The sequence below is a fragment of the Daucus carota genome, chromosome 6, assembly GCF_001625215.2.
Source record: "Daucus carota subsp. sativus chromosome 6, DH1 v3.0, whole genome shotgun sequence".
NCBI lineage: Eukaryota > Viridiplantae > Streptophyta > Magnoliopsida > Apiales > Apiaceae > Daucus > Daucus carota.
In genome coordinates, this window is record NC_030386.2 from 36111389 (window position 1) to 36249869 (window position 138481).

The 138481-nt window shown below is 32.4% G+C and overlaps 16 protein-coding genes and 5 long non-coding RNA genes across 35 annotated transcripts; 9 read left to right on the top strand and 12 right to left on the bottom strand.

Annotated features, from left to right (window-relative positions):
* Nucleotides 1-1423: 1423 nt before the first annotated feature.
* LOC108226292 (vicilin Cor a 11.0101) lies at nt 1424-2771 on the bottom strand. The gene is made up of 4 exons (XM_017401237.1): nt 2750-2771; nt 2626-2660; nt 1732-1914; nt 1424-1648 (listed from the first exon to the last, which is right to left on the bottom strand). The coding sequence occupies exons 1-4, from the start codon at nt 2769-2771 to the stop codon at nt 1424-1426; spliced, it is 465 nt and encodes a 154-aa protein (XP_017256726.1).
* Nucleotides 2772-5526: 2755 nt separating this feature from the next.
* Nucleotides 5527-7578, top strand: LOC108228041 (ribosome-binding factor PSRP1, chloroplastic). Its single transcript, XM_017403509.2, has 5 exons — nt 5527-5899; nt 6201-6344; nt 6485-6745; nt 6967-7075; nt 7168-7578. Exons 1-5 carry the CDS (start codon nt 5639-5641, stop codon nt 7296-7298), a joined length of 906 nt encoding a protein of 301 aa, XP_017258998.1. The 5' UTR covers nt 5527-5638; the 3' UTR covers nt 7299-7578.
* Nucleotides 7579-8200: 622 nt separating this feature from the next.
* Nucleotides 8201-10446, bottom strand: LOC108228042 (uncharacterized). Of its 2 annotated transcripts, none has more exons than XM_064079736.1 (3): nt 9745-10446; nt 8685-8767; nt 8201-8587 (listed from the first exon to the last, which is right to left on the bottom strand). In XM_064079736.1, exons 1-3 carry the CDS (start codon nt 10387-10389, stop codon nt 8503-8505), a joined length of 813 nt encoding a protein of 270 aa, XP_063935806.1. In that variant the 5' UTR covers nt 10390-10446; the 3' UTR covers nt 8201-8502. The 2 variants fall into 2 exon arrangements, with proteins under 2 accessions (XP_063935806.1, XP_017258999.1); XM_017403510.2 differs by having other exon boundaries at nt 8201-8578; nt 9745-10445.
* A 9142-nt stretch (nt 10447-19588) lies between these two features.
* On the top strand, nt 19589-21223 carry LOC108226293 (uncharacterized). The gene is made up of 5 exons (XM_064078861.1): nt 19589-19915; nt 20009-20185; nt 20269-20352; nt 20427-20508; nt 20597-21223. Exons 1-5 carry the CDS (start codon nt 19610-19612, stop codon nt 21034-21036), a joined length of 1089 nt encoding a protein of 362 aa, XP_063934931.1. The 5' UTR covers nt 19589-19609; the 3' UTR covers nt 21037-21223.
* Nucleotides 21224-29158: 7935 nt separating this feature from the next.
* LOC135147372 (uncharacterized) lies at nt 29159-30083 on the bottom strand. The gene is made up of 3 exons (XR_010284941.1): nt 29925-30083; nt 29758-29832; nt 29159-29382 (listed from the first exon to the last, which is right to left on the bottom strand). It is a non-coding gene; the product is annotated as an uncharacterized LOC135147372 (long non-coding RNA).
* A 939-nt stretch (nt 30084-31022) lies between these two features.
* Nucleotides 31023-37093, bottom strand: LOC108224685 (serine/arginine-rich splicing factor SR34A). Of its 3 annotated transcripts, none has more exons than XM_017399372.2 (14): nt 36938-37063; nt 36480-36649; nt 35397-35528; nt 35192-35257; nt 35009-35083; nt 34804-34924; nt 34612-34658; nt 34466-34523; nt 33239-33288; nt 33076-33132; nt 32504-32583; nt 32344-32415; nt 32216-32252; nt 31023-31218 (listed from the first exon to the last, which is right to left on the bottom strand). In XM_017399372.2, exons 3-14 carry the CDS (start codon nt 35481-35483, stop codon nt 31213-31215), a joined length of 756 nt encoding a protein of 251 aa, XP_017254861.1. In that variant the 5' UTR covers nt 35484-35528; nt 36480-36649; nt 36938-37063; the 3' UTR covers nt 31023-31212. The 3 variants fall into 3 exon arrangements, with proteins under 3 accessions (XP_017254861.1, XP_017254863.1, XP_017254860.1); XM_017399374.2 differs by lacking the exon at nt 36480-36649 and adding an exon at nt 35709-35723 and having other exon boundaries at nt 36938-37027; XM_017399371.2 differs by lacking the exon at nt 36480-36649 and having other exon boundaries at nt 36938-37093.
* A 4187-nt stretch (nt 37094-41280) lies between these two features.
* On the top strand, nt 41281-45974 carry LOC108193022 (polyadenylate-binding protein-interacting protein 12). The gene is made up of 11 exons (XM_017359587.2): nt 41281-41417; nt 41574-42088; nt 42340-42450; nt 42547-42591; nt 42688-42760; nt 42839-42951; nt 43078-43137; nt 43226-43273; nt 43345-43413; nt 45469-45530; nt 45629-45974. The coding sequence occupies exons 2-11, from the start codon at nt 41603-41605 to the stop codon at nt 45684-45686; spliced, it is 1125 nt and encodes a 374-aa protein (XP_017215076.1). The 5' UTR covers nt 41281-41417; nt 41574-41602; the 3' UTR covers nt 45687-45974.
* Nucleotides 45975-48050: 2076 nt separating this feature from the next.
* On the top strand, nt 48051-51385 carry LOC108226753 (polyadenylate-binding protein-interacting protein 12). Its single transcript, XM_017401745.2, has 11 exons — nt 48051-48135; nt 48274-48799; nt 49249-49359; nt 49467-49511; nt 49610-49682; nt 49766-49878; nt 49991-50050; nt 50151-50198; nt 50283-50351; nt 50882-50943; nt 51038-51385. Exons 2-11 carry the CDS (start codon nt 48311-48313, stop codon nt 51087-51089), a joined length of 1122 nt encoding a protein of 373 aa, XP_017257234.1. The 5' UTR covers nt 48051-48135; nt 48274-48310; the 3' UTR covers nt 51090-51385.
* Nucleotides 51386-52509: 1124 nt separating this feature from the next.
* Nucleotides 52510-53626, bottom strand: LOC108225266 (uncharacterized). The gene is made up of 2 exons (XR_001807557.2): nt 53244-53626; nt 52510-53086 (listed from the first exon to the last, which is right to left on the bottom strand). It is a non-coding gene; the product is annotated as an uncharacterized LOC108225266 (long non-coding RNA).
* A 4587-nt stretch (nt 53627-58213) lies between these two features.
* On the bottom strand, nt 58214-59211 carry LOC108226606 (uncharacterized). The gene is made up of 3 exons (XR_010284234.1): nt 59077-59211; nt 58756-58811; nt 58214-58639 (listed from the first exon to the last, which is right to left on the bottom strand). It is a non-coding gene; the product is annotated as an uncharacterized LOC108226606 (long non-coding RNA).
* Nucleotides 59212-63022: 3811 nt separating this feature from the next.
* On the bottom strand, nt 63023-73784 carry LOC135147324 (uncharacterized). 3 transcript variants are annotated; one of them, XR_010284781.1, is made up of 5 exons: nt 72660-73784; nt 70676-70870; nt 66249-69797; nt 64265-64459; nt 63023-63386 (listed from the first exon to the last, which is right to left on the bottom strand). It is a non-coding gene; the product is annotated as an uncharacterized LOC135147324 (long non-coding RNA). The 3 variants fall into 3 exon arrangements; XR_010284783.1 differs by lacking the exon at nt 70676-70870; XR_010284782.1 differs by lacking the exon at nt 64265-64459.
* Nucleotides 73785-73982: 198 nt separating this feature from the next.
* LOC108227137 (uncharacterized) lies at nt 73983-75059 on the bottom strand. Of its 2 annotated transcripts, none has more exons than XR_001807806.2 (3): nt 74903-75059; nt 74610-74660; nt 73983-74342 (listed from the first exon to the last, which is right to left on the bottom strand). It is a non-coding gene; the product is annotated as an uncharacterized LOC108227137 (long non-coding RNA). The 2 variants fall into 2 exon arrangements; XR_010284396.1 differs by having other exon boundaries at nt 74855-75059.
* A 3439-nt stretch (nt 75060-78498) lies between these two features.
* Nucleotides 78499-80870, top strand: LOC108227023 (polyadenylate-binding protein-interacting protein 12). Its single transcript, XM_064080461.1, has 9 exons — nt 78499-78699; nt 78807-78851; nt 78948-79020; nt 79095-79207; nt 79468-79527; nt 79618-79665; nt 79751-79819; nt 80423-80484; nt 80578-80870. Exons 3-9 carry the CDS (start codon nt 78984-78986, stop codon nt 80630-80632), a joined length of 444 nt encoding a protein of 147 aa, XP_063936531.1. The 5' UTR covers nt 78499-78699; nt 78807-78851; nt 78948-78983; the 3' UTR covers nt 80633-80870.
* A 1605-nt stretch (nt 80871-82475) lies between these two features.
* On the top strand, nt 82476-82982 carry LOC108226294 (uncharacterized). Its single transcript, XM_017401239.1, has one exon. It carries the CDS (start codon nt 82476-82478, stop codon nt 82980-82982), a length of 507 nt encoding a protein of 168 aa, XP_017256728.1.
* Nucleotides 82983-84357: 1375 nt separating this feature from the next.
* On the top strand, nt 84358-86707 carry LOC108225605 (protein IQ-DOMAIN 17). Its single transcript, XM_017400522.2, has 5 exons — nt 84358-84775; nt 84876-85160; nt 85236-85469; nt 85562-85699; nt 85792-86707. Exons 1-5 carry the CDS (start codon nt 84650-84652, stop codon nt 86473-86475), a joined length of 1467 nt encoding a protein of 488 aa, XP_017256011.1. The 5' UTR covers nt 84358-84649; the 3' UTR covers nt 86476-86707.
* An 830-nt stretch (nt 86708-87537) lies between these two features.
* Nucleotides 87538-88707, top strand: LOC108226625 (deoxyuridine 5'-triphosphate nucleotidohydrolase). The gene is made up of 3 exons (XM_017401618.2): nt 87538-87827; nt 87915-88006; nt 88172-88707. Exons 1-3 carry the CDS (start codon nt 87553-87555, stop codon nt 88414-88416), a joined length of 612 nt encoding a protein of 203 aa, XP_017257107.2. The 5' UTR covers nt 87538-87552; the 3' UTR covers nt 88417-88707.
* A 987-nt stretch (nt 88708-89694) lies between these two features.
* On the bottom strand, nt 89695-91834 carry LOC108225313 (growth-regulating factor 7). 3 transcript variants are annotated; one of them, XM_017400150.2, is made up of 4 exons: nt 91508-91833; nt 91171-91350; nt 90674-91076; nt 89695-90530 (listed from the first exon to the last, which is right to left on the bottom strand). In XM_017400150.2, the coding sequence occupies exons 2-4, from the start codon at nt 91334-91336 to the stop codon at nt 89828-89830; spliced, it is 1272 nt and encodes a 423-aa protein (XP_017255639.1). In that variant the 5' UTR covers nt 91337-91350; nt 91508-91833; the 3' UTR covers nt 89695-89827. The 3 variants fall into 3 exon arrangements, with proteins under 3 accessions (XP_017255639.1, XP_017255637.1, XP_017255638.1); XM_017400148.2 differs by having other exon boundaries at nt 91473-91827; XM_017400149.2 differs by having other exon boundaries at nt 91171-91834.
* Nucleotides 91835-94491: 2657 nt separating this feature from the next.
* LOC108227634 (uncharacterized) lies at nt 94492-101392 on the bottom strand. Of its 5 annotated transcripts, none has more exons than XM_017402881.2 (17): nt 101256-101392; nt 100967-101122; nt 100813-100863; nt 100499-100717; nt 100297-100395; nt 100155-100210; nt 99734-99845; nt 99282-99461; nt 98836-99093; nt 97602-97811; nt 97316-97519; nt 97094-97219; nt 96737-97009; nt 96554-96652; nt 96016-96473; nt 95893-95925; nt 94492-94860 (listed from the first exon to the last, which is right to left on the bottom strand). In XM_017402881.2, coding segments are annotated over exons 2-17 (2484 nt in total). In that variant the 5' UTR covers nt 101072-101122; nt 101256-101392; the 3' UTR covers nt 94492-94859. The 5 variants fall into 5 exon arrangements, with proteins under 5 accessions (XP_017258370.1, XP_063935508.1, XP_017258369.1 ...); XM_064079438.1 differs by having other exon boundaries at nt 96737-97006; nt 100499-100723; XM_017402880.2 differs by having other exon boundaries at nt 100499-100723.
* A 6008-nt stretch (nt 101393-107400) lies between these two features.
* LOC108192701 (GTP-binding nuclear protein Ran1B) lies at nt 107401-108866 on the bottom strand. 3 transcript variants are annotated; one of them, XM_064080315.1, is made up of 5 exons: nt 108706-108866; nt 108230-108622; nt 107975-108139; nt 107806-107883; nt 107401-107699 (listed from the first exon to the last, which is right to left on the bottom strand). In XM_064080315.1, exons 2-4 carry the CDS (start codon nt 108292-108294, stop codon nt 107829-107831), a joined length of 285 nt encoding a protein of 94 aa, XP_063936385.1. In that variant the 5' UTR covers nt 108295-108622; nt 108706-108866; the 3' UTR covers nt 107401-107699; nt 107806-107828. The 3 variants fall into 3 exon arrangements, with proteins under 3 accessions (XP_063936385.1, XP_063936386.1, XP_063936387.1); XM_064080316.1 differs by having other exon boundaries at nt 108230-108319; nt 108502-108866; XM_064080317.1 differs by having other exon boundaries at nt 107835-107883; nt 108230-108866.
* A 7292-nt stretch (nt 108867-116158) lies between these two features.
* On the bottom strand, nt 116159-117069 carry LOC108225340 (auxin-responsive protein SAUR32). The gene has a single exon (XM_017400182.2). It carries the CDS (start codon nt 116746-116748, stop codon nt 116371-116373), a length of 378 nt encoding a protein of 125 aa, XP_017255671.2. The 5' UTR covers nt 116749-117069; the 3' UTR covers nt 116159-116370.
* A 15379-nt stretch (nt 117070-132448) lies between these two features.
* LOC108224543 (homeobox-leucine zipper protein ATHB-12) lies at nt 132449-134121 on the top strand. The gene is made up of 3 exons (XM_017399193.2): nt 132449-132690; nt 132875-133247; nt 133346-134121. The coding sequence occupies exons 2-3, from the start codon at nt 132924-132926 to the stop codon at nt 133694-133696; spliced, it is 675 nt and encodes a 224-aa protein (XP_017254682.1). The 5' UTR covers nt 132449-132690; nt 132875-132923; the 3' UTR covers nt 133697-134121.
* Nucleotides 134122-138481: the final 4360 nt, after the last annotated feature.

Below are 138481 nucleotides of genomic sequence, written 5' to 3' on the forward strand. Positions count from 1 at the left end.
AGAGCCTTTAGGATAATTTTTGAGATTCCACACCGGCCTGGCTGTTATTGCTGATACTAATTATGGCTCGTTGAGGAGATTTCTGAACTTTATTGATGTAGTTGCAATTGCAGAGGGCTCTTTTCTGGATATAGTGTGCATCTAAGTGTAAAGCATAGATGAGGTGTTTGGCAAGAATATCAAGATAAGTTAGTTTAAGCCGCCAAGAAGATATATTATTGAATGAGTTTTTACAGCATATATTAAGAAAAAGTGGAAAGGTATATAAACTTTTTGATCAACAATCAAACGTATTGTCATTAACAGTTTTTGTTCAAATAATTTGCCTACAATGCATGTTTTACGAGATGATATATTTTGTGTTTAGTAGGTATCACTTTGATCGTATCTAGAATCAGAGCCTTGAAGAGGTGCAACACTTCTAAATCTTGTGTTCTGTTGTCCTCCATTATTTTCTACTTAAATTGCATTAGTAATCGGTGTAAGACATTTGGTAATTGCATTAACTTTTTTTTCTATTTTTTGTTGATTCAGATGGGACAGAGAGCAAAACTTGAACGATTAAGGGTGAAATACTCAAATGCAATCCTTACATCTCACTTGAATAAAGATAGAGGGATTGTAACAAAGCAGGCAAAAAGCTTCTACAAAAAGATTGCAAACAAGACACTCATGTTCATTGTACTTGCATCAAGTTCAAAGAAACCCAAGAACACAGAGATTCACGGGAATGTTATATTTCCAGACATTGAAACGGGACATGAAGAAGCATGATGTACCGGCTACTAGAAAGTTTAATGCATAGAATTCTATTTGTCGTAAAAACATATATCACTTGTGTTAAATATTTGAATTTAAGTCATTACTAGTGTTTTAAGGAACTTATTAATTACTTGTTGTGCATGTAAATTTCATTCCATATTTTTTTACTCCTTTTTTACATTCAATATGTAACAATTCACAAATTCATATGTAATTAGAAAATTAAATAGAAAAGAAAGAACTTAAATATCAAAATACACATGACATGCACCAATAATTCAGTATAAAAGAACATAATGATTCAAAAATTAGCATACACGTAGACATGTATAACACCTAAAAAATATGTATTTAAAGCCCCAAAACATGTAATTAAATCACCAAATTTACATAAGCTAAAAATAAAATACAAAGCACTATAGTATATATACAAAGCACCAAAATATAAACACACAAAACACTAAAAAATGTACACAAATCACTAAAATAAAAAATATATGTCGAACTAAAAACAATGACTAAATCTTGACATTATCATCAAATATTATCTTTATAGAGTCTTAGAAAACCACACTATAATTTCTTAATGATATTACAGAGTCTTCATTCAAAAAATTGAGAAAAATAATAAAGTATTTCAACTTAATCTTCATCACTCCCATCACTTTGATAATCCTCTCCGGCAGGTATTTTTTCCTTGCTCCTGCTCCTGTGAGCCTCCATGGCCTTGTTGTCCTTGGCCCTTCAGAAAACCACCACAACCTTTTTGTCCTTGGTCCTGCTCCTGTACCAATTGCGGACATGCCATCTCAAGTTGCCCAGCTCCATTCGTCACCACGAAGATCTTAATTGCCTTGGAATCGAAGAAGATAGTTGACATGCCACCCTGAACAAACAAATCAATCAAGATCACTTAAATAAATACATTTATAAACACCGGCATATCCAGTGAGAATGACATGAGCATACATGTGTGATGTTAGCAAAGGAAACAGTAACATCAAAATCTTTGAGCGGCCTAAAGTCACTAGGTTTAACCTCACAGAACTCAACAAACTCATTTGATTCAACAAGATTTTGCCTTAAGATGTTAATCTTGTTCTCTGATTCACCACCACCGAAAGGCAAAGGCCACCGAAAAGACACAAAGCCCTAAATAAGTACACAAAGCATTTATTATGTTGTTATGTTGAATTAAAGCTTTTATTAAACGCACAAAGCACTTACTAGTATACACAAAGCACTTAAGTATACACAAAAAATCACTTAGAAGTATAAAAATACACTTAAGTATAAAATATGCACAAAGCACTTAAAACTATACACAAAGCACTTAATAAAAATATCCTGGAATATTGGATTTAAATACTTGCAATTAAAGGCGTTTTCCAATTATATTATCAAACAATTTATGCAACTATTTTAACCTTTTTTCTATTTTTTGTTGATTAAGATGGGATAGAGAGCACAACTTGAACGATTAAGGGTGAAATACTCAAATGTAATCCTTACATCTCACTTGAATGAAGACATGGAGATATAACCAAAGCAGGCAAAAGGCTTCTGCAAAAATATTGCAAACAAGACACTCAAGTCCATTGTACTTGCATCAGGTTCAAAGAAACCCAAGAACACAGATATTCACGAGAATGTTATATTTTCAGACATTGAAACAAGACATGAAGAAGCATGATAAAGTACCGGATGCTAGAAACTCACACCAGCTACCAAAGAGTCAAACAAACTGATCAACAGATGGTCTACAACTATTATCGGGACACTTTGGCAAATAATACCTACTAGCTCTTAGAGTTATACTAAGATTTGAAACAGAGTCTTCATTTTCCACATCTGATGCACTACCAGAACCTTCACCACAAACAGTACACTACCAACACCTACACGAATTATCACAATTAGACATTAAAAAAACAAACAGAAAAACAGAGCATTATAACAAATTCTATTGCAGAAACAACTTATATACCATGTTCATCTTCACTAGACATAAACAACAACAAAGCTCAACAATACAACAAAATTAAACGAACTAACATTACGAAGAACAGTTAAAAATAGATATAACACTAAAAAAAATCAAAAACAAAATAACAAAAAACAAACTTAACAACGCAATCAGCAAAATTAATATTCAGAATCTCACAAAAACAAAAATCATAAAAAGCTCAACAAACAGAATCAAACTTTTATATACGCAAAAATGAACGTTCAATATATTCAAAAATACCTTGATCATCAGTGAAATTGCTCAATACTCGATAGAAGGAGATTGCTCATAATACTCGAATTCAATCACTGAATTCAATTTACACATACAGAAGGAGCTACATAGCAATAAGTGATACAGAGAGAGGCAGGACATGATATGAGAGAGAGAGAGACAGAGAGAAAACACCAACAGAATGAGAGCGACAAAATTAGAGAGAAAACACCAACAGAATGAGAGCGACAAAATTAGAGAGAAAACACCGAGAGAGAGAGAGAGAGAGAGAGAGAGAGAGAGAGAGAGAGAGAGAGAGCATCGGAAGTAGTCACAGTGAGAAAAGTATATTGTCTGATAAAAGTGTAAGTGAATCCATATATTTCAGTGGCTAGGATTGACTTTGCTTTTATAAAAATGAATGGCTGATATTAAATCTCAGTTCTCATTTTTTTTAAAGTTCTCATTTGAGCACAAGCCTATATATATATATATATATATATATATATATATATATATATATATATAGTTGTAATTGCATATATGGTTGCATATATGGTTGTATTCAGGATTTGTAATTGCATATATGGTTGCATATGGTTGTATTCAGTTGCATATGGTTGCATTCAGTTGATTCTATTGTAATCTAATGGCCCCGCCAGGGGCACACCATACATCTGTTGTTACTTACAGTTTTCAGTTGCATTTAGTTGCAACTGAGATTGCAAATGAAGTTGCAAAAATTGCAACTGCAGTTGCAACCTCATTTGCAACTTTTGTAACCTCATTTACAAATATATATAGTTTTCAGTTGCATTTAGTTGCAACTGAGGTTGCAAATGAAGTTGCAACTGCAGTTGCAAAAGTTGCAACTGGAGTTGCAACTTCATTTGCAACCTCATTTGCAACTTTTGCAACCTCATTTGCAACTTTTGCAACTGACAGTTTTCAGTTGAACTAGTTGCAATTGCAGTTGCAACAGTTGCAACTTTACATTTTTATTTGCAACTTTTGCAACCTCATTTGCAACTTTTACGGCTGCGCCGTCCAAGGTTGCAAATGAGGTTGCAAAAGTTGCAAATCGTATTTTTGAAAAAAAAAATTTATGAAAAGGTATTTTTAAAAACAATGAAAAAGATGGTAGTATTTTTAAAAAAATAATTTTACAGATGGGTATTTTTAAAAAGATCCCAAATATATATTAGAGAAAAACTTTTATTATAAAAGCTTCATAATTTATTTTTTAAAATAATTAATGAACTTATACCGAATACCGTGATAAAACAAAAATCGGCAAACCGGTCCCGTAAACAAAATGCGTGATAGTATCTGAATTATACGAGTTCTCTTCTCAATTGAGCAATTTGGTTGGACAGTTATCCATTCAGGGTGCCCATGATACTACATGGGCTGAAACTGAGAGGACCACTCTCATTATGGGCCCGAGTTATTGTGAGAATATCAGCCACGTTAGCATCCATATCTTGCTGCAGATAATTTGAATCTGGATAATGACTCCAAAACATGTAAATACGAGAAATATCAAATACAAGATCTTTAGCTCGACTCTTGTCTTAGTGCTCACTGCTCACCCAAAACAAGATAAGAAGAAGAAAGATCTTTGAGGAAAAGGATTTTGAACTTCAAGCCAGGGACTTGCAAAATGTGTTCAGAATTTAAGGGTGTTTGTTTCCGGCTTTTAAGCCGAGCTTCTGGTTTATAAGTTAGAAGCACTTATTTGTACCGTTTGTGCAAAAAATCAAGAAGCACTTATAAAAAGCTAGTAATGCTAGCTCTTGTTTCAGAATTTCTGCTTATTTCCCAAACACTTTAATAACTTATAAGTCTTAACTTGCTTCTAACTTCTACTCTACTTTTTTATTTTAAGCAAGAAGCACTTATTTTAAACTCACCCAAACGGCCTCTAAGTATGATATATTCTTAGTTTTAAAAAAAGGTATGATATATTTTTAGTTAATCAAATTATACATGTTTGATAAAAAATTATATATATTAAATTTGTAAGCTTTTTTATTATTGTTATTTTATTAAGTAGTTACCCACATGCATGGTTAACTTGTAAAAACATCTTCTAATTCTATAAATTTCTTAATTAAAAATAGGGATTATTAAAAAAAAGACAAAGATTAGAACATATACTAATTTTTAAGGCATATATGCATTATAAAAAAAAGGGATTATTATGGTCTATAACCCCTAACTTTATCTCATTGGCAGATGAGTACTCATACTTTAAAATGTGACAATTGACCCTCCAAAATTCATAACAGGTTGCAGTTTGTAACCCTTCTGTTATTAAAATTAAATATAAAATGTTAGTTCAGGGTATTTTCGTACTTGCATGATATGATTTTTAATTTTTACCTCTGTTCTAAAAGTCGTTGATTATTGATTAATCACGGATTAATCCATGTTCCGTAGTTCGCCGAACTGATTAAATCTCCCATTAATTATCAAAAACAAAATTGTAATTGTGGCATTTGAAAAAATGGAAGGTCTGCTTTCTCTATAAATTACTAACAAAAATAAGAATAAAATATTAAAAATCAAGGATCCGTCTCTTATCCACACATATGCAGTTGCTGTCTTGTCCCCCAAATTTAATTCAATTATCCGTTTTAAAACAATCCGAACATGGCGACTCTGTTTCCGACCATCAAAACCACCGTGAACCACCGTCCTCCGCCGCCCAGTTGTTGTTTAGCAACCAAGAATGTTGCTCACTCCAAGATCACATTACCATCCCCCTCTACCTCCATCTTCCGATTTTATCGGAACCCTCTTTCCGGCAAGATATTCCCGGTGACTAAGTTAAGAAGGTCCGGTGGGACGAGAATGGCGTGGGATGGCCCTCTCTCTTCCGTCAAGCTCATTCTCCAAGGCAAACACTTCGAGGTACTCACCCCCTCTATTTCTGTGAACTTGTATGGTGTGTGTTGGTTTGTTTACAAACTTGTTTAGCTTAAGTTTGTAGTGTCGTTATTGATTAGAGCTGGTTTGTCGACCCTCTCTGAGTCTGTGTGAGTGGAGAGAGATGTTGTTTTTACTTTCATAAAATTGCGTTTATTGCGATTCCGGTTTAGGGAGGGAGAGAGAGAGAGAGATGGAGGAGGGAGGGAGAGAGGGGGGAGGTTGATGGAGGGAGGGTTTGTTTTTAGCTTGGTAATCTTCCTTTAATAAAATATTGTGATTCCAGTTAAGTGAAGATGTGAAAGGACATGTAGAAGATAAGGTAGGAAAGGCTATTCAAAAGCACAGTCATCTGGTCAGGGAAGTTGATGTCAGATTATCCGTCCGTGGGGGCGAGTTCGGGAAAGGCCCTAAAGTTCGGAGATCTGAGGTATGTAGACTATGTTACCCTAAACCTGAATTTATGCTGAAACGTTTAACATTTGTAAAAGCAGTGTACTAATTTTTGTTCTTTGTGTGGATTAAATGGTGATTGAAATTTTTTGTGTGAGTGAATTTTGCTTTTGTTAGGTCACTTTGTTTACGAAGAAGCATGGAGTAATTAGGGCAGAGGAAGTTGCAGAGACAATGTATGCTAGTATAGATGCTGTGTCTTCGGTAATACAAAGGAAGTTGAGGAAGATTAAGGAAAAAGATTCTGACCATGGACGTCACATGAAAGGATTTGATAGACTTAAAGTTAGAGATCCTGAGGCTATGTTACTTCAGAATGGTTCCATTTCATCCGCTCAAGTAGAAGATGAAGATGATGAAGATCCATTCATGGATGAGGTAGTATTTACTTTCACTGTTTTTTTAGTTTTAAATATCTTTTTGTCTACTTTGAATTCATCAGGGAAAATTATATGTGCTATTATTATATTGTTGTCTTTATTACATTCTACATTTCAGTAAAAGCAACCCTAGTAGCATTGTTTCGAATAATGCTTATTGTTTTGGAGTCTTGATTCAGTATGTATGCCCATGATGTACTTTACGAATTTATGTTTCAGATTGTGCGTACAAAATATTTCGACATGCCTCCGTTGACAGTAGCTGAAGCAATTGAGCAGCTGGAAAATGTTGATCATGACTTTTATGGCTTTCGAAATGAAGATACCGGTATACGAAACTTCGCTTTTTTTCAACCTTCTCAATTTATTTGCCACTCTCTCTTCAGCATTTCTTAATTTATCCATTCAACTTCTCTCCAGGTGAGGTTAATATCATATACAGAAGAAGAGCTGGGGGTTATGGGCTCATTATTCCTAAACAAGATGGTAAAGCTGAGAAAGTAGAGCCCTTGGTGGTGGAACCAGCAAGAAAATCTTCTGTGGCAGAATAGATGGGCTGCTACATGCGTGAATCTGTGTAATTGCACGAGATGTACTTGTTGCTTGATCTGTGTATGTTTTGCTAATATAGGAAGGCAAACAAAAAATTGACTAAATTTGAGTTAATGTCTATGGAGGTCTCCGGCTAAATTTGAGTTGATGTCTGTGGAGGTCTCCGACATCATGACCTTATCTTTGAGATACACTCTACCCAACTACACAAGAACAAAAGACTATGTTTGCCTCTGAACATATATGTATATACAAGTCAACATATTAGTTTCTTTTCAAGGCCTTCCGAATTGTGTTTTATTAAGTTCCAAGTTCTAAACCTCTATTTGTTTCTATACGTGGCCTTTATATTATACTCTAAGATGCATATACTGGTTGTTTTGACAATTTTCATTGCTTAGGTTCTCTAACGTTGTCCAACTTGAGGGAAACAAGTTGCGTTGCTAGAATTATGTTTGCTTCTAGGGTTTTAAATATCTTTCATGTGACAGAGTGCCGCTCATTTTCTAGACTTTGAACCCCAGGCATGAGGTGGAAATGTCAGTTCTTGGCCTCTTGTCACATTCTGCTATGCTAATCTGTGGTCGAGTAGATAAACTAATATCAGTAATTATGTATGGCTCTTGACCTCTTGTACACACAATGTGCTATGAAGTCCGCGTGTTACTCCTATTATATGTGAATATATCTTTGACAAAGAGTCGAAGACTATGAAAGGATAAAGAACAGCTGCTGGAAGACATGTAAGATGTCATCTGATCATTCAAGTAAAAAGTTAGCAATGACCAGGACAAGTATAGTCTGTCGCCTTGAGCCAGGCCTGAAATATTTTGTGATACAAATTGAAGCTAGCAATGACCCAAGTTTGAAACTGTACACAACCAGTAAATACACTGAAAGCTGCCAAAAACTTTTCCTAGATCTCAATTGTACATGTTTATATGATACATAACTAATAAAGAGAAAATATAATAACAAAACATATATCAACTTTTAACACATTATACAATTATAATATACAACAAGTAAAATGAGTTCCTGTGTCAGAATGGATTCCATAGCAAGACCACAGGAGCTTTCCAGCAAGAGAACCATGGTAAATGTGTACTTCAATGATTAGGCCTTCTACCTTTCAGTTCAGGGTCACTGTAGAATACTTCACCGATATATGGGGCAGTCTCTAAGTTGATTCCTACAAGCCTTTCAGCTTTTACCAATTTTCTTTGAAACAGGGATGCTCTTTAGGAGGATAACTGATGAGTTTACGTTATTTGGTTTGCTGTGGAATTTGCATTATTGTTCATAAGAATATGAGTAATATAGGAAAACAAACCAATGGAGAAAGTGGATAATCCAATCTCCGGGTAATATATGTATCTACTTGCCTGGTTTTAAGATTTTGTACATGATTATCCTCCCCTCGTTTGCAAACCTCCTCAACTCTTTCATTATGTTGCAGTCCCTGTCCCTGCAACAAGTAGGATAAAATTTTAAGAAAAATAAATGACATTGTATATAGTCGCTAACAAGTGAAGTTGAGCCACTAAAGTGCTGAATAGTGTCGCGTGCAGGTATACACATGCAATTTGTTATCAATTAGAAACACAAATAACAGAACAGGTAACAAAAATAAAATTCAACTTTTTGATGTATTAATAGACACATGCACCAAAACTGGAAGTATATTATTGAAAGGCAAGCCGCACTATCAAAAGCACAGCATTGCCTCTGTGTAGAAAAATTGTACACATACACATAACAGCATACCCTGTGTAGAAAAATTGCACACATGCACATAACAGAATACCCTCAAATTAGACAGCAAGAAGCTACAATGTCTCCTTACATTTCCTTGTTATCAAATGATTCTAAGCCACTTGAGTGCCAACGAGCGTATCTTAAAGGCATGCAAATGCAGTTCACTCTTACACAAACGAGGAGACAGGTAATAGAAATCAAGTATGATTTCTTGACAGACATGAAAGCAGCATTGAGCAAAGTATGCAAGTATAACTAAGTAGTGAGTCATGACACGATCCAGCAATTGTGCATTTGCACTTTCCCTGGTATTGCAAAATTGACAACCAAACAACATATACAAATTACAAAATAGATGCACGTTTCCCAGTCATTGAGCAGTAACTAGTGAAGTAGAATGTAAGTAACTAGTGAAGTAGAATGTAATCGATAGCCATAGATTAATCTTCGACTAAAACAAAGCAACTCTATCCCATTTAGTGCAACCTTTACCAGTCAATTACGTGGTAAAAGAACAATATTAAAGTCCAGATACATAATACTACACTGCGAATCATAGCGTCATCAGATTGCAAGTAAACTAGCAGAATGCATAGAACCAAAATCATCGATCAACGTTAAGCTACACATACATTTCCAAATAAAGACCGAATCAGCTAGTGTCTACTTAAGAACTTGATGACTCACTTCATTTTCTACTCGTTTACCATCACCGAGCTTTGATTTTTTCTCACTCCGAAAATCATCAAAACTACTCCCCTTCCTCTTCTTTCGATCCACATTGATCACACTCTTACACTTCTTATCGCGAACTTTCCACACATTTTTCCTCCTAAACAACAGCTTCTCAAACTTCCAATTCTTAACACTAGTGTCAATTACAGTAACTTCAGTTCTCGAAAATGCCGAAAGATCTCTACGACGCGTGTCATCTTCTTCATCTTCAAATGCCAAATTAGTACAGCTCACCGAAGGCGTTGCAATTGGGGGAATTGACACAGCACAATTTCTAGGGTTTGGTTGTTTACGAACCCCCTTTTTCTTGGGGACATTTTGGGGATTTCCCATCACGAAAAGCTCGGATAAAATGTCGGACATTGTGATTGAGGAATCTAGGGCTCCGTTTACAGGTGCCGACGATCGGGTCCGATTAGGACCCGGATTTGGAGGTGGAATTGGGTTGAGATTCCGGTTCGGGTCATTTGGAATCGGGTCGGGGATTTGATTAGGGTTGTGAAGAGTGAGAAATTGCTCGAGATTGAGATGTTGATCGGCCGGAAAACCTTTGGATGATCGGAGGCGGGTGAGCCAGTTCGACCCGGAGTAAGGCATTGTTTGGATGGTGGATAGTGTACAAAGATTTGGAAATGTCGCAAGTATTGCTCAATTTCTATTTTCTTATTTGCCTTTGACTTCTGTTTTACTTTATATTTTCAATTAAAAATATTTAATTTTAATATCTTTCATAATATATCTACCTGACTATATATCCATAATTTTGACCCCTGACATTGTATCAGCAGGAATATAAAATATGGTGGTTTGTAAAGATTCATTTTCGGAAAACGGTTTTGAATACATATCTAAATAATTATACAATATATAATAATATAGGAAAGTTCTATGGAGACCGCTGTTTCATCGGAGACCTCGGAGACCACGTATGTTCTGCAATCAAAACAATATAAAATACATTATTTTGTAAAATATGTTTTACAATTATCATGTATTCATTAAAATTGTTGAAGATCATCTATGTTTAATAAGTAGATAATGTATGTTCTGCAAGTTGAGCAAATGTTCTGCAAACTAAACATATTTCATAGAACAAAACATTTTGTAATGTTACACATGTAAAACTTATATGATATTCAAGATTTTAAATGAAATAATGATTTCGTAGAACATGATTTGTAAAACTATACGTTTTGCAATGTTTTTATGAAATATTTTACTTGCAGAACATATGGTCTTCAGGTCTCCAGAAAAAATGTGGTCTCCATTGAACTTAACTCTAAATATGCATTTCTATAAAAAAAATTCAATGATTAGATATTTTTAAATTCAAATAAAATAATTTCTTTAATATATTTATCATTATCTCCCAAATAAAAAAAATCAACTTTTCCTAATACAAAAGGTCTATAATTAATATCGACTGCAACTATTGATATGCAGTAAGAATCTATCATTATATTATATATAATTAGTATTAAAAATATATCCTCTATATGAAAAAAGCCCTCCCCTCCTCTCAAAGCCTCAATTAAACATTTATGAGAGGGCTTCTATTTCACCACCGGAAAACCCTAATTCTTTTATTTTCTCGTTTTAAAATCATATTTTTCATTCAATAAGTTTCTAATTTATTTGGATTTTGTTAGTCTCTCCTTCTTGTGAGAGTTGGTGTGTTTTGATGTTTATTATGGTCGATCGCATGATTTTCATGAGTTTGATTCAGATTTGAAGATTATTATGGGATCGCATCCATGGTCGATTGTTCAAAATAGGTGAAAACCAATCAGATGGAAACAAGTATATACTTTCAAATCGCTTAGTTGCCTTTTCAGGAAGATTCAAAAGGTGATATTCTTCGTCTGTCTAATTTTGATTGTATTTGTAGATGTTGTATGATTTTTATTAATGGAATGATCTTTTTTATCAAAAAAATAATAAATCTTCTATACTTGACCAAAATTACTTGAAAGAAAAAAGAGCAAAAATAAAAAATTGAAAGTATTAACGAAAACTTTTATAAATGAGAAAATATAAAAGAAATATATATTCATAAAAATATAAAAGACATCGAAGAAGTTAAGAAATTAATTCAATAACAACGAAATTGTCTTCTACTTCTACGTTATAAATAGCTCTAAATGATTTCATGAGTTTGATATTTTGACATTACATAATTGATACTTCCCCGTCTTTATTTATTTTTCTCGTTTAATATGTCGGATTGTTCATAACATTAGATAAATTATTAATTTACGTCTAATTTATAAGATTAAATATAATCATGAGTGATATTGTTGGATTCTTATTTATGAGTACTTTAATACGGTGAAATTTTTGTATTTAATATTAATACAGAATTAGTATGTATTGGCAAGTGTGATAAAAGTAAATAGAAAAAGTATTTAGAGATGAGGAAATATAGTTTTATATATCCAGACTAAAATTGGGATAGGTATGACTTCATATTCTTGTCCGTTTCTATTTTTTATCATTTTGAAGATATATATATATATATATATATATAATATAATTTTATAATTTATTTTTAAAATTTTTTAGAAATTTTTTTTTGAAAAATTATAATTTTGTTGAGTCGTGTCAAGCTGTCCCCGGCTTAGAAAAAACTAAAACTTGTGATCACAAATTACATTATTCATAGTTTCAATTATTATTTAATCCGCACAAACTTAACAACCCGTCATTATAGACTCCTTCGATGAGCCCAATATTGTCCAAAACTAAAATTTGAATAAATGATAATTTTATTGGGTCTAGTGAGTTTGGTTAGAGTTTGATTGAACACATATTGATCCAACCTTACTCGTTGTATGCCTTTTATAACAACTCGTAGAATGGACTCCTTTGGTGAGCCCAACATAGCCCAAAATCAAAATTTGAATAATTGTGATTTTAATGGGCCTAGTGAGCTGGGTCATAGAGTATGATTGAACACCTATTAATCCAGCTAGGGATGGCAACGGGTCGGGTTGGGTCGGGTTTCTCGATATCCAGACCCGATCCATTATATTTCGGGTCGGTTCGGGTTCGGGTCCGGACCTGGAAAATGAAGATCCAGATCCGATCCGTCGGGTTTTTTCGGTTTCGGTTCGGATTCGGGTCTAATTCGGGTATTTAAAAAATAAAATTAAATAAAAAATTAAAAATTATATATAAAAAAAAATGTGATGATTGATTTTTTTAAATTTAGGAACATAAAAAGGGTTTAACAAGTTTCGTCTAATACAATAAACACGTGAAACATGTTAACTTAATTGTATACAATCATTCAATTTATCATTTATCATTTATATTTTATATTTTTATTATATTTAGATTTTTAATGCACAATAATTGAGAAAAATATTGATCAAATGAATATAAATTCTGTATTGGGCATATAAAATTATGTAAAACGTTAATATTCATACCTAATAATTCATAATATTTCAATACGTATACTTTACATTAAACACATAATATATATATATATATATATATATATATATATATATATATATATATATATATATAGACTCATGATCAAATACAAACCAATCTTAAAATAAAAACTAAAAACCATTATTCAAACTCTTTAAATTACTAAAGACACTCACATACACTAATTCAACCCAGCATAGCCACCCCCCTCCCCCCAAATCTGCCCAGATTTCCCCCCTCATTCCACGTCGCCACTACTTTACCCACATGTCTCTCACCAACCCCATTTTCTCTCTCTCTTCTTCAAACTCCGCACATCTGCCATCACTGCTCCTGTCTTCATCATCACCATTATTACCTTTGCTCAACCTCTCCCACCATCACCATCTTCATCGTTTCTTCGCCATCACCAACTTCATCCTTTCTCTGCCATCACCATCTTTTTTCTTTTCTGGTCATGACTATCTCTCTCATCTATGTTCCCCTTCTTAGATCTTTTTTGAACAATCTTTCTCTCAAAAATGATTAGAGCTCAGTCATGGATTATGGATTTTAACGTTGTTAAAATTCTGATACAACTGTTAATATATTTATAAAAATCGATGATTTCTTCCGTACAAATTAGTGATATTCGCTTTAGAAAATAGTGATATACGTTGTAAAATTTAGTGATATTTGGTTTGGAAAATAGTGATTTGTGTTACAAAATTTAGTGATTCCTTCTAATAAGTTAGTGATTTGTATATAGTGCTATTGATGATTGGAGATAGCTCGGATATATTAATAAACTGATTGTAATGTGAGATGAATGGAAAGTGACGATGTACAGGATGTTGTCGCACATTGAAGATGAAGAAGATGAACTACAGTGCGTGTTTTGTTTTGTGTGTATAGAATGTGTATATTAGGCTGTAATTGGAAAAGGTGGGCGGCTGTTAAAATATTAGTGGGCCGGTCTGTAATTTGTTTGGGTTGGGCTGCAGTTTGTAGTTTGTAGAATAAGATGGTTTGTAGTGGAACAAGACTCTCTCTCTCTCTCTCTCTCTCTCTCTCTCTCTATATATATATATATATATATATATATATATATATATATATATATTGTATCGGGTTTTTATCGGGTTTCGGGTTCAGATCGGTTTAAATCGGGTTTCGGGTCGGGCCTCGGTTCGGAATACCTGAGATCCAGATCCAAACTCTTTCGGGTCTAAAAATAAGATCCAGATCCGGATCCAGATCCAAAAAAATCGGGTTCGGGTAGACCCAATCGAGTCGGAACGGGTCGGATAAAACTGACATCCCTAAATCCAGCCATACTCATTATAAGCCTTTCATCAAGTCCTCCATATATTAGTTCATACTTCGCATAAACAAAAATACAAAAATTTGTTAGTCAATAAGTTCGAGTGTGTGAAATTGAATTGCTCAATTTATACTGCTCTCATTTTTATGTGACCTTGATAACGACCCGACCAAATTAACATTCTTTGACCTAATCCAAGTTAATTAGTAGAATTAGATTGTACATAATTCAAGTGATTAAGCTATCAAATTGAATTCTTCCAATCTGATCAAGTCGACTGATCTGCAATTCTAATAAACACATATTACATGTAACTAGCTTATAACCCGTGCAATGCACGGGCGATTATAATATTTACTATTCTATCATATATATTTTAAATTTAAACTAATATTATTGTGAGAATAAAATTATGATGAAATAATATGATTAAATAAATTATTTATTTAACAGATGATAAATTCTTAATATTTAATTTCGTCAAATGACTAATTAAAAATTAGGTCGAACATATATATTTTACTGAAAATGTTAAAATACGTTATTTTTTCATGTTATAATTTAAGAAGATCTATAAAATCAGATATAAATCAACCAATCAATCTGTTAATATTTCGTTATTGATAATTAATAATATAGTATGGAATATATTAAGTTAAAAAAACGCGTAAAACCAAATACCGACCCATCATACTAACCTAAATGTTTTGGTTTAATAGATAATAAAAAATATATTACAACATGTCATAAATAAAAAGGTTCGTGGGTGGAATACCAACCGGCTCACCAAACTCGACTGACCTACCGACTAACTGAACTTTTAATGTTACGAATTTAACAGTATAATAGCATATTGTAGATTTATAATATTACTTTTACAGTGAGTCATTAGTGTATTTAAAAATAATGTTAATGTATTTTGGTTGAAAAATATCACAGGTTATTAATTAATATTTATATATAATAATATTATATTTTTATATATGTAGTTTGTGTTAATTGTAGAATATCTGTTTTTTAGTTAGAAATATAAGAAAGATAATATGTTTTATTTAAAAAGGTAATTACTATGTTTCTCGATATTATTCTAAATGATGGAGTTTTTTTAGTTAGAAAATATATAAAAAAAGATAACATATTTTAATTAAAAAGAATAATTGGTATATAGATAGGCCCGTATTTTGGCCTAAGTACCGACCGACCAAAGTTTCAATGTTTCGGATTTAATAGTATTATTATATAGATATATAGGGATATGATCAAATAAAAACTTTTAAAAGTTACAAACTTACAAACTTTTTTTTTGATTTTTTTTATTCTCCCAACGTGTTAATCTTTAGTTATGGAAAGTATCAATGTTGAAAATTATTGAAAAAACATCAAAGTTTTTAAAAACAACGCGTAAATAAATCGTGCATTCAACACATTTATAACCGGGGTTCAACATTGGGTGTAGAACATTAATTATCATTGTGTTGAATATATTTATAGAGATGCTTAAACTATACCTATGGGGTTTGGCCGTTTGGGTAGGGTCTAGAAAGATAAATATTGGTTATATAATACGTTTAACTTAGTTCTTACATTAAAAAATTAGTTTATGTACTACTCATACACAATTTTAATCGATGTTTAACAAAATATCTTAAAAAATGTTGAACTCAACTTATACATGTCCTCGAAAAAAAGGTTTGTGAGTTTGTAAGTTTGAATCAGAATCCTCCCGAGATATATAATATCTTTTTTATATGAATGTTGCATGTGTTATTTTTTGAAAATCGATTTTTAAGTTAAGATTCTGAAAAAAGATAATGTGTTTTAGTTAAAAAGAGTAGTTGCTATGTTGTCCAATATTATTTTTAGAAAATTGAGTTTTTTTAATTAGAATATATAAAAAAAGATAATAGATTTAGTTAAAAAGATAATTGATTATATAAGTAGGCCCATAATTTGGCCCAAGCACCGACCGATCAAATTTTTAATATTTTGGCTTTAATAGTATAGTAAACTAATGTTATTGTGAGAATAAAATTATGATATATGTAGCCCGTATTAATTGTAGAGGATCCGTTTTTTAGTCTGAATATATAAAAAAGATAATATGTTTTAGTTAAAAAGGTAATTGCTATGTTTTTCGATGTTATTTTAAATAATGGAGTTTTTTAAGTTAGAAAATATAAAAAAAATAACATATTTTAGTTAAAAAGAATAATTGGTATATAGATAGGCCCGTATTTTGGCCCAAGTACCGACTGATCAAACTTTTAATGTTTCGATTTTAATATTATAGTATAGATGTATGATGTATATATATTTTTTAAGGTTTGACTTTAGTTGTTGGTATAGTCAAATAGGTCTTATATTTGTTTTATGTTTTGATCTTATATTTGTTTTATTTTTTGATTTGTTTATATTTTGTTTGAAACCCATTAATTTTGTTTGAAGCCGCTAATTATAAAAGTTCGTATAAAAGCTCGTAGTATAATAAACTAATGTTATTGTGAGAATAAAATTATGATATATGTAGCCCGTGTTAATTGTAGAAGATCCGTTTTTAGTCAGAATATATAAAAAAGATAATATGTTTTAGTCAAAAAGGTAATTACTATGTTTTTCGATGTTATTTTAAATAATGGAGTTTTTTTAGTTAGAAAATATAAAAAAATAAAATATTTTAGTTAAAAAGAATAATTGATATATCGAAAGGCCCGTATTTTGGCCCAAGTACCGAATGATCAAACTTTCAATGTTTCGATTTTAATATTATAGTATAGATGTATATATATTTTTTAAGGTTTGACTTCAGTTTTTGGTATAGTCAAATAGGTCTTATATTTGTTTTATGTTTTGATCTTATATTTGTTTTATGTTTTGATTTGTTTATATTTTGTTTGAAGCCCATTAATTTTGTTTGAAGCCGCTAATTATAAAAGTCCGTATAAAAGCTCGTGTACCGACCGATCATCTTCTTAATGTTTCGGCTTTAATAATAAGTATTTTATAAGGTTTGACTTTAGTTTTGGTATAGTCAAATAGGTTTTATATTTGTTTTATGTTTTGATGGTATATTTGTTTTATGTTTTGATTTGTTTATATTTTGTTTGAAGCCCGCTAATTATAAAAGTCTGTATAAAAGCCCGCGTACCGACCGACCAAACTTTTAATGTTTCGGCTTTAATAGTATAGTATAGATATCATTACATATAGATTGATTTACACGAATAATTTATATGAAGCAAGAGTAGCGTATAATTGGGGCCGTTTGGGCAAACTTAAAAAAAGTAATTCTTTGCTTAAAGTAAAGAAGTTAATTAGAAGTAAGAAGTAAATAAGTTAATAAAGTGTTTAGAAAAGAAGTAGAAGCTGTGAGAGAGAAGCTATCATTCTCAACTTCTTAAAAGTGCTTCTATTTTTTTACACAAACGGATCAAAAGAAGTAGAAGTCAGAAGCACCTTCTGCTTCTTCCAACCAAACAGGCACAATATATTTGAAAAAGGTGAGAAGTCAATTATTATTTGTGTGTAAAACTATACTATAAGTCTACTGTTTTCGTTTACTTTCATTTAATACATTGAAATATTCCGAACAAAATTGACTCGCCCTAGTATCATCATTTTTGTTAGGGTATTATTGAAAGGGAGAATCTTGAAAATATCGGAGAATGTTAAAGATAGAGATAGCGAATATTTTGGATAAACTTGATTTACTTTAGCATCGTCAGTTCTTGTCGGTTGTCGATATTCGATGGACTTGGGAATTTTGAACACACGGAATAATCGTAAAGTTAAACATTGACAACATATAGCCGAAATGCATGTTTGTACGTAACATTAATGTCGTACTAGATCTTCTATGACGTTAGTTCATATTTATTCGGATATGAATGACTAATTCTTATATCATCATTTTGTCAGGTTATTATCGAAAGTGGAATCGCGGAAAAATCGGAGAATTCTTGTCGTTTATCGATATACCTGAGAGTTTTGAATACACGGAAGAATGTTAAAGTTAAAAATTGGCGGCATATTGTCGAAATGGATATTTGTACGCAACATTGGCGTCGTATTTGTCAATTTCATATCTTCTACGTTGTTAGTTTATATTTATGCCGGATGTGAATGATTAACTTTTATATCATCATTTTGGTTGAAGCAAATTAATAATCGTACTTTCTTATGCGCCGTCATTTATCCTCAATAATATTACTATATCAGTATTTATTTCAATCTCAACTGTTTTAAAATAATATTTATATTTGTTGTTATATCTAAATTTATTAGTTTTGGATATTCATTTTAAAGGGTTTCGGTACGCACTCAAAATTCTGTGTAGGTTAATACGAGAAAGAAAAGTGAAAAATTGGAAACCGACCAAGATTGGAACAAAATTCACTAGACTATACTAGTCTAGTCTAGTCTAGTCTAAGACCCGTCAATTGCTTTTCCTAAAAATTTCGATTTCAAAAAAATCGTTTATCGTGCTTATGTTGGTCGATTCTATCACAATACTTTATGATAAGAATTAAGAAAGACACTTCAACTTGAACTTGATTTCACACCTGGCTTGCATCGGAGCCTATCCTCACAATCTTGAAATAGAAATCTCGCTATGCAACTCACGTGAAGTGGCATTACTATTGTGTCATTATTAGCCGAAATTTGGAAAGAGCACGAAGGTTAGGTTGAACCGGTACAAGATTGCTTGCATACCCCCGTAGAAACTGAAAAAGAGTAACGCTTTCTTATTCTAATCATAACGCCGAGCCTATCTGTTCCCCACAGTCAAATTTGAGATGGTCCGTTACATGCAAAAACTTTATCTCAATGATGACGCCAATACTATATTCGGGACAAAAAAATTTTATGACTCGAACGAGAAACTGTCACCCAAAAATTTTAATGCTGAACCACCGAACTAACTCGATGGTAAAAAATCTAAGAACCAGACGAGTCTCTCTTTATTTACTGCCCCTCCTCCTCCCCTATATATACACTCATTAAGACCCCTTTCTAATCCCACAAGTCTCTTTCAGTCCTCTTCGATCTCTTTTCTACTAAAGCTTGTTAATTATCATGGGTATTTTGTTTTTTTTGGGTATCTTTGTTGGAATTTTACTAGAGTGGACTTGGAAAAAATGGGCTCCCTTGGGCTTTTGCCTATTCCAACGTTTAACTTCTGGACCCTCACCACCTTGTGTTTCTGCTGCTCCTGTGGCTTCTTCACCACAGGCTCAGAAGGAACATCTTGACATCACAGATGGAGATCTTCATCATTTGCAGAAGCTGGATGAGAAAAATGATGGTGGGCCCCTTTGGAAGCATCTGATGGATCATAAAACTCCCAATATGATCTGCCAAGCATGGCAAAGGGACTCTGCTGTACTGCTTAATTCTTTCGTTTTTTCTTTCAATTGTTTGGTTTTTAGTCTATTTTTTTGTTGTGGACTTATTAACTCTGATGTCTTTATGCAGACCGGTCCTCCTCAGTATTACACGAGGACCGTGTATGAGGATGCGACGCCTGAAATGGTGAGGGACTTCTTCTGGGACGATGAATCCCGTCTTCAATGGGATGACATGCTATTAAATGCTACAACTATTGACGAGTGTTCAGCCACGGGGGCAATGGCAGTGCACTGGGTACGCAAGGTGAGTCGAGTTTCGTTACCAATTACTATAATTCCCAAACTTTTTCTTGGTAGATCTGAACTTTTTTGTTGTGTTTGGTGCAGTTTCCGTTCTTCTGCAGCGACAGAGAATACATCATTGGTCGTCGTATATGGGAATCAGCAGGCACATATTACTGCGTGACAAAGGTACCTTAAATGATCCAGCTAGTTTTGGTCCTTCACATAACATTCTAAAATTTTAGCTTATTCTTTTTTAACAGGGAGTCCCGTACCCATCGATTCCTCCGAAGAAGGCACCGAAGCGGGTGGACTTGTACTATTCCAGTTGGGTCATACGAGCAGGTATCTATAAAATTGAAGATCTGGCCTTATTTCTTAACTTTATAATTAATGAGTACTGATGCCTAAATATCTGATGATCTTGAAACAGTGGCATCAACAAGAGGTAACGGAGAAATGACTGCGTGTGAAGTGGTACTGTTCCATTCTGAAGACATGGGCATCCCCTGGAGGCTTGCGAAACTCGGGGTAAAGCATGGCATGCGGACAACAGTTCAGAAAATTGAAGCTGGTTTGCGAGTCTATCAGAACCAAAGAGCTTCAGGCTCTCCTCTCTCCCACACAGCACGCCTGGCTCAGATCAACACCAGAGTTGATCTCAACAGCCCAGCACCAGAGGAAAACAACGGAGATTCACCACAGCAAGACTTGGTCACCGCAGCTGAGATGGCGAAGAAAAAAAGAAGATTAAGAAAGCTTTGGATGATTGGAGGCGTGGTCTTCCTCGCTATCATCGACCGTGGTTCTTTCCCTAAAGCGCTCGTGCTTGGGGCTATCAAATGGCCCCCAAAGAAAGAAAAGACGGCATGACGACTAAGATTGTGCTAATCTGTGTCCTCTCTTTAATTGTTTTTCACTTTGTATCTAGTTAATAAGGTCAAGTACTAGATGGATGATCTGCTACATTTTCAATTCAGCTTAATGGTGGTGCAGATCTAGTTAATAAGATGGATGATTTGAGACATGTTCAATCAAATAAGAGATTCTGTAATCATAATGGAACTAATCTATCAGATGAACAAACTTTCCAATTCTAAGCACAATGCATCTTGATCAGGCTTTCAGTTGCATGCATTTAATTTCACTTCCCATTAATGCAAAGATTAATGATACAGTAGTATTTGACAATACCCATGCTAACCCCCGAGTAGAGATGATGTATGAGAGTAATCATACGATGACAACGTTGCCACCTCATTTTCGATCTTATCGTTAATATAGTATTATTATTTTCGGCACTTTTAACTATTTGGAAAAACAATTTAATAAATCTACACTTGTAGATGTCACTTTCACACACACCACCTCCGGGCGCGTTCCTATTTTCCTTTTATGTATGATTCATATTAGAAATAATAGTAACTTTTAAGAAATTTTAAAATTTATAGACTAAAAGCAATTAAAATTTATGTAAGTGATGTAGCGTAAACGAAGAGTTAAAATGTTTTGAAAATAAATACACTGTTATTGTTTAAATATTTATATAAGCTTGAATTCTCGGTAGTCGTTAATTAAGTTACACGGATTATTTGTATTATCTTGTGAAGAACAAGATTTCAGATTATTGATCCGTATTTATAAAAGTTTAATTATAATATATAATATATGAGTAAAGTTTTATGGAGACCACTTTTATTGGAGATCGTGGAGACCATTTATGTTCTGCAAGTGAAATATTGCATAAAAATATTGCAAAACGTATAGTTTTGCATATCATGCTGTACAAAATCATTATTTCACTTTAAAATCTTGAATATCATATAAGTTTCGCATGTAAAACATTACAAAATGTTATATTCTACGAAATATATTTAGTTTGCAGGACATTGTTCAACTTGCAGAACATACATTATATACTTATGAAACATAGATGATCTATAACAATTTTAATGAATACATGATATTTGTTGAACATACTTCACAAAATAATGTATTTTATAGTGTTTTGATTGCAGAACATAAGTGGTCTCCACGGTCTCCAATAAAAGTGGTCTCCATACAACTTTACTCTATAATATATATATAATTCTCATAAAAAAGATATAATAAATTAATAATATTTTATTTGTACTTAGGCTCGTTATTTATTGACAATTTGACACGTATTTTATGAGTTGTCACCAACTTAATATCCAAAACTAACAACCAACATCCATGACAAACGGCCTTAGTACGAAGGAAACGTAAATCTTTTTGGGCCCGTAAATCCTTTGGGCTAATGTCAAGTGTTTCTGTTGCTTATTTTAGGGCTTTCAACATGCAAGATGGATTCTCTGACCCTTTCCTCTGGCCCGTATGGCCTTATACTTTTCTTTGTCTCTTTTTTTTTTTATGCAAAACATGAATGACTACGGGAGGTCAAGCACCTATCTCTTTATTTTCTTACAGACATCCGGTAGATATTCACATTTAGATATTTCATTCTTCTGCCTATTTTCAGCGGTTTATACTTTTAATTTTAAATTTATTTAAACTTGACATTTATATAATTATAAGTTTCTCAGAAAATAAATTAATAATAAATTTAATGTGCCAGACACTCCTCTAAATTATCTAAAATACCAGCATAAATAATAAATAAGTGTACATCAAGATGGATTGCAGATTAAGAATAAGTGGATCAACGCCTTCGAGGTCCGAACGGGGTAGATTAATAATGCACCCACGTTGTTCAATACAATCAAACACCATTCACTTTCGAAACCAAATCAAATTCTCCATTAGTTTGAATTTATGTAAACTTATACTAAAAAGATTTTGTACCAAAATTTTGGTAGCAAAATCAACCACAAACCCCTCAAACCTACTTAATATCTCAAGTTATTAACCCCTCTAAATAGCCACGTTTTTAAACATGCCCTCAGCTTTGTCGGTGTTTTGGACAGAAAATTTAATAAGTCTCTCTATTTTGAAATATCATTTGACATTTTTGTCATGTAATTATAAGTTTATTAGATGTATGATTAAAATTATTGTTTTAAAAAATTGAATAACAATATATAATTAATATTCTAATTCAGAAAAATTAAAAAAAATAATAATTTTAACAATTTGATCAAAATATATGAAAAATATGAGAAAAAATCAAATAAACCTAACCCAGGGAGTACTCGATTATGTGATCGCACCCCCATATACAAAAACCGCAGGGCAAGTATACAATTCTTCAAGGTTAAATCCTCTAGCACTAAATCTCAAAATAAAAAGATCACACGACTCTGTCAATAAGATTGAATATTTGAATAATCGAATATGAGTATACCTACATTATACAACCAGCTAGCTAGATGCGATTAATTTTTAAAAAATTAATAAATTTTGTATACAAGGAAATTCCTATCCTCCATCCACCATCAAATCATCTAACAAGGAACAATAGTCTCGAAACAATGAAGTCCATCCAGTTCCGGCGCAAACCTCGTACTCATGGTCTTGTTCCTCCGCACGGCTTCTTGATTTTCCGGCAGCTTCTTGTTCTCCGTCAACTTATTATCTGACTGCCCTTTATTTTCCGGCAAGAAAGAACTCCTGGCGTCTTTACTCCAAGAAAACCCAACCCTCTGCCCGAAAGACTCAGCAAAGAGAGCATCGAGAGAACTAAACATGGACATCATCATCATGATGTTAATATGATTATGAAAGATGTAGAAGATTGTGTGAAGGCTGTGGAGAATAAAGAAGAGGCGTTGGGGGTTTATATATGGAAGATTGAATGTAGAAAAAGGAAACGTCTGGAGTTACCTATGCTTTTCTTTGCTTTGGTTGGAAGAAACTTAGGAAGGTGTGATCTTCGGCGGTGGGTTTTTATTTATTGCTTGTAAAAAGTAAAAACAGAATCCTCCTCGGGTTCGATATTGGTGTTCTTGTCTTTTTGGTTGGAAGAAACTTAGGAAGATGTTTTTTACTATTCTCTCTCATTTATATGAATAAAATATGAATAGAGAGCAAGTATAAAGAGGAGCATTGAAGTCGAAATCTTTTTCAATGTCTTAACTAACTAGAAGCCAAATATTATATTATATTTTAAAGAGTGATTTAAGAGCACCGTTGGAGATGCTCTTATGGGATATATTTTCGAACTTTTATAAGATATAATTTCATAATATTTATTTATAAATTTATTTTTATGAATAAAAGTTTGATATTGAATTTTTTATTAAAAAATATTATAAATTTTATTTTATTAGAATTTTAAAATGCGTGCAAATGATAAACAAAACTATGGGAGGGAGGAAGGGAGTAGTTGTTATGTAACTTGTGATTTATAACTTTATTTAAACTGGGAACAATTAAATATAATTGTGGTTATTTTAGTAAAACTGGAATTTTACTGGAATTTCATAATGAGAGATACGAAATAAATTGAGCATTCAAAGTCAAACGGGCGGAGGGTGTAGACGGAAACTTGCGTGGCCTCCAGAAGAGAAGAAAAGTGTACAACTGGAAAAGTAGTTAAATCTCTTTTAGCACTCGAAGATGGTGGTAGGTCCATCTGGAAGTAAGACGCAAGAGCGTGTGCGTGTGGGTTCAATGCGCCATTCATTTTAATCCAAGTTTTAGTGCATTTTTTTCTGAAAAAAATAAATAAATGATTCAATAATGAAAAATCAAACAACATTTATATATATAATTGAAATTAAACAAACACGTAATCATATTATTGTTGATTTCTTCTTTGTTGGATAGACAACCAAGTGATTTCTTGAAAAAATATATACATACCGCAATACTCCCATTATTATTTTGAACACTAGATAACTTGTGATTTATGAATAATTTTATAAAAAATTTAAGTTACTGAAAAAATATCTCAAACTAATTTATATCTTTAAATCTATTTCTGACTTATTTCAAATTTTAAATCAGTTTCTGATTTTTTACATGAAACATATATGTTCTAGTTTAAAATCAGAAAGATGTTAAATCCTCACTTAAAACACTAGACAAACCTGTGTTTGAATTTGGTGCAAGCTTTGATGAATTTATTGAATTTTAAATAATTTTTAAACTAGTTGATGGATTTTTTATTTTTTTTAAGTGAATACAACGGTCAACCTCTGGCAAAACTAAATTTTAAGTTGTAGAGTACTGATCTATAAGGCACGTATAGCTGAATATTAGCTGGAATTGCTTCACTAATGAATAAATAAATAAACCAAAGCCTCCACGAAAGACTGCATCAATAAATTAGCTTTACAAAAAGAGAGACCGGCTGAATACAGAGCACAGTGAGTGGGTTATTACGCGGAAACACTAACAGGACACAGCATTGACCGAGTATATAATAAAGCAACTCTGTTTGACGACCCATGGTCTTCACTTCATTGTGTTGACATGGTCTTCGCTTATCCGATGCTACTTCAAGAAGGTCTGACCTCTACAAATTTGCTGCACAGTACTCATTTTAGCATATATACAGAGACGGATCTAGCACACAAATGTAAGAGGGGCACGAAACAAATTTTCAGGAAAATACTTATATATTTTTAAATTTTTTGAGGGATTTTTTTATAATTTTGCAAAATTTAAGAGGGACACGTGTCCCCCGTGCCTCTTTCTAGATCCGCCCCTTCATATAAACGTTAAAAAAGACACCAATACTAAATTATCTATGCTAACAATTTGTAGAGATTAAATCATATCTTTATTATATTATTTATGTAATAATAATAATCGAATGGTCCTATGGTGTTGGAAGGAATGGCGTACAAAACTGTAACAAAACAACTGGTCTAGATTCAAAGAATATCTCAATACCTACTCTTGTCATTACTATGCATGCACACTAATGAATTATATAAATAGCAAGACAAGAGGTAAGAGCATAATCGAAGCTAAAATAGTTGATTAAAATAAATTATTGATATGTAAAATTTCTTAACATGTTCAGGTGATCGCCGTCTAATAATTAGTTATATCTTACAAAATTTTATGTTATATATTACGAAATTGCTTTGAAGAAAATTTTTATTCACACTTTTTTTTTGTGTGTCTTGGCACACAGACTGTTAAATATAAATTTGAGTTTGATGGATGGAGTTTCGATTAAAGATTGTATTAAATCGTACTTACTTTATGTGTTTAAAACATGCACTTATGTTTTCACCTAAAGTAGACCCTTAATTTAACAACGTTTTTAGAATGAAAATTACATGCTAGAATATGTGATTCGTTTTTCAGAAATTGTTCATTTATATTTCTGGTTTGCGGTCTGAGATTGGGCTCTAAAACTTGAATTTTGGTGGTCAATTCTTCACCCTCCAACCTTCATTGACTTATTACAAATACTACACATGTGAAGGTTAATTATGGTGCTCAACCTAAGATTAATTACGGTGCTACGGTGTTCAACTAAAATAGATTGGATTGCTTGAAATACTATTGTAGAGTAAAGTTTTTTGGAGTTCTTTTTTTTTTTTTTAGTATTGGAGACCACTATTTAATCCGTCCAACATCCTTTAATCTAACGATTTACAATCAAAAAAGAAAAAGATATTTTAATAAACATTTAATTACATAGAAAAAACTTGTACGCAGGTGATATACATCATGATTTCATGCTAAACAGTTGGTATAAACAATATCACGAGGAATGAGCATCCACCAGTTTTTTTATCAAAACAATGTTACCTCTTTCTTTGAAATGCTGTATCATCTCTTTGTTCTGTAATTTTTTTGTTGAGTTAAAATTTTTATCCTTCCACCTTCCCATTTGCCTGAGTTAGCAGCACCGTTAATCTATCATTCCTCTTTTCAGATTGTCATAATTTAAATTTATTGTCTACTATAAAAATTGGTTGTCTATTTGTCCTGCACTTTTTATTTTGTCTTTTAATTTAAATTCATATTGTCTCCCATCATAGTATTATTTACCACTCTAGCATCTATTTGTCCTGCACTTTTTATTTTGTCTCTTAATTTAAATTCATATTGTCTCCCATCATAATATTATTTACCACTCTAGCCTCATCCTGCACTATTTAAAACTATAAAGATGTTCCACAATCGTTTTCATATTATCTACTTTATTATTTTTAATAGATCTATATTGATCCGTAACTTTCGATTGTGGTGATGGAAGTACAGGATTTTGGTTATCACAGTGCATGTCTCCAACCGGCTATAATGACTATAAATACATATATTGAATGCATCAATGAGATAATTAATACAAAAATAAATTAATAGTATGTTTTTAATAGTGTTCAATAAATAGATATAGAAATCGATGGCAGGAGATGCAGTTTCCAAGTCTCCAATAAGATCGGGTCTCCACAGAACCCAACTCTACTACTGTAATATTTTTTTTAAACATTAAAAAAATTAGATACATGTGTTAAGAAATCTGAAAAATAAAATAATCATTTTACATTTGAAAAGTTAAATGTATTATATTTATATAACGTGTTGCAACTTTATTTAAATAAATTTGTAACATCCATAAACAAAAAATTACACCACAACTGTCGATTCATATTTTACGAAAACAATGTTCGGGGTCGCCTTTTTGCCCGAGTTTTAACTGTGCCCACAAGGAGAAAAAGAAATATTGAAAATTTATATTTTTCTCTTCAAAATTTTCAAAAAACAGAAATGATTTTCTTTAAACAATATATGGATGATTTTTTCCTTCTCTTTCTCTAAATTTTTCGCATAAAAATTTGTCAAAAATATTATTTTTTCAGCCATAATATCTTTATACAACATCGCCTCAGTTGTTAAAAATTAAGGCAAACTTTTAGCATATCGAACGGCTACTATTGATCAAGTGAGTGATACAGCAGAACCGATCATACGCCGAATCCAAAATCTAATCGGATTCTTTGAATAAAAAAACATTAATTTAAAATATACATCTTCCTTCCGTTGTAATCTCTACTACAGCTGGCAAAAAATCAATAAGGAATTATGGACTCGAAACAGTTGACTCCGTCCAGCTCCGGCGCAAACCTCGCCTTTCTCAGCCGATTTTCTTGATTTCCCGGCGAAGCCTTTTCTTTCGATACGGAGCTGCTCTTATTACTAGCCCCATGTGTTTCTTCTTTCTTTTCCCTCTCCGATGAAACCGCTCTTTGCTTGGTGATCAACGGCCACGAAAGCCCCACTTTTTGACCAAAAGACTCGGCCATAAGCGCATCAAAAGAACTGAACATGGACATCATCGACATGCTTCTTTGATGAAAAAGATGACTTTTGAGTAATAATGGGTTTGAAGAATTATAAGTAGTTTTTTTTTGTTGCTGAAATGTTTTCAAAGGTGCTGTGAGATTAAAGAGGGAAGAGGTGGGTTTATATAGTGGAATGAATGGAAAAACCGGGTTTATTTGAGGAAAGAGCGTTGAAAGTTGGGGAAGGAGATGGTTTCTTCCAAAGTTGAATAATTCCATAGTCTTATAACACGCGTCACGTTTTCAAACTTTTGTTTATCTGTTCCTTGCTTCCACGTTTATTATATCGTGTATATATTGCAGACACCTCACCGTTTGATAATTATTTAAATCGGACGTGGCATCGTCTTGGACCACAATGTAGTTCAGCGTTTCTGGTCTCATGTCCTGTCCAACTCACCGCATATTTGGATAAAATAGTAATTTTGGTATCAAAATGTGCAATTTTTTGTTTCTATTTGGTTTGTTAATCTGTTCTGCCCACCTTAGGCACCAAATAAACTTAAATAATCCGGCTACACAACTCGATAGATATTGCCTGTTAGGGGAGAGCGTGGGCCGGTTCGGCTCGGTTTCGGGATAAAACCGGAACCGCAACCATATATCTCCGGTTTTTAAAATCGAAAACCGCAACCGCCGGTTCGGATTCGGTTTCGGTTTCGGTTTAAAATATCCCGGTTCGGTTATAAGCGGCTCGGTTTCGGTTACAAAACCGACAACTATAAAATTACAAGCGAGACAAAATTATGCGCGTAATCCAGAGATTAAAATAAATACAGTGGTGAATTTGAAGTTTCAACACCAAATAACAAAAGTACATTCTCTGTTTAAACTTCTACAGATGATAATCAAAATAGTCTTTTACAAAATGACATAAACAAATTATCATACTACATGGCCTGTAGAAAAGTCTTCCGCAAATCCATTGCCAAAAGAGAGAAGCCAGTAGCCTATGCGACCTAGTTAATAAAGAAAATTGAAAGTGAACCTGGAATAGCACCATACAAGTATCAGCATACAAAAACAAGTATGAAGTTAAATTTAACAGGATAAAGCAGAGAGAGAAGTGAGAACAATAATGTAGTGACTATTTCACATAACATGCTAATCGACCAAAATGATACTGTATTTGGCCACCTGATATTCCATGATTTGATTTAATAAGATTATACTCATATGAAGAACACAAGGTGTAAGGCAACCGAAAAGAATAAGAGCAAGAATAATACCTACTATCACAATCCTTTCAACCACATACAATAAAATATCAACAATCAGAATAAAAAACCAGCCAAGAAAATTATTAAAACAGACTACAGGCTTGTATAAGTACCAAAATGCAGTAGATTTCAGAACAACTTACATGGACAGAGATTTACTGATTTTCATTAATCATCGATGTCCAACTTTTGAAACATTACTTCAACTTTAAGCTCATCTACAAATTAAAGAATTCATATCAGAAATAAATTATTGGAACTCAAAACAGGGACAGTAAAAAAACAATGAGACATAATACAAATATATTACCATCTTCGAGTTTTTCCAGTTTTAAATATTCCTCTGGTTCTCCACTAAGATCAGTCATATTTTCACTAGTTCTTAACCAGTCTTGGCAGCAAATCAATGATTCAGCAGTTTTTGGTGAAAGTGAACTTGAGTCTCGACGACTTGACCTAATTGTTAGTTTGGGACTTTGGGTCGTGTAGCAGAGTTTAGTTTTTTTGTGCTGGAAGCCTTGCAGTGGAACATGGAAGTGTTTATTCAAGATTACAAGCCTATTTCGTAGATTACAAGCCCATTTCGTATAAATCAGAAGCCCAACTACTAAATGTTTAAATCTGTATGACAGCTTTATATATATATATTTTCAAAAAAAAATTACAAATGTATAGATTATAAAATTATAAAAAATTATATTTAATTATTTATTTTAATAACCGGTTCGGTTCGGTTTTTTCCGGTTCGGTTTTGCAATATAACCGGAACCGCACCCATTAAAACGGTTCGGTTTAATTTTTTCGGTTTCGGTTCCGGTTTCGGTTTTTGACGGTTCGGTTTTAACCGGTTTTTCCCGGTTTCGGGTTCGGTTCGGTTTGGTTTCAAATCGGTTTTTTTGCTCACCCCTATTGCCTGTGACTGAGGGTAAATCCTATAATTTGTTGCTATATTGAGTGCAGATACTTGAGTTTATCTATTAGGTTAGGCTCTTCTTTCATTCCATTTACAGCTCTTTAAAGTAATAATGTTGGAACCAACAAAAAAAAATTACTTTATCAAATTTATTACTTTATCAAAAATAAAAATACATTATATATATTATATTAGGACCAGAAAAAAATATTACTTTAACAAGAATATTACTTTATCGATTATTCCTTAATCGAGGTTCAACTGTACAATCCTATATGCTTTAACTATAAAAGATTGTATCAACTCCTTTTCTCTCTCTCTATGTTTTTTCACTTTATGAAATGAATTATAGGTAATTATGATTTAATCCATCATTTCACTTGTAGGAAATTAGTAAGACCCCAGAAACAAAGTCGTAGCCTTCGGGTTTCCATTTTTGCGTTTTCGATGACATTATTATCTTTTAAGAACATGCGGTTCTAGTCAGCAAGCAAATAAAGCATAATTGTAGTCTAGACTTTAAAAGATGGAGGATTCATCCTTCAACTCAAAGAGTTTGCAACAGATTAATGATAAAACAGTTAAACTCCTTAAGAGTCATGATTCTCATCAAGCATTACAAATCTGCAAACCAAGGGCTATCCAAAGTTCCATCATCGTGGCAACGAGAACACGGATTTCTTGATCACACCTGAAATGGAAAATCATCTCCACATTAACCACATGATTTACTATGATACTAGTATGTCGATTCATGTTGTGCAGTTTAATATGTTGCTAATTAAAACCCATTAAATAACAGTAATTGTTATCCTCCAAATATATATACTCTAAAAAACGTTTTTGGATGCAAGACAATGTACCAAATACATACATATATGGATTGGTTAAACACCAATCAGCACAAAGTGAGAGCAAGTAGAGTAATACGGTAAATGGCCAATGTCTCTTACATCGAATAAAATGACGTTATTAGACATCCTTAAGTTGTGTCTAAAGCTAGGACATCCCTCTCAACTCGTGCTTACAGTTTCTCAATAAGATAAATGCTAACATATTTCTTGTTTCTGAGTTCCAATGGTTAATGCAAAAATGTATATTTATTGTCCAATACTAGACGCTTCTGAGCTATTAGCCTTGAGCATATGATTGAATCTATAACTCATACTATGAAAATTTCTAATACACTTATGACTTGGCAATGTCTATACCCCTTCAGGTAAACTTCCGACACCGACACACACTTCCTAATTCTGCTACTTGCACAGAAAAATTAGTGAGGGAACGAGCCGGATCTGCAGAATGTACCAAATTTCATTTAGGAAGCTGAATTTCGGGAGAAGAAAACAGATTTGTACACAAAGAAGAGGAAACTTTGAAAGGACTCTAAATGCTCACACTAATGGTATTCAACTTTTAATAGCTTTATGGCCTGTTGGTGTTTGGGAACTTTGGAATTCTGGCTTTGGATAAAGGACATATTTAGATAACCACAAAAATTTGGATTTAGATATGGCAAAATTCCAAGGCATTTAAATCAAGTAAATTTTTGAGAATTTGTAATGAGAACTCAATTAATGTCATTTAAAACTAATTTTATGTTCTCCCAACACAATCTTAGGTGTTTCATCATTGAGTAGTGTACATGGAACATATGCGTGTCAACCACTTTAAGAGTGAATGTTCACCTGTTTTGGGGATGCAGACATGGATCTGGATTTAGGCCTGCATAAATGATGTAAAGAAGCTAAGCTTACATATGCAAGATCTTACGAAAAGAATAGCAGCAAAATATGTTGTAATAAAAAATTATAACCTGGATGATTTGACAGGAGATGCCGATCTAGACTTAGATGATGACCTAGAGACAGACCTTTCCCGAGATTTGCTGCATACAAATAAATATATAAATATTACATCCTCAGTTCAACTAGTAATAACTAGAATCAATTTATATATGAGAACCAATCTCATACCTCCTATCCCTTCTTAAGCTTCTACTCCTGCTGCGGCTCCTTCTAGGGCTCCTTGACAGACTGCGCTCAAACTTACTAACCTTCACTCAAAAAAAAAAAAGGCAAACAAACAAGATTAAAAACTTATACATGGAAAAATTTTGGTTCATGCCAGTTAAGATTTAAGTTAACCAGCTTTGAAGTGGGATAACAATTCATTGTTAATTTCATTGACAAAATTTATCATTTGGTATAATCGCTATTCTATTTTTGACTATTTCATCTTCAACAACTTATGTTCTAAGTTTTGATCAATATAATATTTAATATTTTGACCTGTAAAATGTAATTGCTACAATTAATGTTACGTACTCACAAATTCACAGTTACAATTATTGCTATGTACTCACAATTACATTAACATTATCGAAAACAGTTGCTCTGCATTGGTGTGTGTGTGAGAGTGAGAGCATGCTTGTACTGTTCTCGATATTCTTCCTGGACTAAGAAAATGTGCAAAAAAAGTGTTTCTATAGACAGAACACTAGTAAGATATATGTTCACACCGGTAAAAAACCCGGAATGAGGCTTACCCGAATATAAGTTTTTGTCCATGGGTTTTTGAATTCGGTATCATCAAGCTTCTTGATCTGAAATTAATCAATTATACATAAAAACCAGTATAGAAGGCTATGTTGAAGCAAAAAACTTATATCATATACTTGCAGAGATATATAATAGGACTCGGCAACTTACAGCATATTTCATGTCATCATAATTAGTATAATCAACCAGACCATAGGCACCTAAATAAGATAAGAAAAATATGGTTGTGAAAAGCTAAAAAATGACGATGTTAAAGTCAGATATTAAATATTGTTGAAAGATCTGAGATTGATGATGTAGACTTATGGTAATATCTGAAACCCTGGACCTATGGGAATTGCAGGTAAGGGAAATCACACATGTCATATAGCGATTCATGAGTTCAATATTAAATAGGAATTAAGGAATATATTACTCCAATATATAAAGCCAAACATCCGCTAGTGCTAATATGGGCCTATATAAACAACCAGCACATAAAAACTAAAAACCAGAAGGATAATATTTGTTCAAAATTTCTTGACAAGCTGAAATGCACAAGTTCAACTAAAGAGCATATCAAAGAGCCTTTAAACACTTATTCAAAATTTTGGAGGACCAATATCATACTCACTTGAACTTGCAAAAAAGTTTATTAGTTCAAATATTTACAGTCAAATTGACCAAACTTCGATAATAAATTCAGCCATTAACCATTTAGGTTTTCACAAATTTAATATATCCTTAGTATAGTAGTAGTACAATAAGCATAGTTACTTTTATATAAATATTTTTTATTCTTTTAAATAATTTGATATATATTCACTACAATAAGGAAATATAAAATTGAAGTAAATTTAATCCCACGTGAGCATATACTTTTTTCGTAACTACTCCCCAAAGGGCATTGGTTTTTTCGTAACTAGAATATATAGTTACACATCTTCTGCCTAATCTCCGATGTTAAGACAACATTTCATTACGAACAAGAGCTTATATATATTACTATAAATGTCATTAAAGGGGTAAGAACCAATGGTTTGTAACTGAATAGACTAAAATTGAATTAAAAACAAACATCAGGCAAGTAAATCCCCATCTAAAAGAACATATTATTGATTACTGACCAACATGTGCTTAAACTAATTCCAGTAGCTAGTAACTACCGGTTTTAAATTCCCAAAGATTTACATAATTCACGATTTAGAGAAATGTAACACATTACTATTGTCATGCACAAGGGCAGCAGAAAAAGTTAAAAGTGCTGAATGTTAGTACAACCTATACTTGGTATGGGAGCATTGCCCTTTATATTATAAACATCCACAAAAACAAAAAGATTAAAATTTAGTGCCCATATAACAATATGTTGGAAACTCGAGTTAAAACAAGTCATACCGTCTCTGTCACGAAATACTTCAGCAAAGGACACATCACCAGCTTTCCGCATCTGATCCTGAAATGAATTTTCTACTGAAGTAACTGAGCAAGTGCTGACAGAAATTTATCAGTACTGAGTACTGACTATTTTTTTAACCTCTTACCTTCAAATCTTGCCATGAAGCTGATGATGGAAGACCACGAACAATAACTGCAACACATAGACCAGATTGTATTCATATTGTAGAGGGGTAGGGTTGTGTTAATTAAAACATCGACTACATCAATATACAGAGTAGTATAAAAAGAACACTAGCTAGACACAGTTCGATAGTTTATTGGACAATTGGTTCTACCACGAAACTCAGAGTGGCGTGAAATGGTGGGACGTCCCCTACCACTCCCAAAACTACCACCACCATAACCACCACGACGATCACTTGAAGATGACCTTCTACCACCATGAGCAAGTTCAACCTACATCATGACCTCTGATCATTAAGAAACTACGAGGCATGGTGTGCTAATGGAAAGTATTTGAAAACCATATACAGAAATTACCCTCAATCTACAACCGTCAAAATTATAGCCATCTCGACCCCTAATTGCATCATCAGCATCCCGGGGATCTTCAAACTACAAAAGTTTATATTGGGGTTACAAAAAAGATAAACAATCTTCAAAAGAACAAATTAGATGCACTTCTTATTATATTTATTTAATAGTCAGATTATAGAAGAATACCTCCACAAAACAAAAGCAGGGAGGACGAGATGGAATCTTCAATTCAATATCCACAATACGGCCGTACTGCAAGAGCACAGATGAAGCAATCAAGACTAGATGTATACTAAACATAATTTCACCTCCTGTGATCACATACACTATATAAAGTTCATGTGCAGCACATCGAGATTGGATCCTCATCCGGGGAACCAAAAAAACAAACCTTGTAAAACAGATCATCAATTTCAGATTCTCTTATGTCCAATGGGAGGTTACCAACATAGATTGTGCGAGAGAAACGACTACTCATCTTCGATTACAAATATTTGAGAAAATGAGTTCGTCTGAACACGGCCTGCAGAAGACAATAAGATTGTAAGAGAAGAACCAATATTGTAATGATGTCAAAATAAGTAAATTTAGATTGCCCTGATATGCACATGTTTTAGTCCATGTAGATAATATGGTACAATTGTGGCCAAAGCATAACTACTGAACAATTCTTGACGTAAGTGCTGTCCTGCAAGATCCCTACCTTTTTTACTCCATTCTATATGATATAAAGAACAGTCAATATATCGCCTAATAAAAAATTTGCAGAGATATTAAGAATGTTGATATACAGAAATACAGAGTGCACAAGTAGTGAAAACTTCACCATTTTTCTAAATCAATCAAACCAAATCCTTACTGACGAAAAAAATCGAAACGAGACAGCTTTATAAATAACAAAAATAAATAAACTAAAATATAGTATGCCAAAACCCATATATATATCCTAGCACTAATTACAGCAAGTCCAATGCTAGATGCAAAATAGAATATAGCCACTGTCCCATGCTATATTATAGCACCAAAACGTGATTGTTTTTGCTAAAATAAAACTTGCCCTCCCATGCTAGTTGCTTCAACCAAATAATCCAAATTTAACTAACTTTCTGTACAACCCTACCAACTTCTATTTGAAGTTTATCAAATTGCATTACTTTTCTAGTTGATTGATGATGTGGCTATATGCATATATGCATCCAATTATGCATCTCCTTCAAGTCTTGTTTCTTTGCATCTAGTTCCAAACTAAAGCAATGCACCAAATTTTGACACTGCAGTGAACTTGCTCCTAAACGTCATACAGAATGCATATGTATAATGGCACAAGACTACCATATATTTGTAACCTATTTCCTATTCCATTCCACCTGAGATAATCAACCAACAATGTAGGACATAAACCCCGTTTATTCTGATTTTCGACTCACTAAAAAGCTAAATAACAAGACCGTACTACTTGTTTTCAAATTTCAACCTTGAGTGATGTTGCATATACAGTCACTTTAGTTCTCATTACACAGCTTTCATTGAACAAAACATCGCGATATTCTTCCAAGACATTTCTCCGAATAGTCACAAGCAAATGCCCTCACCGGAAGCCACATTATCCAAAAAAATCGAAAGAAGCAAACCACAAGCCAGCATCTTAACAGTCAAAAAGAAGCGCAAAAAATCAAGAACAATTCCACAGTAATAATAGCATAAAGATTCAAACTTTAGGTTAAAAAATAACCCCCAACAAACCACTATAAGCCACAACGGAATTATCAATTAACTCGCCATTATAAACAAATTAAAATTAAAAAAGAAAAAAAAACAAGAAATCAGTGGTGAAATTAATTAAAACAAACAACAGATCGATTCTTATATCGTATAGTGACTGACAAAACATAAATGTTCGAACACAATCAGATACTAAAAGGGAGATATTACCGTGTTCGCACAGCTTTGCAATGGAGTGATTGAGGATTGGGAGAGATTTAGGTTTAGGGCTTTTGTAATGAGCTGTGGTGTGGCATATATTACTTACCTCGTACACGCCTCTCTCTTATTTTTAATCCTTTTTTTTTTCTATATTAAATTATTGGCTTGAAAAGCTATGGAATGAGAGTATCAATTTATCCGATGCGGTACTTAATAATGAGTATTCGGATTAATTAAATGAACTCGTAATGAATATTAAATAAAAAAATATAGAAAAAGTTATTGTTTATATTTATTAAATAAAACAATTATAAAAATATTTGAATGATATAAATATTATGAATATAAAAGAATTTCAAATTTGTGTGTAATAATATAATAAAGTGAATTATAAAGATAAATAATTTTAACCTGAACTTTACGAGGATAGTTTAAAATTTTAAGCCAAGACTCAGTTTTTATACTCGATTTTAGTCGATTTTTCACTGTAAAAAGTTTTCTGAATATTTCACTAATACTTGGTTACATCTCTCTCACACATGCTTGCAATCTTGTTTGATTTTGTCACTGCTTTCATGTAAATTAAAAGAATTGCGGTGGTTATTAGAGAAAACAATCGATGAAGATGATCATTTGTCTATTATATTTGTATGTTTGTCCAGATTTTTTAATTATTCATGTATAAATTCAGTTAATATTCAAAATTTATTTTTTATTTTAATTATATGTACCTAACACTATCTTATTATAAGTTGTATTACGAGCTTCGATCACCTCTGCAACAAACTGCAAGTATGTTACTAGTTTGCTATGGCGTGTTAGAGTTCTCATGTTGCATAGTGATTAAATTATAATTAGTTCAAAATTTTCTTTCATTATCTTTTAGGAAGAACTTGTATTTGTCTTTTAAAAGTCAAATAAATCAAAGGCATGACACACATGTTATTCATATAAACACTCAAAATCAATTTAGATAATAATTGTGTGTAAAATATAGACAGAATGAGAGAGACTTGACCAGCATCATGCTCAATGCTCAAAAATCTACAATCTCAGTTACCCTCACTTAACACATGCAAGTAGGCATGAGCATGATTCGGTTTGGTGCGGTTTTGAGTCAAAACCGCACCATAACCACATTAATTCGGTTTCTAAAATCAGAAACCAAAACCAAACCATAAGTAAATGGTACGGTTCGATTTTTGAAATTCGGTTTCGGTTTCAAATGGTGCGGTTTCGGTTTCAAAACCAAATATATATAAAATATTTTAAATATATTTATTTACATAATTTTAGTAAAGAATGTTTCCAAGTTTTAAAATGTACTCATCTTCATTGTGTCTCAATCAGTTAATTTGTCACCAATAACTTGAATGCACCAGACAACATATAGTTTCTAGGTATGTGATCTGCAGCTAAAATCAAGAAGAGCAGTAGTATCCAACTTCATTTTTCAACAAAATTCAAACCACACACATAAGGTCTCAGCCAAGTCTCAGCCTCCTGTTATTGTTGTTGTAGACACTGCCTTCATAATTTATATTCAAACTAGTTCTATAATAAGATGTGTATATATATATATATAATATTACTTATATAATTATATTAATTTATAGAAAATAATATTTATTATAATTATTATTATGGTTCGGTTCGGTTTCTATTCGGTTTTAAAATTTTGAAAACCAAACCACAACCACATTATTGGTGCGGTTTTTATTCGGTTCGGTTTTTAATTGGTGCGGTTTTATTTGGTTCGGTTTTATGCGGTTTTGTACGGTTTCGATTTCGGTTTCGATTTTTGGTTCGATTTTGCTCATTCCTACATGCAAGTAATACTCTACAGAGAAAATTGCACGCAGCGAAATTTTTACGCAAGATCTCAAAGTATAATCTAGTGGTACGATAAAAGGCTAGCTGAGTTTATTTAATACTCCCTCCGTCCCTAAATACTTTTCCTGTTTGTACTTTTCACGTTTGCCAACACACACTTTTGATCGTTAATATCTTTCATTTCGTAGTAGTATTAAATATAAAAACTTCACCGTATTAAAGTACTCGTGAATACGAATCTAACAAGAACACTCATGACTATATTTAGTTTTATAGATTAGATGTAAATTAATAATTTGTCTCATGTTATGAACAGTACCGACATTATAAATAGGAAAAGAAAAAAGATACGGAGGGAGTACTCATTTCTTGTCTGTTGAGAGAATCAGGTTCTTTACATAATCATAATTACATTTAGCCGAACATTGCCGGGTAGGTGCCACCTAATATATTACTTGATAGATTACTTATTAATAATATAAAATAATAAATCCTAGTGAGTCTTATTGATTTAGGTAATCTACTTTTAATGTCAACTCCGATAGCAATTCCTATATTTGTTCTCCTAAAATTATTTTAATAATAAATTTGGGAGATAGAATGAGAAAGGGAGGGAAAAGACAAAGAAAGAAGGAGAGAGATGATTTTTTTATTTATAAATAATATATAGGTAATGGCTAGGGGTTACTTAAAAATAGGTAATGGCTAGCATATTGGAGCATGTGCTAGTGATTTAGGAGTTCACTAGGAGAGTGTTGAAGTGGTTTTTTTATTTCATTAGAGCATCTCTAATGGGCTCCTCAAACAATCTCTTAACTCTAAATTTTAGGAGGATATGAAAAATTAGAGCTCCAATGGACTCGTAGTAGCTCTTTAAATATTTAAGAGCTTCCTTTCTCTCCTTTCTTTTAAAGAGCATTTAGGTGCTCCTAACTTATTTTCATTGAATAAAATAATCACTTCATTCTATTTCTATTCACTTCTCTTTAATTCTCCCTCCAACTTTTCTCTTAAATAATAATAAAATATGAGTTAAGAGCAAGTATAAAGAGCATGGTTGGAGTTGTCACGATATTCAATGTATTAACTTACTAAGAGTCATATATTATATTATTTTTTAAAGAAGAATTTAAGAGTACCATTGGAGATGCTCTTACCTAAATGTGAATTTAGGAGTTCATATAAGTAACCTATTGGACTTGCTCTAACCCACGTCTTTTGGTACTATTTATCTTACTCGCTTTAGATTTTGAACATTTTTTTCCCCAAAAAATTGTAATCTTCCTAATTTTCGGATGTTGAATGATACATGGAAATAGAAATAAGGAAAAAAAGAGATACTTATTTCATATTTCTCATTCTCTTTCTTTTCTTATTTTTATTCCCATGTATCATTCAAAATTTCAAACATCTTCTTACACATAATAAAATATTAATGAGAAATAGAGGAGTTATTTAAGTTTAAGCATGAATATACATAATTATTTTGATCAATATATGACACAGTGCTAGCCCGGGGACATCATTTTCAATTTTTCATTATATTTCCAAGCATGAGCTACTTTTTCCAGTGGACCTAATAATCTAAGAAAAGGACTGGAATGATTACTTAGTTTTAAATCAACAAACTACTTACAGACCTGACCTTTTCTTTATAGTACATATCATTAGGTTGTAAACATGGTTATTTTGACTTTAGCTTATACAGGCAGAATTTATTAAACAATTCCCTGCAATATATTGTATCTATTGTTATAGTTTTAAAATCCAGGTATAGAAATTTTATTAAATAGGGATCTTGATGAAATGATCCGGACAAGATGAGGTGAAATGATCCAGAGTTCCTGGCTATTTGGTTGATAACTAAGATGCATTGACGACTTAATAACTTTAGGTCCATGAATTTATGCTAACTTTCGAATAACAATTTAGTTGATAACTAATGTGATTATAATTAAAACAATTATCTTGATATAATAAATCCAACAATTCAATTCATACGGGAGACTTCCTGAAGAAGTAGAAAATTAACAACATGATTATACGCCTTGACAAGTTGTGAAGTGCATCGAATCACTAATTTCATCTGGGATTGTATAAATTTTTTGAATAAAATCATCTGAAACATGAGTAGTGGAATCGATTGCTTGTATATTAATAAACGCATGAAAAACCCAAATTTATTCGAAATTAATGTGTATCGCATCGTAAACTTGAGGAATTATCCATATATAAAAACTTAAAAACTACTGTATTATACTCCTAGAATAACAAATAAGTTTGATATGGTCAACAGCTTAGTTGAGTTTGGCCTTTGGGATGTTGAGAAGAAGGTCCAAAAAGGTGGGGTGGCTAAAACGGACAATCCCATGTACCCACCCCTCTGCCCCCTCTCTCTCTTACTGCACTATATCAATTATACACACAAATTTTATTATACTATTAGTTTGGTATTGTATGGTTGCATATAAAATATAAAATATTATTATAATAATAGTAATTACAAAGAAACACAAGCAACAAAATATAGAAAGTGAAGAAAATATGTACTTTATTTTTGTACTTTAATGTTATTTTCTTTGTTTTTACATTTCTAAACCTGAAGATCTTTATCTTTTAAAGAGGTAATGGGCATGCTTTAAACTCATTTTGGCAGGTATGTTCCTCACTTCTCATCTTGCTCTCAATTTCTTATGCATATAATTATTAAATTACATGCTTTATTTGATAAAGGTTCAGTCTTTTTGTTGTTTTGTTGTTCTTTTTTCCAAGAAATTTGTGGGTTTGATCGGAAATTAATTTTCTTGAACAGAAACTAAAAATCTGAACAAGAAATTGATCATGGCTGTTGTTGAAAATGCTGGGTTTAATGTTGATAACTCGTTGAATCGGACTGAGTCACTCGTTCAAACGGACCTCGATCAGTCCAAATCTAACGGCAACGGCGCCGGAGCCCTCAGTCTCCGGTCAACTGATCGGAGTAATGGGGGTTTTGAAGCTGAGCTGAAGAGTTCAGCTAAGGAGCTGAGTCATAAGATTAATGGCGATGGTGGGCCCCACCAGATGAATGCTGGGGATGATTTGAGGATGAATAATCATCATGATGATGATGATGGGGGAGAGGGGTTTAAGAAAGAGATGAGAGATTTGCAAGAAATGTTGTCGAAATTGAACCCGATGGCTCAAGAGTTTGTGCCCCCTTCTTTTGTTAATAATTATGGCCCAATTTTACACAACTCAGCACCTCACTTTGGTTTTATTGCTGATGGTAACTTTTTGGTGCATCCTAACTCTCCTGTTGCAGCTGGGGGAAATTCCGCGAGACGGGTATGTGGAAATTCTTGATCTTTTTATTGTTGGGTGCTGTTTATGCTTGCTTTAGTCTAGAACTATAAGTTCTTGATACTTATAGTCTCTTGATTAATAATCGGATCTTGCAGATTTATTAAACTTTCTATATTGGTTGTTAGTTGTTACACATTTTTTTTTACCTCTACAGACTAAAGTAAAGATTCTCTTTTGTTTAATTCTGTATTTCTTTGTATGGGGTTAATTTATACATGTGATTTCATTTGCAGAAGAAGATCGGGAATAACAATGGGAAACGAAGGATGAATAGTCGAACTAGTATGGCTCAGAGGGAAGAGGTTATCAAGAGGACTGTTTATGTTTCTGACATTGATCATCAGGTGAGAAATTATCTTAATTTGATGGGCAACAATATGTTGGGGTTCGCTTAGAGTAAGTTATACCGTTTAACAACTATTTTGTTGCATGGGTATTAGGTTACTGAAGAGCAACTTGCAGCTCTCTTTATTAGCTGCGGGCAGGTAACAAATACCTATAATATATTATGCAGTTTTCATTTTTCATGCTAGTAAATTACTATATCTATGAATACTCCAAAATGCTTTTTCATACGCAAGGTTGTTGATTGTCGTATCTGCGGTGACCCAAATTCTGTTCTCCGGTTTGCATTTGTCGAGTTCACTGATGAGGGTAAGTTGATAGAAATCACTTTTACACATGTGCTGATGAATTGAATGCTCATATATATTGTGTATGCTACATTTGCAGAAGGTGCAAGAAATGCTTTAAGTCTTGCAGGGACAATGCTTGGTTTTTACCCAGTGAGGGTGCTGCCCTCGAAAACGGCAATTGCACCTGTCAACCCTACATTTTTACCCAGGGTTAGTATTTCATGCCAACATGTTTATATACTTTACATTATTATTTTGTATTCAATAGGATTAGAGATCATGTGACTGAGAGGCCGAGTTCTAAATTTTATTGCCTTTTGCTATGCTTTTTTCTAGTCTGAAGATGAAAGGGAGATGTGCGCAAGGACAATTTACTGTACCAATATAGACAAGAAGGTTACTTAGAATAAATGTTGTCTCTTTTCTGGTGGGCTGGAAGCTTTGATAGTATTCTTTTTACCATTTCCATGATCTTCTTTTTCAGGTTACTCAAGCAGATGTCAAGCTCTTTTTTGAGACCGTCTGTGGAGAGGTTTGTAACTTTCTGAACATGCTCTTATCCTTAATTTATAATTGTCATAACTAACTTTTTGTTGGTTATAGGTTCTTCGCTTGAGGCTGCTTGGAGATTATCATCATTCAACTCGTATTGCATTTGTGGAGTTTGTGATGGTAAGTAAATCTTCCCAAAACTTTGGAAGATCCATATCGCGTTTATGTTTTGTACTACAAGTACATGGCTTAGTTCTCTCCAAAGTATTTGGTAATGAGTTGAGTTTAAAGAAGTATTACATAAATAGTGCTCCATAATATATTGAGGTTGCCTTCTCATAATATTATTTTGTACAAAATATTCATTTGTTTGAAAATCATACATTTGTGTTTCGGTCAAAAAGGTGAAGAGTCTCGGGTTAAAGGCAGGTGGCTGTCTATAAGCATTACTGGGTCGGTTTGAGTAATTTTAACCATTTATTAGAACTGTGTTTAGATCTTTAATTACATCTGAGTTCTGAAATAAGAGTTTGAGTTGATAAAAATGTATGGCATCAGATACTATTCCTTTCTTCCTTTCACGTTCTTATACATATTTTTGGGTAAGATCTAGAGATCTAAAATTGTAAAATAGTTTTTCTTTTAACAAGGTAGCGAGAATCCAGGTGGAGAATAAAATGCTTGATATCAGGCTTGTTACAACTGAATATAAATGGCAATAACTGACAGACAACAATCAATTGTTTAGTCCGCGATTCCGTTTTAGCTTGGTTAGGTTTAACAAATATCATTCTAATTCAATGCTTGTACTGTATCTCTGACTAGATTACACAGACTATCTAGTATCTACCTATTCATTAATAACGTGTAAATTAGGGGAAAATTCATTTCAAGAATTATACAGAACTCTTTCCTAATGCAGCAAAAGTAAGCATTTCGATGACGGGACTGGAGGAAAGCATTATGCTGAAACAAGCATGGTGCAAGCATAGTGAGGTTCCATGTGTGCTTAATAGAGAGACTCTGTAACTGTTGAATTAGATAACTGATTCTAATTAATTACTATTATGCTTGTGTGTAGAAATTAAAATGATTAGTTTAAACACCAATTTAAATCAGAATGTGAATGAAATCTAACAGATTACATTAATGATTGTTGATTAATGATGCCTCCTGACTGATTAGATAATATTAATAATGCAGACAGATCAAAACTTCTACAACTTACACCTAATACTGATCAATGATCGGTACTATAATATACAATCTTGCAAGTTCTAGAAACCCAATTTATGTAATAGGCATTACGTCAATACGAAGACGTCAGTAGTGGTTTGTTTCCTTATTTAGGCTGCTTAATATTACAGGTTTATATGATTTACACATTATTGATATAATATTTATAATTGACACAAGTTTGTAAAGAATAATGATAGAATAATGATCTAAGGAGTTTATACTTTATATTTCTCTGCGGGCTTAAGTCTGGTCTATAACACAATAATTCCCTCCCCCCTCCTTTTTCCTTGCTCATAGCATCTTCTACTCCAAATCCATTTAATACATGTATATTCATCAAACTCATCACAGTTGGAAACTGGCATGGGTTTGAAGGTTCAATCATGCAGTCCAATCAATGTTACCTTTTTGTGGATAAATATAAACATTTTAAGCAATTAAATTCCAGATGTACATCATGTCTTGAACAAAACAGGAAAAAGAATAAAAAAGGTGTACATCATGTATTAATGCCATTAACTGTGTACAGTACGTACATACTACTATTGACATCTTAGATTGGAAATACATCTTCATGGTGAAGTAATTACACCACCGGTCTAGTTCCAGTGAGAACCAATAAGTAACAACATATGTAATACTAAGGTTCAACAAATTAACTGTGTTAAGCTGTACCTATACTCTAACCTAGTTGTGGAACGGTGAACACCAAATGTATCGTTACTGCTAAATAAAACTGATGAAATTCAGTATTTGAACTCAGTTGTAAGTGTGTTGAACCTTAGTGGTTCTCATTTGATCCAACCCCACTACACTTCTGTAGTTCATGTCAACATACTTATAGTTATTTTTTTTATAGGTGTTTTTTTACAAAATATCCATCCTTCTAATTAAATAAGTTTTGCAAGATACACATCTTTTTGTTCTGTTCTCTGGTGAGTGACTATTATTGCCAGCGGAGAAGATATGATGGTAAATAAATTTGAATTCGTGCAGGCTGAGAGTGCAATTGCAGCCCTTAACTGTAGCGGTGTTGTCATGGGATCATTGCCAATAAGGTCAGTTATCCACTTAACCTTGTTTTGCGAATCTTCTTCCGACCCCCATCTCTTTTCCCCTTCTAAATAGGGTGTGGTCTGGCCAATGAGGCATGCAGGATAAGTCCATCAAAGACACCTGTCAGGCAACGCATTTCCCGCCCTGCTGCACACTGAGTTGCAATCTAAACCAATTTTCTGCTGATGATATCTACATATATATATACATAGATATGGAGATAGTTTAAGGTACATTTGTCCATTGCCACGTCCAGTATCTCCATGTAATAGAGCTCTTTATGAAGTTTGTTCAACATGTAGAGTTGGATGGGATTTCAAGGCAAAACCTGGCATGGATTTGCTGCATGTTAAGCTAAATTTGGTAGGCTTTATCTCAAAGTGTTATGCTTTTGGATTTCTAACACGAAACTCTTTGGAAGTCTATGTTCATGGGATTTTACCAAACTTGCTTTGTCCATGATCAAGTATTTGGGATTCTCTTATCTCTTTAAGGTTTTAAAGATGCAGTGTTATATTGTTTCAAAAGAGCTTTTGTATAGAATGGCTTGAAAAGCTCTAAACATAGACCAATATGACGCAATGAAAATCTAGTAGGTTCGAGAGAGTTCTGTTGGAAGAGCTACTAGTAAAGCTTTTTGTGAAATGTTTAGTGTTTACTCTCTTTAAAATTTGAAAAGACTTGCCTGCAAACAAATAAAGCAAACTAAACCTACTCACTATATTTCCACTCCCAGATGTGGTTTAACTTTTAAGAAAGTGTTGGAACTAAAGTACATAGTAGGCACTAATCATTTTTTGTTCCTCTCTTGAGCTACATATCTCCTTCGTTTCCAATTTTCCGTCCTTCCATTTTAGTACCCTGGTTTTATAATCTCAAAATCTTGGCAATGTCATCATAAAATGCACATGAATTCTTAATAGCGGAACCGGTACAAAATTCTAACGGTTTTTTCCCCCCTTCTTTTCAATCAAACTTAGTTCAAAAAGAAAATCATTTTATATCCTAGCTTATATTAAATATCACTGGATATTTAAAATTAACTTCAGCTGTCATGTGATCTTTGGTTCCTGTCTCTTAAGTTCCATTTGATATTGCTGTTTAGATAATAATAATTTATTTATTTGTAAATTAAATGAAAAATTGTTTAGTAAACTTAAAAAGAGTTTTTCTTTTGAGGTGCCCAAAATTATTTGTTTCTAACAATTGTAGAAAATAGTTAGTACTCATATTAGTATCATTTTATGTAAAGAGGACATGTGCGTCCATGTTTCAATTAAGATCAAAAATTTATGCCCGTTGTTTGCTTAAATTTAACATATAACTATAACAAATAATATTTTAATAGGCTATAAAATAATTTATCTAACGATAACAATTCAAGTACCCATGGTCAACTCTTCATTAATCAAATATTAATCTCTATCCACAAGCCTCTAGGTGAATAACTTGAGGTAAATAAAAAAACAAAACCAGAAATGAAATGTTTAACTTCTTCTAAGCTTCTTTATTACTATGGATATTCTTAAAAGACCACAGAAAATCTGTGTAATAGTGACATGTATGTCGCCTATATTTCCGGTTGTGTACGAATGCTAATGATAGATAAGGCGGTGGAGAGTAATAGTGATCATACATAAGGCAACGTTTGGATAGCAAGCAAATTATTGAAAAATTTATATCTTATTTTCACAAGTAAATATTTAATTTAGGAAAAGAAAAAGAAGTTATAAGAAAAATAGAAGTTCTCATAATATAAATAATCATAATTGTTTCTTAAATATATTTTTAAGAAAAATATGAAGAAGGGTGTACACAATTAGTCTAATTTTGATGGATTATTTTTAGCGTATGAATTTCGATAGATTATATCTGATTTTGATTTTACTCGTATTCTTGATAAAATGTACCAGAGTTTATATATTTTTTTTAGGATTTAAGGCCAGTGTTTCGAAATCTTATGAATTTTAGTGGAATTTCAAAAAAGTAAAATTACATTGAACAATATCACAAAATACATCCTTTCATGAAAGTCACCATTTTAATACCATCATATTTTAATGGATTTTAAACAATCCCAATTAAATATTACTGGATTTTTAAGCATAATTTGAAATCGCAATAAAATATCCCAAGATTCTCACACAATTTTTAAAATCGAATACACTCTTATTAGATTTTATGAATAAAAAAATACTTTAAAATTCTAATTAAATACACCCTTAGAAGACATAATGAGTATTTTTTTATCTATCAAAATTCCTTTTAACAAACAAAATAAAAATCAAAATATTTTCGATTTATATATGACTCGCATGTTAACCCAAACAAAGCCATGACATTATCTCGTGCATTCGAGAGTGCACAAACAACTTTTTTTTTTTTTTTTTTTATCTCTATCCTAATATCTAAAAATTTAAAGCTCAAATCTTTTGGATCCTCGAAATAAAATGCAAAAAAATTAGTGTTGAGATAGAAATACAATGTATCTAGTAACATTGGTCCAAATTTAGCTTGGATACAAGAAATCTACTTCATTCTTACTCAATTCATGGTATAAAGAAGCATTAAAGAGGGCTAAAAAGCATGCGTGGAACTCATCTGCAGGTATGTCTTCCTCCTCCTTTTTTACTCTTTTTGTTATATCAACTTGACTGTATTTACATAGATTTGTGCAAGGTTTCATTGTTTTTGCAAGATTTTTTTTTTTTTTTTTTGTGTTTGATCAAATTATTGTTTTTTTAGACAGAAACTAAAACTTTGAACAAGAAATAAACTGATCATGGCTGCTCGTGGACATGCTGAGTTTAATGTTGGGAAACCAATGAATTGGAGAGCGTTATTTGTTAAAAATGATATGAATGAGTCCGAATCGAGCAGTGCCAGAAACTTCAGCTTCTGGTCAAGTGATCAGAATGATCAGGTGCAGAATTGGAGTAATGACAGTGCTGTAGCTGAGCAGCAGGGTTTATTTCAGGAGCTGGGCTATGGTGTGGCTCATCAACATCCGGTGAATGTTGGGAATGATTTGATGCTGAATAAGTACTATGTTGATGAGGAGGAGGAAGGGTTTGAGAGAGAAATGAGAGACTTGGAACAACTCTTGTCGAATTTGGACCCTTTGGCTCAAGACTATGTGCCCCCTATGGTTGATCATGCTGTAAACCCAGTTTTACAAAATTCTGCACCTCACTTTGGTTGTGTTGCTGATGGTAATACTTGGATGCCCACTAATTCTCGTGTTGCTGCAGCTAGAAATTACGAAAAAAAGGTATGTGCTTATGTATATAATGGTGATAACCATTGTTTACCGATTTCTGTTTGAACTATTTTTTTGTGTATGAAGTGTTTTGCTAATTTGTATATGCGCGGAATCGAGATAGTCCTGATATTTTAATTTTATGCATTGTTTATGCTTGATTTGAGTTTCTAACTATAAGTTCTTGACAACTATTGTCTCTGCTGATTAAATAAATGGTTCACATGAATTTGGTAACTTCCCAGTTAGTTATACTAGGATATCTTGGTGTGTATAATACATGTGGGGTGAATATTTTTTTTTGACAAATATGGCTTATAGCCTTACAAATGAGTATCTGTTCTACGAAACTCTCGGAGTGAGCCAGGGTCGAACCCAGCACCTGGGACGACAGAGGACTCTTTGTATTGAATTTATTGTAATTTTTATGGTTTCATTTATTAACAACTGAAAATTTTCAGAAACAGACTGGCTCTAGTCACGGCAAGGGAAGGGCGAATGATCAAACTACAAAGGCAGAAAGGAAAGAGGCTATCAAGAGGACTGTTTTTGTTCCAGACATTAATAATCAGGTAGCAATAATATTAATCTGCCGAGTGTTAATGATTTGGTATATTGTTTTGGAAATTTCTTTGTTGGACAGCATTTCTGTAATTTTACTTTTGTTGCATCGGTATAGGTTACTGAAGAAGAACTAGCCGATCTCTTTGTTAGCTGTGGGCAGGTAATCTTGACCTTCTTCTCATTCCATTAACAGTTTATCATGCTAATGACACATTTTACATATATCAATAACACTCTATGATGTTTTTTGTACATAAGATTGCTGAAATTCGCATCTGCGGAGACCCAAAATCTATTCTCCGCTTCGCCTTTGTTGAGTTCACTGATCAGAGTAAGCCCTATAAAGCTTTTATGTTGACATACACCTGTTCATGATAGGGTGGTCTTAGTTTTGTTTATCTGACACGTGTGCAGAAGGTGCAAAAAATGCTCTGAGAGTCACAGGTAAGATGCTTCGTTGCCAAAAAGTCAAGGTTCTGCCTTCAAAAACTGCGATTGCACCCATTAACCCTAAACTTTTGCCCACGGTATATTATCTTTAAAATATATGTCGTGATTTTCTCATACTTGCCTGCATTAGATAATAAATGAAAAGGCAAGTTATACTAATTTAAATTAACGTGTTCTGTGTTTGTTTAGTCTGAAGTTGAAAGGGAGAAATGCTCAAGGACCATCTATTGTACGAATATAGATCCTAAGGTCGTTTAGAATAAATTTGAAATTTTCTTCTATTAGTTGAAAGCTTCGTCAGGATATCTTTTTCATTGTTTTGTACAATTTATATGGTCTTTTATTTCAGGTTATTAGAAAGGATATCAAACACTTTTTTGAATCCATCTGTGGAGAGGTTTGCGACTTCATGCTACAAATCTATTGGTGCTGCTATTCTTGAATTTGCAAGTATATGTTATGTTATATTTGGCTGCCGTAGGTTGTTAGCATGAGGGTGCTTGGAGACAAACAACATCCAACTCGTATTGCATTTGTGGAGTTCGTGACGGTAAGCAAAATGAACTGTTTGATATCTTAAATATCATATTTATAATTGCCGCAATTGTTTTAAGGTAATTAATCATGACGTTTGTGTTTATCTCTGGGTTTTTCTGGTCAAAAGTTACCCCCCTCCCCTCCACCCTGAACTTCAACAATCTGTGATCTGTTTCTCCTCCACATCATCTCAATGCATGCAAACTTGTCACGTTCAACCACAGGCTGAAGTTGTGATGGTCTATTGATGTAGCCAAATTATTTTAACTTCTAAAACATTATGTTTCTGGTAATACTCTATAATGAATACATTCGGGATGTACATTGACAATGCCTTAATTTGCATCAATGGTATATTTTGTAGTTTTATATCGAAAATATATATCATGATAATGACTTGGCCATCTCTTATAGTTAAAACGTATGTCTTGTGGCTACAGATGTGATTTTTAAAGTAGTCACCATTCTGCTATGTTCTTTAGTCTGAAATTATTATTACCAACGAGAAAAGATTTTGTAGTGACTGGATCTCAATTTGTGCAGGCTGAGAGTGCAGTCGCAGCCCTTAACTGCAGTGGTGTTATCATTGGATCATTGCCAATAAGGTCAAATCCACTTATCATAGTTTTTTGAAATTCTCCTTTTCCAGTTAGATTCACTTTCTAAATCCATGTCGGTTTTGGACATTTGACCTTGTAGGATAAGCCCGTCGAAGACTCCTGTCAAATCACCCAATTCTATAAAGGGTTAGGAACCAGTACTGGGCCCTGAATCAAATTTCAGCTAAGACGATGTTGTCATATATCTACATAGTTACCGAGATATGTGGTACAGTTGCCCAGTATCTCTTCTATGATAAGGTTTCTTTAAAGTTTGTTAGTCATGTTGAGTTTGGTTATGGTGCATGTTAAGCTAGACTTGGTAAGCTTTGTCAAAGATTTGAAGTGCTATGCTTTTGGAATGTTTTTAACATGAAACTCCTTGGAAGTGTATGTTCAGGGGATTTTACCCACCCCACATTTTCAGTGATATGTATCTGGGATGCTCTTCGTCTTTTTCATAAGGTTTATAACATGTTCTGCTTAATTGTTTCATGTGTGCTCATGTATAGAAGTGCTTGAAATCCTTTAAGCATGCACCAATTTCACATACTGAGAATCTATTAGGTTCAATAGTGTCAAGTAAAAAGAGCTAAAACTGTTGGCTGAATGTTTACTCAGCTTCTTTCTTGGTGGAATGTTTACTTCACACCTTTATTAGAAAGAACTTTGAAGAGATGGGATGGTCAGGGCATGTTGTCCTTAATCTGGATTTGATAGGACAACCTGGATTTGATTCTTATTCATCCAAAATTTATTTCACTCAGAAGGTACGGCTTAAAAAGTGTTGCAAGTAAAATATAATCAAAATTTCCCACATTTTATAAGTTATACATAAAAAGTGCAAGCAAAACCATAATCAAGGTTTTACCATACTATTGGGCTAGAACTTGCAGCTGTGTACAGAAAATAATTTGGCATCCCATAATCAATAGTATGTCTTTCAATTTTCAAAGAACAAGGCCGCGACCAAGCTTCTACTGTAGCTTTCTTAATTACTTTTTGTGTACTGTTTGGCATGGCAAGAGAAGTAGAATGTTTTTTTGGGATTTTTGAAGCCAGAAGTGAAGTCAAAAATGCTAGTTTTTTTAGATTTTCTTTAGTAATTTGCATTTTATTATAAAGTTTTTAAATTTTTAATGTGTAACAAATTCTATTTGTTCATAAAGTTTTTATTATTTTAATAATTTAAAATTTTAAATTTAGCACAGATCAACATCCTTGTGAGTTTTTACCAAATACTCCTAGCACACAAACAATTATAAATGTATAACAATGTGTTTTGCCTACATTTCCCAATTACACTACCACAAGCCTCACACTTTATCACTCAATATAATTATATACTTATTTTGATTTAATTTATGGTTAATAATGTTTAGGATTCAAGATAGATTTAGCACAAGCATGAGATCTAATGCGTGAATGGCCAACTCTAAGAGCTATTTTGACTATTAACCATAATCACAAGTTCCATCTCTACAAACAGCTGTTCTATTCACTTGCAAACCAAATATCAAAAAGGACAACAGTTCCTATACAGATTATTTCGCATGGGATTGAAGTTCCACGTACAACGAAACAAAATGATACATAGGATTAAAGTTCCACATACAACGAAATAAAATGATACCAGTATACATCTACCAAACCATATTCAATATAGGTTACAATTTACATCAATCTTTGTGATACCGGTATACATCCACCGCACCCATATCCCATATGGGTTACAATTTACATCAATTCTTATTTGTCTATGATACCGCTATACATCTACTGCATCCATATTTCATATGGGTTACAATTTACATCAATCCCTATTTGTCTACTTGGCGGAAAGGCCTCTAAGAGGCAGAGGGACTTCAAAATTGCAAGTGAAAGAAATACATCTCGGCATTCCTGGTATTCCTCTCGTTTGGGCTTCCATCTTTATACAATTGGAAGCCATCTCTGGAGTCTGGACCATCTCTTGAATTCTCGAATAACTTGTATGATCACACAAGTTATACGGATCACTGTAGCCCAATTTAATCACTGCAGATCAAATCTTGTATTTCTGCGACCCGTCTTCTTTTAATCAGAAGTGCTGGGAGACGCGGAACACCGGAGATTTGTACTGCCGATTTGGATCATCAACTGGTCCATCCTACAAGAGAAGAAATGTTGGTTTCAAACCACAACGCTAGACAAATTGATAACACTCTGATATATAGATCATACTAACAAATAAATGAAAAACAATAAGATCTGTGAGAATCTTGAAAGATGAATATCTTCCGCGTATAAATTTAGAAGAACGTTACCTCACTGAACCCTTTAGACGGCCGATCTTTTCGAAGCACTTTCTTCATTGTTTACTACAAATATTCAACAAATATATGAATCACAACAGAAGGTTCTAGATTTAGAATTTCAATACAAAGTAGATCTAGATCTAAAAATTTACAACTAATCAACATATGAGATTAATGATTGTATGATTATAAATGAGTATATAGCTCAATTAGATCAACACACTGATATCTAGATTAATTGTACATATCGATTGCAGAATCGCAAGAAAGATTGAAGAACGGTGAAGAAGAAGATAGTTAATTAAGATAAGGTAGAGAAGAGATGAGAAAAGTATACAGTGGGTTGGAGGGTATAGACAGAATTTATAAACTAAAGTTTGTAATTCGCAACTACCGAAATAAATGCCGCATTTAATTCTGATATAAATTAAGCTTCGTGCTTATTTACTACACCCTATGGTTCGTTACACAGCCCGTTTAATTTTTTGGGCGTGTCTTTAGAAAAATTTGACCACATATTTAAAGTTAATATTTTTAAAATTTTCTTTTTCTAAATAAAATATTTTTATTTAGAAGAAAAATTACAAAATATTAGTATTTGCTATACGGTCAAAACACCAAAAATTACAAGTAAAAGGTAAAACGTGTTATATAATGGATCCGAGGGGATACTCTTTTCATCCAAAACTCTATTTTCAGTACACATTTATCAACAATCTTTTATTCTTACCCTTTCTTATTTATCATTTTAAATGAACTCCCTTCGTATTACAATAATAAATACTCAATGATTAGTTTTTCTTTTTATCAAATGGTGTCATTTCATATATTCAACTTATAATTGATGTTTGTGATAAAAAAAACTTATAATTGATGTTCTTATGATTTAAATTTCGTATAGTGAATACCCCTTCTATTACTTACCGTAAATATTAGTCAAATGTTAAATCATAAGAATATAACGCGTTAAGTTCAAGAAATAAGGTTTTATCTAAAATATTAAGAGTACAGGAATACAATATAGTTTTCAGGTCTCAGAGCACGTGTATCAAAAATCAAAAAAATATGAATTTTCACTTATATTTATACGATTATTCTTTAATATGATATGAAATTATAAGCGATTGAAAAATATATAAAAATATTAATATAAATAATATTTTAATTTAATAAAAATATTCTGACATAGAGCTCTATCGGTGAATTAAGTAGATAACAAATTTTTGTAAAAGCTGAAAAACACCTTTTCTAAGTGACCGTTTGGGTGGGTTTAAAATAAGTGTTTCTTGATTAAGGTATAAAAGTAAAGTAGAAGTTAGAAGCAAGTTAAGACTTATAAGTGATTAAAGTGTTTGGGAAAGAAGCGGAAGCTACGAGGGAAAAGCTATCATTTGTAACTTCTAAAAAGTGCAGGTTAAGAAAAGCAGAAGTCAACTTTTTTGGAAAAGAAGTGCTTCTTATGTGTTGTCAAACAGGCCCTAAAAGTATGAGAAATCTGCTTTTTCTAAAAGCATTTTTCAACTAGAAATTACAGCTGGAAAAAGCTTTTTTTAGATCTATCAAATAATTTTTCAGTTATTTTTGTGTGTAACATGAATGCTGAATGGTACTACCTTAGTGTTTTACAAACTATCAATCGCCCCGACGTGGGGTGAATACGTGAATTATGTGTGACCTTGCTTTTCCCACATTGTCATCGCCCTTTGCAGGGGTGAACTTTTATCACGTTTTTGCTCCACCAAGAAGCTATCATCAAGGCCTCGTTTGGTTGACAGGATCTTGAGTTACACAGGAAGCAGAAGTTCCACGGAACTAGGTTACAATGTCCATCATTTAACATGGAACTCTAAAACCTGTGTTTGGTGTGTTATATTTATATAAGAATGTAATTATGTAATTGAAATTTTGATAATATAAAATTAATGAATTTATATAACATATAAAAAGCAAAAATTATTTGATATGTAGTATTAAATAAAATAATATAAATTTTAACATAATATTAAAAATGAAAATTATATATTGAGATTTACAAAATATATAAAAAGATTATTAAAATGATATATTAATAAATTAATGAAATACGTTTTTGGTATGTAAGTATAATTATATTCACCTTTTTTATCAAATTTTAAATATTATAGTAAGATAACTTAGTTATATAAAAGTATATTATTTAAAACAACTTACTTACAAATATAATTAGTTATAGTTATATTAGAAAAAATACAAATTTAAAATTATACAAACACGAATTTAAAAATATTGACATACGAAAATACTGTAATATAAAATTATTATAATTAGTATTGGGAAATAATTGTAACATATATAAAATATTAAGTAAAAGTTAAACTAATATTAACATATATAAATAAGTAATTTATATTAAATATTATTTATATATATAATAATTATATTATTAATAAAGAAAGTTTGAAGAAAATATCAAACATTCACACCGTAACCCAGAAAAACCACGCTTGAGCTGTGTAACTAGGTTACTGTGTTTTGCAGGAAGTTGAGATACTCAGGAACTCTGAGTTACATAATTACTTAAATAAAAAGTTGTGTAACCAAACACTGTAACTTACCTCGGTTCCAAGGAAGTTGAAGTTACAGTGTTGGGTTACATCCAACCAAACGAGGCCCAAGTATTTTTTCTCATTTTCGGTTCAGGTGATGATCGCCCATGTTTACATTTAAGACATCCTAAAATGTCTACAGACGTTCGGGATACTCAATTTGTCAATAAAATGTTCTTGGTGCCTACAAATATCCAAGAGCCCACTTTCGAATTATATTCACAAGCAGCTCTTTCTAGTTTCTAATACGTGGATTATCCTTTTTGCCTTGGTGAGAGGCTGAGAGCCATACTCAAATATGCTAATAGTCTACCTGTTTGCATTAAACGGCCCCCAAATCCCATTGTCACTTGCATCCATCTTAACAATAAGAATAGGCTATAGTCCGACAAAGCGAGGACCAAAATATTCATAATCTCATCCTTCAATGTGGCATATTACCCAAAGTTAAAGGTCCCTTTTAAAACCAGTGACAAGCTTCTCTATAATTCTTCACAAATCAAGCTCCTAGTAAGTTAATATAAAATATCAAGCTCCAAGAGTCTATTAATTGGTTCCTATATATAATATAAAATATCAAGCTCCTAGTAAGTTAATACAAAATTAAGAGTGCCAACTCCAACGATGCTCTTTATATTTACTCTTAACTTGTATTTTATTCATATTTTGAATTCAAACATTTGTCATGTAATGTGAGTCTAATGTAAGAATTGAAGGATATGATTATTTTATTTAGTTAAGAGCAACTCCAGCAGCTTCCCTATTTGGAGTCTTAAACCAAAATATGAGGAATATGGGAAAATAATCCACTCCAACAGTATCTTAGTGATTCCCTAAATCACTAAGATCCACTAGCCATCCCTTATCTTTAGGGAACCTCTCTCCTCTCCTAAATCTTATTTTATAATAAATTTTGAATACAAACATGTTCTCTTTCTTCACCTATTGTAATAATGGTAAATTTTAATAATAAAATAGTATATAAGGAATGAATATAAGGAATATTGTTGGAGGTGAGAATAGCTATTATTATCTTAAGTCACTAGGATCCAATATTTTATATTATATTTAAGGAATGAGCTGAGATGCTGCTGGAGATGCTCTAAGAGCCACCTAGTAGCTCTTAAATTAGAGGAGAGAGAAGAGACTCTTAAGATTTTTAAGAGTCACTGAGAGTCTCTTGGAGCTCTATTTTTTCTCATCTGCCTCATATTTTGATTTAAGAGCTAGTTTAGGAGTCTCTTGGAGATGCTCTAAGGCTTGTAAAACCCCTAAATTATTAAAGTAGCTTTTTCGTGATTTTAGCGGTCCTCCGTGACTTGAAGTCTTGAACTCTGCAGGATCAATCGCCACATCCTCCTTTGTTATTCTAATACCATGCCTTGATTATTCTCTGTATTGCCAAAAAAACACTTCGTTTTACGTACATTTTTTTATTTTAGGAATTTTTTTGAGATCACCCTCAAATACAAAAATATCGACAAAGAACACTAAAAGCTTTTTTGAAGATGATGGACAAAAACACTATCCATAAGAGCATCTCCAACGGCGTTGGCTATAATCGTTGGCTAAATCGGACCTGTAAGACATTATGTAAAATTTGCTGAACCTGTAGGAATTTTGCTTCAATGGTACTGGCTATATTGGTTGGCTATAATTTAAAAATAGTATGTTATTAATATTTTAAATTGTTAAAATAGAATATATCAGTTCAATATGGTAATAAATGATGGACAATCTTCCTACAGATTTTCTTACAGACCTGTAGAGGTTCGACAAATTTAACCATCCATAGGAGGTTGGCTAAATTTATAGACAACAGCTGATCATGGTTGGAGTTCAGTTTTTGGAGCTGTTGGCTATATCTTTTTATTTTAAGTATGCCAACTCACCTTTTAGCCAAGGGATTTAGATGGTTGGAGATGCTCTAAGTGGCTATAATAATATTAGGGCATTTTTCGGTCCAAATTATATGAGTTTAAACTCGTAAGCCATTGTGAGCTTGAAAAGTTATTTTATGTATTTCTTCTTCGGCTACCGATTGTTGGCCGCGAGGCGCGAATACCCGTTAATGGAATTCTTATATTCAAGACAAATTTTCTTTATTCTTACGATGTGGATTCAACACTCATTTGATCATTTGATTCTTGGGTTATGCAATGTAACATGTTTTCAAGATGTGTTGCTTAGTTCCTTAAATATGATGACTATTGGTCAATTTCGCGTATGTTGTAAAAAATTTTACTCATAAAATATTAAGCACTGAATTAGGATTCAGGATAGATTTAGCACAAGAATAAGATAAAACACGGTGAATGGAGCAATTTTGGCTATTAATCATAATTCAAAGTTCCATATCTACAAACAGCCGTTCTATCACTTGCAAGTTGCAAATCAAAAACGAAGACATGACATCAATAATTCGTATACAGATTTTGATCACATTGGATTGAATTTTCACATACAACAGAGTGGGAACATCTTATACATGATATTGGTATACATCTATCTCATCTATATTATTTCAAGCAGCACAATACACAAACAATCCCTATTCGTCTAATTGACGGAAAAGCTCTAAATTAGACCTCTTGTTGTCCTGCGGATGGAAGAAGCTCTTCTATTGCAACAAGTTGCCCCGCCTGCTTTTTATCTGGAAAGGGAAATGCTAGCGGGAGTGGAAGAAATATCAAATCCCTGGTCTTCAGATGAGATTCACCAGGCTCTACCAGGAGTTTAACACCTCTTAATGCTTTCTGCTTGTGCAATATCCCCGGATGCAAGATTTAGATTAGGGATCTTATCTTGAAGGGGTCCATCCTGCGAGAAAAAAAATGATGGTATCAAATGATGATTCTGATTTATTGATCATACTTGACAGCGGTTATACGGATAAAATAAATGGTAACAATAAGCACAAAAGTGCGAAAAATTACCTTATTAGCGGTCTTCGATATCCGCCGTTTTTCTGGAGCATTTTCTTCATTATTTACTGCACATATGTACGAGTAAATTATAACAGAAGGTGCTAGATCATAAATTCCAGTGCAGAGAAGATCTAGAAATTCAAAATTAATTAACACATAAGATCAATAATTGGCTAACATTCAAAACCCTAAATTCATATTAAAGAGATGAGGGAACAAGATGATCAAATTAATTCAATTTTCTAAATATATTTGATTTGTTGATCGCAGATAAAAGAGCATCAGAGAAGATAAATTGCGCACGATTATAAATGTAGAGAGCCCAATTACGTTATATATCAATTACAAAATCTCCGAGAGGATTGAAGAACAGCGGAGAAGAAACGGCAAAGAAGAACATGGTTGCTTAGGTTTAGCCGTTTAGGAAGGATGAATTAAAAATGAAAGACGGGTGCTACCATCTACATTAGTTGGAGTATATAAATGGAATTCAGAAATTAAAGCTGTAATGTCCCACCTACCTTATTAAATGACATTTAATAAAAATACTCGAAATTTTTGCTAAATTATTACTGTAAATTTAAGTTGGCAGTGTCCCAACTACTAACCGAGTAAATGGCATTTTTTATTTAAACTAGCTTTTAACCCGTGCGAAGCACGGGCGGGTATATAGTTCGTAATTTATTATTTATAATTTAAATTTTAACATCATTTTATTAATATTTAAGTATTAACGAATTGAATTTTAATTAAATTATATTATTCAACTGACTATATATATAGACAAAAGTTATTTGGGATCCTATATTTTCTTGGAGTCTTGGAGTCCAAATCTAGGCCCTCCATTTTAAAAGGATCCAACGGAGTGCATTACAACTGTTTTGTTTTTAAAAAAAATATAATATATTTAAGTTTATACAACCAGCGGCAAATTGTAACAGTTTTGTACTGTCTGTGCGGACAGCGCGAGTCATGCGGAGGTTACAACAAGATGAGATTCTTCAGGAATTCAAACTGCAATCGTGTCCTGCATTCCTTCTATCCCCTTATAATCTGTTTTCACCCTTTCATCCATTTGTTTGGAGGTACGAACAAATAATTCAGTCGCAGGACGGTATTCGTTTGCAGCACGTTAATGTGATGTCTGATCAGAATCATGATACAAGCAAGTACTGCATATCATTTGCTTCAAAGTAAGGTGTGGGACAAAAAATAAACCCCCCAACAAACAAATGCAGGACACTAGACGCAACTCGTGCTCATCAAAGGACACTACACATGCTGCAATCACAAGTGCAGAACATACACAGGATTAAACTTTGTACTGTGCACATACAACTCCAATTACAAAATACCCAGATGTCCACAAAATAAGAAACTAAACACCAAGATGTTCCCAAACTCAAATGTACTGAACTAACAGAAACTCATTAACCGTTTCGCAATTGATAGTCGAATTACTCTAAATCAGATTATAGTTGCTTAGAGTGCCAATTAAACTCACACCCTCCCAAACAATTTCTTAATAAACCCCAAAATCAATAAACTCCCCTCGATTGTCTCGAGGAGCAAAATATAGGGTGACCCATTGAAGTATGATGCCACCGTACTGCAAATCTGAGATGATCGAGATCGAAAATCCGCCATGTAAACAAAAGTGAAGAACAAACAAAGTAGAATGTTGTAACTTAGGTACATCCTGCAGCGCACACCTCAGTTGTTTAAATCAGTGCGGCAAGTCCGCACCTCTGTATGATCACAGCGAAAAACAAGCCCCGGTGATAACGGAGGAAGTTTTGAGCGGATGATGCGGGATTTAGCTTTGAATTAGCGTTTAAATTTTTTTAAAATTGATTCTATAGTTTTTTTATTAATTAAAATTGATTTTACTGGATTAAATCTCAACCACAGGATCTTTTTATAATCTAATGGTGGATCTTAAGGACTCCAATTTCTCACAAAATCTAGTACCCCAAAGATCTCCACTCTTCATTTAATCCGAATTAAGTATATGCAGATTTAAAAATAAAAAAATAAGATAATTCAAATTTTTGCCAAACATAGCTGATTGTGTAATACCTTTGAAAGATTCAGTAATCTAATCAATCGAATTTCAAACGTAATTTTGTAATCTTGGTTTTTTTTTCCGACAATAACTTTTAATATTAGAGTTAGAAAGAGTTATGTAATGGTTCGTGTTTATATTGAAATAGAACACGTTAAAATTAAAAAGAGTTATATGAAGGTTCTTGTTAAAAAAAACATATTCAAAATATTATATTTATAATTTTATTTATAACATAATTATAATTTTTTTAATGAAATATTATATGATAATATATTGTTATGAGTGTTTTTAGTATTTGAAACTGTTTAACAATATAATACTAATGGACTCCACATTTGTAGCTTGTAGTACCAAATCAAAAAATATAACTAAAACCTTGGACTACAAATTATACTCATATTGGCTTATTATAGTATAATATAGATTCCTATAGATATTAACAAATAATTTAACGGTCTTTCTAATGTGTGCCCAAGAGCACACAATAAGCACGTATTTTCATGAAAAAGGCTTGTTTTAATTGGTGGAATTGGTGTGAATGCAGGGAGGCCATTAACATCTATTACTCATCCACCAATCAAAAGCTAGTATTTTCATGAGAGTTAGTGACTATTGTGTGCACATAGAAAAATCGATAATTTAATATTAAAGACACCTACCTCAGTGAATGGTGTATTTGAACCGGTTAAGCTAAAATTAGTTGGTTCCATCAAACCTAGATTATGTCTAAAATTTGTTGTATTCGTAAAACATTATGTTTTGATGATAGTAATTGTATTAATTGATTATATGTTATTGATATTTAGATTGGTATAAGTAAAAATATATCAGTTCAATATATTAATAGGTGATGTTTAATTTTTCACAGGTATGTAGAGTTTCAATAAATATAGTCAATACGCATAGTCAATACCAAGAGAATTGGCTGTGTTTAAAGTATAATGGAGGACCCAGTAATTTTGGCAAGCGGCTTCCATATATAAATCGTGGCAAGAGTTGCAGAGAGTTGTTGTGATTGTGAGCACAAAGAAGAGATGAAGGACGCGAATTCTATGCTGCTATTTATTTACGTTATTTTTTCTCCTTATTTACGTCGCTGCTCTAAGAATTTTACACTGCTTGTTAATTTTTTGAAATGAGCCTCTGAATAATTATGGATTTCTAAATAATTTTTAAGAAGTTACTTACTAAATTTTCGATTTATATTGGGCTTGGGTATAATATATATATATATATATATATATATATATATATATATATATATATATATATATATATATCAGAGTCTCTCAATCTCTCTTTTAAGGTTGTACCTAGCTCTCAAAAAGTAGTTCTGAAATTTTCTTCCAATATATTTGAAACTAAAATAGATGGTTTATGTTTCTGATATTTTTCATACAAAATTTTTAGAAAATTAGAAAAATAGAACGGAGCTCTCCGAGAGGCGCCACCTAGACGACCCCTGCTTCTCCTTTATATAAGTATACGATAACTTATGAATTATTAAAAATATAATTATAAAAATAAATTTGATAGATTATCTATTTTATTGTTTTTATTAAAAGTTTTCCTTAAAATGAAAATGCCTTAAACCGACATGCTCTAATAGATCCCAAACAGGCTATTTATATTTGTTAATTTTGGTGACCCTTGACATTATTATTACTAACTTGTAAATCCAAGTACCTTCATTTGTATACAAGAAATATGGTATATGTTGGCAACGAGCTGCTATTTTGGCTATTAATCATAATCCCAAGTTCCACCTCTATAGTCGTTTGGTTCATGCCTTTCTAGTATCAGGTATGGGTTTCGTTCATTCCAAACCCATACCTGGTGTTTGGTTGAATTTTTTTTTGCTTCAAACCCATGACTCAAACCTACAAGGTATGAGATTTTCATACCCAAGGGGAGGGGTGGGTATGAAACATGGGTTTGAGGAATCAACTTGTTTTCTTTTATTTTCATTTTTGTTTATATCCTTAAATTCAAATTATTAGTACCAAATGAGATTGATTGTGACGGCCCGAGAATCCGGGGGCCTGGATTCTGACGTCACCACACAAAACCCTTTTAAAACACTTTTGAAACCCTGTATATTTTTTTTTCTTTTAAAGATAATGAAAATCCAAAAGAATTTAAAACTTGAAAACATTTAATAAAAACTTTGAATGAGAACATAAATCAAATGATTTCAAGACCTGAAAGTTTAAACTTGAAACCATCATAAAAGAATTTCCAGAGAATATTTAAACTTTAATAAATGATTCAAAAGAGAACATTTAACCCCCAAAAACAACAGGATCGCTTCCAGGTTACAGTATTGAAATTAGAATCCACCACTAATACTACACAACATTTCTTACCAAGTCAGATCATCTTCGATATGAAGAATCACTGTCAACTCTTCCAGCTATGACTTACATCTGAATCTAGATCGCACAACTCGAGCTAGCACCGACCTCATCAACTTTCCTGAACACTCCTCGACCACTTGATCCTCAACTCTGTCTCCTCGTCTAGCATTAGTCTTATCCACAATCTCAATCAATCATCTTATCTTTCAGCCTTTCTGAAATGGTGAGAAAGGAATAGCAAGAGTGAGCAACAATGCTCAGCAAGTAATAATAAACAATGATAACTCTGAAATGATATAACATAAGTTCACGAGTTCAAGATATAAGAAGATTCAACCTGAGTTCACAATTTCAGGTATTGTATAAAAGAATCACAATACCTTGCAGCAATAGAAACCTGAGGAATTCAATCCTTCACAAGAGAATTATTGAATTGGACTATCACATTTTAATTAAAAACCAAGGTTAGGATGCTGATCAGTCATACCTAACCCCGAGCAGGCCCCGCCATGCTCTATCACTGGATCCAAGGCACTCATTGGCCTAGCATGACCACGAATCTGGTCTGACCACTCATTTGGTCCACATAATTTTATAAAAACAATAATCCAATTCTCTAATTCAATTCAAGAAGCCAATGTAAGTTAACAGAACATAATCATCATCATCATCAACCACTGAATAATTCCAAATCAAACTTTGATAATAACTTTCCATAAGTCACAGTCCATCCTTCCATAAATCATAGTTCAGGAAATCCCTAACTATTCAATATCCTCCATTATCGGCTAATCAACTGAATTTAGCCTGCTAAACCAGCATGACAATGGCGGTTTGAATAATCAAGAAGATCCCAATTCATTCAAAGCTCTAACTATCACTGAGCAACACATGCTTCAATGACAATCTGAACTTCGAATTAATTTGAAAAACGGAAATTATCTGAATTTTTTTCGAGGATTAGAAAAGGATGGATAAGAATATTTGCATTTGCCAAATATGAAAAAGAAAGGAACTAATATTTGCAACACATTCGAAAAGAATGGATCAGAATAATCGCAAGATATCCAAGAGAAGGGTATAGGATACTTGCCTTAAATCTGACTCCAGTCTCACATCTCAATCTCATCTTTCCACTTTCACAATCTATGCACCTTGTAATCTCTAGACCATCTCTAGCTATACTCTATTCGCCACATTGCTTCGCTTACTCGATTCATTCTTTATTCGCTTTGGAACACCACTTGTCCTTCTGAACGTCTTCGGTCATCCTTGTCTCGTCCAAATCCTTAACGAGAATAAGATAATACTATAGTCACTAATCAATCAATCGCATATACATATCACGTATATCGATACCCACTTATATACCCCTTTAAACTTATCACATATCACTTAACACGTAATCATGCTTTGACTCTACCATATAGTCAAGTCATATTCCACATAACATATTACCAATCACTTATCATATGAATCCTATCGAAAATCCGACATCATCTCGTCTATTTATTAGACTATCCACCTGTTATCCTATCTCAATCAACAATCACCCAACAAGATCCAATTACTATAATCCATATATTCTTATCCAATATCAATCAACTCACGACACTATGTCATCCAAATCTTTTATCACACGTGTATACTATCATGAATAAACATGTATATCACGTAATCATCAATTAATAGCAATCAAATAACATATAATCACATTGTGCACATTTAACAACAATTATTCACATTCTCGACTCCATCATATTATTATGTTATATCAAACTAGACTTTATAAGCTTCTGTCTCTCTTTCGTTTCACTTGATTCCGATTTACGGATCAAAAGTTATGATCAAAATTGTTTCCTACTTCCTCTATCAACACATAACACATCACTCTAATAACACACATCACATAACACATAAGATTTCCCATCCCGACTAATGTCAAATCGAGTCTCGGGTTTAAAATGATTTTTCGAGAATTTTCTGGAATTTTTAAACATTTTTCGGAATGAAAATTGATAAAAGAATCACTTTTCGGATAAATAATCAAGTCCCAAATACTTGAAATTGGACTTGAAATCATTCCTAAACAATTGTCGAGCCTTGAACATAATTTAGAAAAATATTTCAAAGCTCGAAACTATTTTTCGGAATTTTTAAATAAAAAAAATAATTAAATCCAATTAATTAATCAATTAAGATCAATTAATAATTAATTAAAATAATTAATCAATTAATATTTAAATTAATTGACCAATTAAAATAATTAATTACTAATTAAAATTAATTAATAAATCAAATTAGATTTATTTTTAAATAAAGAAATAATTAAAAACTATTTTTGAAATTAAAGAAAATAAGTATAAAAACAATTTTTAAAAGACTTAAAAATAAAGGGTTTAATCTGCTAGTTTTGGAAACTTCTAGCAGGGTTTGATTTGCAAAACCAGAAACTTTGGGGGTGGATTTGTAATACTGCAGTAGATGGGTGGTGAAATTGAAATTTCACCACCATCTCCCCCAATCGCCGCCGGCAGCCATGGCTGCCGCCTTGGAGCTCGTCGGACAACGCCACCACTGACCAGAAACCCTCCAAACTCTCCAGATCTCTTCCCTTATCTCCCCACAACTCCACCACGCTTTCAGTTTCAAGAAACAAGCAACGAGGTGGCCGGAAAAAGCTTGGAAACCTCGCCGCCGGCGAGTTTCTTTCAAACTCCGGTGACCCCTTTCCGGGAATCCCACATAACTTTTGAACATACCCACAAGTTCCTCTCTTCACACTCTTTCTAATGGTATAAGCCATGCATACCCAGAATTAACAGAACGCAATCTCCGGCCAAAAATCAATATTTTCCGGCGAAAAACGCAAGAACACCAAGAACACTCAATTTCAAAGATTAAACTGACTTTTCGAGGTGTTATTGAACTCAAAAATTGACATATGATATACCAAAACGACGAGAAAAACATGCTCTACAACATGGAATCATCAAAACAATCAAACAAACACGTTTACAAAAATCCACTATTTAAATCTTAATAACTCGAATTTTAAAACTTCAATTACTCCCTACCTGTGAATCTCATGTTGTTTTTGATTGCAGATATAGATTCTACTCTTCGATATCTTCGATTTGACTATTCGCACGCTTGATTCTGACTCCAATAACGCCTTCAAATCCACGTTTGATTATGAAGAACACGAAGAACGCAGCTCGGTTTCTCTCGGTATTCGTGCAGAGAAACTGGTGAAATGATTTTTACGGGTGAAAATAAGCTCTAGAAAGGTATATTTATATTTACAACTAATTGGTACCCCTTTGGATCGTATATGACATGAAAATACGTATTTACTAGCTTTATATTAATAAAGCGGGGTCCAATCGGTACTGGTTTTCAAGATAATCATCAAAACGGGGCTTTTTAACTCAATTATTGGTCTGCGGGTCCCACTGCAATTATTACATGATAAGGATGACGAAAATATCTCGTTTCACGTTTATCGAGACAAACTGGATAATTATCGATAATTTTAGTACCCGAAAAACTCCGCCGGACCGACTACGGGGAAAACCGTACTCCGGATCGAAAAAGTCAAAACACGAAAAATGTCCGGAATATTCAAATTAGGCTAAAGGTGAGTTTTCTCGAAACTTCCGGAAAGAAAATTTGCTACACCGTTACGAGTGGACGGTTTTACGGAAATCAAATAATCAATAATTAAATATAAATATACGCAATTAAATCCGTAAATCAATTATAAAATCATCTAACATTCCATAAATCGATATGAAAATATCCAAATAAACTATATTTTCTCCTGAGCCTATAGAAATTGAAATATCTCAAATACGAACACATCTGAGCAGTTAACGCAATAAACCATATAATATAAAATTCACAAAAATTCATATATTAATCATATAATACTCATAATTAACCATAATTAATTAACCAACAAATTCACCAATACCACTTAATCACATAACACATATATTCCCATAATACTCATCTAGAATTTTCGAAACAATATATGAAAATCAGTTTTAAAAATACAATTATTTATTAATAACACAATAACCCGGGTTTAAGTATAAAACCTTGAAAATTCATTAAACTGGGATAAAATATTAAATCTTATTCCTTTCTTTTTAAGAAAATCATTTATAATATTAATAAAATATTTTTAAAATCCGGGTTATTACAATCTACCCTCCTTATAGGGATTCCGTCCTCGGAATCAGAAAAAGAAGGAGGACGCATAATCTGTAAAATCCATATTAATCCACATAACAAGTATAATCACATACACACTATTCACATAATCACATCAATATTCAACTAGAGACAACAATAATATCTAGACAAATAGATGTATAATAATCAAATCTGAATTTAATAGTATGGGATATTACATTCTACCCCCCTTATAAGGATTCCGCCCTCGGAATCCGCAAAGAGAACTCAAACGTATCACTTTGAAGATTCCACTATACACTTCGTAATAACGTATCATCATTCACCTTTGATCGGCCTTGGCATACCTTTAGCTTTAAAGAAATTGGAGAATCAACTTACACAATTGCAGAATTCATTTCCCAAGAATCAATCTTTGGAAATTTCAGAGTAACAAGATGTTTTCAAAATAGGTGACATTGGAATACAAGAGTGACTGGGAGATCAATACGATCAAATGAACTTAATGTTGCGTGTCCATATTAGACACTACTAAAGGTTGTTAACCTTCTTGTAATCACAACACACACAAGTGATGGCGTCCCATCCAACTCCTATCACACAGACAGGTATACCTTGTGTCCCCTATAAATAGGGTTGTTCATCCCAATCAAATTGAATAAATGTCAAGGAATATCAAAGAATGTCAAGGAATATCAAAGATATCAAAGAACATCAAGGGATACCAGGGAAGATGAAAGGGTATCAAGGAATGTCAAGAAATGTCAAACAATATCAAGGAACATCACTATCTCTTCACAACAAACCTTTATCACACATCTTTGCTTTCCAACTCATACCAATAATCAATATCAATGTCATCTTAGAATTTGAGAAATTGAAAATCTCGTTTATCGAAATGATATCATAATAACTCACTGATGAAAAACATATAATCAAAAGAATCTTTAGTTGAAGAGAGGTACTGCCAAGGTCTTCTCAAATTACTGCTCTACTTCAAAAATCATCGTTCGTTGTATATCTCCTTTTCAGCCTTCTCGATAATTGATCGACGTTCAATCGTAATAGCGTCGTAAGATGTCATTGTTCGTAATAAGTCTGGCCCAAGTAGTTTACATTATTTCATCCCAATTGCCTTTGAAGTCCATAGCATGACATGTAACATATCTTCAATCGTTTGGATCGTCAACCTGTGGGTTATGGGCCCACCTTGATATCGTTTGAAATCCCGATTAGCTCGAAGCGTTGTCGTCGAGGACTAACGTTCTAACTTACTCGTAGACATCATTTCTAATAACTGGACTCAATTCCACATATTCTCTATCATTCCCTTCTCACCTATCAACCTCTATATACCAATCTCTCCTTCTAATCCAATACAACTCATATTCTACATTCACCTTTCATATCTTCACTCAAAACCATATACATCTTCCAAATATCTGACATGGTCAACATACTATGAACCATGCATTTTTATCATTCTCAAATCAATACAATAGACCATTTTCAACTATGCAGTATAGTCAGAATAATCTGAACACTGCATTTTCACCATTTTCAACTCAATCATTCATTATCAAACTCTTCTATATAGGTCTAATACTGACCTTTCTCACAATAGTACCATTCTCGGTTACTCGATCGCTAGAAATGAAATGTCTAAACTTAGGAATCAAAATCTCTCTAAACTTATGCACTCAACTTAGTCGTCTAACTAGATTCTATGCTTCACTCACATCACTAGACTATTCCCAAATAGTCTAACCATACCTCTATGTGAGGTTACACAACATTCTTCTCTAGAAAATCTATAACTATGATCTATATTCTAATTTCAAATACTTATAACCTGTTGCTCTGATACCAACTGTGACGGCCCGAGAATCCGGGGGCCTGGATTCTGACGTCACCACACAAAACCCTTTTAAAACACTTTTGAAACCCTGTATATTTTTTTTTCTTTTAAAGATAATGAAAATCCAAAAGAATTTAAAACTTGAAAACATTTAATAAAAACTTTGAATGAGAACATAAATCAAATGATTTCAAGACCTGAAAGTTTAAACTTGAAACCATCATAAAAGAATTTCCAGAGAATATTTAAACTTTAATAAATGATTCAAAAGAGAACATTTAACCCCCAAAAACAACAGGATCGCTTCCAGGTTACAGTATTGAAATTAGAATCCACCACTAATACTACACAACATTTCTTACCAAGTCAGATCATCTTCGATATGAAGAATCACTGTCAACTCTTCCAGCTATGACTTACATCTGAATCTAGATCGCACAACTCGAGCTAGCACCGACCTCATCAACTTTCCTGAACACTCCTCGACCACTTGATCCTCAACTCTGTCTCCTCGTCTAGCATTAGTCTTATCCACAATCTCAATCAATCATCTTATCTTTCAGCCTTTCTGAAATGGTGAGAAAGGAATAGCAAGAGTGAGCAACAATGCTCAGCAAGTAATAATAAACAATGATAACTCTGAAATGATATAACATAAGTTCACGAGTTCAAGATATAAGAAGATTCAACCTGAGTTCACAATTTCAGGTATTGTATAAAAGAATCACAATACCTTGCAGCAATAGAAACCTGAGGAATTCAATCCTTCACAAGAGAATTATTGAATTGGACTATCACATTTTAATTAAAAACCAAGGTTAGGATGCTGATCAGTCATACCTAACCCCGAGCAGGCCCCGCCATGCTCTATCACTGGATCCAAGGCACTCATTGGCCTAGCATGACCACGAATCTGGTCTGACCACTCATTTGGTCCACATAATTTTATAAAAACAATAATCCAATTCTCTAATTCAATTCAAGAAGCCAATGTAAGTTAACAGAACATAATCATCATCATCATCAACCACTGAATAATTCCAAATCAAACTTTGATAATAACTTTCCATAAGTCACAGTCCATCCTTCCATAAATCATAGTTCAGGAAATCCCTAACTATTCAATATCCTCCATTATCGGCTAATCAACTGAATTTAGCCTGCTAAACCAGCATGACAATGGCGGTTTGAATAATCAAGAAGATCCCAATTCATTCAAAGCTCTAACTATCACTGAGCAACACATGCTTCAATGACAATCTGAACTTCGAATTAATTTGAAAAACGGAAATTATCTGAATTTTTTTCGAGGATTAGAAAAGGATGGATAAGAATATTTGCATTTGCCAAATATGAAAAAGAAAGGAACTAATATTTGCAACACATTCGAAAAGAATGGATCAGAATAATCGCAAGATATCCAAGAGAAGGGTATAGGATACTTGCCTTAAATCTGACTCCAGTCTCACATCTCAATCTCATCTTTCCACTTTCACAATCTATGCACCTTGTAATCTCTAGACCATCTCTAGCTATACTCTATTCGCCACATTGCTTCGCTTACTCGATTCATTCTTTATTCGCTTTGGAACACCACTTGTCCTTCTGAACGTCTTCGGTCATCCTTGTCTCGTCCAAATCCTTAACGAGAATAAGATAATACTATAGTCACTAATCAATCAATCGCATATACATATCACGTATATCGATACCCACTTATATACCCCTTTAAACTTATCACATATCACTTAACACGTAATCATGCTTTGACTCTACCATATAGTCAAGTCATATTCCACATAACATATTACCAATCACTTATCATATGAATCCTATCGAAAATCCGACATCATCTCGTCTATTTATTAGACTATCCACCTGTTATCCTATCTCAATCAACAATCACCCAACAAGATCCAATTACTATAATCCATATATTCTTATCCAATATCAATCAACTCACGACACTATGTCATCCAAATCTTTTATCACACGTGTATACTATCATGAATAAACATGTATATCACGTAATCATCAATTAATAGCAATCAAATAACATATAATCACATTGTGCACATTTAACAACAATTATTCACATTCTCGACTCCATCATATTATTATGTTATATCAAACTAGACTTTATAAGCTTCTGTCTCTCTTTCGTTTCACTTGATTCCGATTTACGGATCAAAAGTTATGATCAAAATTGTTTCCTACTTCCTCTATCAACACATAACACATCACTCTAATAACACACATCACATAACACATAAGATTTCCCATCCCGACTAATGTCAAATCGAGTCTCGGGTTTAAAATGATTTTTCGAGAATTTTCTGGAATTTTTAAACATTTTTCGGAATGAAAATTGATAAAAGAATCACTTTTCGGATAAATAATCAAGTCCCAAATACTTGAAATTGGACTTGAAATCATTCCTAAACAATTGTCGAGCCTTGAACATAATTTAGAAAAATATTTCAAAGCTCGAAACTATTTTTCGGAATTTTTAAATAAAAAAAATAATTAAATCCAATTAATTAATCAATTAAGATCAATTAATAATTAATTAAAATAATTAATCAATTAATATTTAAATTAATTGACCAATTAAAATAATTAATTACTAATTAAAATTAATTAATAAATCAAATTAGATTTATTTTTAAATAAAGAAATAATTAAAAACTATTTTTGAAATTAAAGAAAATAAGTATAAAAACAATTTTTAAAAGACTTAAAAATAAAGGGTTTAATCTGCTAGTTTTGGAAACTTCTAGCAGGGTTTGATTTGCAAAACCAGAAACTTTGGGGGTGGATTTGTAATACTGCAGTAGATGGGTGGTGAAATTGAAATTTCACCACCATCTCCCCCAATCGCCGCCGGCAGCCATGGCTGCCGCCTTGGAGCTCGTCGGACAACGCCACCACTGACCAGAAACCCTCCAAACTCTCCAGATCTCTTCCCTTATCTCCCCACAACTCCACCACGCTTTCAGTTTCAAGAAACAAGCAACGAGGTGGCCGGAAAAAGCTTGGAAACCTCGCCGCCGGCGAGTTTCTTTCAAACTCCGGTGACCCCTTTCCGGGAATCCCACATAACTTTTGAACATACCCACAAGTTCCTCTCTTCACACTCTTTCTAATGGTATAAGCCATGCATACCCAGAATTAACAGAACGCAATCTCCGGCCAAAAATCAATATTTTCCGGCGAAAAACGCAAGAACACCAAGAACACTCAATTTCAAAGATTAAACTGACTTTTCGAGGTGTTATTGAACTCAAAAATTGACATATGATATACCAAAACGACGAGAAAAACATGCTCTACAACATGGAATCATCAAAACAATCAAACAAACACGTTTACAAAAATCCACTATTTAAATCTTAATAACTCGAATTTTAAAACTTCAATTACTCCCTACCTGTGAATCTCATGTTGTTTTTGATTGCAGATATAGATTCTACTCTTCGATATCTTCGATTTGACTATTCGCACGCTTGATTCTGACTCCAATAACGCCTTCAAATCCACGTTTGATTATGAAGAACACGAAGAACGCAGCTCGGTTTCTCTCGGTATTCGTGCAGAGAAACTGGTGAAATGATTTTTACGGGTGAAAATAAGCTCTAGAAAGGTATATTTATATTTACAACTAATTGGTACCCCTTTGGATCGTATATGACATGAAAATACGTATTTACTAGCTTTATATTAATAAAGCGGGGTCCAATCGGTACTGGTTTTCAAGATAATCATCAAAACGGGGCTTTTTAACTCAATTATTGGTCTGCGGGTCCCACTGCAATTATTACATGATAAGGATGACGAAAATATCTCGTTTCACGTTTATCGAGACAAACTGGATAATTATCGATAATTTTAGTACCCGAAAAACTCCGCCGGACCGACTACGGGGAAAACCGTACTCCGGATCGAAAAAGTCAAAACACGAAAAATGTCCGGAATATTCAAATTAGGCTAAAGGTGAGTTTTCTCGAAACTTCCGGGAAGAAAATTTGCTACACCGTTACGAGTGGACGGTTTTACGGAAATCAAATAATCAATAATTAAATATAAATATACGCAATTAAATCCGTAAATCAATTATAAAATCATCTAACATTCCATAAATCGATATGAAAATATCCAAATAAACTATATTTTCTCCTGAGCCTATAGAAATTGAAATATCTCAAATACGAACACATCTGAGCAGTTAACGCAATAAACCATATAATATAAAATTCACAAAAATTCATATATTAATCATATAATACTCATAATTAACCATAATTAATTAACCAACAAATTCACCAATACCACTTAATCACATAACACATATATTCCCATAATACTCATCTAGAATTTTCGAAACAATATATGAAAATCAGTTTTAAAAATACAATTATTTATTAATAACACAATAACCCGGGTTTAAGTATAAAACCTTGAAAATTCATTAAACTGGGATAAAATATTAAATCTTATTCCTTTCTTTTTAAGAAAATCATTTATAATATTAATAAAATATTTTTAAAATCCGGGTTATTACATTGATGACTCAAAAATATATTAAAAATTATTTCAAATTTTTTTAAAATCAATTATAATTAATCACTTATAATTATAATTATAATTATAAGTTGTTCTGTGCACTTGCAAACCAAAGATAAAAAATGTGGACAATAGTTCCTATACACAGTATGATCACATGGGATTAAATTTTCACATACAACCCAGCGTGAACATCATTATACATGATACATAATCCATATGTTTAAGTAATTTTAGTATTCAATTTGGTCTAGCGGGCTACTTCATGTTGAATTTTTTTTTTTTTTTGACAAATATGACTTCTAGCCTTACAAATGAGTATCTGTTTTACGAAATTTTCGGGGTGAGCCAGGTTCGAACCCAGGACCTGGCACGACAGATCATAAGCTCTTTACCACTGAGTTATCCAACCGTGCTGTCATGTTGATCTAGTATAGCCAGTAATCATGCACTCTGGTCATTAACAGAACCGTGCCATCTTCTTCTAATCAGGAGTGCTGGAATGAGCGAGATACCTTGTATTGCTGATTGGCATCATCAACCGGTCATACTACAAGAAAAAGAAACGTTGGTTTCAAACCACAACGCCAGACAAATTGATAACACTATGATATATAGATCATATGAACAAATAATGAAAAACAATAAGCAAATAAGATTAGTGAAAATCATGAAAGATGAATATCTCATGAATACTAATCGAGTCCGAATAAAAAGCAACAATTCTCCACCACTTTGACATGAATATCAATGTGTGGATTTACAATTACTATAGTCCTCCGCTTATAATCAAGCAATAAATTCAAAAGAAGGTTACCTGACAGTTCCTTTTAATGATCTCTTGGAGCACTTTCTTCATTGTTTAATACTGCAAGTATTGAACAAACATGTGAATCATTAGTTCATAACAGAAGGTGCTAGATTATGAATTTCGTAGATCTAAATCTAAAAATTCAAAATTAATCAAAATTGATTAATAATTGGACCAAATACAAAACCGTGAATTCGAATCAAAGAGATACGAGAGCAAGATGGATCAGATTATTTTGAATTTTGAAATACTTTTAATTTGTATATCGCAGATTGGAGAGCATCAGAGAAGCTGAATACCGTATGATTAAAATGTATATAGCTCAATTAGATCAACACACTGATATCTAGCTTGATTGTATATATCGATTGCAGAATCGCCAAGAAGATTGAAGAACAGAGGAGAAGAACGGCGAAGATGAAGATGGTTAATGAGGATTAGGCAGAAAAGAGATAAGAAAAGAATACAACAGGTTGGTGAGTATAGGCAGATTTTATAAGCTAAGAGTGTATTAAATTAAGATTTTAGAAGATTTTTTTAATTTATGAAATCAAATTGTATTCAATTTGGATCTTAGAAAATATATCATACTTTTGAGGTATTCAATTAAGATTTTAAATTATTCTACAAAATCTGGTGATATTCGATCAGGATTTTTAGTTATGTTTAAAAATTCATTTATATTCAATTAATATTGTTTAGAATATCTTCAGTGAGGTTGACTATAATCGTCGACTAAATTACACCGGTAAGATATTATGTAAGATTTGCTCAAACTTGTAAGACATTGTGTTTCAGCAGTATTGGCTATATTGGTTGGCTATAGTTTAGGATAGAGATGCACAAAAGATCTGTTCGGGCCAGATCCAGACCGGGCCAAAAAAATTCGGATTTTTTTATAACCAGATCGGGCCGGGGTCTTTTTAAAAATCGGGCCGGGCCGGGCCGGGCTTTTCCAAAAACACTAGGCCTGATTTAGTTATAAAAAGCCCGGATTTTTCAAAAATCCGGATTTTATCCGGATTTTTTTGAAAATACTAGACCTGTTTTAGGCCCTCGGACTGGGCCGGGCCAGACCGGGTTTTTTTCGGATCGGGTTTTTCAGATTTTTTTCCAGATCGGATCGGATCGGATTTCGAATTTCAGATTTTTTGAACATCTCTAGTTTAGGAATAATACTCCCATCCAATTCCTTACATTTCAAAACTTACCAAAAATAGTCGATGGGTCCCACCACTACCCAACCTTTCCTCCTTTTTCACACTACTTTTACTCTTTTTTCACACTACTTTTACTCCACCATCTCCCTTTTATACATTAAAAATTAACGGGTCCCACCACTCCACCCACTTTTCATTCTCTTTTTCATTACTTTATACATAATTCTTAAACCAAACGTAAAAAATTGGCCACCAGAGAAAGGATTCATGATCTCATTAGAAACATATTCCATCCGTCCGACCAATTCTTTACGTTTGGTTTAAGAAATATGTATAAAGTAGTGGAAAAGAGAAAGAAGAGTGGGTGAAGTGGTGAGACCCATTAATTTTTAATGTATAAAAAGTTGATGGTGGAGGTAAAAGTAGTGTGTAAAGGGAGGAAAAGTTGGATAGTGGTGGGACTCATCGACTATTTTTGGTAAATTTTGAAAAATAAATAATTGGATTGTATATCACACACAGAAAACCGTAAAGAATCTGCTAGAAGTCTAGAACTGAGGAATATCTAACCATGGAATCGAGTATAACTGAAAATGAAGTAACAAATCTAAACAAAGATCCCTCAATAACAAGCCGAAGGTGGTAAAGATCGCAGAAAATAAACGTATCTACACTGAAGAGCCGCAGTCGAGTTTTGATTGAGACCCATTGTACTTAGTTTTGACCTAAAAGATGGGCGTTGGGGTTTGCGCATGTTACTGTAGACTTCCGAAGACGAGTGAATCCTGATCAGTGACACTCGATGACACCTGCACAAAATTTAAAGTTAAAAAATAGAGACAAATCGTGGTTGAGCAACCAAAAAAGTGGATACGGATTTGTGACCTAAGGTAATTTATAATTTAATGTATATTAATTAAGAATTTAAAATCTTTGTTTGATTAATTTTGATTTATTAATAATTTATGAGTTATTAAAAATAAAATTAATTTATGAGTAACTTATGACTTCTGAGTAAATTTTATCAAAAAAGAGTTCAAAAAAAATTTAAGTCACAAAAAATATAACTCAAACTAATTTATGACTTTAAATAAAATTTTATAATATTTAGAAATTTTTACATACAAAAACAATATTTAATCAATATATAATCAAAGTACATCTTAATAATAATACTTGTGTCAAACAAGATGAACAAAATAAATATTTTGATTTTTCAATATAAAATCATTAGTATCCAAACTCAATTTTAATTAATCAAATTTTTATTATTTTATAATTTTATAAATTACATAACTTGATAATTGGAACATAGACCACATTAAAGATAAAATTTCAATTGTGTATGGTCGTCCTTCTAGAAGAATATTTTTTAAACATATTAAATCTAACATATAAAAATACACTATATAATCAATACATAGTCAATATATTGTCTTGAATAATTATTATAAATTTGTAATTTGCTAGCTCCATTTGTGATATCACAATAACAAATAAAATAAAAAATTATATCTAAAATTATAATATCCCTGATACAACGGATACTATTATAAAACATACTTCTGGTAGAAGTTGGTGGCAAAAACATATTTTGACTAAAAAAATTTAATGCTACAATGAATCTAGTATGAAAATATGGACATTCTTACGAAACTATTTTGAAATCAAAGACGTTTTTATGAATCTTTTGTTTTCTTCCATTTAATTCCCATGAGTGTTATTTTTCTGGAACTGGTGTCTTATTCTAATATAATGGGCACCAACCCGCATACTTGAAACTCAACCAGCATAGTTGAAACTCATTCTGCAGGTATGTTTTCCTTCTCTTCTTTGCTTATTTGGTTACATATGTACATACACATATATATTTTTTGAATAAAGCTTAAGTCTTTTTTGTTTGTTATAAATTTCTTTTGTTTGAACAGAAATTGAAGTTTTGAACAAGTAGTTGATTATGGCAACTCGTGGAAATGATGATGTTACTAAGTCAATGAATCAGATGAACAGTGGAAATAATTCTGCAATGATTAATCATGATGATGGTGGAGACGGGTTTAACCAAGAGATGAGACCTTTAGAAAAATCAAAGTCGAAGTTAAATCCTATGGCTCCAGAATTTGTGCCTACTTATGTTGCCGCTGGTGCAGAATCTGCAACAAAGGTATGTGCAACAAAGATATGGGTGTATTCGTTCCAAAAAATAGTACTCCTTCCGTCCCACCAAGTTTTTTGGCAGCTCCTATAAAATATATTTACATCATATATTTATTTTTAAAAAAAATTGAAAAAAATTTGACGTTTAAAATTTTATTCAAAAAAAAAATTAAAAAAAACATTATAGAACTATACTTTATAAGAATAAGCATCCTTGTGGGACGGAGGGAGTAGTTTGTAACTTGAGATATAAAAAAAAAATCATATTTCTTCTATTTTTTTTAATTTGACTTTTTCACACATCTTTATGTGTGTTGACGTGATGGCAAAAATTATTATTATTTTTTAGTGAATTATAATTTTGATTTAATATTTTTATTTAGTGAAAAAAAAATAAAAAATAAATAAATTTAACTTGCTGGTCAAAGTGTGTGCCAGAAGTCAAAAGCGTCAAATAAAAAAAAATAACTGAAATATTTTCATTTATGATTTTGCAAATTTTCTTTCTCTAAACAGAATATATAAAGTATTTACATAATTGCTAAGATTCGAATATGACCATAGTTCTGCAATTTTCCCATAGACATCGAAGAAGTCTCTTTCTATTAGTTCTGCATTAATCTGTATGGGTCATTTATTTTTATTGTGTCCAGAACGAAAATGGCTCCCGTCGCCGGAGGCGAAGGGCTAGGCCAAGGCCAAGGAGAAGGTTTAATCCATGCGAAGCTGAAATAGAACAAGTCCGGAGGACTGTATTTGTTTCCAGCATTGATAACCGGGTAGTAAATTTTCTTGATTTATCGAACATTTATCATTCTAGTTTTTTGTTTTGGAAATTGCTTTGTTAAACATCATTTCCTTATTCTTTTTTGTTGCATGGGTTTAGATCTCTGAAGAGCATCTTGCAGCTCTCTTTCTCAGCTGCGGGCCGGTAATCTTTACCTACTTATTCTCATTCCATTCATATTTCATGCTAATGACACATCTTATTTTTTGATAATAATTTGAAATGTTTTTTGCACCTAAGCTTGTCGACTGTCGTATCTGTGGTGACCCAACTTCTATGCTCCGATTTGGGTTCGTCGAGTTTGCTGAGGAGGGTAAGCTTTTATGTTGACATACACATGCTCGGTGATATCTTGACAGATTGTCTCATCTCATGACATATGTGCAGAATCTGCGAGAATTAGTTTGAGTCTTGAAAGGACCATGCTTGGTTCGCATGCTATCAGGGTGGTGCCTTCCAGATCTGCAATTGCACCCGTTGATCGGAGACTTTTGCCGAGAGTTAGTAGTTTGTTTCATTATCTTTTAATACTTCGTTATGATAATCTCATATATGCGTACAATTGGAGATTAGTTTGTAATAAGCCCATCTATACTAATTTAATTATTCGTATTCTGACAGCTAATTGTTTTTAGTTGGTTATTTGTTTTTCAACTTGGTTGTATCGTCAGTTGGGGGTTTGTCCCAATTGTATTATGATTAATGAAATTGTTTTTATTTTGTGTCAAAAAAAAAATTATCCTATTCTGTGTTTCTTTAGTCTGCTGCTGAAAGGGAGAGATGCACAAGGACTGTCTACTGTACAAATATACAGAGAGAGGTAGTTTAGAAAAATATAGTTTCCTCTTTTGTTAATCGAAAGCTTATTCTCTTCATTATTTTAATCAATCTATATGCTTGTTCACTTTAGGTTCCTGCAGAAGAGATCATATTCTTTTTTGAATCTTTCTGTGGGAAGGTTTGTGACTTCATGCTGCTGATCTATAGGTGCTTGTATTCTTAAAATTAGAAGTACATATTAAAGAATATTTATTCTGCCATAGGTTCTTTGCTTGAGGGTGTTTGACAACCGTCATTACCCAACTTGTGCTGCATTCGTGGAGTTCGCCACGGTAAGTAAAAGGAGTTGTTTAATATCATGAATAGATTCTACTTGCAGTTGGGGATTATGTCATAATTGTCTAGGAAGTATTTGGACATGACTTGAATTAAGAAGTATCACCTGTACTAATACATAAAGTATTGATGATACCTTATGGTAAGATTAATTTGAACTGTATTAAATGTCTGTCTGAAAAATTTCACCTTCATTTAGCTACAAATTAAAACGAAAGAGAAAGGAAGGAACCAGTTTATCAATGGCACGAGATATGGAAACAGTTCAACAATCACATAAAATTCTTGCCTGTTAATGGAGTAGTCTGTACTTAATGATCAAACTAATTAAGATAGTAGATGACTAGTAGCTGCTTTGTTACCTTAAACTATTCAGTACTACAGTTTCATGTTAATTGAAGTGTTGATATTATACTTTTTGCTATTGCTTCTCATATATTCCGTTTATGGTTAATTGTTATAAGTGCAGTCCTTAATGGATATGCATTTCTGTCATTAGATAAAATTTTGTCAGATTGGAAATTTTCTCTTTTTCTCTATGTGCATTATATTTCTTGTCAACAAAAAAGATTTGTAGTTAACTTGATTTCAATCTCCAGTCTGAGAGTGCAGTTGCAGCCCTCAATTGTAGTGGTTTTGTCTTGGGAGCATTGCCGATTAGGTTAGTTATCTATCTATCCTACAAGTGAAAATTCCCCCGCATCCTCAGTTATTCTTTTCTTTTATTAATCAGGGTGGTTTTGCAACCATGTAGGGTAAACCCGTCGAAGACACCAATCATACTGGGTGATTTCCGCAGCAGGATTTGATGAGCCTTCCTGGCAGGTCTTCTCAGTTTGTAGTTCTTTCATCATGTACAAGTGAATGGAATTGAGATGCCATAGTTGGCCATGTTATGGGGCATGCTAAGCTTAACTGTGTAGGCTTTATGCCAAGGCCATTATGCTTTTGCTATGTCTTCAACATGAAACTCCTTGATAGTCTGTTATTCTCCAGTGATCTTACTTGACATGTTTCCAGAATTTAGCATGTGTTTGCTTAATAGTTTCCATTAAAAGTCCTTTTTATAAAGTGCTTGAACTCGTATAACTGTACTTAAATTTGTGGTTCCGAAGACCTAGCCGTTGACAGTTTGAAAATAGAAAGCAACCAGAGTTGCATAAATGAATTAGAAAGATGACTAAACTCCCTGTCAACTGCAATATATGTACTAGTATATCATCTAGAAGATTGTTTCCGAAAGGTAAATTTTTTTACGACACCAAGTCACTGCACAAAACTACTGCCAACGTGATCTAAATGTACTGAGTATGGCTTGAAGGAGTCAACTATAATGGATACAAATTGCTGTAATGATTGAAAGTTGCAGCTTCTGGAATTACAAAATCTTGGTCTCCCCCCAAGTATTGGTTTGGTTCATCCATTTAACATCTCCTCTATGTGATTAAGACATTGTTGTTTAGTGGGGATGACCCAACAAGTCCCACATCCACTTTGATGCAGATCAAAATGAAAGGCACCCTCAAAAGGAAAAAAGTAACAATATATAATTATACAAGAATTAGGGAGAAAGATAGTACATTGTTATCTTCATATCACATTGTTTAAATATTAGCCTAAACCGTATTATTATGTCAATTGCACCTCAGCATTGCATCAACATCCACTTTGAAGCTTCAACCCCTTTGCATTTCTTTTTGTTCTACATCAGTGATAATGATTTAGACGTCCCCTCCTCTCCATCCCAATTCTTATTATCCTCCTCTGTCGGTTAAATTACGATTTTGTTTTTCGATTTCTTGGTATTAAATTTTCCTTATTAGAGAATTTAAGACGATGAATATATATACAAGTCTTGGCCTCGAGGATATAAGATGACCAGCTCTTTGAAGACAACAAGCTTAATGCAATTATAAAGATAGAAAAAAAGTCCGCAACGTCTCTATAGGGCGGATGAAGAAACGAGTAATATTTATGAAGATCTTCTAGACACCATAAATTGAAGTAGTGCCATACATAAATCTACATCGCATATTTGCAGACATAAATCTACGGAAAATATGTACATTTTCCGTAGATTAATGTCTTAAAAACATCGCATATTTGCAGACATAAATATACGGAAAATATACATATTTATGTGCTCTCTGGATTATTTCCGACAAATAAGAGGATAAAGCCATATCAATGTAAGTACAGAAATGACGATATTGATAAATAAGAGGCTAATCCAAGCAGAAGAGAATAATGAGATGCATTAAATGGGAGGACTTGGTCTTTTACTAGATTTACCGGTACTAATATAAACAGTAAAGTATGAAAGAAGGTGAGCAATGCCAATGCGCCACCTCCCACTAACCGACCCATCTTTGCATGCGTGTTGACAACATCTCAAAAAGATCAACTATCTTTACCACTTTCCCACTGCAATTCTTTCCCCTCTCTCATGTAACCATCATTCTTTTCACTAACCAACACTATATATAATTTAACTATCAAACACTCCTCTAGTCCTCTTATCATCCTCCTACTCAACCAATATTTATTTTCTCACTTAACTATAAGTCTATAACTATAACTTCCTCTTTAGTCCCTCTTATTCAAACTCTTGATAACATTTATTAAGAAACCAATTTTGTTTTCTGTGTTATCATGGGAAACTGCTCGGTTGTTTGCAGACGCGATAATAATGCTCCTTGTTTTCGGGATGCTGAAAAGAGCAAGAACAAAAATGTTGTGCAGCTTGTGAAGATTGATGGGAAGGTCATGGAGTTTTCAGCACCAATTCTTGTGAGGGATGTGCTACAAAATTTCTCTGGCTTTAATATTGCTTTGTCGAGGGAGGCTCTCCAGCATCTTCCTTTGAGTTCCAGGTTGAAGCTCGGGGACACGTACTATCTCATTCCTTCGGTTGATGGTTTAGGAATTGAGAAAGGAGCTCGAAAGGTCGACAACGAGGGCGAGGGCAGTGTCAAGAGGATAAAAGTTGTTATAACAAGGCAACAATTGCAAGATTTGCTGTCTGAACAGGGGCTGCCTGTTGATATTTTATCACAACTCAGGAGTGACACATGTTCTGAAAATGAAAAATTTACGGCAATTTGGAAGCCGAAGTTGGAATCTATACCAGAAGATGATGAGATTAGAAGCATTTTCTAGCAGCTTAGCTATAGATATCTATACGCGTTGTGTAATAAGATAGTTTCTGTAATAACATGTTGATTTAGCGTCATGACTTATAAATCGAAAGTGGAAGGTAGGGCAGTGCCGACAGGTGATATATAGGGAAATGATATTTCCAGTATAACTGGAAACATCATCTCTCAATATAACAACTGCGTTTTGTAAAATGTAATGAAAGCTGTGACAGCTTGACATAAAGATGTGTTGATGAAGAATGTTTGTTGCAATTTACTTGTTTCATATTTATACTGTTATATATGCTTTGATAATGCGGTATTACCTCTATAAAAGCTTCAAATTGGTGATCACGATCTGACAAATAGTTCATAATCTAAATGAAACAAGTAACAACTAGACACTTGACTGTGAATATGTCAAACATGAAATAAATAACAAGTAGATACTTGACTATCATGTACAAAACGTGAAACAAATAACTGTTGTACACTTGATTATCATATATCAACACGAGTAATGAGAAAATAACAAGTGAGCACTTGTGTGCATCACTATTGCATAAATAGCGAATAAAATGCACAAACAAATTGTCTATGTACTGAACATTCTTAAAACAGACAGACCATGAGAAACAGGTATCACACACTAAAATCAGCTCAAACAAGTTGCTGGTGCTTGGACGGCAGGGTGAACACATGAAAAATAATGAAAATGAATAAAATAGTAAATTCCAATAACGAGTAACAGTTTCAAAAGACTGAAACATCAGGGAGAAGAGAATCCAAGACAGTACCTCAATCCCAAAAAGCATAAATATGTACCACAAAATACATGCTACATAAATATATGTGCTTGCTTTCTCTTTTGAAAGCTATACAAATGACCAAGCCAAAGACTAAAACCAAGAACCCAACTGCTCTTTACTTCTTTCCTAAAGCTGCTAACATGCTAAAGAAGGCAGCAGCACAGTACTCATAAATAAGAACCAGCCAGAGTTGAAGAAAGTATGCTGTCTGTCTAGTAACATAATTCTAAAAGGAATGGATCAGAATTGCCATAATTCGTAAAGATGGTCTAAAATATCACATTTGGTACACTTAAAAATAATGTGTTTCATGTTGAAACGACTGAGTATCTCTTGAATGCATAATCAGGATATATAGTATATGTGGATATGAACGGAGAAAAAATGCAGAAGATAATTAAGATTCTGCGAGGAGGCAAAAAAGAAACTGGTTCTGACTAAAAGATTTGTCACCGAGCGAGTAATTCATCTAAACTCTTAAGGTGTCATGAGAAGAACCTTCCAAGAAGCAGTATAGAATATGATAAGTTGTACTACTATATTTTGCTTTAAATGAAAATGACATAGCTTTTCTTTTTTCTATTTTCTTTTGATTTCAAATGACATAGCTTCTGAAAACAGCCTCCTATTCGTTATGTAGATATAGCGGCACAGTCTTTGATGCTAGACTCCCCAACTATCTGACAGTACTCATGCTTTTCACTTACCACCATTATTCCTACTAAATTCAACCTGACCTGCTGCATTTACAAATGACATCTTTGCTATACTGTGTAACAACACATTGGAGTTGCAATAAGTTATCCCCTGTGTTCACTTCACTTGTATTCATGTTACTTCTTTAAATATACAAGCAACTAGCAACTAGCAACTAGCAACAATGGGAAAGAATCCTGCAGCTGGAAGTTCATGGTTTAATGCAGTCAAGAAAGCTTTCAGGTCTCCTACAAAATCCATCAAGTCTAGCAAAAGGAGGGAAGAACATGAACAAGAAGATGATGAAAAGGTAATAAATTTACGATGCCACATTTTACGCTTAAATGTCATCGATTTCATACTACTTCAGTGTATTTCTTATACTCTAAAAGTGTAATTTGTTTATGCAGAAGAGAGGAAAGCGGAGGTGGATTTTTAGCAAACAATGTATTTATGAAACTACAATACAGCATTATGCACCAGCAAGTAGTGTGGTTGATACTCACCTGACTGTGAAACCCAAGGCCCTGGTTGATGATTACGAAAGGCGAGATATTGCAAGTGCTGAGGCTGTGGCAGAAGTTGCTTCAGTCCAAGCAGCTGTGGAAGTCATCAGGCTTTCGAGTCCCTCTAAAATCACCGGTGAATATTTCCATGCTGCAATTAAGATACAATCAGCATTCAGAGCCTATCTGGTAAGTAATGTACTATTCATGCTCACAAAGCAGACAATTTTAAAATTGAAAATGAAATGACTCTGGTATTCTTAGGCGAGGAGAGCTCTGCGGGCACTTAGAGGAATTGTAAAGCTACAGGCTTTAGTAAGAGGACAAAATATCCGTAAGCAAGCAAAGATGACACTTCGATGCATTCAGTCCTTGGTCCGAGTTCAAACTAGAGTTCGTGATCAACGTAGGAGGCTTTCATATGAAGGCAGCAAGGATTCCACATTCAATGTATCCAACAGCTTAAGGGATTATCATGCTGGGACCAGGAAATCTCGAGTAAGTTAATTTTCACATGAGTTATTAGAATATATTAGTACATGATCTTTTTCCGCTTGTTGCTTACATGATTAATTTTCCTGTCTTGACAGTCTAGAGAAGGAAGTAGCATTACAGATGAGTGGGATTGTCATCAACATACGCTGGAAGAAATCAAAGCTATATTGCGGAAAACTAAGGAAGCAGATTCTGACCACAGAAATCAACTCTCAACAGCTCTTTCTCTTCGGGTATTTTAGTACTCTGTATTCTTTTCTCAGATTCATACCAGTGACGTGTGTTATGTTCGTACTAAAAATATTATCAATAATTTGATGTATAGAGTTTGAGACCTGGCAAGGACCAATTTTTATGTAAGGAAGGGGAAGAAGAAAAGCCTGGATGGTCTGATCAGTGGAAAAGGATAGGCAGAAATTCTGGTGATCAAAGAGATCCAATGAAAACGGTAGAAATTGACACTGCTCAATCATATTCGGTCCCAAGTTTACGGAGATCACATAATTCACATTACCAATACCCACAGCTAGATCCGGGTTCAGAGTCTGATTGTTCTCCAATGCACAGAACAAGTAGATATCTGTCCGGTGCCTTCCCTATAACGCCATTTCAATCCAAAATAAAACAGCTCCAAGTTCATTCAGCCAGTCCTCGTTGCCTAAAAGTTGAGAGGAACATTATGATGGCTCAGTCGCCAAATATGAGCTCAAATTACCACAAAATGGCTGGACAAGAAAATGCTGTGGCAGCTTCAGTGCCAAACTATATGGCAGCCACTGCATCAGCAATGGCTCGAAGTCGGTCTGAAAGTACACCAAGGCAGAGGCCTTTGACACCAGAGAGAGGAAGCGTGACTTCTGTGAAGAAACGATTGTCATTCGCAGCTCCTGAACCAGATGCTTGTGCTGTCATGAGTGATACAGAACTGGAAAGGAACTTGTGTAGCCCAAGTTCTAGATATGGAATGCGCGGAGAATCAAACGCACTGCTGCGAGGACAACCTTGGTAAAGATTCTTAGTGTCTTCAGTTACACTATTGCAATGCGGAGCATAATAAAACCAGATTATAATGTGAGGCAGAACATGTAGAGGGGAAACACTAAACAGATTGAACGAGTAAACATGTAATGCAGCATTGCAGCTTGATTAATCTTTTGCAACATCTTTTGTTTTTCGACGTTTTGTTAATCCATTAATCGTATATCATAATTACTCTTTTCTATGCCACTCGTTTACCATAACTAATTTCAGTGATTTATTCTAAGCAACTATCTTCACCATGATTCGACCTCAACAAGTTCTTTTTATTTATGAATCCGGTATCCGGGCCAGTTTTCACACATCTTGACTAATTCGGAGAACTGCTAGCACACTCATACACACCGAGCATGGCAGTGCACTTACTTCGTGCCTTCCAGTGAAATCGAACCTGTGACCTTTCTAAAGCCACGGTCTCAACCAACATTTTAATTAGAGTGCTCAATTTTATGTGTTGGCCTAATGGATGTAGAGTGGAAAAGTGAAAGGTATTGTTAATAAAAAAGAATAAAGCCAATAGGAATATCTCGAGCATTGTTCTGGATTAGTATTACTACATAAATGGCAACATCTTTCCAGTTAAGCTACATATGTTGATCTTTTTCACAGGCCCTATCATTCAAAACATGAAAAGCAGTAGAGTGTGTGCATTACAGTTTGCAAACTTTTTCAGTAATTTCTTACTTTGGTCTAATCTGATGATAGGGAACATGCCAATCCTATCATACTTTTCCACATTTTATAAATTCAAGAAATCCTGGTAAAAACATTCTTCAGTGAGCATGCATGTAGCTACTACATATATTCTATGTATAGACAGGAATTGAATAACAAACACAATCATGATTCATGCATGTCACTTTTGAAGTATACATGAGTGTTAAAAGAGGACACAGGAAAAATAATAATAAATTCTATGAAAAAAGCCTAACTGGGCTATGTCCAATAAGTTTAATCTGGACAACGTAGCACTCGGGCCAACACGCTCTTATGCCCAGGCCCAAAAAAAATCAAATAAGACTATTAGGTGAACGAACAATTCAAGGAAATGGCGGGAATTCTTGGCGCCATTAACAAGCCTTCCATACACAACTGTACCCTACCTTTCTACCACATCTTGAAATCATCCTCTCATTCAAAACCCACAATCCTTCGCAATCTCCCCCACAAGAAATCAGAAATGGAGACCCAAAACAACACAATCATAGCAGATAACAAAGAATCAAACAAACATGTTCCAATTCTCCGAGTTAAAAAGCTGTCCGACAAGGCTGTTTTGCCCTCCAGAGGATCCCCTCTTTCTGCTGGTTACGATCTTTCAAGGTAAAACTATATATATCTTAGTTCCAAGTTCCTAATCTAAACTTTTACTCAATGTTTATTTATTTAATTTATTTCAATTTTTTTTAGTGCTCAGGAGATTAAAGTACCCGCTAGGGGAAAAGCCCTGGTTCCAACAGATCTGAGCATCGCAATACCTGAAGGAACTTATGCTCGCATCGGTAAATAAATAAATAAAATTATACTATTATGTTTCTATTGTTATGCTTGATAAGGCGGTGAGATCGTTATTCTAAAAGTCGGTGTGATTAATTGTGAATGATCACGATTAATTCTTGTTCTATGTCTTCATCGATTAATTTGAACTTGGGATATTGTGAATGTAGCGCCGCGATCAGGGTTGACGTGGAAGCATTCGATAGATGTGGGAGCGGGTGTGATCGATGGCGATTACAGGGGGCCTGTTGGGGTCATATTGTTCAATCACTCTGATATTGAGTTCCAAGTGAATGTTGGAGATAGGATTGCTCAGTTGATTCTTGAGAAGATCATGACTCCTGATGTAACTGAGGTTGATGATTTGGATGATACGGTTCGAGGTGTTGGTGGCTTTGGATCTACCGGAGTGTAACGCAACTATAATTGTCTGCCATTGTCTTGTAATTGTTTCATTTGGGGCTGGTTTAAGTTCAGAAGAGCACGATTGCATAGCCAAAGTGGTATGTTTATTCTCGGTTTTCCCGGGTTCGACTCTGCCTCATCCGAGAAGCAGTAAAACATATATTTATTTGTAAGGCATATAAGTTGGATGCGTTAGGGCTGTTTTTGTGGTTTATGCTTCTCATCTTTGATATTGTTTTATCGATTAAAATATTATGTTGTTTGATTGAAAATGAAGAACACAGTAGCAAATTATGTATTACTGGATTGGGCTGGCTACAGCTGGGATGTTTTCCTAAAAACGAACGAGGTTCAAGAAGTTAATGGGCTGCAACTGTTATGACTTGTATGATGACTAAAACAAGCCCAAGCCCACCTGTCTGGCTTGGGTGACTCATGACTGTCGTATGAAGCAGATGTTTCAACAAACTATGATCTATGATACAAACTTGTCATCATCTCCCATAGCAGAAAATAGAAATAAAGCAGCTTAAATGATCTCTTATACTATTATCGTTTTTTGTTTGTATCCTTATTTCGTAGATAATAGACGCAAGTACTTTACTACCATAACATCATAATATTCGAGTTTGTTCTTCCAACACAACCTAAATGATCTCACAACGAAAACTAAAATTACAAAAATAAAATGTACATCATCGAATTTATTAACCTAAATGATCTCACAACGAAAACTAATAATCAAATTTATCATGCGGTAAAGGAGAGTAAGATATACGCAAATGTTATTTTCCGTTATTGTTTTGTGATGAAATTTTTCTTAAAAAAATGATTTTGTACACGAGAGTAGTGTATTGTCAATACAATTATACAATTACACAATTACATGACATAGCAAAGAAGTAGTCCAAAGTGATAGAGATGAAAGGGAACCCCTATCCACCCATTGCCATCTAAATTTAGTTAAAATTCAAGTACACACCTATCTTTCCTCTCTGCTGTATTCAATAATCCATCTGACCCTCTGACATATATAACCAGGTCCACTTCCCCTGTTTAGGTAAAGGCAAGGAGAAGAAGGCAAGAATTTGTAGGGACGTTTTAAATGCCATGACAAATCAAAGAACAAAACAAACTCACTCCCTCCTCATTGCTTCAATTCTTGGTCCACAAACAAGCTTTTAAACCTCATTCTGCCTGTTTTTGTCAATGGCAACTTTGTGAAATTAGTAGTTTATACTTGTGTTATTGCCAGATTTATAGGTATTATTAAAGAACAAGGACAGTCTAATTTGGAAAAACAAACTATAAAAATCTACATTAGGTGGCAAATGAAAATCAAGAAAACATAGTAAAAGATAAGACCAAGAACATCCTTAATAAAATTCCAAAAAACATGATTCTTCCATTTGCTCAATCATTTAGTTTAGCCACTGGAACCCAACAAACTCCGGTGCTGCAGCAGCTACTGTTGGGCTGTTGCAGACACTATTATCGGATAACGATAGCATTGTTCTGTGCAAGACCCCGGACGGAGAGGTTTCCTGAGGGCTGATTGTATCGCAATTTTTTTCGGCACAAGGAGACCCTGGATTTGAATTCACAATAACATTGCTAGGCCTGAGGACCTCGGCTAATGGACCACCAGGTGCAGATGCATTCCAAGAAACAGGGCTTAACCAGCTCAGACCATTGCATTTTTGACTTGGTTCATTGCCTTCTTCCAGCATTTGAATCTGCCCCATTTCACAATCATTCACCCCCATAGCCATGGAGAGATTTAGAGAACAAGGAGAGAGATTCATATTATTTACACCACAAGTGGCATCATTCTTGATAGTTTCTGAGTTGGGATTGTTGTCAGTAGACCAGGCATCAATAAAGTCCCTGGGGGGATTGTATGAATTCATAAACAAATTGTAATCATCAGTGCTGGAGTCCCCAATTTGTGGAAGGGAAAGTAAACCCAGTTGCTGTTCTTCTACACCATAATTATTATGTTGAAATATAGATGGATCAGTTGGACTAGTGTTGTAAACAGAGCCTTGACTCATCATCTGATGCCATTGCTGCTCTGATGTTTCCATTGTCATCATCTTACTCTCCATCATCCACTCCATCTCCCTTCATTAAACAAATACATGTCATCAAACACTTCCCTAAAAAAACACACAGACACACACACACACACACACACACACACACACAGAGAGAGAGAGAGAGAGAGAGAGAGAGAGGGAAAGGGGGGGAGAGAGAGAGAGAGAGACCTGTTTTGGGAATGTTGAGTGTATAAAGAAAGAGAGACATCTTCTTCAACTTTGGAGACAGTCTTGAGTAACAGTGGAGATGGGCTGTTGTTGCCAAGTTCATTAGTTGATCCCAGAAGCCCAGGGGAGCCAGGAGGTGGTGGTGCAGCAGAAACCAAGCGAGTTTTTTTGTTGCTTTTAGGAGAAGAAGAGACTTGCTGTTGATGTTGTGGTTCCACAGGCTTTCTTGAACGGGGACGGCCTCTATGCATGTGCCTCTCACAGTACTTCTGCTGAGGAGCCACATCTCTAGAGCACCTCCATTTCTTCCCATCAGTTCTCTTGCACCTGCCTGGCTCTGGATCCTTATTATCTCCATATTTCAAGTTAAATATCGAAGCATAGCCAAGTGGCCCAAGTCCCACTATCAAAACAAACAAGATTCATAAACACACAAACGTAGATCCCACCTTTTTAAGAAAGAAAGAACAAAAGGGGTGAGTTATAATTATAATTACTAGGTGTAGTGGGAGCTGAGAAATCAGAGGAGAGGAGCTGAGGAGGGACAGGAACAGAAGCCACCATGTACTTATAAATCATGGCTTGTCTCTCAAGCTCTTTCCATTGTGCTCTTGTAAAAGCAGGGGCTTCTGTGTGTGGAGGATAAGCTGCTGTTGTGGCCATGCCTACTATTCCGCCTGCAAAAGCAACCATTAGTCTTTACAAAATTTTGCACCATCTTTCTACATAAAAGCAAAGCAAAGCAAAGCACTTCCTGGGAAAAAAAGAATGAGAGGAGAAAAAGATAAACAAGTCATACAAGTATTAATGATGAAAGGAAAGGGTGTGATTGACTTTTTTATCAAGTAGCTGCTGCCTGGGAGATTTTGAGTGCTTTGGTATAAGTGCAGGAGTAGTGTTTGTTTTTCAAGACTGCCTTGCCTGCAGAGAGAGAGAGAGAGATATGGTTTGAAGTTTGAAGCAAGTTTGTGTAGTACTGTATCCTGGGCTATGCAGCTGTGTAGGTGGTTTAATTTGGTGAATGGTACTATATATTGGTGGTGGTGTAGCTGCATCCCCACCATAACCTCGTTAACCCCGCTCTTTGCTTACACAACGACTGCTGGGGACCGCTCTAATTTCCTCGTCAGCACTCACGTACTTTCCATCCTGCTGATGGACGGCCATGATCATTGTGGAGTAGTATCTGTTGATTTATCAAGGCCCTGATTTTCTAGCACCCACAATAATAAAACTTGTCCACAAATACTTTGTGCTACCTTTGTAATTAGATTTCTTTTCGACGATTGTTCTGGAGGTGCGGCTAAGCTGGTTGATGAGATCCAAGTCTCCCCAGGACCCCAGATGATCAAAGTGCATAACTTCTACCAACAAAGTGTGACTACGAAAACCATGATCTTGGTTGCATACGCCACACTATCAACAATGCCTGACATATATAAGGCTTCTATCACATGTTCGTTTATAAATTTCCGCTCGCCTAATAAGAAAAAACTTGTTCCATCCATCCGTTCCACTCGTTTTTATAAGAAAAAACTTATTTTCAGGCGCTGGGACAAAATCTGTTCTTGCCCCGAGCTTTTAATAATATGGTTTCGATCTAAAATCCCAACAATAAATAGGAAAAGGAATAAAGATTAAATCCACTAACAAATAAGTTTGTGTATAAACAGGTCAGTGACGAATTTGAACAAAATGGTCGCATAGAAAGATGTAACCTGTGCATGCATATAAGTAAAAACGAGTTCAGAAGCAGTACGTGATTACTGCTGGTTTGCTTGTTCGTACCGTGACCGTTATACCTACTCTTCCCAGCCACAACTCAACTGCCCCCCACCAATAATTTTCATCTCACTTATTTTTATCTACTGTATCGCCTATTTAGTTTGTTTTAACTCTGATTTAAGGTGAGTAATTGTTTCACAGACATAAACAAATGAACAGATTCTGATTCTGAAGCAGTAGCAGTAGCATTATTTATTTATACTAGTAGATGTTTGATGTTACCAAACAAGGAACAAGGACATGAGTAGAGCATATGGGCCACGCCACATGCTCTCCTCACTCACTCACATTATTATTTGTTGCTTGTCATTTCCCAGGCTACCACCGTTAGGGAAACCACCCCATTCCTTCCCCTCTGTCCTTTCATTTTACTACCATTCTTTTATTCTCCTCTCCCTCTCTTTTCTTTATTCTCCCTGCCAATTTATATTGCACCCGGTTGATTAGTTCGCTGTGACTAATTCGTTATGTCGTAGCTCGTCTAGTTAAATCTCTGATTATTATTATCAATTATCTAAATTAATCTCTGATCAAGTCTAATTCACACTTTTTACGACTGATTAAACACGAAGAGTTAACCTGCATTCCGGACACTAGCAACATTTATGGTTTAGTTCTCGAAAGAAATGTGGGTATCAGAATAAGTGTAGCCGTCAATACTTGTTGCAAAAAAATGACAACATTTAAGGTTCACGAGTCGAAAGAAACATGTGTGCATGAATATCGAAATAAACGAAGAACAGTGGCATTAAAACAGGGGAGCACGGCTTGTGAAGAGAACTAAAACAGGATGGAGGGAGGCCATGAATGTGACAGAAGATAGATAAAATATGGGGTGGGATGGACTTTAATATCTCCCAAGGGACCACTTCTCTCTCTTTCTCAGCCGGTCCCCTCTCTTTTCTGATCTTCCATCTTTATTCTAGGCAGCTAGGCTTTGTCATTTTTCATATGGCTCCATGGTCCATATCTCGAATCTAATCTAGATGACCACCCCCTCTATCATCATATCTTTCTTTCTTTCTTCACTCAAATCTACTGCAAATAAAGTCAACGCATTGGGTAATACCTCAACCTCCCCATGCTCAACATATACCACAGCCCAGCCCAATTCTCCTACTGACCCATTTCTTGTACATCTATTACAAGCCCAATGCCATGTCAATTACATAAATTACAGTTTTTAAAACAGTCAATGACACTTCCACCCAGGAAAAGCAATAATTTGATAGTCATACAACTACAGTGTTCTAAAAATCCCCGATTTAACCGATTAATCCCCGATTAATCTACTGCAAAGTTGGTCACCGATTCGATTTTTGAAATCCGATTAATCTTTATATATATTTCTTAATCGAAGTATATATAATAAAATATTGAAATTAAAATATTATATTACTTTAAATATGAATAATTATAGAGTTTATGAATATAGTAAATATATTAGTTACTAAATAGCCAATATAATAATAACTAAATATTAAATAATATTTTAATATTAAAATAAATCCGATTTTCACTCCGATTAATCCTTCCGATTAATCCCCGATTTTCGATTAATCTCTGAATCGGTAGCTCAGCCGATTAGGTCTGATCCCCGATTTCTGTAACACTGTACAATTAGTATCGCTAAGCCCTCTGCAAGTTTTTTTTCAGAGACGAGAAAAAATGTGATAAATTAACTTATTTAAAAAAATAAAATCCGTAGTACCCTAGATTCAAGTGAAGTTGTAAAAACATACTCTATCATCCCAGAACGGGGAAAAAAAAAAGTTTATGGATATTTTGCTAATAATTCTGCTCCTTTTCCCATAAATTATTTGCTAACCTACCCTTCTTTCAAACTCTGGGAGCACAATGTATGTTGAGTTAAACTGAACTTGATCAATTTAATTGTTTAGCACTTTCACCGAAATCAAATCAAAACACCCGCACCTGAGCAATCATTGCACACAAGTTTTGATAACATGAGTTTAAAGGCAAGAGGCACTTTGGCCATCAGAACCAAAACAAAAGCAAGCAAACAACGGATGTTTGTGGAGCATCAAAAGCAGCGGTATGCATATCATAGCAACCACAAATAAGACCATAATTCAATGGGATCATAAGTTAGGCCGATGCCAACAGTTCTAGTTCCAACTTTCAAGTTCACAAATAATTTTGAGAACCATAAGGTGCACATATTCAATTTGTGCAGCTATACACCAATTTGGATGCACTGCTTTTTTAGTATCAAGACAACAGAATTATATATCAGCTAGAGCCTTGCAAGCTTTCTATATAACGCAAAAGGTAGGAAATTCCATCATCAAAATACATCAGCACTCTTTTCCGCAGTCCGCAGCACAAGCAATCTGAGTGTCCAGCAATTTGATCATATCTAACAATATTTCAATCATAACCTGCCAATACAAGAGTAAATGTCCTTACAAATCATGATAAAAGTAACAAGTGGTAAATTAGCTAAATCCAACCTATGAAAATCAATACAGAGCAACACATAGTGACCATACATGCACCTCCATAATACATATAGGGGAACATTGATTTTGATGCTAATTGCCAAGAGGCAAGAGTAGATATCATTCATTTTTACCCTCAAAACTAAAACCTTGAGTCTTCAAATACAAAGAATGTGTAGCTTAGAATATATGCAAAGATGTTGCTTGTGTATATATAGCTGAACACACGCAAAAAATTTCATACTGGCCATTTCAGACCTTTTTGGTATATTTTATAGCTAGTACAGTTTACTGCGAACAATGCTAAATAACCTATCTGGACTCGGTGCATTACCACGGAAATTTTTAGTTTCTACTATATAGTCAAGATCACTTGGCATGTGAGAAGTGGGTTATATAGAAAACTTACAAGAAACTAAGGCATTAAATAAAAGCTTTGTTACCCAGACTCAGCTGAAAGTGTCCAACATGTACGTGTCCATGCATTGGACACAGCAACACTTCATAAAATTTACATGTTTTTGGTTTTAAAATAAGTGTCTAAGCTTTACCTACACAGGTACTTGAAGCAAAATCAAGAACCCGAGTAACAGAGAACAAAAAGCATTGAGAATAAATCTTAAAGTTTGTTTTTCAAGGTATAATGTTTCCAAATGTAGTCAAAATCCCTACTGACGGCTCCATAACTATTTTAAAACAACCAAGTTCTGCTAGTGAAGCTATCAGACCAGACACAAATGACGTACAGGAACATATTTCTAACAACAATTGAATTCTGCATGATAATTGGACTGCAAAGAGGGATGCTTCTCTAAAATGTGTGGAAAAAGAAACCTTAACAGAAGGGAAAATTAGAATAACTCTAGAACCAGCCAACAATTTAGTAGTTGTACGTTGTGACTACTAAACTATTAACTTTATGAAACTTTAATTAAAGTACGCAACAACATCAAGGTTGTTTGGTGAACTTACTATCTTCTTGGGTTCAACGAAGTTCCAGTTGTTCTGTCCAACAAAATTTATATTCGATAATTAGTACAAGAAGTAATTAAAACCAGGTTACAGAAAATTCTTGTGAAGCAGTTAATTTAATACCTGTCCTGCTGCTTCACAACAAAACTTGAATTGGCCCTGCCCCGGACTGAACCCCTGATTTGAGAACCAACTACATCAGATCTATCTATAGTTGATCCATTTCCAGAAGCGAACTGTGTAGGCACCTGAGGTCTAATTTCAGTGCTACTATGTTCCGCAATGTCTTTAGATTTGCTTAAAATTTTCACTGTTGAAACAGCTCCAACAGCATATGGAACACCATTTATAAGCTGAGTCTGCGTCTGACCATCAGTAAGGTTTCCTGGTCGGCTGGTTGCCTGCTCCCTTTTTAATCGGTGTGACTGAGCCATGGGCGTGACAGCAACAGAAGGCAACAGGGAGGAGTGCGATGTGGTTGCAGAAGCAGCTGCTTTAACTTTAGCAAAAGCTGCCGTAGCTGCAATAATCTCTTGAGCGCCTTCTCTAAGGTGAATAAAGTCTCCTTCAATAACAAACAGCTGTAGCATAATACAGTTAGTTAACATAAATAGTAGCAATTCACAATCATGTAAAGCTTGATTAGGTTCAAATATATTACTTCAGGATGACTGCCAACAAAGTCATCAAGTTTTCCGTAACTTTTCTTGTAATCATGCCAATGTAGAGGTGAAAGCATTTTTCCAAGCCTGTTGGGTAGCTGCACATGATACAGACCATATTATTTATAAGCCAACAACGAAGAAGTTCAGCTATTTAGAATTGTACTGGGAGTCTCGCTCACCGTTGAACTAATCCTGATTCCACCATTTGGTGGAATTGTGCGAACAATGCAGCGCAACAATGATCCTTCATCAAGAAGAGTAATTTCTGAGCTCTTTCCAACAAGTTTAGACTTGTCCTCAGCAGAGACAAGAGCTTCAGAAGCTAACGCGGTATTAGCACCGTCATTCTCCATTAAATTTTTATTTTTCAGCTGTTCTTCAGATAATTTAGCATTGGGTTGTTCGGCCATAGAAACTCGGGCCTCTAATTTTCCCAGAGTGTTAATATTCTTCTGCACAACAACGTAAACTTTCAGTTTATGTAATGCTTATATGCCAAAAAGATGATCTGATGCTTATAAAGTAATACTACAAACCTCACTCTCGCTATTATGCTTCAAAGAATCCAGGGTCAAACCCTCGTGAAACTGGGAAGATAAATGTTGCAAGTTGTTCTGAGATCGAGGATCTACAATGTAGCGTTTATCAATGGATTCCAGGACCTGAATGAAATTCTTAGTGTATCATACATAATGCAAGAAGTACACATCCGATCAACTTATTAGCAATAATGAGCATTCAAATTTAGAGTTACACACCTGTGCTCCCTCGTTCTGGGTTGGAACTACCGCTTGAGGTTGTACCTCTGGATTGATTTGAGCATCGACGTATTCTGTCTGACTAGGTTGTCCATTTACAGGCACTTTATAGTCATAATTATTTTCTGCTCGTAGCAAATTTTGTTCGCTTTGTGATGGGGGATGTTGTTCCTGAGCTGGGATTTGAGAACCTTCTGATGCAGCCTAAACCCATTACAGAAATAACATTGAATGATTCAAGATACCGTAACTGCATTTATGGTTCTACAACTACAACTGCTATTACCTGTTGATTCTGCCAATGATTTAGAGATGATACCGCTGGTACTGAGTGAAAATGTGCAGTATGTGATTGAGGAACATGCGAAGAAACAGATTGTGCAACCGCTTGTTGATGCATAATATAGGGATGCAAAGCAGCCACTTGCCCAGGGAGGTAGGTGGGCATCCGAACTAGTGACTGAGGAACAATAGGAACAGCAGCAACGTGATTGGTCTGATAATTTGAAACAAAAAGAACCTATGTTAGTACACATTAAACAGTAGTCAGTTAAAACTTTTCTTAGCAGTTCAGAATAGTAGAGGATTCGCCTAAAATATATAGAAAGCCATTTTAAGGAACACATAAAGTGCACAACTGATAGGAGTATACATAAAACAGTTACAGTACCTTGTAGAAGTAAACAGCACCAGAATGAGGGTTACAAAGTTCATCTACCCCACTTCATCACACAGATTCTAGACTACTATCCCGTTAACATCTCATATATATCAATATATGTGTGTGTGTCTGTGTGTGTGTGTGAGCGCGTCTATAATATTAGAAGATGGGTACAATTAGCGAAGTAGACTGAATTAGAGTAAGATATTAAAGTTTCAAAACCTTACAAGGATAAACGATATATTTTGGTGTATCTTGCCTGATGAAGACTTTCACTGTTACAGCTTGGGGGACTGTTTGCATAGTCTTATGTTAAATAGTTTCAGTACTTTATTAGTCCAAATTAATTTGAATGATTTGTTCATCAATAACAGCCTATTACTTGAAAAAAGCAAGGTACTGCATTTTTTTGGGAGTTAATTTGTGTAGTTTGATTGATCGACATTTTTACTTTGCCAAATGTAAATTCAAATTGCTTTCGTCAAATTTATATTTTGTACTAAAGAAATGCATTATCAACTGAATTATCCAAACAGATGATAACCTGTAATTAAAAATATATCTACTCACAAGCTATATAATAAAAGATTTATTAAGGTAAGCCAAATGGACATCTATATTACTTAATGCAACTCCATGATAGCTGCAAAAAAGAGATTACATATATCTGATTGTAACTACTGATAACACTTCAAGTAACAACCCCACTCATGGTTACATGACATAGAAACTCCCTCTTTCAGATAGAATGTTGCATAACAGTTCTTAGTAACTTAAACAGCGGTAAATAATATCTGAAAATTATCATTATCATAAGCATTCATGATGTAGATTTTTAAACTAAATGGGCAAATTTTACCTGACCAGACTGTCCGGAAGCATTTCCCTGTGACATAGATGAATCATTCTCCAAGTTCCCATTAGGAAGAGTGTTGGAATCACGGGCGTGAGCATTCCCACTAACATTCAGTTGGCTTCCATTGCTGTTTCCCGACTGAGAAGCATCCTTTAAGTTTGACTGGGAAGCACGTGAGTCGTCCGAGTAGGTTCCACTTCTTTCTCTTAGTTCAGCCAGCTCGATCTGGAGTGCTTGTATGGTATGCACAAACTCGGTAAACTACAATCGTGAGTGATGATAAAATTAGACAAGTCAAAAATTTTATTGACATTTAATATTTAATGTAATTTACCTAAACTGAAAGCCAATATAAATGGAAGTTTAACTTTTAGCATCTACAAGCTTATTATGTTGCTATAACACTATGGAAGAGATGTATATCATAGTTGAGCAATTCATAAACCAACCTGTCTTTGGCAATTCATCCACAACTGATTATACTGTTCAATACGCTCTCGAAGTTCAGCTTGTAAGGTTTGGTTTGTACTTGTTTGCAGCGCATCCATTTCCTGGGCTCGTGTAATCCATGTCTGTGCCTCCCTTAGTTGTTCATCTTTAAAGATTACAGTTTCCTGTGCTACTCTTTGCTGAAGAAAGCAACATGATCTAGACTAGTAAAAATTTTGGTTTATGTACTATTTAAGTCCAAACCGACTCTAAAACAATATACTCAACCTCCAACATAACAATGTAAATTAGACACAGAATGAAATTTCCTGCATGAAAATAAATGTTTACTGAAAGTGGGAACACAGACACACAGTGACACAGAGCTTTTGCAATGTACATTCCATTATAATGTTCAATGTGCTATCCATTATTTGACTGCAATTTAAACATAAAAAGAGAAGTAGCAAACCTGTTCCTGCAACTCCATCAACAGCTGCTCTTTTTCTTGAATGTGCTCTTGAAAATCATGAATTTGTTTAAGATGCTGTGCTCTCTCAGCTTCTGAATTATCACGTTCTCTCCTGCGATCAAAAGGAGTCAAAGTTAGTCACAAATAACAGATCTCCCAACTCCGCTAGCCACTTAATTATATATATGCAGCTTTGTTTCGTGGCATGAAATACATCCCAAATCAGAAATGAACCAGCAATTCCAAATTTTCCAGAAACAACACCAGAATTGCCAATCATTCCAAGTTTCAACTGATAAAAGGATAATAAAAGTTTTTCCAGCACATAAGAATATTAACTCAATACGTCATGAAACAATGGATTTTTCAGTCCTGGCAAAGCCGCGAACTTAGTATAACCACCGGAAAAATATACCCATACCTAAAATTTGCCAGTTCTTTGTTTTGTTCTCTGAGAAGATCATCTTTGGCCCACACCTGCCCAAGTCAAAAATACTATACTGAGAAATGAACTTAAATAAAGGAGGCCCCAAAACTTCATAAGAACACAAATGGTAACATACTGCTTGAGTATCTAATCTAATTGCATGCAGCTCCCTTTCTTTCACTTCAATCTCTCTTTCAAGTTCATGTATACCCTGTTCCATTTCCCGTAATTGCTCCTTCACAAGCCAGCAAACCAAGAGTTAAAAAAACATGATCAAAGCTTCAAGTTGCAATTTTCAATTTTCATCAAAAAAAGGTGTGATTTTTAACAGTACAGACTTGAAGCTTGACATTGGCATTAACATGCTCCTTTATCTGTGAATCATAACTACTCTGCAACGCAATAATCTGCGATCGGGCAATGATCTCCGCCCTAATCTCCGTCTCTACATGCTCCAACTCCTCCTTTTGCTTAACCACCGAACGAAGCCGCTGCTGCAACTCATTCTCCATACTTGCATCAATCGAAATCGAACAAAAGTCCACATCCCCCGGTTGCTGTACCTTAACAAAAACCCAAACATCACGCCGTCACCACCAAAACAAAACAACACGCCATTTCCACCAAAAAGGCGAAAACCCTAGCACATTACCTCAAAAATTAATCTTTCATCAGACTGCCCTAACTTTGATCTTTGAAAATCCTAACAACCCGAAATAATCACAATCCAAATTCAAATCACAAAACACCAAACCCTAATTACTTAAAAAACAGTAAAATTAAGCTAGTACAGTCAAGGCTTCGACCTCATTGCCGGAGTCCTGTTCGGGAACAGCTCGCCACTCCTTCCGAGACGATTGCATCGGTAGAGACACGCCGCGAGCGCCTGCGACACCGCTAGGTGCCTCCATTAAATTAGAAGCTTCTACACTCTGCTCCAATTAGGCGTGACCAAACAAACCCTAGAATTTAAATTAAATAAAACAAAACCGTAACAAGTGAGAAATTAAAAAACGAGGCAATTAAATTATATTTGTAAGAGAGTGAGAAGAATAAAACGAAGAGTAGAATGTGATTGTGTGTGTAGTTATAAACCTGTGTGTCTCTAGATTTGGGGGAAGAAGAGAAAGAGGGGTTTCCTAAGGTTTTATTTTTAAAATTTGTGATTGGAGTGGTGCTTGTAATTGTGAGTTGTCTGAAATGGGACGAGTTAGAGCTTAGTTTTGACCTTCAATCATAGAGCACATCAAATTGATTAGGTGCAATTTTGGAGAATCGATAAAAACTCCATTTTACAATAATACCTCGGCTAGCATATACAATTTTTTCATGTATTTTAAATTAAATTATTGAAAAGATATTTCAGTTATAATTATTAATATAAATAGTTAAACATGGATGGGAATAGACAAATTAAGTGAGTATTATTATAAATAAGTAAAATTGAAAATAGATATAAAATTAGCAAAGTTCACAAAATCATGAAAAAGGTAATAAATATGTTTGCTTGGAGAATAGAAGTCATCATTTGGGAGAAAAAGTTAGTTATAAATGTATTATTTCATCGGTGTTATATTATTATATTTATAATGTGCCGGTTTGACTACCATTATTTCTAAATTTTAAATTCTTATTTTCTTTTTGAAAATGCAATTTATATTATTTTTTGAATATATGTGTCAAACATGTATTTCATATTTGACTAAAAAGCCAAGGATTTATTTTTTTCTCCAAAAGTAAATCATTATTTCTGAAAAATAAAATAAAATTAGCGAAACAACACTTATTACTATAACATATATCTTATAATGTATAATAAAATAAAAGATCACACACATAGAGGTTTTTTTGGATTTCGAATTTGGATTAATTTCATTTTGGATTTTGGATCGATATATTGAAAATTTTATTTAAGATTTTCAAATTTAAAAATTAAATCACAATTCAATTTTAAATTCAAAACATCATGTTCTACAAATTTTTAATTTCAGGTATCGGATTATTTTTCATCTTTAAAATGTAAACGTGAGTAGAATTAGGTTATCAATATAAAGGAGGATGCGGGCGTCTATAGAATGACTCGATTCAGTCTTCTGTTTTTTCTTAAATTTCGGGGAGAAAATATAGTTATAATTCAAAAAATCAGGTTCAGGAATTCTAAAAATAATACAACTCTTTTCTTATTGAATTCTAAAGATGACAATTCTTTTCTTATTTAGTAATCCTAAAAGAAATAGGATTATATTTAAAAAATCAGGTTCAAGTATTCCAAAAGTTAATACAATTCTTTTCTTTTTGGATTCTAAAGTATATTTATATAAATTAACAATCATAGATAAAATACAATTTATATTTAAGATTTCTAAAGTAATACGTACAATTTTTATTTTCAATTTAGTCTTATAATTTTTTTAAAATTTCGTATAGAAAATAAAGGATTGTAAAGATAATAATCATTAAAAAAATTTAAAAGCAAAAATATTATAACCATAAGAGAATAATAATTTTTTAGTAATAAATATGAATCATAATCAGTCACCAGTCTTCTTATTTTTCTTAAATTTCGGGGAGAAAATATAGTTATAATTCAAAAAATCAGGTTCAGGAATTCTAAAAGTAATACAACTCTTTTCTTATTGAATTCTAAAGATGACACAATTCTTTTCTTATTTAGTAATCCTAAAAAAAATAGGATTATATTTAAAAAATAGGTTCAAGTATTCCAAAAGTTAATACAATTCTTTTCTTTTTGGATTCTAAAGTATATTTATTTAAATTAACAATCATGGATAAAATACAATTTATATTTAAGATTTCTAAGGTAATACGTACAATTTTTATTTTCAATTTAGTCTTATAATTTTTTAAAATTTCTTATAGAAAATAAAGGATTGTAAAGATAATAATCATTATAAAAAACTAATAACAAAAATATTATAACCATAATAGGATAATAATTTTTAAGTAATAAATAGGAATCATGATATAAAAATAATTAACAAAATAGGATATATAAAATAGGAATCATATATTGACTTTATAATAATTTAAATGATTCTCGATTAGTATTGTGTTTGACGGGCACGGGAGGCGGCCCAAACCAATTTTTATCTAAATAATAATAAATTTTCTATTAGTATTATGTTTGACGGGAAAGTGGCTAATATAATTTTTTATCTAATATTTAATTTTATCATAAAAATAATAATTATGGATTAATATTTTCTTTGACGGGAAGTGGTTCGAACTAATTTTATTATTAGTATTGTGTTTGACGGGATGACCACTTAAACAAATTTTTATACTCCCTCCGTCCCTCTGAGTAGTATACATTGGGGGACGGGGACACGACACGGATTTTAATGCTTCTGCAAAATGTAGTTGTGCAATCTATTTTTAAAATTTTTCTTTTTTAAATTAAAGTCTGGATGTTATATTTTTATACAGAAAAAGAAAATCTCAAAAATAAGTTACGGAACTATATTTTATAAGAGCATTGAAATGCGTGTCGAGCAGTTAAAAAAGAAACGTATAGAATTAAATGGGACGGAGGGAGTACTATTTATAATATTTTTTTATTTGTGATATGTTTAACAGGAAGGTGACTCAAAATAATTTTTATGCTATTATAATACTGATTCATATCAAAATTTATCACGCTGCCGCGAAACGCGGTTTTTTTCATTAGTATACTTATATAAAGGAGGATGCGGGCGTCTCTAGAATTGTTCGATTCAGTCTTCTGATTTTTCTTAAATTTCGGATTGCAAAAAACCAGATTCAAGTATTTTATAGATAAAAGGATTGCAAAGATAGTGCAATTCTTATATTTGTTTATGAATCATAAAACAGTAGGATTCTATTTATTTAAAATAACAATTATAGAATAAATATAATTAAAAAATACAATTCTTATTTTCAAAAGTTATAAAAATTTTCTTTCAAAAAAAATTTATAATCTTATTTTATTAATTTTTTTCAAATTATATATTTAAAAAATAAAAACCACCATCTTCCAAAATTTCACATTGTCTGAGCTGGTTCGTAGCGCTAAACTCACGTCGTTCTTTGTATCATGAAAACATCTTTGACATCTTCGCAACCTCATTCAAATAGTATGCATTGACTTACGACCAATCTCGACAATAGTTTGACGGGCACAGGAGGCGGCGCAAACTAATTTTTATCTAAATAATAATAATTTTTCTATCAGTATTATGTTTGACGGGAAAGTGGCTAAATAATTTTTTACCTATGTTATAATATATATTTTTTAAAACTGGACCACAGTTCAAATTAATATTTATCCAATCATAATCTTTAATTCTATCATAATTAGAATAATTTTTATTAGTATTGTTTGATAATAAGGAGACTCAAACTAATATCTAATTTATAATGTTTTGTTATTAGCATTGTGTTTGACAAGAGAGCGGCTCAAACTAACTTTGATCTAAATTAAAATATTTAATTTTATCATAAAAATAATAATTTTGGATTAATATTGTCTTTGACGGGAGGGCAGTTCGAACTAATTTTATTATTAATATTGTGTCTGAAAGGATGACAACTTAAACAAATTTTCATACTAATGATAATATTTTTTTTATTAGCGATATGTTTAACCGGAAGATGACTCGAAATAATTTTTATTTTATTATAATATTGATTTATATCAAAATTTATATAAAATTTATAACGCCGCCGCGAAAGGCGGCTTTATTCACTTGTTTATAAGAATATACGTGCATGATTAGTTTGCATGAAAAATAAGAGGCATTCCCCCTTCTCCATGGGAACTATGTACTGTATTAGGATACGGAAATTCGACGTCTTTTAAGCTTCTGTTACTAATCAAAATTTTCATATAAGAACTTTTAATTTTAAAATATATTTTAATAGGAGTTGTCTGTTTTAATTAAATTATATTGAATAATAATTACAACACTTATATTTAAATATAACACCTTAAAATATCATTCTCAAAAAAAAAAACACCTTAAAATATAAAATTGAATACATGTTTTGTTTATTTATTTTAATAATCCTACTTATTAAAACATATCTTGAAAAATTATAAAATTATATTAATCACATCAACAAAAATATTTATGTATAACTAGGAGTAATCAATATCATTTTAAATATAAAATTTAATATAAACTAAATATTAAAATTAAAATTAAGTATTAAAAACGCACTTCTAGAAAAAATTTGCGCCACATCATCATCAGTCTCGAATCCTCTTCCGATCTCTATAAAACCACCGCGCGACTGCTTCTCGCAACACACGTTAGGTAAAAGCATTAAAGCAATGGGCGGCGCTGACGCTTTGACGGATGATATCTTGACAGAGATTCTCAAAAGACTGCCCAAGAAAGCTTTGTTTCGATTCAAGTGCGTAAACAAATCGTGGAATCGTCTTATACAAACTCCTTATTTTGGAGCTCTTCAATCTGATCATAACAAAACCAACCTTCGTAATATATATATGCTTGTGTTTCTGCATTGGGGTAATCTAGCTTTATATGGTATTGATCCGGTTCATGGTCTTGGATACAATTCTGATTCTACAGATCTTCATGATTTACATCCCCTTCTTGTGTTCCCTACTGGTCGTCGGATGAGCCATTCCGTGATCGGTTGCGTCAAATTCGGATCAAAAATATATTTGTTCGGACTTGATTATTTTTTTTCTTTACATGATGAGAAGACCAGTGTTTATACGATGGAAGAAAAGGATCTTATGAGTATAGAACCTAGCGAAGACAACAGTATTGCCAATTTCAAACATCTTTAAACCAAAACTAAAAATCCAATGCACGGCGCAAAGTTAAAGCCACTCTGTTTTGTTGCAAATAGCAAACTCTATGTCTTTTCAGGGTTCAGGACGGAAACTAGGTTCGAAGTGTTTTCTCCTGTGGACGAGGCTTGGCATGTTTTGCCTACTCCACATGATGATAATGCTGTACCCGGAGATTTTGATGATTATGAATTTACTTATCTTTTTCTCGAAAAATCGGAGCAAGTGGTCTATTTTGCTGTAGTTGGTTACATCTTGTCCTTCAACCTAAAAACGCATAAATGGAATCCTGCATCTCCTCACCGTCTGACAATGCTTCCACCAGTAAGCATTGTCAATGGAATTGCTTTTGGTTTCGACAATAGCTATGCATCTCCTCACCGTCCGACAAGTTTTCCACCATTAACCATTGTCAATGGAATTAGTTTTGGTTTCAATAGCTATGTCAATATATGTGCTTCCAAACCCTTGTCAAAGGGTGAAGAAGTTATGCAACCATACTTGGCTGCGGACAAAGATTTTCTAGAAGTATTGGGATCTCCATCTCGTTTCACCTACATGACTAAAAGGAAGATGTTCTACGAAGACTATATTATTGGGTTGGAGGACTCCGACAATAAAGAAGTAATGTGTTTTCTAACCCACGGCAGTAAGCCAGCCGAGGATCCGATATCTTGTCCGGACTACAAGACCTCCTATGTAGCCTTGAGCATTTTCCGCATCTGCAATGATCTGTATACAGAAAAAAGACCTGCCAGCGAACACTACAGTACCTATGCAGATGAGGAGGGAGAAGATGGTGCTGTGGTCAGGAGATACTTCAATGCCAAATTTTTGTACACTAAACACTTTATCATCAGTAATTCTCGCCTCCACGCTATGGGTATGATCGTGACATGTTTTAATTAATTAGCTGTAATCTTGAATGGAAAGTCCTCTTAATGTATCTATATATGTTACTCCCTCCGTCTCTAAATACTTTTCCTGTTTGTACTTTTCACGTTTGTCAACACACATTTTTAATCGTTAATATCTTTCATTTCGTAGTAGCATTAAAAATAAAAACTTCACTGTATTAAAGTACTCGTGAATACGAATCTAACAAGATCACTCACATGTTATGAACAGTACCGACATCCCAAATTGGAAAAGAATAAAGAGACGGAGGGAGTAGCATCATATGGGAGCACAGGATGTTTTTAAACTGATTTCAGAGAAAGTGTCGCCTTTCAAACCGGCAGAGATTTTTTGTTTGTGTTTTCTGTTTGTGACAACTTTTGTTTGTCGCAAATCTTTTTGTTATTCTGCAAAATAATTACTTAGCTTATTTAAAGTATTCATCTATATTATTCAATATCTTTATTAGTGAACGAAATACTGATCATGGATCAATACTGAAGAAAACAAATGCAAATAATCTGAAAGATGAAGTAAAACAATTCTTATACTGATTATACGTGTAATAGTTCTCCTTAAGAGAAACACTAACAAGTTGGACAAAAGTTTTTGTCTAAAAGCTCAGTAGTACGTTCAGCCTGCTACCACTTGTAGCAGGAGATGATATGCCACACACATATATCTTAACATTCATGTCACTCAAAATCTTAACAGAACTGATATTTGAAGTGCATATGAGTAAAGATACAGTGCGATAAAGACCGAGATATTCCAACAAGTTAGACTGGTCAGTCAGGGAGGGGTTGGTTTGCAGCTGCAAAACAAGCTCTGCTTCAGACCTGTAAGTGTATGATCAGAGGCACACATAAGACTCTAATGAAATAAAAAGACTGAAAGTATGAACATTACTAAACCATTGAAATCTATCAAGCAAAAAGAATTTACTCTTGAAGCCCTACAAAGTCTACTCATACTTCGGGAGGAGTATATGTTGGAGCCTCCACAAACTGCAAGCCAGGGTCCCTATACAACAGCACAATACATTATTTGGATTCTACAGACTTGCACTCTTTTGATTAGGATCCACATAATAACGCAAACATGGTCTATTTACCCCGCAAGCATTCTAGCGAGATACAGAAATGGCTTCTCAATGTTGTAGTTACTCTTTACAGAAATTTCACAATACTGCAGATTCTCAACCTCCCGCACATTTACTTGCTGGTTGTTCATATCTACCTTGTTTCCACAAAGTATAGTCGGAATATCATCACAGAGCCTGGAAAGATGGAGAAGTGCAGTATATAAAAGCCAAAGTACAATAAAAATTAATTTACTTCACAAGAACATTAGAGATTCCTAAACAAACCAATGAATTTCTTTCTGCCAAGCTGGAACAAATTCGTGAGTCACCGAGTCTGTTACATCAAACATTATAATCGTGCAGTCTCCACCAATGCTGCATTTAATAATATCAGCCACATAATATCATTCAAATAAACAGGCCACTGTTGATACTTCACCTCACAAACACTGGTTATGCAGAATATTACAAAGTTTGGCCAGCTTTTTTTACCATTAATTTAAACAAACACAAGGTGACTGCTACTATGACTAAATTTTAACAAAAAAATCACATACTAATAGGGATCCAGCTGTCAAGGAGAACCCTTCTACTTCCCTGAAAAATCCCAGCAATCAAATTCCACCTGTCCGCGGTTTGTGAAGAAATCTAGTGGCTGAACGACCATTTCAGTAGTCGCTACACACACACAATGTTTTTACATGTCCAATAATACAGATTCAGAGAAAATGCAACAAATTAAAACTTCATATCATTCTTACGATTGTATTCATTCACAAATTCACCAGTGAGATGTCTCTTCATAAAAGCAGTTTTTCCTAAAAATATCAAAACAATAAGTAAGAACTGAATTATGCAAATTAATTTCTTGAAGTGAACGAGGACGAAGCCAAATTCAATAACCTACAATGCAGATCTCAATTTAACATCAAATAAATAATTTTTCATATTTTAAGAATGATACAGGATGTTATTTCCGCAAGTGATGATCCCACAAATCACATCCCCCAGACCCCCACTCAAAATTACTCATGCTGGTGGTGCATGTTAACAGGCATCACAATTCACAACTCACAAGCAACCTGCTCATGTTGCTAAAAAAGAAGGAAAAAAAGTGCTCGAAGGTGTAGCAACTGATCATGGGTGATCCTGAACCGTAATACTCATGGTCTCGATTAGTAGTCTAGTGTAGATTTATTCTGATGACGGAGAACAACTGGAACCAAGCAAAAGCTCACAAGCTGTGCTGACTGGATGTGCCCTGATGCCACTTGGAATATACTCCCTATCCTAAGGTATAATAGTCGCCGGAACTTTTTTACTTATTTTTAAGAGTTTTGACCATATTTTTATAAATTTTATTTTTATGAATAAAAATATCAAAATTATAAAAATAATATTTATAAATGTATTAATCAAAAATCTTAAAAACAAGTGAAAAAAGTGACTACTACTCCCTCCGTTCCTAAATATTAGTCGCTCTGAATTTGTGCACGTAATTTGAGGTTTACAAAAAATATACTCTTACGTATTATTTTTAAAAAAAAAATTTCTGAATAAAAGTTTAACATCTATATTTTTATTAAAAAAACAAAAATTTAAAAACTAACGTCTAAAAATACGTCTAAACTTATAAATCACATCGAAATATATCAAATATGGTATGAAAATTGACTGTTGGGAGATGAAAAAAATACAGTGAAGTCAGATTTAAAAAAAAAAGTGAACCGATTGACTGAAAAAATCAAATTAAAAATAGAGAGATTATGTGAAATCACGTGTGGGAGTGTACAAGTTTATTATAATACGGTATTTGTACCAACAATCAAATTATCCACTATACTTGTTATATATAAAAATATAATTTCATAGATTATAATTTTATAGTATATCATAATATGATTATAATACTGTAAATTCATATGTCAATTATGGCTACAGTTAATCTCTTTGAATGTGCTATAAATCTTAGAAGTAAATAACGAAAATGATTAGAATACTATTGCATCAAATTATTTATTTTGAATTTAAAAACAATTGACTTGTTGAAGGAGACTGGATAATTCGAGTACATATCCTCGTGTTATCACCGTTTTTTCATTGAACTACATGCGCGGGTGATGGATCACATAGGATGTATTGGATGACATACAACTAATTCTAAGCCCCATAGGCCCAAAATAAACCAGCGCAAAAATTACAAAACATTGTGCTGATTCAATATTTTAAAATTAAAAAACGTGAACCGGATTAAATTGTTGGGAGCATAGACAAGAATTCAGATTATTGATGATCAATCAACTGGTAACTGAAAATATAGAGATTTTATCAATTTAGCAAGTTATGAAAATGACCGATTTTTAGAACAATATATCGAACTTGTTAATATTAAAAAAGATTAAAATACATTGGGTGCTGAGGATAAATGAACTATATAAAGTCCAAGGCTGCAAACATAAAAGTCAATTATCCGTAAGTATTTCTGTTTGAACCAATCTTTAAATATCAAATAAGTAATTTTTTTATTTAAAAAAAATTACAGGATTAATCCTCACCGATTACTCATATAATTGGACACACCAGGAATAAGTGGACCATGACGCTGGGAGTATGAGTGTGCAAGTATGCTCAACTAAATTAGCAGAAGTGCCAAGTTTAAAAAAAAAACCACAACACGCATCCCCTCAAAATTGCTCATGCTGGTGGTGCATGTTAACGGGCATCACAAGCAACCTGCTCATATTGTTAAAAAAGATGGACAAAAAAGTGCTCGAAGTTGTAGCGACTGATCATGGGTGATTCTGAACTGTAATACCCATGGTCTCGATTAGTAGTCTAGTGTATATTTATTCTGATGATGAAAAACAACTGGAACCAAGCAAAAGCTCACAAGTTGTGCTGACTGGATTTGCCCTAATTTGACTTTAGAATTTTTAAGCTCACAAGTCTTATAAGTATCAGGCAGGCTGGTACTGAAACAGCTGGAAAGGGCCGTGGTAGGGGTGAACAAAACCAACCCAAACCGCAAAAATCGACCCAAACCAACCCTTTTTTCACCCGATTAAACCGAACCATTTGAAACCGATTATTAAATGGGTTGATTTTCAAAAAACCCGAATAAATTGGGTTGGGTCAGGGTTTTACATATTTTAACCCTTAACCAACCCAACCCAACCCAACCCGTTTATATAAAAATAATTAAATAAACATATTATTCCCAGGTCCAATATTTTTTTACCACATAGTTTGCTGGGTTTTTTTTAAATCCTCACTCACCAGATACTGTTGAATAACAGATCAACTAGTAAATTAATTTACAACTCACCAGATGCTAAAATTAGAACTGCTCTTATATAACTTTTAAGCAGACTATCTTCTGATATGTAAATTAGGACAATATTTTGTTATGTATTATGAACTATGAAGTGCAAGAACAGTGAACTGGAGCAGATTGGCAATTTGGCAGCATTGACAGTTTATTTAGTTTGTATTTTTCTTTTTTCCTTGTAAAACCCGACCCAAACCGAACCGAACCAACCCAACCCATATTTTAATTAGCAAGGTTGGGTTATGTATATTTTTTTGGTTAATGGGTTAATTTTTTATAAACCGAACTAATCGGGTTGGGTCATTTTTTTGCCCCTAATCCGAACGACCCAACCCGTGTTCACCACTAGGCCGTGGTCAAGGTCCAAATGTGAAAGAGGGATCTTCGTATATTTTAAAATTTTAGTATTATAAAAATTATAAATAAATTATTGATTGCATTTCATACTTTACAAATCACACTACATCTGTCAGAGTCATTCAATTTCTTCATTTCTCTCCGAAATGACAAGACTGAGTTTTAAAACTCTCATAATAATTATTTGCATTCGTATTAGTTGTTAAAATTAAATCTTCTTAAAGTCTTGACTTTCTCAAAAACTTTAAACAATGAGAGTTTTATTAGTGCCAGTTTTCCATGATGTGTTCAATTCTCTACTCTTCCGTTCTATTGATAGCTGATAATTTATGTTGTTTAACTACAAATGACAAATAAAATAATAGTATATAGTTTTTGAGAGTGATATTAGAGTTTGCTTATAATCATATCTTCGGGTTTTGTAAACTACTATAGATACTATTTGCGTAGTTTGTATGCCTGTGTCCCACTAAATAGACTGGACATGGATTTTAATGTTCTCTTAAAAAATAGTTTAATAAATTATTTAATTTTTTTTATATTGTAATTTCTTTAACAACTATAATAAATTTATCTAGATACAATTATATTTCAACCGGAACTTTAATATTTAGAGTAGTATATAATAATGCTTAATAACATTTTCGGTTTATAAGCAGTAGCAACTAGCAAGCACACTTGTAAGTTGTTAAAATAAATATCTGAATTATTATCATTGTTAATTAGACAGCTGAAACATAGGACCAGGCCAGCATTTAACAACGTCCATGCGCCAATGTTTGTGGACCTTTCAACATGTATGGTCCATTCTGCCGGGAACCGGACCGAGACAGATCCAGACCAGATTTTATACTGTAGCTATTTTCTTTGGCGACTGCTGTCACATTCACATAAATGCGCACAGATTAATTTTAGTACGGTAATTCTTTTACATAGTAAATAACTAGATTAGTACTATAATTTTCTTATTGTAATATTAATATACATTATAAATTTTATGTAATATATTGTTATTAAATCAATACATTTATGCATATATGATTTATTACATAACTAAATAAAAACATTATATATATATATAATTGTAAGATTTAAATAAATTGTCCTATATATTTTAGCTACTACTAGTTTAAAACTAGAATAATTAAGTGATCGTTAATATTTAATGGAATAGAACAGTAAAATTAATATAATATTTATTATGAGAGAGGTGGGAAATTTTATCATTACAAATCTTTATTATGTATTAAGAGAGAGAGGCGGGGAAAATATATATCGTATTTATTCTAATAATGTTTAATATGTATTAAATGTTTTTAATTAATTTTTTTTTTATTCCCGTCTAAATCGGTAGCCAAATATTTGGCACAAAGCTGAAAAAAGGTTTTGTTAATAGAAGCGGTGTAAATCGCGTGAAAACCGGGAGGGAGAGAATAAGGAGAATCCAGGAAAATGGGGACAAGTGATGATGAAGAAATCTAAGTGTGGGCGAACTAAAGGACCCCAATCCTCCTCCGATATCTCGGGTGTGCCAACTGCCATCCATCTTCTTTACACCACACTCAAAAAACAAAAGAAAGAGGAACCATACATATTTATTTTTCATCTACTGGGCTATTTGAGAATTATCCAACTTAGTTATGAGTACAAATGATTTTTTTAAGGAGGGGAGAAAAAATAAGTTAAATCTCATTATAATTTATTTTATCAACTCCTTTTTCTTTAATTAAAATTCTATATATAGACAAAACTTTAAATCATTTTTTCTCGAGTCGTACGAGGAGAAAACTTTCTATAGGTTTTAGGGGGTCTTGTTCGTTTACTTAGATCTATCCCAATGAGCCGTCTATTGAATCGTTGCAATTGATGTTCGATCCCGAAGAGAAGGAAGAAAAACGTAGATTTCTCGTAATTATATTTGTATTCCCGGGCGTATACTGTGCCCAACTGATTGTCACCTTCCCACCAATTCATTCCTTACTCTATTTCTTGCATAGACTGAGATTCTAACCACCTCCATTCAAATTCTAAGTACACATTTACAATTAGTCTCATTCTGAATAACAGCACTCATAGATTCATCTTGATAATTGAGTGATGAGTGTCTGGCTGGTTGGTTTATCCTGTATTATCCGGAGTATATGATTTCGATTTTCGACTCCACTCATGCAAGGAGTATTGAAGATATATTTATTTTGTTTATTTCATTTGTAAGCTGCCACCAGAAAATCAAAAAAAAAAAAATCAGAAAACCCCCAATTAAGATTTATTACATTATCATACTCCTTTTCATAATTTTTTTCAAGTAGTCATTTCGTTGTTTTTCATTTTTCACCCGTGTGACCGTGTAGTCTGATTAAACTGTTTGATGTTTAATTGTCCTAACATTTTTTTTATACACGTTGAGATGTGAAATAGGTTAAAAATCAACTGACTTATCAACGTGAGCTCAATATATCAAACAATATATTAAATTGGTCACCGAACTGAAAACCGTCTCAAATTGAAATATTATTTATAGAGGTTTATACATTATTCTTAAATGTTACTAAATTAATTACAAGGTTATGATTTCTAATATTTATGATAGTATATTTAGATTTTATCAAGTTTATTTATTATTTTATTTTTTATTATATAATTATTTTCTTTGTTTTAGTTAAAAATAATATTAAATATACTTGATAAAATTCAAATATATTATCATAAATACTAGAAATCATAATTTAGTATTTAGTTGTAGCAACAATCAAGAATAATGTGAAAACCTCTGTAAATAATATTTTTACTCCTTGAATTCATATTTAAAAATACCTTAACTCATTTAAGTGATCTATTTGAGAGTGTTTCGAGTTTAACGACCAATTTGACATACAAGCCGATGTGAAATTCTAGCTAACTTTCTGTTGAGTATAGTTTTGACTCTTACCATTCTTGCACCTACCCCGCTAATTGCAAAGGATGAATATATTAGTGCAATGTTATCTCATCATACAGAAAATAGAAACAAGTAAAAATTGTACGAGGCACGCATATTTCTCTTAAACCATTTCCGTCGGCGTATTATATTTCTCCTCGATGCCAGTTAATGGAAGTAATCATAGCATAGAATTAATCAAATATTATACTTTCATCGATTACGAACTTGCTGCGTATCTTGGCGAGTACAGGTGAGTATAAAAATTCGAAATCTGAATTATCCGATCTAATGTATATGAAAATAAATATTTAGAGCAGCTTCAATGACGTTGGTTATAATCATTGGCTAAATTAGACCTGTAAGATATTATGTAAAATTTGCTGAACCTGTAACACATTTTGCTTCAATGATATTGGCTATATTGGTTGGCTATAATTTAAAAATAGTATGTTATTAATATTTTAGATCGTTAAAATTGAATATATCAGCTCAATATGGTAATAAATGATATGCAATCTTCCTATAGATTTCTTACAAACCTGTAGAGGTTCGACAAATTTAATCATCCACTGGATGTTGGCTAAGTTTATAGACAACAGCCGAGCATGGTTGGAGTTGAGTTTTTCGAGCCAAGGGCTTTCAATGGTTGGAGATGCTCTTAGTGATCTGAAAAACCAGATATTCGGTTTATAATTCATAACCGAACCGGATATCCGATTTTACTCGTCAGAGCGCTTTATTTCTGATTTGTAAAGGAACTCGATTTCTAAATAGATGGGCCGAGAAGCTAAGGTAATTGTAAACTTATGTGTTTACATGCTTCATTGATATTTATTTATTTTGTATAAGAAGTGTTAATATAATAATTAAATATGAAAAATCTGATTTAAAATTAATTGAATCATAAATCATCACATATTAATAACAGAAAAATATTTATAAATAGATGATAAATTGTAAAAACTAAATTTTCATGAGAACGTATAATCAGTTGATTAATATAATTTAATTAAAATTTAATCTATTAATACTAAAATATTAATAAAATGATGATAAAATTTAAATAATAATTTACGAATAACATACCCGCCCGTGCTTCGCACCAGTATAAATAAATTAGCAACGAAACTTAAAAAAAATAAAAACAGAAAAATGAGTTAAGTATACACACCATACAGACGAGCCACACGCCACACTGATTGTGATATAAGGCCGACTAGCCTATGCTTCACGCAATTTTTTTCTCACCTTGCAACACCAATCTAAAGGAGTACGCTCCCATCCAAGCAAAAAAACGCCTTTAGTCTAATGGAATCGATTGTTCATAATATTGTATCGTTTTTTAGTAAATACTATTGTAATAGAGTATCATTACGTCAATGTCGTCTCGCAATTTGATTAAGTCAAATAATACACCCAGTTTCTTTAATAGTTAATCATTTTTCTTTAACCCAGTTTTACTTAATTCGTATTCATGATTCATCTATAAACAGAACCCAAGAAGAAAGAGAGCGACACCGTGGCTAACAACAGGATAAAATAATTCCTTGCGAACTAAGCATCCTATGTCAGATGATCTTAAGTAGATATGAAAATATGTAAGAACAAATTTACGTCAAAATTGATTATTTTTCTTAAATTTATTTTGGTATGCAAATTCACAACCAAGATATTTCATTACAAGAATGGGGGAATCAGACTTGGCCAACATATTATGCCACCGTAATAAGATATCATTCCCGAAAGTAACAAATACCAGAAAAAAAAAAAAAAACTAAAAAAACAAGAACTTGTTTTTACATGATTAAATCTGAAAGTCTCTCAAGCCTTGAAGCACCAAACATGGTGGTTGTGATGGTGATGAGCATGGCCATGATGATGCGAATTCTCCTGGTCAATCATAACTTGAACATTGCGAAACTCCTCTACATGACAAGGAATATTAATAGGCCCATGGTGATCAAATCCGTACTCTTCCTCGGCTTCTTTCAACAGCTGCATGAACAAAGGATGGTTGATATAAATCACGGGGATTATGAACTTCTGCTGCTCCTCCCCTTGTCCCACCATAACAGCTAGACACCCTTTTGGAATCTCCTTCATCTCTTTCTTGTGGTTGTTGTGATGGTTATGGTGGTGGTGATGGTGATGAATATGAAGATGAAAATTCAAAAGATTCTTGAAATCTCCACTACCCATACGTTTTCGAGAGAATTGGTAACTTAACACTTGTGCAACCGAAAACCCTAGTTGTGTGAGTGTTTTTGACCTAAGATTACAAGAAAATAAGAGCAATAGAGAAAGGCCAAGGATCGGAAGAAGAGATGGCTAGTTTGAAGATTGTGAAAGAAGAGTTTGTCAAACAAGTTGGAATATTGCTCATGATAAATTGTGGGTAAGAAGCATAAAGAAATTGAATTTGAGATGAAAAATTTATGAGGCCGAGAAGGGGTATATATATTCGAGGGGAAAGTGCTAGAGAAGTTTACTTAAAGGATAAACAAGAGGAAAGGGTAAAGCAAAAAAAAGGCTTATTCTAGGTAGGGGGATTTGGAATTGGAACTGCGTAACCGCCTCAAATATTATTATTACAAAACCTGATAAGGTTAGAAATTAAACTGCCGTCTCCCGAGTCCCAAACGGTTAGGAATAGGTATTACAAATTGACTTTTTATTTGATGCGAATTAAATATACAACTGTGTGAGAGCCAAGAGGCATACAACAATACAGTGGTCCTTCACCTTTTTTCACATAGTATTTTTTTTTAAGAGTTATTGAGCTTATATTTATGAATATTATTTTGATTTTTTATGAATAAAATTTTGACGCTGATATTTTTATTTATAGTAATAAAAAATTAAATATAATAATTTCAAATGATTAAATAGATTAAAAAATCAAAAGAGTAACATATTCAAACATAGGAAATATTTATTTTGCCAAAACCATTTTCTTATTTTATAACTGAAATAGCAAAATAAATTATTTATGATTTTCTTTTCTCAAATGTTTAAGATAGGGAAAAGGTTATCACAACCATATATCTATAGATGTGGATTTCTTTTTCTTTTTTTGTATTTTTGCCAATTGCGTGATTGTAATTAATTATGAGACATTATGGTATAAAAATAATGGCGAGTTTTCAATTTCATTATATGTTACTCATAAATATTTATTGACCTTTTTAACAGAAAACATGATGAGTATCATGTTAGCCATGGAAAATTCTTATACAATGACAGTTTCTCTCTTTAAATGTTTATTTTTCATGGAGTTGGGAACTTGGGGACCATCTTAAATCTATTCACATTATCAAAATATCTGAGACTGAGAGGCATGAATTCACTATTTGTTCAGATTTGATTAGTTTGTTGTGTGGGTCAAAATAACAAACGTTATCATCTTGGCTACAAGCTTTGATGGCCACTTATAACTAGGGGGCCTTCATGTTTCGGTAAACAAGAAGTCATTATAGACATATTTCAATTTGCATCATCACAACATATTCGAATTTTTTGATGCATAAATAAAATTGCGAAATAACATACTTTAAAATATATGATCAAATTTTTTAATTACAAAAACATAGCTTTTGTATTCATAAAAATATTTGCAATCTCAACATGACTGAGTGTTTGCGAGTATCATGTTTATAATATTTTGATTTAAAAAATGTTTTCATTATAATAATAGATATATGATCAAATATTTTTTAAATCATAAGAAGTTAATACAATCTCATCACATGACCAAATTATATTTGAAATATCAAGTTTGTAATATTTTGTATCAAGTGTATATTCGACAAATGTAATTAAAATTAGGAGGTTGATTGTGTTTATAGACAAATCAAATGATCATGTTCAAACTGATTTTTTCATATAATCCTTACTTTTTGTTGATATTATGTATTAATATTTTAAATAAGAGTTTTATATATTACTCTAATAACTTAATGAATTTATTGAATAATTGTACATCCGAAACTCAGATTTGTTATTTGGTGAACGGCCTAAATAGTTAATGAAAGATCGTTAATTGGAGAGTGATCCATGATTTATATGTCATGCTTGGTACGAAACTTTGGCCTGGTATTTTAAGTGCTTGTTTGGTTGAATGGGGGAAGTAACTTACCTAAGAAAGTTATACTTCCCCTCCACTGAAACTATATGGGAAGTCCAGCAAACTTGTTTGGTTGACAGAAAGGGCATTTTGTACTTCCTCCATCATATTTCTTTAATTAAATTATAAATTTATTATTTAATACATTTTAAATAATTATTGTATCCTTTTGTTTATTACAAAATTCTCTATATTCCTCCTTTTTATTATAATATTGGTCTACGACATATTTTATATAAAAATTTGTATATAAAAGTATTAAACAAACTAATTATTTAAACTTATTCCTCACTCTACATTAGATTATATTTATAAAGTTCTGACAAAATATTATTAACACGTTTTAATTTTCTCAACATTTTTTTGTTAAACTAAAAGAACATATTCTATATTTTTATAGGGCGAAGAAGTATAATTCAACAATAATATTCTCAGTTAAACATAATAATAATAATAAATTAAATCTAGTTAACTAATTATTATTATTATGCATAAACATAATAATTTATCAGGATATAATAAATAATAATAATAATAATAATAAATTATTATTATTATTATTATTGTTGTGTGTAAGCATAATAATATATTAGGATATAATAATAAATATAATAATTAAAATTTAACTAATTATAATTATTAAATATATTACTTTATTATTATAATATAGGATATGTATTTTTACTTGTATATTACATATAAATTAAATCTAAGTGGATGCACGAAATGTGACTTACCAAGGGGGGAGTGGGTAAGTTACTTCCTGTATAATGTAGGTATTAGAACTTCCTGATGAATTGTATTTCACGTGTATTTGGTAAACCAAACAACAAGGTAGGTCATCACTTCCCAGGTATTTTGAATAGCTGCATAAATTCCTGTCAACCAAACGACCTCTAAATAAGTAGAAAACACAGTTGACCTTTTCAATACTAATTTATCACACGTTTTAAGATGACCAATGCACTTTGTTTAAAAGAGAAGATGACTAATGCACTAAATTTTCATGTTTTTTTTTCGAATTTTGTTTCGCCTATTATTAGCAGACATACAAGTCATTTTTTAGATAGATGTGGTGTAAAGTTATTAATATATTAAATTATCACAATTTTTCTGTTTTTTCTTTCAATAATTCAATTTTGTAAAAAATATGATAATGATTTAAATTATTTATAAAACTAATTATGTTTTTGTCTTTGTTATCATATTAACATAGTTAATTGATTTTGGTAACAATAACATATATACACAAATTTATTTCATACTAAAAGATATTTATTAAAAATATTGTAACATATTTATTATATAAATAATAACTAATACTTGAGCGTAAAAATAGAATTAATAACTAATCAGCATGATTTAAACTATAGACCAGCTGTTGCACGTACATTAGGTCGTTTTATTTTAAAATAAAGGAGCACAAATATTGTCTAGCAATGAGGTGGTGCACAGGGTCCACGAAATAACTAGGTGTGAAGCTTACAGCAACACGTCAGCATCAGATGCGAGCTTAACCACTAGCATGCTTCCGGCATATATGTAAATGATCTTGTTTTTTTATTATATATATTTTATTAGTTAATTAATTTTATAGTGAAAAAAATTATTTTAAAACAATATATATATATATAATTAAATATATTTATAAATATTTATTGAATATTTTGGAGTTAATATATTTTTATTGAACATGTTATACAAATTTTTTATTTAATTTATTAAGAGGCCAATTTTTTTAATTAGATGGAATAAATATGTTTTAATTAAAATATTAAAATATTTTAATTATAATAAAAATAATTATTAAAATATATTATAAATTAATGAGATCCGTAGATCTATATAGTAATCAGTCAAATTTTTAGTATATCACAATAGATTATGTTATAAATTAAGATAGTTAATTCAATAATAAAAGTCATATTACGACTATTCCTATATGCTCGCTTAAATATGAGAATTTAAAAATAATACTAAATTCATACATTTTGATATTTATTATTTAAAATAAATTTTATGTTACTAAAATGACTCTCGATGAATGGAAAGATTTAAACCAATTGAGAGTCCCGCACATAGCCACATACACAGAGCTTCTGCTAATTTTGGATCAAAATGAATCCCAAAAAATTAAGTGAATAGCGGTTAAACAAGATCCAAGATGTTTGGAAATTCAGGAAGTCTATTTGTACTAGTTCCATCTATTTGCTCCGATGTAGGCAAGGGAAATCAAATTCATGGCTGAAATGCAACATAGTATATATTTGAGTGGTAAAAGTTTTTTCGGACGAAATTCAATGAATCATGGAGAAAACAAGTTCCAACGAGAAGCTGCAGTTTGACACACTAGCTTGTCTGTACACTGTCCAAATCACTAAATGGAAGACACGAGAACATGCATGTAAGGTTGGAATGCAAGATGAAAGGGCCCTCCAAATATTAACATGTCGCAACTTGCACGTAGACTATGCTCTATTCACCAAAGATTCTAGTAACTCTTTCATGATAATCAAAGATCATAATTCACTTATCACAAATTTGAATTTATAAAGTCATTATAGAATTCTTTACGACTCTTAATATATCTTTATTTATGCTGGAGTTTATTATTCTTGAACGATTCCTAATATCATAAGTTTTAAAATCTTGTAAAATTTACGAAGTCAGCGCATTGGTACCATCAAAATCGTTGATTTAATCGGAAATAATTTGCGAGATTCCAATTCTTTTCAAATATATTCTTGAATTATATATATACATATATATGGTCCATTTATAAATTAGAGGATGATTAAAATTATTGACCAATTTAAAATGTCTGTAATTTATGCAAATGTCAAGGATCTCAATTATATTCTCAAAATATTTTAATATATGAATTTTTTTTGAAACAAATATATGATAAATTTCAATTACTGGAGTCTGTTTACATATGTGTAGTTTTCTTTTAATTTGCAAAGGAATGACCAATAATAACTTGACATCTAAGAATTTTGGAGATTTTTCGAACCTTTTTTAAGAGTTCTCGTATTTGACTTTAGTACTAATAATATCAGTACAGTGGGACTGCAGGAGTAAAAACTGTATAACTGAGAGCCTGGCCTAATAACAAAACCATCAACACAATATTTAATAAATGTGACCAGGGTCCAGGAATGAATTATGCATTCAGAGCCCAACTTTCTTAATGGATTGCATTGGAATCGGTCCAAAAGGGTGGCAAAAGTTTTTATCATTGAGTTGTGTAGTCCAGTATAACGCCGTGTAAATCTCAACACAATCTATACTATCTGTACTATCTTATAATAATTCAACATGGTTTTATAATTTGTAATCTACCTATAAACAGTTTCAAATACTAAAAACACTCATAACAATACATCATCAATCATCAATATATATATATAAAGGAGGATGCGGGCGTCTCTAGAATTGTTCGATCCAGTCTTCTAATTTTTATTAAATTTCGGAGAGAATATATAATTATAATTCAAAAAATAAGGTTCAAGAATTCTAAAAGTAATACAACTCTTTTCTTATTGAATTCTAAAGATGATACAACTCTTTTCCTTTTTATTTAGTATTTCTTATTGAATTCTAAAAATGATACAATTTTTTTCTTATTTAGTAATCCTAAGAGAAATAGAATTATATCAATCAATATATATATATAAAGGAGGATGCGGGCGTCTCTAGAATTGTTCGATTCAGTCTTCTGATTTTTCTTTAATTTCAGAGAAAAAATATATTTGTAATTCAAAAAATCAGGTCCAAGAATTCCGAAAGTAATACAATTCTTTTCTTATTGAATTCTAAAGATGATACAGTTCTTTTCTTATTTGGTATTTCTTATTGAATTCTAAAGATGATACAATAGTATTTTTTATTGAATTCTAAAGATGATACAATTCTTTTCTTATTTATTATTCTTAAAACAAATAGGATTATATTTATTCAAACTAATAATAATAGATAAAATACAAATTATATTTAAAATATGTAAAGTAATATATACAAATCTTATTTTCGATAAGATATATTGAAGATATGTTTAACGGGAACACGACTCAAAATAACTTTTATGCAATTATAATATTTTTTCGTATCAAAATTGTTAAAAAAGATTATTTATTGGTATTGTGTTTAAGGGGAGGGCGGCCCAAATTAATTTTTATCTAAATAATAATAAATTTTCTATTAGTATTATGTTTGACGGGAAAATAGCTATTCTTATTTGGTATTTCTTATTAAATTCAAAAGATGATACAATAGTATTTCTTATTAAATTCAAAAGATGATACAATTTTTTGTATTGTGTTTAAGGGGAGGGCGGCCCAAATTAATTTTTATCTAAATAATAATAAATTTTTTATTAATATTATGTTTGACGGGAGAATAGCTAAAACAATTTTTTTGTCTAAATTTATAAAAAATTCATAACGCCGCCGCGAAGCGCGGCTTTTTTAAAATTATAGCTTATTGAATTCTAAAGATGATACAATTCTTTTCTTATTTTAATTCTAAAAGAAATAGGATTATACTTTTTTGAACTAACAATAATAGATAAAATATAATTTATATTTAAGATTTATAAGATAATATGTACAATTCTGATTTTCGATAAGATATATAGAAGATGTAGTTAAATTTTATATTACGAAATTTTATTTTCGATAAGATATTTAGAAGAATAATCTAATACTAGGTCCGTAATCACAACTGTGTTTAAGAGTCTAAATAGTAGACACAAATAATAAATTAGAGAACACAATATGTTCGAATCATAAAATTTATTAACTCAGCGTGTCTAGAATTATTGAATTTAGTCTTATAATTTTCTTAATTAAATTTCAAATTGGAAATAAAATTATAATCTAAAAACCTGAGTAAAAAATACAAATTTTATTTTCAAAAGTTATAAAACTTATAGTCTTATTTTATCAAAAAATTTCAAATCATAAATCTAACAAATAATTTTCTTAAATTTTGAATAAAAATAAAATTAAAATCTAAAAATGAGGTTGAAGTGTTGCGAAGGTAATACAATTTTTTTCCTTATTCAAGAATCGTAAAAGGAGTATGATTTTATTTATTTAATATAACAATCATTGAAAAAATATAATAAAAAAACATAATTCTTATTTTCAAAAGTTATAAAATTATAGTTTTAGTTTATTAATTCTTTTCAAATTATATATATATAAAAAATAATTTTCTTAAATTTAGAGTAGAAAATAAAATTAAGAATATGAAAAATAAAATTATAATCTAAAAATCAGGTTCAAGTATTGTGAAGATAAAAGAATTGCAAAGATAGTACAATTCTTTTACTTATTTAGGAATCATAAAAGAGTAGGATTCCATTTATTCAAAATAAATATTGTAGAACAAATATAATTAAAAAATATAATTCTTATTTTTAAAAGTTATAAAAATTATATCTTATTTTATTAGTTTTTCTCAAATTATAAAAAAAATTCAAATCATGAAAATACAAGCAACATTATTAATAAATAAAATTTATTACATATTAAAAATTTAAAAACTTCATAAAAATTCAAATCACAAAAAAAAGTTCAAAAAAAACTAGCATTTGTAACTTCCAACTTCTGGCTCCAAAAGGCCGATAAGCCCCTTCCGACTTCTGCAGCCAAACGCCAGCAAAGAAGCTGAACTCAACTTTTATATAAAAAAAAGTGGGAAGTGGGTGTTCCCAAACACCTGCTATATTTATTTAAACTAACAACCATAGATAAAATACAATTTATATTTAAGATTTGTAAGGTAATACGTACAATTTTTATTTTCAATTTAGTCTTATACTACAACCTCACGAAGTTTTTGTGCACAATCAATCCAAAAAAATTGGCGGAAGGTGACAATGTAGGAACATGATTACTTTTAAGAAAAAAACACAAATAAAATTAAGATTCGTCGTGCTTTAAATTGTTAATTACCTGTATAAATTTATTTTCAATTTTTCACCATGAATTATAGTCCAGTTTGTCAATTTTATATATTAGTATTGGTATTACATCAAAATTTTTCTAATATAAAATTTATTTTATCCGACAAATATTAATTTTGAAACGTTAATATAGTTTTTATAAACAGCCATAAAATTATTTTATTCTACAAATATTATTATTGAATCATTAATATAATTTTTTATAGGCCGCCGCAACGCGCGGCTTCTTAACTAGTAACAACTCTAACTGTATTTCACTGAAATTTCTTAATCTTCGATTTATTAATAGATCTGTGATTAATTTTTGATTTTTTTTTATCAATTTATCGATTTTATCATGATTTGATTAAAACTTCCAACTTATTTAAAAGTTTTATAAATCTTTTTTAAATCTTGAATCAGTTTATCAACCCATTAATTCCTATTTCTGATTAACGATCATGATTTTTTTTTTCCCAAAACAATACAACAATCATGATTTTGAATGATGATTTCTAGAAATATAAGATTTTTGAGATTAAAAGGGAAAAAAAAAGTGGATAAAAAATACGATCGCGTTGGCAACAGAAAGCAACGACGTTTCACCGCCTAATAACACGAGAAAAAGAATTACGGGGTGTATTCGATTGGGATTTTAATGGATTATTTTTAGTGTATGGATTTTAATGGATTGTACGAGATTTTGATTTTTTGCGGATTCTTGATAAAATGTCGCAGAGTTGATAGGATTTAGGTACAATGCTTCAAAATCTCATTGATTTTGGTGGGATTTCAAAAAACTTAAAATACACTGAAGAATGCCACAAAATCCATCATTTTATGAAATGAAAAAAAATCCATCAGCATTTGAATACCATCAGATTTTAGTGGATTTTAAACAATCCCAATTGAATACCATCGGATTTTAAAACATAATTTTAAATTCCAATTGAATACCACCGGATTTTGTAGCATAATTTGAAATCCCAATTGAATACCTCAAGATTTTAATGGATTTCTAACAATCCCAATCGAATACCCTCGGATTTCATGAATGCAAAAAAATGCTTTAAAATCCCAATTCAATACATCCCTCTTAGAAAAGCAATACAATTCTTTTTGTTCCATCTCTAATCAATTTGCTCCACCTCCCATATTTTTTGCTGAGTTGTGCTTCGTTTTAATTTCCCTTGATGTTTCGAGTTTTAGTTAGTTGCTGAGTGATTCGGTTGGGTTTAGTTGCCCGGTCAACCGAGTTTGTTGTAATAGCACTGAGTTGAGTAGTTGGAAATTGGAATCCGCAGGTAGTCTGATTTTTGTTTTGTTGAGTTTGCGTGAGTCTTAAAATTTCCATATACATTACTTGAAGTACCAAAATTTTAAGTTCATACACACATAAATTATGACCCTAATTTAATTGATTTTGAATTTTGAGTTGCTTTAATATATAATATTATTGAATTTTTTTTAAAAAAGTGATAATATTTTCGCAAAAATTCTTTTAAACTTAGTTATGTATATAAAAAAATCCCAAAATAAAATAGGATATATAAAATAGGAATCATATTTTGATTTTATGAATACTGTAAATAATTTTTGATTAGTATTGTGTTTGACGGGCACGGGAGGCGGCCCAAATTAATTTTTATCTAAATAATAATAATTTTTTTATTGGTTTAATGTTTGACAAGAAAGCGGCTGAAATAATTTTTTATCTATGTTATAATATATTTTTTTGTTAAAATGGGACCACGGCTTAAAATAAATTTTATCCAATTATAATCTTTAATTTTATCATAATTATAATAATTTTTATTAGTATTATTTTTGATGGTAGGGCGACTCAAGCTAATATCCATATTATAATATTTTGTTATTAGTATCGTGCTTGACGAGTGGCTCAAACTAATTTTTATCTATATTATTATATTTAATTTTATCATAATTATAATATTTATTGATTAATATTGTTTTTGATGGGAGGCCTGGTCAAACAATTTTTTTTATTAGTATTGTGTTTGACTGGAGGGCCACTTAAACAAATTTTTATATTAATTATAATATTATTTATTAGTGATTTGTTTTAATAATAAATTTTATTTTGTTTCAAAAAAAAATAATAAATTTTATTTAATTATAATATTAATTCGTATCAAAATTTATAAAAAAAGATTATTGATTAGTATTGTGTTTGAGGGGAGGGCGACCCAAAATAATTTTTATCTAAATAATAATAAATTTTCTAAATTTTCTATCGGTATTATGTTTGACGGGAAAACGGCTAAAATAATTTTTTTATCTAAGTCATAATATATTTTTTTATTAAAACAGGACCACGGATTAAAATGATTTTTATCCAAATATAATATTTAAGTTTATCATAATTATAATAATTTTTTATTAGTATTGTGTTTGACGGTAGAGCGACTCAAACTAATATGTATATTATAATTTTTTGTTATTAGTATTGTGTTTGACAAGAGAGCGGCTCAAACTAATTTATATCCATATTATTATATTTAATTATATCATAATTATAATATTTATTGATTAATGTTATCTTTGATGCAAGGGCGGTTCAACAATATTTTTTATTAATATTGTGTTTGACAGGAGGGCCACTTAAACAAATTTTTATATTAATTATAATATTTTTTTTATTAGTGATATGATTAACGGGAACATGACTCAAAATAATTTTCATACAATTATAATATTAATTCGTATCAAAATTTATAAAAAAATTCATAACGCCACCGCGAAGCCCGGATCAATCAATATATATATATATATATATATATAAAGGAGGATGCGGGCGTCTCTAGAATTGTTCGATTCAGTCTTCTAATTTTTCTTAAATTTTGGATAAAAAATATAATTATAATTCAAAAAAATAAGGTTTATGAATTTTAAAGATAATATAATTATTTTCTTATCGGATATATATATATAAGAGGATGCAGGCGTCTCTAGAATTGTTCGATTCAGTCTTCTAATTTTTCTTAATTTTCGGATGGAAAATATAATTATAATTCAAAAAAATAAGGTTTAAGAATTCTAAGATAATATAATTCTTTTCTTATCGGATTCTAAAGGTAATACTCTAAAAAATAGTAATCGTAAAAGAGATATAATTCTAAGCAGTTAACAAATATAAATCTTAACAAAAATATAATAGCTATAATTTGTGAAATTCTAAATAGTTAACAATTAGGAATCTTAAATTAAAAAATAGAAATCTTAAGAAAAATATAGTAGCTAAAATTTATGAAATGGATATACTTATCCAATTATGATTATAATTTTATCATAACGTAAATTATTCTTGAGAGGATGAGGTTACGTGGAGTCTCTTATAACTTTTTGTTTAAATTTCTAATTTTTAAAGAGAAAATAGATAAAGTAGCTAAAAAATAGTAAAAGAGATACAATTCTAAGTAGTTAAGAAATAGGAATTTTAACCAAAATATAATAGATAAAATTTATGAAATTCTAAGTAGTGAAGAAATAGGAATCTTAAAAGAAAAGAGAGATAATTCTAAACAATTAAGAAATAAGAATCTTAAAAAAAATATAATAGCTAAAGTCTATGAAATTGGATATATTTATCCGATTATAATTATAATTTTATTATAATGTAAATGATTCTTGATTAGTATTGTATTTCAGGGGAGGGCGGCCCAAATTAATTTTTTATCTAAGTTATAATATTTTTTTTATTCAAACGGGACCACAACTTAAAATAATTTTATCCAATTATAATCTTTAACTTTATCATAATTATAATAAATTTTATTAGTATTGTGTTTGATGGTACGACGACACAAACTAATATCTACATTATAATATTTTGTTATTAGCATTGTGTTCGACAAGTGAGCAGCTCAAACTAATTTTTATCTATATTATTATATTTAATTTTATTATAATTATAATAATTATTGATTAATATTGTCTTTGATACGAGGGAGGGTCAAACAATTTTTTTATTAGTATTGTGTTTGACAAGAGGGTCACTTAAACAAATTTTTATATTAATTATAATATTTTTTATTAATGATATGTTTAAGGGGAACACGACTCAAAATAACTTTTATGCAATTATAATAATATTTCATATCAAAATTTATAAAAAATATTCTTTATTAGTATTGTGTTTGAGGAGAGGGAGGCTCAAATTAATTTTTATCTAAATAATAATAAATTTTCTATTAGTATTATGTTTGACGGAAAAGTAGGTAAAACAATTTTTTGTCTAAATTTATAAAAAATTCATAACGCCGCCGCGAAGCGCGGCTTTATTCACTAGTTATCATATAATATTTCATTAAAAAATTATAATGATCTAATAAATAAAATTGTATATAACTCTAATCTTAAAAGAACTATAATAAGCCAACATAGGTATAATTTGTAGTCCAAAAGTTATATTTTTCGGTTTGGTACTCTCCTTTTGGCACTACAAGTCTACAAATGTGGGGTCTATTAGTATTATAAATAGTTTCAAATACTAAAAACACTCATAACAATACATTATCATATAATATTTCATCAAAAAATTATAATGATGTTATAAATAAAATTATAAATATACAATTTTGAATATCTTTTTTTAACAAGAACCTTCATATAACTCTTTTTAATTTTAACGTCTTCTATTTCAATATAACCATTACATAACCTTTTCTAACTCTAATATTAAAAGTTATTGTTGTAAAAAAAAACCAAGATTACAAAATTACTTTGAAATTCGATTGATTACATTACTGAATCTTTCAAAGGCATTACACGATCGACTATGTTTGGAAAAGATTAAAATTTTCTAATTTTTTTATTTTTAAATCCACGTGTACTAAATTCAGATTAAATGTACTAAAATCCTAATATATATATATATATATATATATATATATATATATATATATATATATATATATATATATATATATATATATATATATATATATATATATATATATTAGGGTTTGTCCATTTTTAAGTAATCGGGAGAAAATATAATCAGTTGAATAATATAATTTAATTAAAATTCGATTCATTAATATTAAAATACTAATAAAATGATGTTAAAATTTAAATTATAAATAATAAATTACAACTATATATCCGTCCGTGCTTCGCACGGGTTAAAGACTAGTAATAATAAATTGATGACATCACCCAAATTTTATTATTTTATTGAGATTGGTGGATAATCAAAATCAAAGATCATCTTATCATATAGGAACGAAAAATATGTAATTAAAATTTTTCAATATGGACAATCTTATCACATTAGAATGAAAAATTACTAATTATTCTTTTCCTTAAACTAATTATTGATTCTTTTCATGAAATTAATTATTAATTAACTAATTATTAATTCTTTTCTAGTAACTGCTAATTTTTTCATCAAAAATTAGCAATTGCCAGAAAAATCTTTTCGAGAAATAAGTTGCATGGTGTATATTAGGGATTTTTTACCTTCTGCTTATGGGAAATTGGCAACCCATAACTGACGGTTGTAACGAAAAGTACGCAATACTCTCATGGCGTAACATGGATTTTATTCGAATTGATCAATTGTATTGGAATTTGAAATTGGATTTTATTTGAAATCCAAGTACTCCAATATTATTATTAATATAAATCTAACAACTTAAAATAACAACTCTAATCCTCTTCGCTCAAAATCCATCATCTCAAATGGACGCGCTTTAAAAGGATCCACGGGAGTGCATGCACAAAAGCTGATGTCGCCTCTGTTTTCTTATCAGCCTCTTGCTGTATCATCCGTTTAGCTCTAAGGAGCTTGATCTCTCATCACATACAATACAGAAATTACCACATATAAATCCATTTACGTGTAAAACCGTTTTCCAGTAATCTCATATGAATAATGGTATCTCGCTCGTTCCCTTTTAATACCTCATTTTATGATTCAAATTTATCAAAGAACATGCATATTTGTGGCTCGTGGGTGTGTTGAAACATTAAACAAAAACATAAAAAAGGGTGAATGTATGAATAAGAGATTCTTATCCAAAGATGAGCAGTCGCATTGTTTGAGAGGCGTAAATCAAGCTTGGGACCTATATATATCGCACAAAAAGCATATGCGCCACCTCAAAGAGCTGAAAAGACTTGGTGAAAATGTAAATTTGATTCAAGATACATATTGCACTGGCCCCTTTTCAAAGGCCACAAAATTCAAACACTTTTGACATTACTGCTTTTAATTCAAGAAAATAGGCTAAAGTGAGAAAACGTGTTGTGCAAAGTGTACTCCAGTTCTTTCTTTGTCTAAATCTAGTTGCCAACATTTCTAATACTTATCCCCAAAGAATAAAACTTTCAATCAATCCCCTTCCAGATACAGTAACATTCATGCACGACACAAAGCAACATTTTCATCATTTTACTTTTTAATCATCTCATGAAAAGCCCATTTCCAACTCCCACCTTGATAAATTTTCCGAAACTCGATTATCTTCAATCTCCGAGACTTGGTTGATGCGGGAGTTTTGTGCACTGAAATGAAATGAGTTTACATGTATATAATACATGACAAGTGTGTTGGTTGGTTTGTATTACTGGTGGCATTTTGTGCACCTCAGAAACACATGATTCATGTCCAGTTTTAGGTACCCATCTGTTTTGAAACTTGGAATTTAGAGGTATAATTCATGAGTAGATCAAGAACCAAGAAATTGAAAGAAACAACACAAAATAATGGCCGTTCAAGACAAAGAGCAGGTCATATTCACAAAGAGTTGGTATGTGATAAAGAGAAGTGGTGGAGCCTTTCATAATAGACTTAAAGGGGCCAAATAATGCTCACAAACTTGACATAACTGCAGCGGAATTAACTGTTCATTGCATCTTTGGCCACACATGCGACAGCTCCTCCCAAGTGGAGGGGACATTACTCAATCAAGAAATGGACAGGTCACTCTCGAGTAGGCCACGTCGAATACCCTACTGTCGACACGTCACCTAAGGCATCGAGACGTGCCATTGACGATGACATGGACAGGAGGAATGCCACGTGGAACGATCTTAATGAAGACACATTAAGAGAAATCCATATGAATACAAGTTAGGAAGCTTTCAAATTTCAAACATTGGATATCTGGCTTCTCTTGATGATATAAAGGAGATAAAAAGAAGAGAATCTTTTTTTCTTTTTTTTTTTAAAAGTTGGTCCTATATTTGTCAAGAATGTGAAGTTTCCTTGCTTCTTATAATTGGTAACATACTAATCCTTAAATTGCTGCTGCTCCCCACCCTTCTTCAATCTCTTTACTACTAAAGCCAACCAATCACAATACAACAGTAACTCTGGCGCGTAAATTTTATTTACATTTAGGATACAAACTCACAAATGCAACATGACTGATAAGATAAATTATGTTGCGGATACATAGTAAGGCATAAAAATGACAATTCTAACATAATTTCCAGGAAAATGATGTTTACGCCAAACCAGATGTGGTGCTACGTCGTACTGTCAATTTCTGATAAGTGCTCAGAGGTATTCCATCAACTAAAGTAATTGTATCATTAAAACCAGCATAATTGAGGGGACCAAAATTCAGTTAGCGAGGGAAAAAAATTAATCAAATCCATGACGTGCATCCTAGCAAATACTTCTATCTTTTTCTTCCTGATTATAGAAGATTGTAGATTTATAGTGTGAGTTATAAATTAGAAAATTGACAATTTGTGATTGCGTATATGACAAAGAAAATATTACAGAATACGCCTCTGAATCGCTGATATTTCAAGCACTTAATGGTTAATACTCTTTTAGGCGTTTAAGCAGTCATTTATTCAAAAGAAGTTAACCACAGATGTTGTACTTGTATGCGGGACAAGAAAGTATTTAGCTCTCCTAATCCCACCACAACTGTTAAAATTGGAAACCAAGAAAAAGACTTCACTTCATAATTAGAAATAGAGGGGAAGACAAGAAACAAGATTAGAAATGCTAACAAGTGACAGGAGTAAAAGTAGCACACGAAATTAAACACAACCACTGATCAAGAGAGATCTAAAGCATGCATGCCAGGTACTTGCTTTCTTTTTTCTTTTTCTTTTTTAGATTTTATAGAACATCAACAGGTGTCCAAAGTTTGTAGATCATTCGACTAGTCTTATACGCATCTGACTATATATTTACTTGGTAACTTATCAAGCAACTTTCTAATAAACATCCTCCTACAAGATAAGCAAGTCATCTATATCTTCTACAGCTGCAGAACAAGTTCAAAATTTTAAGGTTCTACTAAAAACTAGAAAGTGATGGAAGAGGAAGATTTATCTTCGTCGTTTTCAGTTCAGAGGAAAAAGAAGAACAAAAACACCAAGAGATTTAGTGATGAACAGATAAGATCATTGGAATCCATCTTTAAGCTGGATACAAAGCTTGAACCGAAGAAGAAGATTCAGCTGGCTAGAGAACTTGAACTGCAACCTCGCCAGGTGGCTATATGGTTTCAGAACAGGAGAGCAAGATGGAAGTCAAAGCAACTGGAACAGGAATACCGAGCTCTCAAAACTAATTATGATAACTTGAATTCACAATTTGAATTCTTGAAGGAAGAAAAGGAATCCTTGCTTGCACAGGTGCCCTTTTTCTTACTATGATTATGCTTTTCTTAATTAGATTTTCCTTTTCCCCCTCTTATTATCGTACAAGTTTGAATGAGTTTATATTGTTACAGTTACAGAAGCTAAATGAGATGCTCAAAGAAATTCATTCTACAAACGAAGCAAGCAAGGGCTTAGAAGAAAGAAGCACAAACCAGGGATTGGATGATGAAAATAACAATAGCGAGATTAAAGCAGACACAAAAACCTTAACTGATACAGTAGACAACTGTTCTATTATGCATTCAGATCCTGATGAGAGAGAAAACACAGGGGGCCTTCTTGATCAATATCAAGGAGCAGAACTTCTGAGCTTCTGTCAACAGTTAGATGGCCCCTTGCCACCAGCTGAAAGATGGTGCAACTTTGGCTCCGGTGACATTTCTGATCAGGCATGTGGCAACTCAAATTGGTGGGAATTCTGAATCCAAAACAAGCTAGAAAGATGTAGACTGTGTACAAAATTGATTCGTCATGTTTGATGGCCTTGTCGGAGAGTAAAAGACTTATTAGGATGTTGGTCAGATAATCAGGTACCAATTGGTTTAGTGAAGCCAACAAATGTAAACTAGACATCTAATATTGTTGTTATTACTCGAGGCTACAATTGCAACATCTGCATAGAAAAACTCAAGCATTACAGATTTATTTTCCAAATTGAAGCATTTAGTGTACTGCACTGGCTGAAGATCATGGGGAGTTACAATGTACACATTAGTTTTAGCATGAGAAAAAAATTAGGATGAACCTGAGGTAGCTCGTGTAGATTGTTGCATGTGTAATATATATACTTAGTACTCTATATCTATCTTCAAGATTTATAATTTCATAATGCTATTCCTTTCATAATGCTATTCCTTTCATTATTTCATATAATTGTTTAGGCTTATGTGCAGACAGAACATGTAGCATCAAACGCTTCGAAGTAACATATAATCCTATAAATTACTCCCTGTCCCATTTTAACTGATGTTTGACTTTTTAACACGTATATTGAGGTGTAAAAAAACAATATCTACACTCAATAAAAAATTTCAATTCTTATATCAAATAAAAGTTTAGACTCTAAACTTTTATTTGATATAAATTTTATAAAAAATAATCATATTTAGATGTAATTTTTTTAACATCTTAAAATACGTGTAAAAAAGTCAAAAGCAGTTAAAATGGGACGGAGGGAGTATACAATACCAGAATTTGGATTTGTAACTTTTATATCGCAACTCGAAAGACGAGTGAACCAAACTTTAATTGTATGAACTATTAACAAATAATCTATCATTTATATTTTAAGTTAGTAATTATACATGTTGCATTCTTTTATAATATTTAAAAATGCTTGATTACAGAAATTTAAATACTCACGATCTCAGTTGTTGATATTCTAATCATCAACTGTTTATTAATCAAAGGAAAGGGGTTTCATATTCACATCTATCCGAACTCAGTGATATGATCACATCTACTATCCGAACGCGTTATTTTGTTGAAGGAAAACCCTGCAATGCTTTTCCCTAGCAAATATAAAAATTAAATACTAGTCGCATAAAAGAAATGAACTTTTTGTGCTCCAACTTCAACATGAAAACCACTATAAAACTTTTATATGAATCTTTCTTTCTTTTTCATACTGTACAAATGACAAGTCATTTTTTTATAACATGTGCAATTTATGTTTTGCTATTTATGTTGTAGAACATATTTGTTATCTAGAGTGAAAATGGAAGAGGCGGGTGGGGAAGGAGATGATTAGTTATGTTTAAATAATTTTTTTGTTAATTTTATTAATATTGTTTTTATAATATATTAACTTTCATAATTTGTGTCTTTGTGATGTGCTTAGCCTACTTTGACACATGAATATGTCGAAGAAATTGTATCTGAATTGAACAAAATCTTTTCAAATTTTTTATTGTGTGTGCATAGAGTTGTTATAAGAAATCATATGTTTGTAGCAGTCGTAGATGATTTTACTTTAGAGGAGGTTTGTGTTTTAATGTTTTGAACTTGTATATTATGCTATTTGATTGTCGTGTTCTTTTTTTTTTTTGTTATAAGTTATATATTTATAAGTTTAATATCATTTGAGTTTCGACTTATTATGAGTATGCACCATTGTATATACTTGTTTTTAACTAAAAAATGTTTGTGTTAGTCCCCACATTTTCTTATTAATGAACTGAAATTGTATTTTTGTTTGCAAATGCAGTCTAGTAAAAATATTCATTATTGTGCATGTTATGCAATTAAAGTTTAAACAATTTTCTTAAAGTTTGGATATAATTTATTTGTATGTGTTGACACTTGAGATATAGACATTAATATTGTTAAAACCCATATATGATGTATACACATATATGATTGGGTGAGTTCGTTTTGTGTGCACGTTTATCCATTATATTTTACCGTTGCAATAATGTGAAACAAAATCAACTTCTTCATTTTTTTATTTTGCAGAATTTGAGTATTTATGCAGTTTTCTCGGGGAGAAAAATGCATTATAATATTTGCATATTTAAAGGAAATTAACTATTTCCGATCCATTAAAGACCATTGACAAGATCTAATTTCGGTCATGTATTTTAAAATGAATAAGTCTATTTTATTAGATGTTCGGATTTTCTTAGGCTGATTTCTCAATGCGGTATCCAAATAATTATATTTTAAATATGTATGGGGTAGGCAACACGGTAGATGAACAATTTTTTATCGTCTGCAAGACTTTGAATCAACCGTTTGCAACATGGCTTGAAATCCTAAAAGGTACTTTCATGTACTTTAAAAAGCTTTTTCAAGTGAGTTTAGTGCATTTTTTTAAAAAAAATTTACTACTGTCATACTTTTCTGTTTATTTAATTTTGTAAAATATAGATATGATATATGGAACTATGTTCACAACCAATCTAAAGGTTCATTAGAGACTGATCTCTATACTCACAATATCTACATCTAAAACAAAAATGAGTTTATTGAGACAGAGGAAACCGACTACAAATATGTTGAATTTTTGGCTATCTTTTTGCCGAAGTTCTTAAAATTGTTCTTATTTCTGAGTTGGTAATTCATTATTTGGGTAGACACGCACAAAATATCAATATTTCAATATGTATGTATGTTTATTCTTGTAATCTAATTTTTAAGATTTTTGTATGTCTTGTCTTTATTTATTCAGCATTTGTCATCTTACTATTTTTCTCGGCTTCATAATTGTGCATATAAGCAAAAGTCACATTTGAAAAAATTAAAGCATGTCCAATTAAAAAATGTAGAAAGATATTTAGGGTTATCATTAAAATATATACAAAAAATTCTTAAGGTTTCTAGTGTGGATTGGATCACTCCGGTAAAATATACAACTTTATTAGACGTGCTTAAATTCGATTCAAATAAAATAACAGATAACGGAGTAGGAAACGATAATGAAGAAGCTGGAAAGACAGTGGAAGAAGAATTAGAAGTTGGAGATGAAGTGAAAGTGGGAGTGTTTAGGTTAAACTGGTAGGTCATTCTTACCGTTTCATAGGATTGTGGTTGGGCACATAAAAAAGTTAGATCTTTATAGAATTTTGCCCTTAATTTTATTAATATTGTTTTGATAATCAATTAATTTTCATAATTTGTGATGTGTTTAGGATATTTGACACACGAAAAAATCGTATGTGAAATGATGAAATTTTTCCAAATTTTCTATTATGCGTGCATGAAGTTCTTACAAGATATCATATGTTTTGTCGCAGTCGAAAATGATTTTACTTTAGAGAACACTTGTGTTTCAGTGTTATGAACTTGTATATCATTTGTTTAAATATGCTCGAATTATTTGAATTTACTTGATAAAACAACTATATGTCACAATTGAAACTATTAATGTGATCGTAGGAGGTACCATCCTACTATAACTTTTTTTCATAATATCTATGTTTCTTTAGCTCTCATTGAGCTGAGTTAATCAGTTGAGTAAGTTTTGAGCATGTAAAACTTCTTCGAATTTTATTTTTTAACCGGATAGTTTATGATCCACCAAATATGAGCTAGATATGATCTACTAACATTAAATATCATTATTATTTCAATTATTTAAATAATTATTATTCAACACCTCCTTTAGCTGTACCTCGTTGCAGGTACGTCGGATGCGTTCGATGCGTTCATCAAACTCATGGATCATATTCGCTTTTGGGAGGTCCATTGCGATGATGATTGTTTGGAGATATAAACCAACCCTAACTCATGATTGAATACCCCTTTTTGTCACACTTCGCAAAATTGTATCAATCTGATTTTTTTCATCTGATATGCATTACACGAGCTTCCTTCTTAGTTCTTATTATAATTAAATTATATCACATTATAATTTTTTCAGAATTTTCTAGATCTCTCCTGAATTATTTGAATTCAGGAAACCTATCATAATATTTTTTTATTGAAATTGAAAAGAGTTAATTACACTTTGTAACCCCTAGGTTTGCTCCAAACGCAGTTTAGTACCTGAACTTTAAAACGTGACAATATGCACCCTACACTTAACATTCCCGTGCAAGTTGTAACCTCTGATCACTATTCCGTCAAAATTTGCTGTTAACTTTAATTGTTTGAGAGGTAACAGTGTGTATATTAGTTTCTAACAACTACTTTATCCCTTGTGACCCTTCAAAGTTTATGTATTATATTTTGAGATTATTTCTGAACACACACAACGACGTGAAAAAAATTAAAATAAATTTTAAAATATGTATTTATTTTAAAATTTTACATCGTCTATGTAAAAAAAAAAATCAGATTCTAAATCTAGATACATATTTCAAAAATTATTTAAATTTTTTTACATCGTTTTGTGTGTTCAGAAATAATTTTAAAATATAATACATAATCTTTGAGCGGTCACGGGGGTAAAATAACTGTTACAAACTAATATACACACTGTTATCTCTCAAACAGTTAAAGTTAATAGCAGATTTCGACGGAATAGTGACTACGGATTACAACTTGCACGAGAATGTTAAGTGTAGGGTGCATATTGTCACGTTTTAAAGTTCAGGTACTAAACTGTGTTTGGAGCAAACCTAGGGGTTACAAAGTGTAATTAACTCAATTGAAAATAGTAAATACTAGCGAACCAGATACATATACAAACATTACCCGAAATAAAAATAAGAACAATATCAGCGTATCGTGCTCACATGTACAATCGATCCCTTCCGAGGAAAATA

Coding starts and splice junctions, on each gene's coding strand:
- LOC108226292 (XM_017401237.1), bottom strand. CDS start 2,771: ATGTCTAGTGAAGATGAACATG. Junction 2,661..2,749: donor GTCTAGTGAAGATGAACATG/GTATATAAGTTG, acceptor TAATTCGTGTAG/GTGTTGGTAGTGTACTGTTT. Junction 1,649..1,731: donor CCTTTGCTAACATCACACAT/GTATGCTCATGT, acceptor TTGTTTGTTCAG/GGTGGCATGTCAACTATCTT.
- LOC108228041 (XM_017403509.2), top strand. CDS start 5,639: ATGGCGACTCTGTTTCCGACCATCAAAACCACCGTGAACCACCGTCCT. Junction 6,345..6,484: donor CTAAAGTTCGGAGATCTGAG/GTATGTAGACTA, acceptor TGCTTTTGTTAG/GTCACTTTGTTTACGAAGAA. Junction 7,076..7,167: donor CTTTCGAAATGAAGATACCG/GTATACGAAACT, acceptor ACTTCTCTCCAG/GTGAGGTTAATATCATATAC.
- LOC108228042 (XM_064079736.1), bottom strand. CDS start 10,389: ATGCCTTACTCCGGGTCGAACTGGCTCACCCGCCTCCGATCATCCAAA. Junction 8,768..9,744: donor GTAAACGAGTAGAAAATGAA/GTGAGTCATCAA, acceptor TACTTGTTGCAG/GGACAGGGACTGCAACATAA. Junction 8,588..8,684: donor GTACAAAATCTTAAAACCAG/GCAAGTAGATAC, acceptor ACAATAATGCAA/ATTCCACAGCAAACCAAATA.
- LOC108226293 (XM_064078861.1), top strand. CDS start 19,610: ATGGGTATTTTGTTTTTTTTGGGTATCTTTGTTGGAATTTTACTAGAG. Junction 20,186..20,268: donor CAGTGCACTGGGTACGCAAG/GTGAGTCGAGTT, acceptor TGTTTGGTGCAG/TTTCCGTTCTTCTGCAGCGA. Junction 20,353..20,426: donor CATATTACTGCGTGACAAAG/GTACCTTAAATG, acceptor CTTTTTTAACAG/GGAGTCCCGTACCCATCGAT.
- LOC108224685 (XM_017399371.2), bottom strand. CDS start 35,483: ATGAGTAGTCGTTTCTCTCGCACAATCTATGTTGGTAACCTCCCATTG. Junction 34,925..35,008: donor TTGACGGTTGTAGATTGAGG/GTAATTTCTGTA, acceptor GTCATGATGTAG/GTTGAACTTGCTCATGGTGG. Junction 34,659..34,803: donor ACGCCACTCTGAGTTTCGTG/GTAGAACCAATT, acceptor TATGTGTTGCAG/TTATTGTTCGTGGTCTTCCA.
- LOC108193022 (XM_017359587.2), top strand. CDS start 41,603: ATGGCTGTTGTTGAAAATGCTGGGTTTAATGTTGATAACTCGTTGAAT. Junction 42,761..42,838: donor TGTCGAGTTCACTGATGAGG/GTAAGTTGATAG, acceptor CTACATTTGCAG/AAGGTGCAAGAAATGCTTTA. Junction 43,138..43,225: donor GTACCAATATAGACAAGAAG/GTTACTTAGAAT, acceptor CTTCTTTTTCAG/GTTACTCAAGCAGATGTCAA.
- LOC108226753 (XM_017401745.2), top strand. CDS start 48,311: ATGGCTGCTCGTGGACATGCTGAGTTTAATGTTGGGAAACCAATGAAT. Junction 49,512..49,609: donor TCTTTGTTAGCTGTGGGCAG/GTAATCTTGACC, acceptor TTTGTACATAAG/ATTGCTGAAATTCGCATCTG. Junction 50,051..50,150: donor GTACGAATATAGATCCTAAG/GTCGTTTAGAAT, acceptor CTTTTATTTCAG/GTTATTAGAAAGGATATCAA.
- LOC108227023 (XM_064080461.1), top strand. CDS start 78,984: ATGCTCCGATTTGGGTTCGTCGAGTTTGCTGAGGAGG. Junction 79,528..79,617: donor GTACAAATATACAGAGAGAG/GTAGTTTAGAAA, acceptor TGTTCACTTTAG/GTTCCTGCAGAAGAGATCAT. Junction 80,485..80,577: donor TTGGGAGCATTGCCGATTAG/GTTAGTTATCTA, acceptor GCAACCATGTAG/GGTAAACCCGTCGAAGACAC.
- LOC108226294 (XM_017401239.1), top strand. CDS start 82,476: ATGGGAAACTGCTCGGTTGTTTGCAGACGCGATAATAATGCTCCTTGT.
- LOC108225605 (XM_017400522.2), top strand. CDS start 84,650: ATGGGAAAGAATCCTGCAGCTGGAAGTTCATGGTTTAATGCAGTCAAG. Junction 85,161..85,235: donor CAGCATTCAGAGCCTATCTG/GTAAGTAATGTA, acceptor TGGTATTCTTAG/GCGAGGAGAGCTCTGCGGGC. Junction 85,470..85,561: donor CTGGGACCAGGAAATCTCGA/GTAAGTTAATTT, acceptor CTGTCTTGACAG/TCTAGAGAAGGAAGTAGCAT.
- LOC108226625 (XM_017401618.2), top strand. CDS start 87,553: ATGGCGGGAATTCTTGGCGCCATTAACAAGCCTTCCATACACAACTGT. Junction 87,828..87,914: donor GCTGGTTACGATCTTTCAAG/GTAAAACTATAT, acceptor AATTTTTTTTAG/TGCTCAGGAGATTAAAGTAC. Junction 88,007..88,171: donor AGGAACTTATGCTCGCATCG/GTAAATAAATAA, acceptor TTGTGAATGTAG/CGCCGCGATCAGGGTTGACG.
- LOC108225313 (XM_017400148.2), bottom strand. CDS start 91,737: ATGGTGGGGATGCAGCTACACCACCACCAATATATAGTACCATTCACC. Junction 91,351..91,472: donor TCCTTTCATCATTAATACTT/GTATGACTTGTT, acceptor TTGCTTTTGCAG/GCGGAATAGTAGGCATGGCC. Junction 91,077..91,170: donor CTCAGCTCCCACTACACCTA/GTAATTATAATT, acceptor TTGTTTTGATAG/TGGGACTTGGGCCACTTGGC.
- LOC108227634 (XM_017402880.2), bottom strand. CDS start 101,071: ATGGAGGCACCTAGCGGTGTCGCAGGCGCTCGCGGCGTGTCTCTACCG. Junction 97,220..97,315: donor CCCAGAACGAGGGAGCACAG/GTGTGTAACTCT, acceptor AATTTCATTCAG/GTCCTGGAATCCATTGATAA. Junction 96,653..96,736: donor GAATCAGGATTAGTTCAACG/GTGAGCGAGACT, acceptor TATCATGTGCAG/CTACCCAACAGGCTTGGAAA.
- LOC108192701 (XM_064080315.1), bottom strand. CDS start 108,294: ATGTTTGATGTAACAGACTCGGTGACTCACGAATTTGTTCCAGCTTGG. Junction 108,140..108,229: donor TGGCAGAAAGAAATTCATTG/GTTTGTTTAGGA, acceptor CCATCTTTCCAG/GCTCTGTGATGATATTCCGA. Junction 107,884..107,974: donor CTCGCTAGAATGCTTGCGGG/GTAAATAGACCA, acceptor GCTGTTGTATAG/GGACCCTGGCTTGCAGTTTG.
- LOC108225340 (XM_017400182.2), bottom strand. CDS start 116,748: ATGGGTAGTGGAGATTTCAAGAATCTTTTGAATTTTCATCTTCATATT.
- LOC108224543 (XM_017399193.2), top strand. CDS start 132,924: ATGGAAGAGGAAGATTTATCTTCGTCGTTTTCAGTTCAGAGGAAAAAG. Junction 133,248..133,345: donor AGGAATCCTTGCTTGCACAG/GTGCCCTTTTTC, acceptor ATATTGTTACAG/TTACAGAAGCTAAATGAGAT.